The sequence below is a fragment of the Patella vulgata genome, chromosome 3 (assembly GCF_932274485.2).
Source record: "Patella vulgata chromosome 3, xgPatVulg1.2, whole genome shotgun sequence".
Lineage (NCBI taxonomy): Eukaryota > Metazoa > Mollusca > Gastropoda > Patellidae > Patella > Patella vulgata.
Window position 1 is genome coordinate 37,224,060 of NC_065881.2, and position 144,179 is coordinate 37,368,238.

At 35.0% G+C, this 144,179-nt stretch overlaps 3 protein-coding genes and 1 long non-coding RNA gene across 9 annotated transcripts in view; 3 read left to right on the plus strand and 1 right to left on the minus strand.

The window, feature by feature from the left end:
- Positions 1-2,358, plus strand: part of LOC126814475 (uncharacterized) — a 6,232-nt gene extending 3,874 nt beyond the window's left edge. Inside the window, exon 3 of the long non-coding RNA XR_007677617.2 lies at positions 1,976-2,358. This is a non-coding gene — a long non-coding RNA (uncharacterized LOC126814475). The remainder of the gene's footprint in view (positions 1-1,975) is intronic.
- A 12,937-nt stretch (positions 2,359-15,295) lies between these two features.
- LOC126814458 (ciliary-associated calcium-binding coiled-coil protein 1) lies at positions 15,296-34,800 on the plus strand. 3 transcript variants are annotated; one of them, XM_050539602.2, is made up of 9 exons: positions 15,296-15,564; positions 24,798-24,833; positions 28,003-28,103; positions 30,100-30,269; positions 30,561-30,708; positions 31,046-31,118; positions 32,488-32,607; positions 33,295-33,432; positions 33,882-34,800. In XM_050539602.2, exons 1-9 carry the CDS (start codon positions 15,547-15,549, stop codon positions 33,963-33,965), a joined length of 888 nt encoding a protein of 295 aa, XP_050395559.1. In that variant the 5' UTR covers positions 15,296-15,546; the 3' UTR covers positions 33,966-34,800. The 3 variants fall into 3 exon arrangements, with proteins under 3 accessions (XP_050395559.1, XP_050395560.1, XP_050395557.1); XM_050539603.2 differs by lacking the exon at positions 15,296-15,564 and adding an exon at positions 23,880-23,993; XM_050539600.1 differs by lacking the exons at positions 15,296-15,564; positions 24,798-24,833 and adding an exon at positions 24,886-25,062.
- A 1,294-nt stretch (positions 34,801-36,094) lies between these two features.
- On the minus strand, positions 36,095-58,186 carry LOC126814464 (glutamine amidotransferase-like class 1 domain-containing protein 3, mitochondrial). 3 transcript variants are annotated; one of them, XM_050539612.2, is made up of 7 exons: positions 57,985-58,186; positions 45,260-45,316; positions 44,456-44,566; positions 43,648-43,767; positions 42,459-42,551; positions 37,227-37,383; positions 36,095-36,533 (listed from the first exon to the last, which is right to left on the minus strand). In XM_050539612.2, exons 2-7 carry the CDS (start codon positions 45,292-45,294, stop codon positions 36,408-36,410), a joined length of 642 nt encoding a protein of 213 aa, XP_050395569.1. In that variant the 5' UTR covers positions 45,295-45,316; positions 57,985-58,186; the 3' UTR covers positions 36,095-36,407. The 3 variants fall into 3 exon arrangements, with proteins under 3 accessions (XP_050395569.1, XP_050395570.1, XP_050395568.1); XM_050539613.2 differs by having other exon boundaries at positions 45,264-45,316; positions 57,985-58,183; XM_050539611.2 differs by having other exon boundaries at positions 45,264-45,316; positions 57,841-58,183.
- Positions 58,187-58,246: 60 nt separating this feature from the next.
- On the plus strand, positions 58,247-114,224 carry LOC126815241 (exportin-7). Of its 2 annotated transcripts, XM_056100009.1 has the most exons (30): positions 58,249-58,491; positions 63,402-63,548; positions 64,054-64,147; positions 65,629-65,699; positions 66,275-66,370; positions 68,746-68,823; positions 74,122-74,271; positions 74,447-74,573; positions 75,733-75,806; positions 79,454-79,573; positions 81,143-81,289; positions 81,811-81,983; positions 83,032-83,089; positions 84,068-84,200; positions 85,707-85,812; positions 87,108-87,243; positions 87,591-87,664; positions 88,459-88,603; positions 89,591-89,747; positions 93,489-93,556; positions 93,926-94,014; positions 94,314-94,421; positions 97,706-97,788; positions 100,058-100,115; positions 100,284-100,443; positions 101,215-101,353; positions 102,789-102,949; positions 103,392-103,490; positions 105,844-105,971; positions 109,663-114,224. In XM_056100009.1, the coding sequence occupies exons 1-30, from the start codon at positions 58,477-58,479 to the stop codon at positions 109,772-109,774; spliced, it is 3,306 nt and encodes a 1,101-aa protein (XP_055955984.1). In that variant the 5' UTR covers positions 58,249-58,476; the 3' UTR covers positions 109,775-114,224. The 2 variants fall into 2 exon arrangements, with proteins under 2 accessions (XP_055955985.1, XP_055955984.1); XM_056100010.1 differs by lacking the exons at positions 87,108-87,243; positions 87,591-87,664; positions 88,459-88,603; ... (10 more) ...; positions 105,844-105,971; positions 109,663-114,224 and having other exon boundaries at positions 58,247-58,491; positions 85,707-85,816.
- The last annotated feature ends 29,955 nt before the right edge of the window (positions 114,225-144,179 follow it).

A 144,179-nucleotide genomic window follows, 5' to 3' on the forward strand; every position in this document is an offset into this window, starting at 1 on the left:
AGTTATATGTTTGTTGTGGATGTGCATATCGATCTGAATACTTGATTTATAGCATTTTACATATTGGGATACATTTTTTTGAACAATGACAAGAAACACATTAAACTGAAAACAAGAAAAATACCCGGCTTTCCGTTTTGTACTAACTTGTTAAAATTATTGTACCGTACGGCAGTTCAGGTTTTAGGACGGTACGGTCTATTATCAATCAACAAAAATGTTCCAGTAAATGTGGTTTAACGCCAACTCGGCACAAACTAGATTTTTTCGGGACTAGCGTCCTACGTTTCTTTCAATTTAAAATGTCTACATACCGTAACAATTAATTGGGCATATGCTAAGCTAATTGACCGTGCCTCTCATCGACAATAGACTTTATCTAATTTTTCACGGCTGTACGATAAATTATTTTTAGGTTGATTATTTAACATTTAATTAAGAAAACTAAACCAATATAGACCATCAACGGTATATGTAGATATTTCCTAGCTTGAATTCAATTGGATTTAAAAGAGACCCATCAAAAGATTGGATGCGGAACGATGATAAATTTTCAATTCATCATATCTTTGTAAATACTAAACAGAACTGAACCTTCTTTGGACTGATAATATTCTGTTTTGCAATTTAATTTTCACAAATGGTGATTAGGAGATTTTTTTTAAGGATTATTAAAATAATCCTTGAAGGGTTAATGACAGCCATGTTGATTTTCCCACTTGTGCACCCGAACACGACAAGTGTGGTATTTACTATTTCCTAGTGGGAAACACTATTTTTCCAAGCGGTAACGAATACAGCATAATACATATAGAAAGGGAACTAGGTTCAGGTTGTTTCGAAAATCCCGTACAAAATTTCTACTATGCTAGATGAGTCGATAGCGGTGCCCGATACTCTGAATCTTGATTCTTAATTTGCGGGTCCCCTTAATTCGACTTTTGCGTACAACGATCAACTTTCCTGCATAAGTCGACCAACCTCAGATGTCATCAAAAATACTGCTTAAGGACCACATAAGGTGAAAAATCTAAATTGCATGTACGTATAGCCAGTGGTTACTATATCCACTTTACGACAAGTTTACACCAACCTGATTAAATTTAATTCGGCTATTAACGTTTAAGTATCCGACACGCCAAAATGCTTTTCAATTTTTCAATTACGACCTTAATCCGGTTGATTGGCTGGTGACGTCATAGGACCTACACATAGTATATATACAATCTATACAGTATATCACTGTCTGTACAATATATCACTGTCTATACACACCACCAGTTGACAAGTGTGCATTGACGGTTCAATTTACATGTGACTGGCCTAATCATAATCACCGAATTATCGCCTTGCATTGTTCTAGATTTGACATTTGTGATTGGAATATTTTAGATTGAATATGAAATTTTCCGATGTCTACATAACAGTAGACCGCCCTCATTTCTCAGCCAATCAACGCCGGGAATCTTATTACCATGTTCGGTCTCGTGCATACTACGGGTGTAGAATAACTGGGGTTAAATTTTGGCGCGAAAATTGCATGGGATTCATGGACATGAATATCAAATACATGTTATCATACGTGGAGTTTCTGTTGCCGTTTGGCGAGTGATTAAACTGTCAATGTAATTGTAAAATACCTTTATTATAAAGAAGTTAAACGCACACGTTCCACCTAAATGTCTTTGATCTGGCCGGCGTAAAAAAAGATAATTACCTAATCAGCATTCTTAATCCCACATCGAGGTGTAAATTAATTTATGACCCCATGTCTGTGCAACTTTAGTCGGATTGATTAATGACAGATGTTAACGACACTACACTTGACACTTTATTATTAATCCCCATGATAGTTAGATGACCCTTCTCAATCTGTTATTCGATTTAGATGGTTAACAACAAAATTTATTTGTACTGTTAATTCTAACATATATTGGGTTATTTTTTCGTATTTCATTTTTACGGTATATTTCAGAGTAATGAAGTCAAATCCACACGCAGTAAGAAAGGCGTCGTACGATGGCTACATGAAAACGAGATACAGTTGGCTTCTCTGATAACGGATCGTCATTTACAAATCGTGTTTTAATCATATTTGACTTTTATGATACATTTTGCATGACCACATCTATTTACCCCTGTACTGTTTTACTCGAGGAAATTAGAATAACAATACTCTTCTGACGGAAATGTATTTCGAATCGTTTGGACTACTCACTCAAAAAGTCACTTTAAATCACAGTATTAAAATCGCTGTCGTGAGAAGATAGGGCGGGACGTTATAAAACAAATTCTAAATTGGATCTGAAATTAAAATAAATTAAAAAACAAATTATTCCGTAGTCAATTGTTTTATTTAATTAGGGGATTAAGGAATCAGTCAGGCGTTAATGAATAAACACGCCGGCTGTATATAGATAATTAAGGAATAAACATTCCGAATATGCATTCGGTCACTGTGACGTCACTGGCTTCTGAGGGGATTAAGAGTGTTTTCGATAATTGGCAAAGTCGTTTTTTTTTTGTTTTTTTTTTTTTACGGGAGTTTGTCTGCGATATCACCTCGGTGGAAGCGGACGTAAAATACAACCTCAGATGTAATCGAAAACACTGTTTAAGAAGACCCACGACCCTTCTTTCCTCCATTAACAACAAGGAAGGGTTGTGGGTTTTCTTCCTTGTATCAGTTCTACGTCTTACACTCACGTCTTCATTAGCTCGGATGGAGCTAAAAAGCAGGACGTTCAATCCCATTTCATTTCATTTCAAACTTAAAAACAACTCACTTTGTTATTTTCATTTGGAGAATGTAAAATGAAACTAACAGACAATTTTAAGACTAATATAGCAGCATTACTCCCCTCTGACATGCTACATTAAGAGGCATTAGCATATTCCTTCTTCGGTCGGTAAAATTTAAATAATTTTCGATTTGACGTTGTTTGACTATAATAACATCGGGGTGTTTAACCTTAGATTCTACGCCAATTCGCATACTGCACGCAGCAATCCATCTACGTCATACTTCGAGAATAGATCACTCCCCTAAATGCCGTCCATTTAAAACGCTCACGTGATCGTTTTGGGGCGGGACTTATTGACTGGACTACTGCTTTGTATACACAGCAGATTAAAAATAACCCGAAGCACGTGTTTTATGTAAACACATATGCCTTGTTGTCAAAATGTCAACTTCTGCCATTCCGGTAAAAGCGATATATAATATGTGCTAGTGGGCAATATTGCAATACAGTCTTTACCATTGTAAACGGTCTTTAGAGTTTCAATCTGTTTATTTTTCAAAACAAGGTTAGATACTCCTAAATTTGTCTTCGCAAACAAAACCGCCTCTGTCAAATTATCTTTCATGGGCGCCGCCATATTGAATAATTAGAGGACTATTTTGTGATTCGGCTCTGATTAGTTTGACATCTTTCATGCACACAACGGCTAAATAAACATATTTAATTTCATTCAATGTGACAATAGAAGAGAAATAAATACTTCTAAAAATTTCTAAACGCATACTCAGTGTTTTCGACTAAAATCGTCGATGTAGGAATTAAAATGTCGGTTAATTAGGTTAGGGCCTGTTCACAGGCGAGCTAGCTGTAGACAGGCAGCCTATGTTTGGGATGGCTAATTCGTTATCGTTCTTAACGAAGCCCATAAAAATGTGGGCGTTTTTGGACATCCGTATAGGGCACAGTGGAACGCTCTTGGATAAACATCACGTTCTTATCCTGTCCCCACCTCTAAATGAGGTATTTGTGACTTATCTTTGAATAATAATATTTATATGCAATGAAATGGTGACCATTAGATACGTTTTATTATGTCTTCTTCCTTGAACATCCAAACTATTTCCATTTGAATTTTTAAATGGACAGATACCAAAGTTAATTCAAATTTCAAGTCCTCAATAAAGTCATTGCGAAAATAAAGATAGGTTACCAGGCAACGATACATGTCCACAGCAGCTAAGTCGTCTGCTCAATCAACATGGGTTGTCGCATATTTGTCAATAATGAAAACATTTACAACACACTAAAATCTGATTGCGAGTAACAACCCATTAAGTTATTATCAGAAATCATTAGAATTAATTTCGATTGTTTGTCCCATGACCTTAAAACACTGTGTATAAATTTATATTAACTTTAGCCTCTAGTGCATCCACAAGATTTCTCAAGTGATCAAGGGTGATAACTCTTGCAGTAATTATCGGAAATCGTTGAAAATCAATAGACTTGTTCGTCTCATCACCATAAACACTGTGTATACATTTAAAGTCAATCGGATATTAACTTTAGCCTCTAAAGCGCCCACAAGCAATTGTGGACGACGGCCCAACGGACGGATCGGCGGGGGGGGGGGGGGGCAGGGGCGACGGCAATCTACGACCACATTTCAATGATGAGGATTTAATCGAATGTATGCATATTTCGTATCTTGGCTTCAAACTAAAAGTATTTTGCACCCCCTCTAACCAATCCTCCACCACCCTTTCCATCCTTTCCTGACCTCGTCTAATTATAATTATTTTATGATATAATTGCTCTTCAATTAAATGGACTGAATGGGTTCATTTTTCAATTCAGCACCTTAATTATATCACGAGTAACTGGTCGTATAGATTTATACGTCTAGTCATTAATATATTGTGCAATTACTGTTACAAAAGAGCACTTACAGATTATATAGCCATTCCTAACTAGATAAACTAACAAAGGTTGATATTTATCACAATCACACTATTTATTTTGATGGGTGTGTTATGAAATTTGAAGCTTTTAACGCTTAAACGCTTGACTTTGTATGGTGTTCTATTCCAGCCATTTCCGGCGTCGCTTTTTTCAAAGGCGACGCGCGACGCGGCAAGTGGCTGAAATAGAACACCATAACTTTGAGATATTTAGCACAAAACATTGTTCATCAACACTGGTATTGCTCGTATACCGTACTTTTTGCTAGGTCCATATTTCATAATGCATTTATATATTCTGAGCAACTCTAATACTTAACTAATTTGGCCACTTCATAATAAACACGTTTTTAATGCGTTTTGATATTATCGTTTTAAGGATTATAAACACCGAACAAAAATATTAATACATTTCTCGGGGTAAACGACCTAACTGGTAACCAGAGTCCGTGACGTATATGTAGAGTATAGTTAATACATGTAAATGATGGGAATGTCAACTGTTAAATCAAAACTGCAGATATATCAACACCGCTGTCTTTTAAATGAATTCCAGCTTTCGCCAATTTTTCACACTGAACGGCCTACATGATGTAGCTAAACACAAAGGTCACTTCTATATAGTTTTGTATTGCGCCTATATTAAAGACACACACATACCCTTTTCACACACAATACTCCACATCTTATTTAGAGTCAGTCTGCTTATACATGCTGAAAACGCAATGTACAACACACGTGTATTTTGAATTAACACCCAAAACTTGACAGTATGACTAAAGCGGTGGAAGGTAAGCAGCTTAACTTTTTGGCATTTAAACCGCCTGAAACCGCATGTAACTAGTGCTCGATAGATCGCCCAAGCCACACAGGTACCCCCAATACGACCCAACAATACCGAGAGCTATTCATGGACAGCTCGGATGATTTTTATGCAATCAAAAGAACAATAATTTGGAACGGTTATGGGCTGTCCATGGCAGGATGTGGCGGATCCAGGTGGATGGATTGGGGTAACTGAGAGGCGCCAAATTGGCACTCCGATTTTTCAAAATCTTCCCGCACAAAAAGGATATTACTCGCCAACTGAATGATTTGGAATAAATGAACAATGCAAAGTAAATAAGTGAAAAGAAAAATCATCGGGCTAACGACTTAAGAGTACGACGTTACTTCACTGGCCACCCTCCATCCTCCATTTGATTTCATACAAGGGTAGTGTAAGGGGTGGGGATTTAGATTTGTTATTTGAATGTATTTTTAAGTAAACCTAAATCACATCATAGTAAATCAAATTTGGTGGAAGACCAGTGGTGTCTTTTCGGGGTAGCAAGGAAATGCACTTAATATTACTTATAGAAGTCTTCTATTAAAACAAGTAATTTTAAAACATTTCTTTATAATAACATCTGACCTTCATTTGAAAATTTTGATTATTTTAGTCAGTGTTCGGGAATACATCCCTTAAATAATGTTTTATATTATGAATCACAAATTAAAGTAAAAAAGACGAATGTTCCATATATTGGTATTATATAACGAGATCGCTAGGTTCAAGTAATTAGTCGCCTTAAAATCAGAAAAATGCTAAAAGAGAAACAGTCAATAATAAAATCTCAAATGCCAATGCCCCTGTGTTTAAACTTGTAGAATTTGTAAGGATTAAATCAAACCAAATGTCAACAACATAACGATCTTAATGGGCGGGTATATGACATATTTCTATATTTTTGTATAATTGGTCTGTATTCAATATCATTATATATCAGATTTGTCTTAAGGGAACTATATATATAGACGTATACAGAGGCAAGATATTCATCAGTCACAAGCTTAAAAAATAAATATAATTATGTGGTTTGACATAACGTCTCGTGTCTTGTCAATAATTAATTGGGAAGTACATACTATTTGATTTTGGTTTTCAAATCGATTAAAGGCATCAAAATTTTATTGATTTCATAAAATTTAACAAAATTATGAATAATTGAAATTTTGAGGCGCCAGAGGCGGTAGCCTCCGATCCGAAATTTTTTGGATAATCTCCCAAAAAGAAAACTGAAAGAAAACGCCGAATCAGGGGATAAAACATGACATGAAGCCCCTGAGGCAGGGTCCTGAGTCGTGTGGAATGGACCCCCGAGTCCCAGAAAAAGGCCTTGACACATTTGACTCCAGTGTAACCCCACACCAACCCTGTCTGTGTCCAGTTGAAAGGCACACGAATCTTTAAACAAATTTCCCCTAAGAATACTTTAATTCATCATTTACTTTTGAAATAATAGGCCCTCCCGCTGTCGAAGGCCATTTTTCTTTTGTCAATTTTGTTTCTTAGTGGGTAACAATTACAGAACCACTGTCCAATTAGAGTCCTACATCTTTATCGAAAATACTTTTTTTTGCGCCGAAAAAATACCTATTGTTCGGTAACCGTGTTGAGTAAAGTAAACCCTAGCCAAAGCAACTCTGTGGTATGAATAAGTTTCCATATTATTATTATCATGTATTTGCCCTCTGTGTACACTTTGCCACGGCGAAAATGGCAGATGCTTTAGGTATAATGAATAGGTCGCCCTTAGTTTTCACCAACGTCCTAATTTTCTGGACCAACCGGGATAATGAAGACGGACATACTCTATACAGTTGACTATGCGGGAAATTTTGCCAGGCTACGATTTCGATTTTCGTCCCATCCGAATGACTCGATGTTGTTCCTTGCCAGGCCTTCGTCCTGTACCATTGGCAATGTAAAATCACGCCGGATCCCGGGGAACTTTCTCGGCCTACACCGGGATCGAACACGGGATCTCAAAGAAGAATAGACGGATACGACGCAGTCCGGGCAAACCCCCCCCCCCCCCCACACACAGCATGGCGCCCATCTTCATTAGTCCTGTTGGTGCAAATTGAATTTGTTTTCGAACGGTAAATCATTTAGAGTACACATTACCGACGACCTATCCTTATTATCGTATGGAATGGTGATTATGTATGATCTGTCAGCATCTTTTAAAAAGTCGATGACATAACTGTCAAGATGGAATCATGTATGAGGGTACCGTATCATTCTGCTCGAATCATTATCAACGAGATTATGTTAATAAGATGATACGACATGGACATTTGGATCAATAAAGTCGTGTACTTTTGTCTGGAGACGGCTTACGTAATTTAAGAGGAAAATTTAAAGCTAGCCGAACACATAATATCAACTAACATTACTCCACTTATATGCCTCCAGAGCTAATGCGCGGTTGCGTACACCCCGGTGGGTGGGTACATAATGTTCACTGCTGTGTAAATTTACATATAAAATAGATACTGCCAAGTATTGGCTACCCCCCTCCCCCTCCAAAAAAAATAAAAAAATAAAAAAAAAACCCCCAAAAAACAACAATGAAACAAAAAACCCAAAAAACAACCAAAAAGCAATGGTAAACGTATGCTGTAAGTCATAATTCAAATAGAGACTCTAATTCGATATAAACTTTATATCAATGTCCTTGCCTTTTGTTATGATCATCATGCTAAAGCCACTAGTAGAAAATTAGAAACTTGTATTTTTGAAAGGTTTCACGCATACTGCTTCAATTTCAAGTAGGTTTAATGTGGTTATTTTGGTCTTTATTTCATCTTGAGACATGTAATATACTATAACGGGGCATCACAGATGGTGCATATTGAACAGACCGTAAGAAGCCTTCTATATTATATATGATATAAGATGTTCGTCATTAGGCTTCGGAAACTCACACTGGTGGTCGTTTTTTTTTACAAAATTGCCTTCTCGAGACTTTAATTAAACAACACTGGGATTCCTAAATTGACATGAAATGAAATTTTCATCAGAACTAGGCACAATTTTTTCCTTTTGATTTTTGAAAAGTATATTCAGTCGTATAGCATTACTTGGCTTAATGTCGGCTTTAATTATTCTGTACTATCCAGCCGGATGACCAGATAATTCAACTATCGGTCTTCATCTTTCCAGAATTTAATCCCAACTTCAAATAAACATATAACTATAATTCAATCACACATTGGTGTAGAAAATAGTAATGAAACTTATTAACGCCTCTCCGTGGTCTATTACCTTCAGGAAAACTATATGTGAAATTCTTAGCTAAAATTTAAACTATATGAGACAGTCACCAGTGTATAAAAGCTAGTAACCGATAAACAAAGAGGCAAGGTACCATACATACAGATTTATTAAGCATATTGTATGACTATGACAATTTGAAGTTTACGCTAGCGTCAATTGGTTCATCTTTATTCGTCTAAGATGCTTTAAAACACCTTTCAGTTCTAAGTAGCCCTTCGTCATGCTTTCAATTTAAGATGACAAAGCTTTAAAATAAGTTCAGACTATCCCGGGCATGTGAGAAAATAGTAGACCGAAATAAGGCAATCCGATTTAGCGGAACTACAGTAAGTATGGTAGTAAGTCTTTAGCACAGTAAGAAGTTTTATTTTAATCCCTTCAAGTGCCTGTGGTCTTTAGGAACCAGTTTTATGCTTGAGAAAAATAATGCTATACGACTGGGTGCAGAAGGCAAGATATGCCTAATCTCTCCTGAACACTTGATAACAATTTTTGTCTAATTGCTTTATCTGAAAAATTAATTATACTTTACAATGACTATAAGTCAAGAATAAAATTGTTGACTTCGTATGTAGTTTATGTTATTTTGTTTTGCGGCTTTCTCTGTCGAGGACTTTAAAGATGGATTCAGATGTATACAGACACAGACAAAAATTCAAGCCAGGTTGTTGATTTCACCACCCTTGTCTTGCACTGGCCATGTTTCTAGTTGCCATGGAAATAAACAGTATCACTGATCAGATATTATTTGCTCGTTTTAATTATCGACAATATAATCGCATTATTAGTCTAGAAATAATATCCGTGGAGTTTAATATACAATGCAGATGCAACTGCCCAACAAACCATTATAGAACAACCAGTACATAATAGCATGGGTAACCCGATAAGGCTCACACAAAAACAAAAAAAGGGCATGAATTTCCAGAATTTAACCTGTACATCAAGCTGAATACAAAGCTAAACTCACAGGCCCGGATTAGGCTATCACGGCGGCGACGATGCCCTTGCTGAAAATGTCACTATGGGCCCTTGCAACAACAGTAAAAAGTGGGAAAAATCTGGTCATTGTCCGTCACACTCACACAACGCAATTTGTATGTCAGTACGGTAGACAGATTTATTTGGTACAAACATACAAAATAATAAATAAAATAATAAATTATAATAAAACGTACATGCACTAGGTCCGTTCAGAAGGCTAAGAGAAGACAAATTAGCTATATAAAAGAAAAACCTTGTCGACGACAGGCAGCGAGCTGGGATTTTGTAAATTGATGTATGCCCCACCTTAGCGTTCAGACGACAGAGTTATGCTGGCTTAACAATGATCGGCTTAAACGGGCATTATGTAAGAGCTAAATCTGTTTGTTTCAGGTCTTTCATTGGGTCTTAAATGTTATACAGATTATTACTTAGACATTTATAATAACATGACAAGACCATAATCAACTCTCGATGTCATCGGATGGCTCCGATTTTAAGTAGATTAGAACGGTTCGGCCATTTAATGATTTAATTTAAAAATGGAGAAGCGAAGCTAAAACTCGAATGACTTCGCACAAAATAAAGTAGGCTATTCATTTTGCATTATCTATTTTTGAAATATTATAGCGAGAACGACCAGCTATTTACCCAAAATGTGCACAATGCCCCTTTAACTTTAAGGAATAGTCTTTGATATACGTTGGTGAATGCAACTGGTCAAATCTATTCTTGCAAATTTATGCTACTTTCTAATGAATTACAAACTTTCAGAAGACTATGTCGTCAATTTTTTGCATTTCATGTAAAATCTGGGACATCCACTTTAAGCTTATGAACGACATAGGGACATAGGCGTAGGAGCTCAAAGTAATTCAGGGGGGGCATAAGAGTAAATTGCCCGAAATCAATACCGTTTTTTCGGGCATACATATCATAAGAGAGCTTCGGGCATATTTTCGGGCATGCAGTGGACAAGAAAAAGACGAGAAAATACTTTTCGGGCAGTGTGGATCTCATAGAAATAAGTTAATTATATTTTTTCTCTAAACGTTAATAGAAAAAAAAGGTCGTCGAATTTTTCATTGCCCCCCGGCTCCTACGCCTATGCATAGGGAAATGGCCAACTTGACATCTTGGTCAATAAGCAGCATGAACGAGGAGTTAAGTTCAACACACGATTATTATAAACCTTTATTGATTGTTGTCTTGTTATTTTAATCATTCGGGATGTGTCATTTCTGATTTTTTTTTAGTTTGAAAAAAAAGAAAGACATTATTTATTAATTTTCTATTAGTCATACTGTAAATCAATACCAGACATCCCCGAAATGACCAAAAACTTATATATTAACACTGTTTTTTTTTTGGTTTTGTTTTTTGTTTTTTTTTGACGTACATCTATAGCTAATACATGACAATTAAGTTAGCTGGTTCATGTTATATATATATGATATTTAATGAGGCATGCCTCAATATAGGGTATAAAGTCCCATCAACATGTACAGGACTATTATATCGTAGTTTTAGGTTTATGTGGTTAAGAGTGCAATGCAAGGGGTAAGAATTGTGCTCTGACATTGATTTCAAACTCTTTTACTTCCATGCCAACCTGCATTTTGTCCCATCCGAAAGATTATGCCACGAATAAGAAAATTTAGATCTTTTCCTGGTAAATGTTTATCATACATAGCTCAAAAGATTAAAGACGTAAGTCAATTAATACGTTGATTTATTAACATTTCATTTAACCTTTTGGTCAGTATTTATATCAGATATAATATCATGTGATATATTTGTCGTCTGGATAATATATGTTTTTTAGATTTTCAACATATACATGGTGGATTATCTGTGTTTACAATGTATATTTATACACTATAACCGAGTAACCCTTGATTACGACATACAATGCGAAAAATAAATTGTAAAATTGCGCAGATATAAATAGAACTTGGCGATTTTCCAAACGTTCATGGGTGTACAGACCAACTGACAAAAATACCAATACTTTGATTAAATTCACATTGAACTGGATATAGCAGGTGCGGATCCAGAGGGGGGGGGGGGTCTAGGGGGTCCGGACCCCCCAACCCCCTGCTCAGGCTTGAAAATTTGAAGGGTCCGAGAAACTTAAATCTAAAAGCCTGAATCTGACCTAAAAATTGCGAGTTTGTATACATTGAGTTGAGTCATGACTTTCATTCCATTGTGGGCAAAAACAAATAGTCACATACAGCTCTGGCAATTAGCCAAAAACGTCGACAGCATAAATTGCCGTCGGGACCAATTGACCCCACGGCAAATCGCCTATTGACGACGGCAATTTTTTAATACCGTACTGTATGAAAATATAAGTTTATTGAAATTTAAAGAGTTTTATTAACGCTGTTCGCCTGTTGACGTTGAATATTGTTGTGTTTGCTTTTTAATTTTATCGGCAGCGTTGATAAGAAAAAAAACCCTGGTCATTGATGTGTGAAAATTCCCTTTAAACCTCTACATTTATGATTAAGTCTGTGCAACTATTGCAAGCTCTATTATTTATTTTTATGCGCTGAAAGTAAAAACAGTAAACCAAGTCTATAGACTTTTCGTCTGTGAAAGTTTGTGCTCTGGAAAACCCCGACCAACTTTCCTATACTTAAATGGACTGGTTACTCTAATAGTAAATTGATACTGCTAATAAAGCTTGTTAAGAACAACCATAATATGGTATCTGAAGATATTTTGTTCCTCACCTGTAAAGGGAGCATCCCCTATCAACATTTTAAGGACATTTAATGCGATTTTATTGGCGATTTTTAGACCTGTAATTTTGGAATTTACCTTCCGGAAATACGTCAGAATGCACCAAATTGAATCTAATTTACCAAATTTTTTAGGGGGAGGGCCCCCAGACCCCCCCTTACAACGTTTAGCGCCTTCGGCGCTCGCGGCGGTGGGCTACGCCCAACGCAATTAGTTAAGCAATTATCCAACCTACACCCCCCCCCTGCAAGAAATCATGGATCCGCGCCTGTATAGAACATTGTTTTCATCAAAGATACATATTTATATTAAAGATGCGTAATATTTAGATAAAGAGCTGGCCATTTTTGCTGTAATAGTTTAAAAATAGATAATGCAATATGAATATATATATTTAAATTTCAGTTAATTTCATTCTGATTGTCAAGTATCATTGCCAAGATAATTAACGAAGTCTCGATTTTCAGTCCTTCGATCGACAGTCTCAGTTAGTGGCTTCCATATTAACGTTAAACGAAGATATGACACTAATTGTCTAAACCACTCGATATCTCAGTTATCCGATGTTCTAGAGAGTTGATTTTGACCTTGATATGTGAATAGCTGTCTAAATAATAACTTATATAACATTTGAAGCCAGAAAAAAGACATGCAATGGGCAGAGTTTGCTCTTGCATATGCATCTTTAATAATAGTTTATAATTTATAATTCGGTCGCAAACAAAACCATAAGTTTTTCAACATGGTCGAAAAGATGTTTTAATTGAAAACAGTTTATTGCCCAGCTAATGTTTTTTGCCCGAGGCTTATCTGTAGGTGCTTATCCAGTACTGTATAACAATCTCTGATTTCTTCATTCGTCTCTCGTTTTTGCTGGTATTATAGATTTTTTATAATCCAGTGGTACTTGAACTTCAAAATTTCAAACAATGCGGCCAAAGCTGAGATACAGAGATATAAAGAGTTGTGTACAGAATTTTAGTGTGTATAGAGCAACCTATGTGTACCAAAAATGTCTATATTTAGTCCAGCTATTTGATTAAAGCTGGGAACACCAAACAAAGTCGGCGTTCTCGAGTTAAAACAGAATTATTTTACTATAGTTTAACCATGTATAGACTTTCCGAACGACAGAATGAGGAAAACTTTTGAATCCAAATGTTCGTTAGAAGGTCATTGCCAAATCAGGGCTGCGTTTAGAAAATGAGCGTAAAACAATTTCTGTTAGCTTACGTGTGTTTCGGCATCTTTGGAGTATGGAGTATTCCTCAATATGGACCACAATCTACATAAATAAAAGAATCATAAACGTGTATTATATAAGAGTTAAATCTGCCTGTTGCAAGTCTTTCTTTAGGCCTGAAATGTTATATAAACTATTAATTAGACATTTATTAACATGAAAAGTCCATAATCAACTCTCAATGCCATCTTATGTGTCCGATTTTCAATGGATTTGAATCCTATCTGCTGTTCAACGTCCGTTGATGATTAAACGCAAAACTGGATAATCGAGACTTTGTTCGTGACAGCTGTAACAATGACAATCGAGACTACAGTGATTTTAAAATAAGTTTTTCTCAGCTTATAGTGAAGCAGTTTGACTGAAATTTTCAGCATATTCCATTTACATCATCTAGTTTTTAACTATTACAGTGAGAACTGTCAGCTATTTATGTAATCTTCCATAATGTATCTTTAACCTCGACCATGGAGCTTCGATATGGCTAACTTTAAATGAAAAGTAGATACATTATTGTTTTCATTTGTTAAGTCCATCGGGTAGGAGGGGGTAGTGGCCCTCTGACTTCGCTATTTATATTACACTATGGTTAATATATTTATTATGCACGGGGTCCTTTAAAAACTTGAGAGCTACGGTGGCTAAGTGGGTAAGACGCTGGTTCGCTAGCCTGGGGATCGCGTGTTTGATCCCTGCATTGGCCGAGAAAGTTCATCGGGATTTTCCGACGTGGTTCCCCCTTGTCAGTGGTGCAGGACGGAGGGTGGGTCTGACAAGGACAGCTGTCTAGTGGTTCGGATGGGACGGAAAATCGAGGTCCCGTGTATACATTAGCGTGCACATAAAAGATCCCTTGGCAGTTGGAATTCGATATAAGAGTAGGCCATAGTGCCGCTGCCCGGGCAAAATTTCCCTCATAGCACACTGTATGGCGTATGCCCGTCTTCATTAGTCCAGTCGGAGCAGAACAGTAGAACGTTAAACCCCATTTCATTTCATTTCCATTTCTTTAAAAACTTGTCTATATAAATTACCGAAAATAGCACTTACAGCCGATCAACAATGATTTAGATTATTTGTCTCAGAACACATTTGGCGTATGGTGTGTGGGTGTGTGTGTGTGTGTGTGTGGGGGGGGGGGGGTCTGTGGTTATTTACGTGCATGTTAATAATGACGGTTTTCCCAATGATTAGATCCTTTGTAGCGCTACACCTGACACGTGGGAACTGGAATTGAAAAATTCAGATCCTTATTTCGGAGACATCTATATCCACAAATACTCTTCATTTATTATTCTATACAGAAACATAAATATTGTAAGCAGTGTAAATACATGAATAGAGGTCTGATTTATAGGTAGAGCTTCTTTACAAGACAGTTTAATCATTGTTAGAATCGATCTAAAGCCTATACAAAACTCTTTTCAACACCATTCCCTTTTGTGAGCAATTCTCTCTTAGACTTTTATTACCTGTCGACTCTCAATAAACACTCGATTTGAATTACATTGCTTAGATCTCGACCTCCCTTAACAACTTGATATTATACGCATTTACCATGTTACCATTCTCAAGATGGACGAAGGAATGGGAAATATGGCAACAGTTGTACACGTTTAGACGAAGTCTGGAACCAGATCTATACGACCTATGAAAACATCGTTCTGGAAGTATCTCTCCTCTTACATGTACGAATTATCGACCTCTGCAAAAACCTGAGGAAGTTCATTCAGGCTGCTACAAATAAATTAAGTGATTATGTCGAAAATAAGAAGGGTAAGTGTTGTCTTTAAATGTAAATGGTGGTAAGAGAGTTTATAAAGGCCAGAATACATAGAGACATTTGCTACATGTTTTTCTTAGCTACATCTATGGCATTCTGGTTTATTTCAATTTAATGCAGTTTTTGTTTACAGAGAGTCCAATTACAACTTTTCGAAACATTTTACACGTCGCCGGATCTTGGAATTATCGGGTTCACAGAATACGTAGAGTTATATAGATTTATTAAAATCAAAATGGCACGAACCTTTGTACATCGGATGTGACGGAAGCCTCGGGTCCTATGGGAAATGTAACTATTGAAACTATCATTAGTATCGCCACTGCCCGGTCCACCTCATTGCATGCGTTACCATAGAATAGGAGTGATCTAGTCTCAGAATGAATATGTCCGACGTGTGTAATCTTTCTTGCTATTAATGGCCCGTTACGAATGGTTTAACCATAGACTCAGATTTCAACACACTATCGATAACAAATTTACCACAGATACTAGTAAATAATATCGACCTACTTTTAAACACCCCACAATTTATTTGTTCATATTATAGTGTAGTTTTATTTTGTATCGATGATGGTAACGTCTACAATGTCCAGAGATTGTCGCCAAGACAGTCATTTAGGCTTAATGGTTGCTAATAGTATGTAGTTCACCACCTTAGCCTTCCTTCGTTCCACTGGTATATGTAGAAGTCACATGGGGTTTAACGTCCTACTTTTCTGCACTTATTGGGATAATGAAGACGGACATACGTCATTCAGTGTGCTATATGGTTCTTTTAAGTGCACGCCAACGAGTAGCCCTATACGAGACCTCGGATTTTCGTCCCATCCGAATGACAAGAAGCTGTTTCTAGTCAGACCCTCCGTTCTGCACCTTAGAACCTCCTGGTTCCTAGCCCCTTACCCCCTAAGCCATCTTGGCTACCTATAACCATTTGGATTCGGATGGGTTTATAAATCGGGTAAAAAGAGATGGTCATTTTTAGTTTTATCCTAATATTTATACACTACTCTCGAAACATAACGAAAACTAAAATGATAATAACTGAATATTTATATCAGACAACAGCTGTCTCTCATTAAAATACAAAGAACAGAAAGTGAATTCATGAAATATGGGAAGGAATCATTTACATATATCAAGCAATTTAGAGAGATACCAAAAATAAATTAAAAAGCAATAATTAGTTTGAATTGGTATGTCTCATTGTTATTTATGTGTTAATATTGGCTGGGAAAGCTCAATTAGAATGCACCGTAACAGTTGTGAGCCGTTTGGTTGTGACCCTGTTTGTCTCGGTACTTTTTTTTTTTAATTACTAAAGTACAAAGTAAATTGGTAGGCATGATATACAATGCAGTACTTAAAAATGGAAAACGGAAATAAATCAATCAACTTCCACAAAGAAAATCAAAGAATAAGCGGGCACTCCAGAAATGAAATAATGGGTTTAACGTCCTACTGTTTTGCTCCGAACTGGGCTAATGAAGACGGGCATACGTCAGACAGTGTGCTTGTGCTATGTAGTAAATTTTGCCCTTCACTACGGCCTACTCTTATATTGAATTCCAACTGCCAAAGGATCTTTTACGTGCACGGTTTTTTGTCCTACCCGAACGACTAGACAGCTGTCCTTGTCAGGCCCTCCATCCTGCATCACTGACAAGGGGGAACCACGCCGGAAAAAATCTGGATGAACTTTCTCGACCAATGCAGGGATCGATCACCCAATCTCCAGGCTATAGTGAACCAGTGTCTTACCCACTTAGCTACCGTGGCCCCAAGTCCCCCCCCCCCCTCCAATGACACGCGCAACCATAACATTATCATAATATGTTAGTCTCAAAATGACCGAAGTATGGTGTTGAAGAGACTTTAAACCCTAATTCATTCCATATCTCATTATACTAGGATTACATGTAGCTGATCTTGTTGAACTGTTATATAATACGTCAGGTATGTATAACAAGCTAATTAAATCTATTCCCGGTCATAATAGCACATATTATCACATATAGCTCATAGATAAACCTACAAATCGCCCAAGGCTAAGGCTAACCTCACACGACGAGAATTAGTAAATATATAAATGGTATACAGTCCCTTAAAATACAGATCTTAGTGCGCTTCGGGTTTATACATCCTATTCATGCATTTTTGTTTTCATCTCAAATTTTAGGAAATTTCTGAATTATAAAATGTGTATTTTAATCAAATTTCCTGTGTTATGTATAAGACATTTAAAATAAACAAATAGTGGTTGGCAATATAATTCAGATTTAGACCTTATCGACAATACATGGTATGCCATATTCTTTACCTATATTCAGTTTAAAAATACACCAGAGCACGCGACGGGTGCGGTCAAGCAGTCAAGTCTGAATCGATCGATGCCATACTGTGTTGAAACAAGAAACTGACATTTTCAGGAATCTTGTTTAGTACTTTCTGTAAATTTAATACGGTTATACTGGTGCAAAAAAGAAATTACCGTTCGTGTTTGAATAATACTTTATACAGATTACGTAAAACTCAGTTTTACATTGTATTACAAAAAGGCCGTGGGCCTCAGCGTTTTGAATGTTACGGATAAAAAAGATCGGTTAATTAAACCACTCATATTTTGAAAGGTTTTATATTCACACTCAAAAATATTTTGACTTATATTGGGTATTTGTAAGAGACATTTCATCGACAACAACAGTAACAATAACCCTGATATTAATTGTTGGGAATATCTTCCGAGTATTTTAAATTCAAGAGAAAATTTTAATAATTTTACGTAGTCTTTTAGTGCGTTCAAATTAACAACTCATGATAAAAGTTTATAAAGCTATACGTTTGGATCGTTCTGATCAAGACAAACAAAGCTACCTCGTTGACGCGTCCCTTTAAGTCATGACCTGTTTGGCTGGGTAAAGTTATTTATTTATTTACACGGTTCATCAAAATTGTATCGTGTATTAAACGTGGCCTTTAACCTTTACCCTTTGGAAGGGGCACTCGGCAAACCTCAGCAGATTCCACTAACGGAATTTACCGAGGTTTGCCGAGTGTTGTAAGGGGATGTCAATAATGGACTAATTTGAATTGCACAGCGCCTTTCGGCTGTTATTATTCATACAAGGTGACATGGATGGGTTGAAATAACAGAATAAGTGTAAAAGCTATTCCAGTGTATTGATATTGGGGTATGCCAGTTGGCTTCCCTTCCCCCAACCGTAAACCTTTGCAGCTACAGGGGCATTTAAAATACCCCAAAATACATCAGGGATAATAATGCCACTGTCTTGGCTACATTTTATCGTAGACTGGATATTAGTTTAATTGCAAAATCCATCCATTACTTTTTTAAATGTATGATCTTTTGATGTGTGGCACAATAATAAAACAAACAGAAGGGATAATGCCACTGCCTTGTCAACAGTTTATCATCCTATGTCTAGGTGCTGGTTTCTTTTACAGACTGGGTATTAGTATAATTAATTGCAATATTCATCGATTGCTTTTCTTTAATGTATGATATTTTATGTGTGACACAGTAATAAAACAACTTCTTTTGTCAAACGCCTTCAAAATCAACGCCATTACAGCACTCAAATCGACAGGCATAAACATATATTTAATCCTATGCCATCTTTATATCACCACCCGGATTAATCACTGTTCGTGATGTCAGTATACTTTCATAACAACATGTCAATGATCTATCGGACTCAAAGTTGTCTTATATTGTAAATTCTGCTTTAGTTAGTTATGTCGATTTGCGTTCTGTACAAGTCGCAGCTGTTTATAGATCACTCGGCTTATTTATCTGGCCTTCATAAACTATAATTAGATATGTGGGCCTATATACATGGGTAGCTGTGGGCCCTAGCTCCGACCAACTGGTTTCCTTTGGCGGTGAAGAATGTTTGTAAAATGAGTAACGGAAACCAGCTTGATTCACCTTCCCGCGCCCCACTCATTTTTCTCCTCGGATTTGGACCATTATTGTTTTCAGTGGATGCAAAGATGAATTTTATTTATTTTGAAAAAGAAAGGCATGCCAGTTTCTTTTTCAAATCGGGGCCCATGAACACTCCCCCCCCCCCCGCACCCGGGCCTATATACTATGGAGGTCTTTAGTGTCCTTGGCTTCATGTGGCGCATTGTCTTGGCAATCTGCACAGTAGGCCTATATTGGTGCTACATAGAGGGACTATAATACGACGAACCGCTTTGTAAGAGGGGATTACGTGGCTAAGTGGGTAAGACGCTGGCTCGCTAGCCTGGAGGTCGGGTGTTCGATCCCTGCATTGGCCGAGAAAGTTCATCCAGATTTTCCGGCGTGGTTCCCCCTTGTCAGTGATGCAGGACGGAGGGTCTGACAAGGACAGCTGTCTAGTTATTCAGATGATACGAAAAATCCGAGGTCCCGTGTATATATTGGAATGCACGTAAAAGATCCCCTGGCAGTTGGAATTCGATATAAGAGTAGGCGATAGTGCCGCTGCCCGGGCAAAATTTCCCTCATAGCACACTGTATGGCGTATGCCCGTCTTCATTAGCCAAGTATAGGAGCAGAACAGTAGGACGTTAAACCCCATTTCATTTCATTTCATTTACCGCTTTGTAAGAGTGCAATGATTATAATACTCGCAATCATTGCTTTGGGAACATGAACGTAAACATGCATACCACTTGATTGGAAAGTGAGTTCATGACACATGGAAAATATTTTTGGTCAAGTATTGTTTTCAGCTCTATAAAGACATGGGAGGATGTTACCATTATGTTGCCAAAAGCTGAAACGACGCACTGTATTCACAGAAATATTAAAATATGTATCAGTTGTTTATTGGTTATAAATCAAATTCCTTGTTTCGTATTAAAGAAGATTTAAAATAAAATAAAATTATTACATCCAGAGAAATTAAGCCTAACATAAGTATCCATAGTACATGTATAGAGTGAATCTAGCGTATAGCCGAATACTTAGACACATTGGGTCAACTCAAGTCCCGGGTTACGCTTGTGTCAAGGTTGTGTTGTAGTGGTGTATAACTGGTGTTCTTTTCAGTGCCTTAACCCGAGCCCCTCGATTTAGCACTTATATATATAGTGTTTACACCAGTGTCTAAACTAGGTTAATACTGTAAAAGTGGTTTCTTTGGTTGTACATGTATTATCTTTAATATAAGAGAAGTCCAATATCGTCGTTTCTTAGTAATATATTAAGTGAAGATAATGGTGAATTTGAGCTAGATTATTTATATCTTCCAAAAGTCCCGACAACTTATGAACATGCCACGTGTAGGATTAAACTCATTTTTGATTGGTGGAAGACCATTAACGAAAGACGCTCATTCCTCGATAAGAAGTCTGATTGGCTAGAATCTAGACCCGCTTGGTTTAATATGTCAGGTAACGACAACCTGAGTAATAGCGTTCCTTTAATCCAAGCGCATTGTTTTAAATGTTTAAGCTGTCACCATTAATCTTACTTAATTACGTCTAAATTAAATATCTAAAATAAAATATTTGTGTGTGTTTCATCAATATTTCATCAATATGCACTGTTACAATACGAGTGTTAACACTGGTGAAAAATAAAAAAACCCAAAAACCACCTATAACACCAGTGTTATTTTTAAATGTTACACTGTGTTTTCGTCTTCTGTTCTAACGCATTCAATTCTTTGCATGAGCTGGCCAACTTAAAAAAAAGAAAGGTAATTGGGGGAAAATACCCGCTTCCAGAAAGTTAAGTAACTAGGATCTATGTTGAATTTTTGTTGTCGCATTTGATCATTATTCAGTCGAAATTTCCTATCTGAAATTTCTCGCAAATCAGGTTTGCGATCAACATTTCTTTGTCTTACGTTTTGCCCATATATGGGTAAACAATCATTTTAAGCCTTAAAACTAAATCTAAAATCCTTAAAAGAAATTCCCTTCTTGCGGTCTGCTGTTTCACACCAGTGTTGTAATAAATGACTTGAACTGATATTTCTTTTTTTAGCCCCTAGGGGTTATAGTTATTTTTAACAAGATAATAACTTTTCCCAAGTTATTATTATCTAAAATCTAACAAGTTTTTATGTAATTAGAAATAATATTGCACAGAGCTCCTTGTCTATATATATTTTTCGTCTAAATTTGTTTCTTAAACCGGGAAATTGATTTTGAAAATATAGACAAACTGAGGGGCTCAGGTATAAATTACTTTTTGGGTAACACAGATACGACACTGGTGTTCATGTTGTGTAAATATCCATGCTTAACACAACTTCAACACCACAGACCTTAACTCGGATTGATTTCAAATACAGAGGGGTTATGGGGATGAGTTAGCACATCGTTACACCAGACACTGATCTAACTGGTGTTAAACACTACACCACGTTAACCCAAGACCTGAATATTGACCCACTGGCCACTAACTAATTTTCATTTTATATCGTGTATGATAATAAGCTCTAACAACATCTGGAAGAAGTTTGTGTTCAAATGAGAGGACTTGACCCCATTATTCCGCAGCCAATGAAAAAAATATGCTTTTCATTTGGGAAATCGAATAATAGTTTTAGCGGCTCGAATCAGTACATGTAAATAAAATGTAAAGAGGCCATAAGATCTTATGTACATGTATATAGTAACCCAACAAAAATATATCCAAGTCAGAACGACATTAAGATCTAAGTAAATTGATTTGTATTAGCCTGCAGCCTACTGAACTTGTTCCGTTATTCCTATTGTCGCAGTTTGTCTGCACTCTCTATTTTATAAACATTAAAAAAGCAACTATAGGTATACAATAGTCTATAATTTACAAATATTTAATAAAATTAATATATTATAGTTTTTAGATACCAAGACAAATGGGTCAAAAATAAAATGTATACATGTATTTAATAGTGTGCTATATTACTTGCAGTGTGCTTACATAGGTCTATATTTAAACTATACATATCATCTTTTCCTTTGGCAAAATAACCAGAGCGAATCAATCTGTCACAGCTCCGTTTAGATATACTATTTGAATTGCTAAACAAAATTATTGAAAACACCTGCCTGCCACAGTGATGTTTATAAATCGACAACAATTCCACAAAAGTCTTCCTTTAAAGTAGGCGTTGCTACAGTCAATAAGTCTGGTTTTGCTAATTAAATCTTCAAAGTCATTATTCAAATATTATTTGAATATGCTATTCAATTCAAATGATCAATATTGGGTCGTACTATTGCATTAAAGGCACGCACATATGTACTATATTAAAATTAAGTCTGTTGTTATGTAATAATTAAGCACATATCTGACTATTAGAAAACTTCATGGAGAATGGGTTGGCTTGTACGAAATATAGAACTCAATGACCATTGAATACTGCTCGGGTTATTCAATGGTTCAAGAGAGTGTATCCCTGCACAAGTATACCAACTTATATATATATATATGTTTAAGGCAAATAAAAATGGCGGTATTAAATCAACAGAAAGCAATGTAAACTTTAAATGGTCGTACTTTAAGTCAGAATTAATTCGACCTGTTTTATTTTGACATGACATTGTATGTTGGGTCTTTTAAATGGATAAGCTCGAAAGAAGATAAAAAGGAATCCTGGCCAATTCCAGTAGTTTCAGTTATTTTAATTGTTAGAAAATGGCGAATAACAAAAATTGAGTTCAATAGACTTGAAATGGGAATAGTCTATATTTGTGTAAACACCAATGAAAGGGAAAATAAATTATAACGAATGTAAAAATAGTTGCTGTCTTGGTAAAACTCTCCTAATTCCACACTGTCATAGAATATTACTATATGTTAGTCTGAGAGATTGCATTTTAAAATAGTTTATATTAATGTTTATTTCAAATCAACATATTTCATAATTTCGGTTCATTTTCTCGTTTTATATTCGTTATTTAGCGTGTTTCCCTCTATCTAACCGGAGTATAAATGCGACGGTTTTCTGTATATTGTAATTCACCCTAAAATATGATTAAAAAGGTTGACAGGGCCTATAAAGAAGCTTGTACTATTTATATTGTCGATCTCAGAATGTCAATGTAAAGCTCTAATCTGATTTTTATTAATACGTTTTATACGTTCCGCTTGATTTCCTAATGTAGGTCTAATAATTAATTATTAACCGAAGTAAAGACGCATTGTTCGTAATGTCATTAAAGAAAGAACAATTTGGGTTATTATTATGCAACAATTGGTCGAACAGGCAGACCATCCGTTCGTTAGTATATTTAAAGACAATAGTTTTCACAGAGAATAGAAGAATTACGTCCCCTTGCTATTTTTTTGTACGTCACTTTGACAACGGCAAAGATCTTGTACTACGATTACGTGTAATTAACAACAGCAAAGTTTACTGTTAACTTGGAGGGCTATGTTGTGGTAAACAACAACAACAACAACAAAATGGTAGGCTACAAGGTTTATAATGTACAAATATTTTTTTTTTTTTAGACGAGACCACCAATGCAGTAAAATTTACTAAAATTGCGGATGAAATTATTGTCTAACTTAAACTTATATTAAATCTATAACATGTCAGTTAAATATTGATTTTATTATTAAAGACACTTATAAACTCTTGAATTAAAAAAGAAAAATCTCTTTATTAATTTTTTAGAATATATTCAGGTTTTTATTTTAAAATAATATTGGCCTACGACCTGGCTAGCTCTGCCTTTAGGTTAATGGATTCATGTATTCATGCATGTATGTAACATAGTATTCCTGTTTGAATACAGAAGCAGTGTCTAGCAGTTGTTTCGAAAAGACACAAGCACTGGCCGAAATAGAATACCCCGATCCCACCACTACATCACACATACTCCGCCAACAGCGTAGATAGGACACACTGTATGTAACGATGAGATTAAATATAAAAAGGACAGTTTTATTAGATGTTTCATTAGGAAAATCGACTTGATAAATACTTTAGAAAATGGATAAGCCGCTAAATTCGGCGTAGGCTTGTCCACGAGTCTGACCTTCTATCCGTATATATATGCATACATCATGTCCAACCATATAATACGGCTAGAAGGTCAGACTCCTGTGGCTTCTTTCGCGCAAACAAGTTATGGAAATCTTGTAGAATGACCATTAATAAAGCCTGCTTCTCTAACTGAAAGTGAAAATCTTTGACAAATTCAACAAAATAGAAATGATAATTTGACATTTCACCGATAATCAATACGCTTAAATTTTTTTTTTCAGTCTACAAAATCTAAGGACCGCAAAAAGAAGGGACAGGTAAGTTATTCCCCCTGGTTTATTTCTTTGATAAAAAGACCCAGAGAGTGTATTGTTTATATTAGAAACCAACATGGCGACAAAGAGCAGTAATAAAGATAAAGCGTCACTTTTATCACCATCCAAACCCAGGCCTGTTAGTAGCAAAAATAAATTGATTGCTCCATCGGGAGCTCAACTATCGCCTGATAAATCGGAGATTAGAAGTGCAAAGAAAAGGGTAACAGTAGTATGTTATTTTTAGTATTCTTAACCACCGTGCCATGGACGTCATAATCCCAATTAACTCAATAACTGGGTTCATCCTATCATGGACGGTAGTAGTTCTGGGCCCTGTTTCACGAACTTTTAACTAAGATAAAAATCCAAATTTTATTAATTTGATTGGATAATATTAGATTGATTTTAGTGCTTAGCCAATCAAAATCGGAGTATCTACTAAAATTTGGATTTTATCGTTACCGGTAGTTAAGATTTCGAGAAACAGGGCCCAGCTCTGACTGAACGTAGGTCTCATTACACTTGCCCTGTACGTTCAGGAACCGTCTTATTGAATCCTTGTCGAAACACTTTCGCTTCCCAGTCAATTTTACTGGGCAACTTTTCACTGCTAAACAGTCGCGTGTCAGTCCCTGTGAACGCCCGTACAATGTAAAGGAACATTTTAGTGAGAAAATAAGATCTTGCTTACCCCGCTATAGTGCGTTAGCTACAAGAACGTAGCTAAAAACGTTGAGATATACTGATGTGTTTGTTTTTAGCTACAATTGGATGCCTTTAGTTCCAAGTGTCAAACTCAATTTCTTTATTAATGCATGTAACATCTTTAAAATAAGATAAGTTTATGCTATTATGATTAATTAAACTTACAGAGGCCAATGTAGTGGTACAACTGTCGCCTAACTCCAAATATTCCTGTTTAAATTAATGAAGCGTTGTTTTTGTCTGACGTTAACCATTCATAATCCATTCATAGTTACAGTGCTTTAGATTGCCCTTTTGATTGGCTGTTATAAAAGCCTTATATTTAGCCATGCCTTCATGATGACAGCGTATCGTTTAAAAAGATGGCGGTCTTAGTAACGGCTTTAACGCCTCGATTTTAAAAACGACGATTTGTTACCGTTTCAGGTAGAATTATATGCTTAATTGTAGTTGGGTCTGGCAGAAATATTATAAATAACATTAATCAATCGTTGTTTTTATTAAAAATATTGTCAATTTTGTTTACAAATGCCGGGTGTGAATCGCTCCCGCATGTGCTACGTTGAAGGTAGTGGCCTCATGTCTTATCTCGAAACACGGAGGGTTGAGAGATTAAGGTTTGTTATCTATAGTGTCAGTATGTGCAACACAACATGCTGTTAAAAATACGTCCCCTTCTGCGAAACGCCATTGAAATTTACATATAGGGTAATGTACAAATTTACATACCTTGGCCATGCGAAACGAAATTTAGGTAAGCTGGGGGGAAAAAATTGAAATCTTTGAATCTTCAGTCATTTATTGCTTTGCCTAGCCCAATTGCTTACAATCAAACTTTTTCAAATATTTGAATTTTTTGCCCCCCACCTTACCTAAATTTCGTTTTGTCTTATATGACCGAGGTACATGTAAATTTGTATGTACGTGTGTTGCAATCGAAACAATGCGCGACCTTTACGATTGTTTTTCAAAGTTTTATGATTACCATATAAAATATGAAAAATTGTCACCGCTTCTCAATAATTTCCATATTTAATTCACATTCTGACTTCATGATAATAATATTCCTGATTAAATTACTTTTTTTTGTTTTTTTTGACAAATACTGAAATCAAAAGATTCTTGATAAGAATAGTTTAGGAGGTCTAAACATCATTTATCGTCTTTATAAAAATGTATTTAAAACAAAAAGTCACTTGTCACAAGAGGCATCTGTGTAGCATACAATAACTCATATGGCGTGGGAGCTTTTACGGTGATAGAATTCAAAGCATTGATTGACCTAGGCATAATCGCGATCAACGAAATACCATCGGAAAATTCAATGATTAATATATAGTTAAAGATACATTATGGGAGATTTTTATAGAGAGTTGGCCATTCTTGCTATAACAGTTCAAAAGTAGATGATGAAAGAAGAATATATTGAAGATCTAACTGACGTATTTTCATCAGGTTACCCCTTATTTGATTTAATCAATTAGTGAAATCCTATTTAAATCCGAGCTGTAGCCGAGCCATCCGTGGGTCTACAGAGTTGATTTTGGTCTTGTTGTTTAAATAAAGATCTAATTTATAATTTCTATAACATCTGAAGCCTAAATTAAGACTTGCAATAATCAGATTTAGCTCTTGCATAATGTATGTTTAATAACTGAGAGTACAAGCCCACCAGAACCTTCCAATGATTTCTAAACACTGTTTTCAGAAATTTCCATTGTTTCTAGAGGTTTCAATTGTTTCTAGACATTTCCAAATGTCGATTCTAGAAAATGTGATCGCCTTAAATGGTAACAAACAATAGATTTCAATGAATTATCATGACCTCATCACACGCCCGAGACCAAATTTGCCCGGGGCCCCAAATGCTGGTTAATTTGATACCACATTATGTGGGGGTGAGGCTTGACGACGAAGTGTGATAGGCGAACATACACACATCTTTGAATTTATTTATATAAATGGATTTATCAACCATTATTATATAGCAAGAATGGTCAGCTCTTTATCTAAATCTTACATATTGCATCTTTAAGTTGGAGTTTGGTAATAAAGGGTTAAACAGAGGCATTAGTAAATTTTCTTATATTACTGGATGTGTGTGACTTACACAGACCCAAGTTTAAGCTGGTGGTTGGTTGTTTTCAAAATGGTTAACCAACGCTATCAGTTTATTTCAATATGGTATTATTCAAAATTATTACATTTGTTTGTATTCGAAGTAGGTGACAAGGAGTGAGGTCACCTGTCTAACCTCATAACTTTACTCTGGGTCCTCTTACTGCTAAAGACCCCTACCCCCAAACAAATTACTGAAATAAAGTTGTACATGTGTTCTGTACATGTTTTCGTCTCAAAATGACCTGAATGGTGAACCCCATTTCTCTCTCTCTCTGTATTAGAAGTAAGTATCATTTGTATCATTTGTATTTCAACTTGCATAGAATTTTTTTTTTTTTTTCAGGGTGATGAAAATGATGGAAAGGACAGTGCCTTGGCTTATAAAATACTCTCAGCAGATCAGTGCAGAGAGCTTCTTGCCTTGGGAATCGACAATATGCAAATGTAAGTAGACGTTAAGAGCAGTGAAATAATAGTTATTGATCTACTGAAATAAATTATAGACAACATGTATAACCATAAAAGTATGGCTGGGAAATCAGGTTCAACAATGAGAATGGTTGTTGACAAGTTATCCGTGATGCGACACTATTGTGTTTATTATAAAGATGAAATCATAGGTCATCAATCAGTTTATATTTGATGAACATAGATGAACTTAAACATTTTTTTTTTTTTAAACTAATGAAACTTATATAGGGTTTTATTTTTAAAACTAATTAAACTTATATAGGGTTTTATTTTTAAAATAGATGAACTGATATAGTGTTTCATTTTCAAAATAGATAAACTGATATAGGTTTTTTTTTCATAACATAGATGAACAGATATAGTTTTTTTTTTTTAATAACATAGATAAACTGATATAGCACATAGCTTCATAGTAAGCGCTGCCTTATATGTAAAGGAATTTTCGGACGGCAGTCGAAATCACGGGAAAGTGCCACTGTGGATGAGAATTTCTATATGGAGTCTTAAAAGACGTAAAAGATATCGTAGACAAAATGACTGTCCATTGATTTAGGATATGTGACATCTATGACTAGTTTATAGATGCTGTCGGCTCACATCATTGCGATTAAAATGTTCAACAATGCAGAAACCATGAGGTAAACATGTGGAATAAAATTATAATCACTCTTATTGGATTGATGAATATTCCGACAAAGGGGAAGCAATGACTTCTGTTTAAGATTAGATAGATGAATTGTCCATCAAAGGATTAAGTCAGTCAATCATGGCAGATTAAGTAGTTAATCAAGGTAGGTTTATAGACCGTATAACACGATAAATACGTTGATCACCTAATTACCTAATCAATCCAGCCTATTATCAACGATAATCGGGTTGAGTGGTAGTTATACACTCAGTACATTATATTAATTTTGAATATTATTCACCATGTCTTGATGTCCGATTGGGCATATACCTGGGCGGACAATTTTGGGCATTTGAAAAATAGCATTGGACAAGTCCGGAATATACGTGCGAAATCCTATCCCTGAATGAAACCTTATATAGTTTGTTTTTTTCATACCATCACCTCTGTCCTCCTTTTTGTTTGGCGTCAACAATTACTCGTGGACACTCTACAGGCTACATTTATTATCTGATCATTTTGAAATTTATATATGTTGTTAACATTTGTGATACGAAGAAGCCTATGTAATTTCAACAATTTCCATTTATTATTTCTAGAGTTATGGTCCTTGTTTCACATTGTAGGACCTTTTGAACACTCTAAGTCTAATGACTAAAGTTATCATCCAATCGGTATCAAATTTATATGCACTATTTAAATTAGTAAAATAAGGAAGCCTGTAGAATTTCAGTTAATAACTTCTAGAGTTATGTCTCTTGTTTCACTTTGTTGAACCTTGTGAACACTCTATCGACAAAAGTTATCATCCAATCTGTTTGAAATTGATATCAGTGTCTTGTAAAAGCTCCCATTACCTACAAAGAATAAATATGTGAAAACACTTGCAGACTGCTTGGACGATTTAGCTGCTATGGGTGTATGTTTTGTTGCCTGTCAACCTGTCTTTAAGCCCTTGAAAACTAGAATATTGTAAAAGTTGATATGTTAATCCAAAAATTATCAGTAATTTCAAAGATATGATGAAAATAAAATTTGTCAACATTCAGCAGCCTCTACCGACATTATAAAGGTAATATGGTCCAAAGTTTGTGTCACCTTTATCTTCGCAAAAATCTTTTGATATGTATCTTTTTTTAAAATTCTAATTGAATATACAAGCAAGAAGATGATCTACCGTTGATATCTTGATTTGGTTTTCATAATTAAATAATCAATTTGAGTACATTTTAGTGTGGATTAAGATGTGAAAAGTTAAATATTGTCCGAAAAATGTTAAAGTATCTGAATCTTTGACAGGATTAGGTGAATAGAAGACATTTTAATTTCTTTCTTTTGTAGAAAATTGTGTGATATATTTACATTAAATAACAACTTGACAGACTTGAAAGAGGCATCCATATTGGATTATTATACTGGTGCTGTTTGGTGGGCTAAAGAAAGGTCATTTACAAATCAACAATTGTCAGGATTTTTTACTATTGTTCATAATTTATTAGAAAATATCAAAGGTAAGGGAATACATAGAATTTGTTTTTAATACTAGACGTCAATACAAATGGAGATACTACGCCCTTCATTGTTATATTGGTACACTGTATATACACATTTTTACACTCCCATTTGGAAATGTATGTCATAAAAATAAACTTCCACTTGGAAGTCTGCCTGCCATTAACCCCTGAACCAAAGTTTGAAAATCCTTGTCCAAGATGACACAATCTTTTCTTGATCTATTCAACCTTCAAACCATAGAAACAAAGATTTATCACAAGCATATAGATTTTAATTTTTCCTTCCAGACAAACATATGACCATGGTGGAAAATTTAAAAGAATTTCAGAAAATGATGGTTGGTATTGGTGTGGAACAATCAGTAGTGCCATCTGGTGGTTTAGAGTTTTTTGATATTAATCAAGCAAAAATGATTACAGAATATGTTTCCTCAAGGTACTTGGATCAGTAATATCATACTGTCATTTATTATTATATATAATATTATATTGTCATTTATTATTATATATAATGTAGTAAGGGTCATTTCTTAGTAGAGTTAAGATTGACTAAAAAATGGTTAGGGTGATTTTTGCTAGGTCCCTTACAGCAAGAATCAGAGTAGGATTGACTGTATACCAGTAATATGATTAGTTAAGCCAGGTGTTAATCTTGTCAGCACAGCAGACTTTTTAATTGCATTTTATTTTCAAGGGAACAATTTACCTATGATTTTGAGCATTCTTTCAGTTAATAGTAGAGTGATGATTAATAATAAATTGTATATTTTCAGCTTATTTCAACATTATAAACTATATGAGTTTATGTTTAGTCATACACAAGCTGAGGAAATAATAGGAACAGATGTAAGTAGAGATGTTATTATACAGTAATAATAAATCTGTGCGTATATGAGAACCATCTTAACTAGTGATGGTCCGATAATCTGTTTGAACATCGGTAATTGGCCGATACTTGAGTTGCCGATATCTGTTCAAAACGACTCGATAATTACCTTTAAAATATTATCCGAGTTGTGAACAAATCATTATTTTGCTTGACACATGATGCATCTAAGGAGAAGTAAAAAGGAAAGAATGAACGGTAAAAAATCCTTACCGGTCTCCGTTATATAAATAGCCACACGCTCAGCAACCAAAATAAAAGTTTATTTCGGTTGCTGTGCACATTGCTATTTAGACGTACCGGTAATACAAGACTCTCATAAGGGCTGTAAAAAGGACAGATAAACAGTACAAAATCCTTACCGGTCCCCGTTATTTTTTAAATCCTTATTCACACACTGTTTGAGAGTTCGATTCTCTCAATCCGATTTTTGAGAATGCCATTTCTGCACATGTGCAGACAGACATTAACGTACAACAGTCCATCCGATAAACCGTTTGATTGGAATAGGGAATAAGCCAATTGCATGATGATCAAAATCATAGAATTGGACAACACAGTCAGTACATCGCGGAGACCCCTCTTCGATCTGTTTTCAATGTGTGCTGATCAAAAACTAAAACAATACCTAATTAGGCTATTGAATTTTTTATTTAAATTGTTTCTGATAACTATTAACAAATTTATTAACTATATGAAATAAAAAATGGTCCTGACAATAGTTATTTGTTTATCCCGATTCCTGATAATAAAACCAAAGAAGATGTCAACAATGGCTCTTCATTGGATACCGGGCTGGTATGAAGCGTCTTGTGATGTTATTTCGCTTACCGTGAAATAATTCCAAATCTTACTGCTTCTGGCATGCATTTTTTCCCTGCGTTTTATCTAGTTCACTGCTGGTATTGTCATGACACTATCATAATGGGTAGAAGTTTTGGAAAAGGCGGGAAAATATCACATGGTTTATGGTGATTGGAATGAAAGATGAAAGGGGTGGGGTATATCCCTTTGATGTCACGCGATTACTGTCAGACATTCCGACTTCTAAAGTGGATGCCAATAAAAATTTAGAATAATTTAGTTATTTGTATTGTTATGCTAGGCTACTTGTAACAATAAATAATAATGTATAATATAGGTCATACTACCAACAAATGAGATTCCATTAGATAGTTTTATTTTTAACTATAGTTCTAGAAATGGCGATTAGATTTCAGCCTATTAATTTGCTAGACAACCTAAAGTTAAAATGAGATCATATGATTATTTGGTAACAAATAGAATGTAGTGTACTATCATAAAATAATGTACATTATGTTATTATAGGTGGATATTGAAGTAGCTATGTCAGCTGATGTACCATTTCCACCACCTTTAGATGAAGGCATAACAACTAGTATGTATGAACAGTTTATAGCTACACCACCACCCTCTCCAACACCAGAGGTAAGAAATAAAAGTTCAAAATAAATTTATACATAGGCTATCATATCATCTGTTCACTGTGAGATTTTGAATTGTTTTTCACTCTTTATTTTATTTTATGGCAAAGTAACTATTTGAATATATCCCTTGTTTTTGTGGGTTTATTACTGAGTAGTAAAAACGTGTGTTGTCTATTATATATTCAAATTTTTCTTTCTATTATGATTCAGAAATAAGGAACTTTGAAATTGTACTAAAGAATAGTTTAAAATATCAGTGGCGTATGCTGAGTCACAATATTTTAAATTAACTAAACTGATATTATGTTTTTATTGTTACGTTAAACACCCTCCAGTGCCCCCCCCCCCTTTTTTTTTTAAAAAAGGAGGTCCCAGAAATGACAAATTTTTTACTGTGCATTAAATTTCCTTGTAGTCTAATGAATCAACATATGTAATATTTTTGGCTGATTAAATATGAAACTAACCTCAGACCAATTTTGTCCATTAATAGAATTTTTTTTTTATCCTATCCCCTAGCTATCTTAGGTTGAGCAAATGATAAGCAATTTGATTGCTTGATGCTTTATAAAAAGATAATCAATGCAAGTAATTAATGGGTGTCATTTATGTATTTTTGGATTGAGACATTGGGACATCAGCCTCACTGTTGGCTTGTTGTTAATAATATTTTATATATATATTACAGCCTAAAGATGAAGAAGTTATAGAAGTAGATATAAGTTCTGTACTACCAGAAGATGTAAATATTTATAGTGGTCTAACACCAGATGATGTTAAAGCTGTTATAGAAAGTGTTGCTAAAGATATGTTAGGTGGACTCAAGGTTAGTACAAAATAAACCAGAACTTACAATGTCTGACATGGTTATGTAAATCATCTAAGAAATAAAAAACATATATGTAAGAAAATAATGAAAAGTCTATTGTCAAAACTGTTTTGTTTTAGCTTTGGTCAATCAAAATTATTATGCTTGAGTGTTAGTCTCAATTATAACCTATTTTTAGTTGTCAAAAAATATGTTAGATTAGTTGTCATTTTTTCCCCACAATTTTTTAAAGTGCTTGAATTGTCATCCATTACATCTGACATTTGTCCGTTGAGTGCATACACTTAGAAGGGAAGATTAACATTTATTTTATACCAGGTTAAACCTGCTGGCAAAGAAAAAAAACTGTAGCCATACAAATCATGTGACATGTGATGTCCTCTAAGTGTTACAATATAATTCAAAAGTCTTAATTACATTCTTATTATTATTTTTGTTTTTTTCAGTCGGATGTTTACAAAAAACTTCAGGAAAAAGAAAATCAAATTATAGCAAAAATCAATAAAATCCATCGAGTTGCAGAAACCTAATAAACTGTCTTTTCATATAAAATTATTCCTCTATGGATTCTTTGCACATTTCATGTTTTCATTCCGTCCTCACTATGTAATTTGTTGCAATATGTTGTCTTTCACAGTAGGCTATTACCTTTATTCTATGGGTTTTCTTTTCTGTGTCAAAAAACTTTATTTAACATCTGCTTCTACAACTAAGCAGTATCTTGATAATTACTTTCATGAAATAACCAGGTAATTATTTAGATTGTACCATTTACTAAAAAGGTGGTTTACAGTGTACCAGCTGATTAAAGTCGTAGACCTTGTAGTGTAGGTCAACACAGTTGGAAATTTTCAAAAAAAACCTTGAAATGGTTGTTAAAATGTACATAGATTTTTATTTTTATAAAAATGTTTTAAATTATCTTAGTGGCTAGTTGTTTCATAGCGATTTAGGTTGGTGACCTAGACTATTGGGTATCAAATTAACATTCAGTATATTCATTTAATTAATCTATGTATATTACCAGTTTATCATTGTGGTTTGGAGAAATATCACCTGTGTATTTAGAAGTTGTGTTTTATTAGTTCTTTTTTATAACAAACTTTGTTAATTATGTACAAAAGTATTTGTATTGTAGGCTTTCACTGGCTAGCACACCATCCAATCGGCAGTTAAAGCATTGGCTCATAAATACAAGCGTTTAACTGATCAAGTTCAATTTACTTATGTCTTTGGAAGATACAGAAAGGTTTACTTGGAATGTTTTTAATAAATCTGTATAAGAATAGATATGTATAAATCCTGTCTGTGTAAAACACTATAGCAATATATATGAATTATGTAAATTAAAGTATATAAATAATGTGTCTACCTTGTGGTTATTATCAACATAAAATCTATAAAGTTGTAGTGTGAGGCATGTGAGCTAGTTATAAATCAAAGAACATATTTATCTGTGCACAGTAAATATGACACAATTGGAAAATAGGAAATGATGGCACAATGTAAAAATATGCACAAAATGAATTAATTTGTGGAACATTATATTTTCTTTATTCTCATGATTAAAATCTGGCAATTATTTGTTTTTAGAAAATATAGATTGGGGCTTGTCAGGGCCCCTAATATGGTCACCAGCAGCAAAGTCATCTGTGCTAGCTCGAAAACTGTTGTCAACAAATCCTGCCAATTTGAAAAAGATAGGTTGTCAGGCAACGAAACACGCCCACAGCAACTAAGTCGTCCGGGGAGTCAACAAGGATTGTCGCATATTTTTGTCTTTTGTCAGAAATGAAAACATTTACAACAAAACCAGATTACGAGTAACAACCCATTTGGGTTCTAGTTCTGCCCTATTCTAACATTTAGCATACAAAACACTTAATATCAATTGCCATAATCATTTGAATTGATAGGCGTCTTCGTCACATGACCTTAAAACACTGTATTAAATATAAAGTCAATCGGATATTAACTTTAGCCTCTAAAGCGTCAACAACCTTTTTCAAAGTGATCAAGGGCCATAACTATGGCATTAATTATCTGAAAACGTTGAAAATCTCATGACCGTAAACACTCTGGAAATCGTTAAAAATCAATAGGATTCTTCATCTCATGACCTTAAACACTGTGCCAAACAGATATTACATGTAATGTTAGCCTCTAAAGTGTCCACAAGATTTTTCAAAGTAATCAAGGGCCATAACTCTGACTAATTATCGGAAATCGTTGAAAATAAAAAGGCTTCTTCGTCTTATGACCTTAAACACTGTGTATAATTTTAAAGTCAATTGGATATTAACTTGAGACTCTAGGTCAAGGGCCATAACTCTGGCACTAATTATTGGAAATAGTTGAAAAGCAATAGGATTCTTCTTCTCATGTCCTTAAACACTGTGTATACATTTAAAGTCGATCGGATATTAACTTTAGCCTCTAGAACGCCCACAAGCAATTGAAGACGACGGACGGGGGCGATGACAATATGACCACATTTCAATGTGGGCGTATAAACATTAATAAGACCTTTGACCTCAAAAGTTTTTGGATGGACTGAGGTGACCACATTACTTCTAGAAATGAACTAACTTAAAAAACTATAATTGTATACCATCGACAGGTTTCAAATTATCACTATATTTTAATGAGATGGAAAAGGTCATTTTAATCAAATTTATTTTATAAATTTATTGTATTTCACATCACAAATACTAGTGTCAGTTTAACATTTAAATATACAATGCTTGGGTTAATAACATATAATCTGTAATTGATGTATTACTGGGTGACCTAAATTACATACATGTACATCTATAATACATGCATTACCAGGTGATGTATATTTCATACATCAGGCTATTACATTCATCTATTGGTATTTTCAGTATAATGGACTATATACTAATTGCAACAATGAATCATAAGCAGCAAGTCTCATTAGTTTCACAGGCAGTCAATTCACATTTTAAAATTCACTTAATCAAGGACAAAACATTTTTCACCATAATGCCAATGCCATCAAATATATGATGTAAACCAGTATCACACATATATGCTGGTGTAGTAACTATCTTATTTTTACTGTCTACATGACATTCCTGTATTATATAATTAAGGTAAAACATCTAGTACATTTAAACAATATTAATAACCATTAGTAAGTTTTATTTCTATACTCACAAGTATATTGGGTGGTAGGTGATTTCGGTTGGAGATTGGCATTGCCTACTACTCTATGGTTACCAACTATCAAGGGTTCTTTTAAGTTTAGACTAATCAAGTTATCATTGTTTGTAGTTTTGACAAGATGTGTGCACAGTGGTAACCAGGGCACTGGTATAATCGGGACTTAGCCTCGCTTTCCCATTTTTAAATTAAATTTTTAAATGACGAATCGTTTTAATCTAGTTAAAATCTCCAGTATGATGCCATCAAGAGTCGATTATGGTCTTGTTTTGTTAATAAATGTCTAATTAATAGTTTATATAACATTTCAGGCCTAGAAAAAGGCCTGCAATAGGCAGTTTTAGCTTTTGCATAGTGTATGTTTAAATATATTCAGTCTAGAATAAACAAGCCCAGTTATGTGCAATAACTTGTAGCACTCAATGGGTTTCGCATTTGTTTATTTATTTCATGGAATTTCCGCTTATTTTATTGTAGTGTAAAAGTAAGGTGTCGAAGCAGCTTAATTAACGTTATAAATCATGGTACATTATGGATGTGGTCACAGTGATTTGAATTTAGATGGTTGGAATGTTGAATAAATTTTTTCGTCCATTAAAGGATACAGTGACATTCTTTTTAATATGTTTAGCTCCCATAGATTGTATGGCAGATGCAGTTCCAGCATATGGCCATTTTCCTCCTTCATCTTGATCTGATCCTACTGTTACTTCACAGCCATTGATAACTCTAGCAGCTAATACTGGTGATATACAACATAATCTGTTAATACAACATAATATTATTAAAAGTTTACACAACCCAATATAAAAAAAAAAAAATCAAAATTCAATTATTATTTCAGATTATCTGTATCTTAAAACAAAATATAAATAAAGTACTGTAATTCAATACATTTAAATAAACCTAAACATCTTTTTAAAAAGTTTCACTTTGAAGAAAAAATACCCCCAAAATAGCATTATGATGTAGCCTGCTAGATTACCAAGAAGAAATTGTTAATTGATATCACCCAAACAATGTTGATTAGCCATGGAGAGTATTAACACTTCTTACACAAACTACTTAACACCTTCCTATTAAACTGATCAATGATGTAATCTTATCACCCTAACACAATTAAATAGGTGTGTTCCCACAATGCCGGCAGACTGTTAATCCTTTAATTGATCTTAAAATTATACTCTGTTTAAAAGTAGTCACTCAAGAACTGTTCACTAGTGTTCAGCGTTAATGATCTCTTAAGAGTGTACCAGCAAAAAGACCAGGCAAAAATCGCAAAAAGTGCCAAGATCAATTTTTGATCAAACTTATGGTATGACACACCCTAAAGGCAAGAAGTTTCATGTTGAAGTGGTTCCAACCTGATTTCGCTATAAAGGACTGTACTGGAAATAGTCATTTTCTGGGTAAAATTTTGGTTTTCACATGTGTATTTATCACCCTTTTTTAAGCACAGATTGCATTCTATGGTGCAATAGCAACCTAATTTTGACCCTGTCTGATAAAGCGGGTGGTCTACTTCCAACCCAGGACTAATTTGAAAAAAAAAATCAGTCCCTACTAATTTTGGGGGACTTCTTTTAGGGTACCATATTCACATTGTCGTGTAGTACAGAAAAAGATACACTGTAACCTTTTCTTTCATGGTCGCAAGCAGAATTTCTTCAGATGGTTTTGAAGTGCTAAGCACATAGTATCAATAGGCGTAAAAAAAAAATGACCCGAATGCAACATACTTAAAATATAGAGCTTATTGAAAAGTGCTAAAAAAAAGCTTTTGTGATACATTTTTTTGCAAATTTAAAGCTAGTTCCCAGAAAAGTATTTATCGGGTGGTTATTTCCAATAAAAGTATGGCAATTTTGGTATACATGGAAAGTAGAAATATCCAATCTTACTAGAAAAATAATGGATTCCCTGAAAAACACTCATGGAGCACATACAGGACAAAAATGTACGGGTTTCCCTAATCGACAGCCAGACAATTAGGAGTGTCTGCACACGTGACGTCGAAGGTTGCACGTGGAGATTGAGCCCTTGATGTACATGTTGATAAACTTTATGACTTTATAAAAAGTTAGACGTACAACACTTTCTGAGATAAAAATCACGGAAAAAGACGCAGGCAGTGGATAATCCGAGAATTTAATTAGGCTTCGATATTTGTAACAAATAGTCAGCGATACAGACAATATCATCTTGTGTATGCAATGAATTCTCCTCCGACCTTGCACCTGTTGTGTCACGTGACACAAACACGACCTATTTTGATCGATTTTTTATAGCCGGCTATTCCCTGACAATTGCAAAGTTTTGAGAAGGATTTGAAGCAAAATTATGATAAATTAATTAGTTTGAATATGTTTTTAGTCCAAATATATCATCAAATCACCCAGTTTGTACCCGGGAATGTATCTTTAATTAGAGAAATAAAATTTTTGACTTGTATACGTTTTCATCATATCCATAGGCATCATTTGTACCATGTTGTACTGTATATAAGTGAATATTTGTATTTATTGATTGCATATTTGGTATTGTCGTATTGTCCCTTTAACATATTTGTTGTATTGTCTCTTTAAGGTTTCATTTTCCAACAGGTCACCGAAAATGGCTACAAAATGTTCAATTTAAGAGCAGGTTTCCACTATTCATTTTGCGACACATCCACTGATTTCTACAATACAGAAATGTGGAAGCTTAAATTTTAACGGCAACGCAGCCTTGCGTGGAAGTGGGCGACGTTGAACAGTGTAGCAAGGGCCAGATTTAGAATAAGAGAGGCCCTAGACAATCCCCCTGAACAGGGCCCGCGACATGGACCTGGGATAAGCATCTCGGTGAGGGGGTGGGTCAGGGGCAATCATGCGGTTGGTGGTTCGAATCTCACTTTTAGGTGAATTTTTCATGTTTGTTTGGATTATTTTATTTAAAATAATGTCTATTTGAGAGTAATGAATATGTTTTGTTAAGATCATTTCATTGAGCACGTCGATACTCCAATGGAAGCTTGTGGACAACTGCTGAAGCCAATTCCCGTCGGCGCCAGATGAACCATGAACGATTATAGGCCCTTTTAAAGTGTTTTTTTCAAGACATTTTTATAAAACAGATACTTATGTATTTTAGGGTTGGTAGTAAACACCATATGAATGAAAAAAAAAAAAATTGTTATTTTTTGTTTTATCTACTACGGTTAATTATCTCCAAAATAGGGAAATTACAGGTTAATTTCATGGGTTATTGTTTGCTTTACCTACTTTTTGTCACGTCGATTCCGGTCATTTTTATTTTATGTATCAAATGTTGGGAGGTTGTTTGTTCATGTGAGCATAAATTTTTGAAACCCACCCCATGAAAGAAGTAGCTATAGGGCGTCAAACTTTGGGTGACGAATAAATGGGAAATTTAGATAGGCTTTGATATCCAGTCCGTATACAGATCTCGTTTGGCAGAATCGTCTGAAATTAATTTTGTGGTAACAGCACTAGGTTATCTACAAACTGTGTGAGTTTGGTCTATTTGCTACGTGTTTTGGGACTATCCTAACTTATGAACCAAATTTGGTCAAAATCTGTGATTGAAGCCTTAGCACCTTCTGCATGGTTTTCTCGCGGACACGCTCTTTATCCCTCTTAATAAAATTTATTAACCAACTAATAAATGACATTTTGAACACAGTTCATGCCAGCGCTATGCCTTCAATCATGAATTCAATTCACTATATTAATATAAATAGATGGTTGATCTGTGTAGAAATTATATTTATTTTAAAATGGCAAACGTTCAGGTTAATATTCGTTTTATCTCCAATAATCGAGGTGGCCGAAATGTTTCCATCATTCACTTAGGGATCAATATTATGTTACTGTAAAAGATCCATTCCTGGTACAAACTGGATGATTTGATTATATATTTGGACTAAAAAACATATTCAAACTAATTAATTTATCATAATTTTGCTTCAAATCCTTTTCAAAACATTGTAATTGTCAGGGAATATCCCTGCTATAAAAGATAGGTTGCCAGGCAACGAAACATACACCCACAGCAGCTAAATCATCCGAGCGGTCGACAAGGGTTGTCGCATATTTATTCCTTTGTAGGTAATTGGGGGCCTTTACAAGACAGTTCCATACAGATCAGATTATAATTTTTGCCGTTTGACAGGCTTTTTCGTCTTACTAATTTAAATAATGCATATAAATTTCATACAGATTAGATGATCACTTTTGTCACAAGGTTCACAACCGCCATAACTCTAGAAATTATTGACGGAAATTGCTGAAATTCAATAGACCTCTGTTTCCCAAATTTAAATGATGCATATAAATTTCATACATATCGGATGATAACTTTCATCTATCGGCCATAACCCTAGAAGTAATAAATGGAAATTGCTGAAATTCAATAGGCTCTTCTCTTTACTAATTTAAATGACACATGCAAATTTCATACAGATCGGCAGATAACTTTTGATGTTAGAGCGTTCGCAAGGTTCAATAAAGTGAAACAAGGGCCATAACTCTAGACGTAATAAATGGAAATTATTTAAATTAAATAGGAATCTTCATCTCACTAATGCAAACAACATATATTAATTTTAAAACATGTGGATGATAACTTTTGGCGTTAGAGCGTTTTAGTAAGATTGGATGTTTCTACTTTTCATCAAAATTGCCATACTTTTATTGGAAATAACCACCCGATAAATACTTGTCTGGGAAAGTATCTTTAAGGATCAAGTTTGTTTCTTGAGGAATCCGCATCAAGCATTGCAGATATAAATAACATGCTATCATGTTATGGCAGTTACTGAACTAACTCTCTAACAGTAAAACTTTTTCATCTGTGGATTACTGAACAAGGTCACACATTTACAGCTATATCCATGAGCTCATCATTGTATCGGACATGTTTACTTTATCTCCATAACCCAGTGCTCTTCTGGTATTTTCTAAAAAAGTTTTAACAGTGGGCATTTTTTTTTTTTTTTGCAATTTGGGTCAATTTCAAAGATGGCTAATGAAATATGACTACTGCTTATACTGTATAACAGATTATTTGTATTGATAAAATTGGGTGGTAAAAGATTTATATATATTTTGATTACATCAGAATGTAAGGAGCAATGTAAAAGAAAATGATCGGTATCTTCGAAGGAATGATTGCAATCACACTCAGGGCTGTCCGAAATATATGCCTTAAAAATTTATGCCTATTTAGGTCACTGCAAGAGAGACAAAGATGACTGTGTAATATTTGATTTTACGTTTGCCAAAGTTGAAATAAGGGGGTATATTCTTATCTTTATCAATTATTTTAGTTTTAAATTTATTTATAGAGGTCGAATTTTTAATACTTAGATCAAGGTTATTCCATTCTTTTATGGTAGAAGGTATAAAGGATTTAGAAAACAAAGTTGTTCGACAAAAGTAATCAGTTAAATTATTGCTATTGCGAAGATTATAAGGAGTTTTGGAAAACTGAACTAAATTGTGGAGGTATGGAGGGGTTAGCTGATTAATAATTTTGTACATTAAGATGAGTTTGTGACGCCTTCTCCTCTCTTGCAGAGTGATAAATCCTGTTTCTTCATCCACTTCATTCCATTTGAAGACAATAAAATCATTCTAAGAATTACGTAAGTATATATTCAAACTGGAACAATAAGGTCAAATCATAGGTCTAATTGGATTATTTCAAATTGACCACAACCAAAAATTCATCACCACCAACAAATATAATCTGCAAAATCATCTCATCCAAGTTATAAGGTGTCAACAGAAAGACCCATGTTATGAATATAAAATATTAAATATTAAAAAACATACCCTATTGGTTTGTTTGATGCATGAAAACCTTTTAATGTTTTTTCTACGTCTGGATATACTTTCATATCCGTACCATCAACAGCAAATGTAGACCTGTAATTTAGTATAAAACATTAACCAGCAATTTGAAGGGGATATAACTAAAGGGAGGTAATCAGATAGCTTATGACATCAAACTCTAATCTCTAGCAAATTATATGTACCAGCATTTATTAAAAAATTTAAAATTCTGAAACTCCACATTGACTAATACCCCAGTTAGCTACTAGTCTAGCAAGCGTATCAGATAACTAAAGATATCGACTGTTGCAACTAATGTAGAGAATTTAAAATAATTTGGCTTTCAATAAGTTTGGATGAATTCCTCTTTTTCTAAATTGGGTTTCCATACTGTTGCTGGATTAAACATCCTCTGGTGTCTGTAATGTGTCATTTGCTCAAGCCGAAATTTGTTTACTTTTAGTCATTTTATTGACAATTTCAACAGAAAAGTATAAATGTCAGGTGCATGTATATTCTGCCTTCAGGAACACCTAAAATTGTGATTTGAAGGCCTGTATTTATGAATGATATATTTTCAGTTGGAATCTTGCCTGTAATGCTACATACAGTAAATTTGATAAAACAAATGTTGATTTAATTAAATTTGTTTTTTGGAAGTGTGCATCTGTCTTATATTTAAAATTTAAGGTCCACAGACAGAACCAATGTTGATACAGAATTAATTTTGTGTTCATCAGTTTCAGCCTAAAATGTAACTAAAATTAGCAAATATATCAACTTTCGCTTAACATATCGAAACAAATATTTAATTACGTTTATTTGGTCCAATAGTCTATCAAAATAAAAAGTCAGATCAGAGTCAGATGAAGACAAAACTTTTATTTTGACCTTAATCAAAGTTTCATAATAACACAACTTTATGGATTTACTACTTCTTGGTTTATTACATGCAACGTTTCAATACTCTTACAGGTATCTTTATCAAGTTGTTAAGCTCTTAGAAACTTTTAACTATGTGTCTAGATTTGATGAACATTTTGAAGGCTCATAAGGATATAGCATTACAGAAGTACCAAGGATATACAGTTTTTTAAAATAAATTAATATATTACAGTTTCTAAAATAAATAAATACATTACAATTTCTAAAATAAATCAATTCATATATTGAACTACAAGCTACATACAGATTTTTGGCAGCTCCAAAACCTCCAGGAAAGATAACAGCATCGTAGTTCTTGGGTTCAAGGTCAGATAGAGCAGACACTTTTCCTCGTGCTATTCTTGCTGATTCTTCTAGAACATTCCTGACAAAAAAAAATAACCAACATTCAGTATTGTTTAGATGAAATAAAACAGGTTTACCCTCCTACTTCTCTGTACCAACTAGGCTAATGAAGATGGGCATGCCATGCACCATACAGTGTGCTATGAGGGAAAATTTGCAATTGAATTCCCATGGTCAAGGGTTCTTTTATGTGCTGCAGGTCACGTCTACAAGGGATCTCGGTTTTTCATACCATACACATGAATCAATTCTAACGTTCCACAGCTACAGCAGTGTTATATTGTTATATTCGTCTTGTTATCAAAGACACAAGTACGGTAGATAAATACAAACATATCCATGCCAATGACAACTTTTGTTTTTTAGCCTACCAAACTTTATATGACAATGGCCAAAACTGTTTGTTGGGATACGGACCAAGTTAAAACATTTGCTACAATTTTTGTTGTTTTCAAGATAGATCTGTTGAGCCCCAATTACAACTTGATTACAAGCGGCAATTTAACCTAGAAAATGGGTTAATACTACTCTGGTTTAACCAAACAGATCAAACTTACAGGAGAGATAAAATCTGGTTAATCCTGTATGTCTTTCAGGCTTGAACTTAAGAAGAGTTAAGTGCAAAAGTACAATAAAAAGACACAATTGACACTAATCAGCAATAAGCAATACAATAATTTACACCAGGCATACACAGTCTAAGGTACCTGTTAGGTTCCATAGGTTCACCTTTAGTGTGATTGACAACGTGCATTTGTTGTATATCGGGAGCAAACATATCAACATCACTTCCTGATCGACTTAAATGAACCAAAACCCTGAAAGAATAAATTACATATCTGTAAATATTGTGAATCTATGTAGACATCTTGACTTTCAATATAACTGAACTACATTCTACATGCACACATCACCATCTTCTGCGCATCCCCAGTGCTTGATTGGACAAACATTGGTCAATCATCGCCAAAGGATTGCATCCAACCTAAACCCTTACATACATCATGGGGAAAATACCAAAACACACTTGACATGTTTCTGCTAATGATTCAGAGAGGATCGCCTATCAGGGCATGTAGAATGTGATTCTGCTGTTATCTCTAAAAAAAGAGAACTATAATCTACAAAGTATTGATTATATACCAGTATTAAAGAAGATTAGAAGAAAAAACATAGTTAAAAAAAATCACCATGATTAAAAGTGAATTGAGACATGTGCAAGAAGAAATAATCTACACAATCTTCATGTATGTTGATTGCATGACAATTGAGGAACTAATATTTCTAACCACTCTTTCTTTATTTAAATTAGAAAGTTGTACACAATGATTTATTAGAATATTATCTTAGAACAGAATATAGTTTTGAAGCAATAATCTGTCTTTCTTCTACCTTGTTAAATCAGCTTAAATTATACTATTTAGTAATATTTTTATTCCTTTATTGTATGGTCATTCTGTTGTTAGTTAACTGACATTGATCATGAATACCACACTACAATGACTACATACTTACGCAGATGCTTCATGTATTTCTGTTCCATCATAAACACCACATCCTGATAATACCTAGAAATATAAAACAAGCAGTTGCCATGAAAGATACACCCATATTTTGAAAGAGATGGACAGATAACTTGCTAAATAAAGAAGATTTTTCGTACAATCAGAAAGTTAGGGTAGGATACGCGCACAGATATCGAAAGGAACCCAGATCTTTGGGATATAAACATATATTTTAAGTTTCATCAAAATTAGACAAAATTGTGACCTCTAGAGCAATCTGATTAAAATATAGATTCTATTTCGTTTCGTTTTTTATAGTTCAAAATTTTGTTTTACTTGTCTTTACTACACTAGTTGTAATATAACAAAGAAATTGAGACTGTAGAGACAATCACATGTGAACAACACAAGTGAAAAAAAAAATCGTGAGACTAGATCAAGCCCAATGATTATGAATGCACAATTTCTATGTTCACAACCATAGATATAATTTTCCGAAGGACAGACGTCTGTGAGCAAGTTAAAATAGGCCCTGAACCACATACAAGTATAACATATGTTTTGATTTAGAGGTCTTTAGCAGTGGTAGGAAACCCCAAGAAACTTTTCAAATATGGTTCACAATCAAATCATAGCATAGTCAAGAAATACAATGGTTCATTTTCAACAATATTCCATAATTCAAGTTGTAACTTAAAGACACATTATGGGAAAGTGGGATATTAGATAAAGAGTTGCCAGTTCTTGCTGTAAAAGTTTGAAAAATAGATAATATAAAGAGGATATGCTGAAAATTTCAGTCAAATTACTTCACCCCGGACCCAGAAAATCGCATTTTAAAAACACTGTAGATTCGATTTGTCATTGTTACCGCTGTAACGATAATAAAGAAAGTCTTTATTTCTGGCCAAAAGAAAGACCTGCAATAGGAAGATTTGCCTCTTGCAATATGTATGTTTAACAAGCGTGTAATAACAACAAAATTTTAGCATAACTTACACATAAGTGTAATAACAACAGACTTTTAGTTACACATAATGTGTAATAAAAAAAGGACTTTTAGTCACACATGGGTGTAATAACAACAAACTTTTAGTTACACATGGGTGTAATAACAACAGACTTTAAGTTACACATAGTTTTTAATAACAACAGACTTTTAGTTACACATGGGTGTAATAACAACAAACATTTAGTTACACATGGGTGTAATAACAACAGACTTTATGTTACACATAGTTTGTAATAACAACAGACTTTTAGATACACGTGGGTGTAATAGCAACAAACTTTTAGTTACACATAGGTGTAATAACAACAGACTTTTAGTAACACATAGTATGTAATAACAACAAACTTTTATTTAGACATATATGTAATAACAACAACCTTTATTTAGACATAGTATGTAACAACAAACTTTTACCATAACAACAGTCAATACAGAAATGTAGGACTATCAACCCCATTTCAATTCTGTTGATGTCCCATAACTAAGACAGTTTTGTTTAGTTTATGCCTTATACTATCCCCATTCTCTGACAAATTTTGTAATTTGACTATATGGAACTGACGTACCAGACAGAAATGATCAATTATTAATCTTATCAAGTCGATGTAATGGTTTGAAATTCCACAGGACGTTTCTAAAATGTGGTTATCAAAATTAAAGATATCAAGATGTCCAATATCTGCTAAAACTCTGGTCTGTAATTCCAACGACGAAAGCTTCCTGGAAGACTTTTTAAGACTAGTCAAACTTCAGAAGATTTCATAACACACAATAATCCATTTGAGGGAATATAAAGGCCCCATTGTTTCTTAAAATCAGAAGAATATAAGAATTATGACTTGCAGGATTCTCAGATACAAGAGAAAGTTTACAAATATATTACATGTTATTTTAGGTGAAATTTTTCTTACAATATAACCACTTATATAAACAAGAATATTATCAACTAAAGAATCTAAAGACCTCCTAAAATAAAAACTTATATCTATGTTTACTTCTCCAACTTCTTCAGTCTCTGTTGTTGGTGGAACATACCAGGTTGTGGCTGCATGGATGGATTCAGTATCATCCCTTGCAACAATGTTACCAGTTTCATCTCATGCACTGGGTTCTACATGGAAAATTAACCTTCTGAAGGCAGCCTTAAATTGTACAATATTTGGATTGTTATTCCATCCACCTGTAAACCACAAGAAAATATGAAATTAAATGTGGTTAATATCCTACTTTTCTGCAATAACTGGTTTAATGGAGATGGGTATACGATATAAAATGTGCTATGAGGTAAAGTTTTCCCGGATAGCGCCACAACGGTCTACTTTTATTTAGAATTCCCCATTGTCAAGGGTTGTTTTAAATGCACCCCAATATGTTATATGTACCATCCAAATGACTAGATGCATTCCTTCTCATTAGCAATCCAGTGTCTTACTCACTCGACCAACTAGGCTTCAGAATATGAATGACATAATGAATGTCCATAATTTTATCTCAACAGAAATAGAATATCAAGAACATTGCCTTCTCCTAACAGCATTAAAAAAATAACTCTAAGTGACCCTGGCCCATCTTATAGGTACACTAGCAGGATACCCGGCTTCGCTCGGGGGTCATAACTCCGAAACCAAAAGTGGTAGACTAACGCCATCTGGCCTATGTTACTCCCTGGTCCGAGCTACCCCTATACCCCAAATTTCAGACTCGGGGCAGATGTAGCCGCCAACCCCGAACAGACTTCGCTCGGGGGTCATAACTCCGAAACCGGAAGTGGTAGACTAACGCCACCTGGACTATGTTACTCCCCGGTCGGAGCTACCCCTATACCCCAAATTTCAGACTCGGGGCAGACCTAGTGTAGCCGCCAACCCCGAACAGACAGACTTCGCTCGGGGGTCATAACTCCGAAACCGGAAGTGGTAGACTAACGCCACCTGGCCTATGTTACTCCCCGGTCCGAGCTATTCCTATACCCCAAATTTCAGAGTCGGGGCAGACCTTGTGTAGCGGCCAACCCCGAACAGACCGGCTTTGCTCGGGGGTCATAACTCCGAAACCGGAAGTGGTAGACTAACGCCACCTGGCCTATGTTACTCCCCGGTCCGAGCTACCCCTATACCCCAAATTTCAGACTCGGGGCAGATGTAGCCGCCAACCCCGAACAGACAGACTTCGCTCGGGGGTCATAACTCCGAAACCGGAAGTGGTAGACTAACGCCACCTGGCCTATGTTACTCCCCGGTCGGAGCTACCCCTATACCCCAAATTTCAGACTCGGGGCAGACCTAGTGTAGCCGCCAACCCCGAACAGACCGGCTTCGCTCGGGGGTCATAACTCCGAAACCGGAAGTGGTACACTAACGCCACCTGGCCTATGTTACTCCCCGGTCCGAGCTATTCCTATACCCCAAATTTTAGAGTCGGGATAGACCTTGTGTAGCGGCCAACCCCGAACAGACCGGCTTCGCTCGGGGGTCATAACTCCGAAACCGGAAGTGGTAGACTATTGCCACCTGGCCTATATTACTCCCCGGTCCGAGCTACCCCTATACCCCAAATTTCAGAGTCGGGGCAGATGTAGCCGCCAACCCTGAACAGACAGACTTCCCTCGGGGGTGATAACTTCAAAACCGGAAGTGGTAGACTAACGCCACCTGGCCTATGTTACTCCCCGGTCGGAGCTACCCCTATACCCCAAATTTCAGACTCGGGGCAGACCTAGTGTAGCCGCCAACCCCGAACAGACTGGCTTCGCTCGGGGGTCATAACTCCGAAACCGGAAGTGGTAGACTAACGCCACCTGGCCTATGTTACTCCCCGGTCCGAGCTACCCCTATACCCCAAATTTCAGACTCGGGGCAGACCTAGTGTAGCTGCCAACCCCGAACAGACAGACAGACAGAAAGACAGACAGACAAACGACAGTCACAAATATATATATATATAAATATTCTAGTGGGTGAATATTCGTATTTAACAGATTTTCAGCAACACCAATTATGCTCTTCATATTAATGATCATACCCAGGAATCCTGTTCTTCTACGATGAAAATATAACAATTTATTAAGTTTAACTTTTAGCCTGGCATAATGGTAAGCAGCTAGTAAACTCCTATAGATCATTATCAATGTTAAATTAGTTTTATTTAAGCTCAATTGATTTTTTTTAAAGGTCTCACAAATGTTTTGTTTCCCATTTAATATAAGAGTCCCAGCAAAGAAGATTAATCGCAAACTATTCAATATTATGGAATAACATTTGAACAAAGAAATTTAATTTATGTAAATATCACTGGCAATAAAAAAACATTTTCAAAAGATTTAAAGTACACATTCAAGAAATCTCCCTAATATTCTATAAAAATACACAAATGAATGACTACAAATTAAAAGAACAAGTGGTTGCTTTGCTTTGCAAGATACAGCCACAGTTTGAAAGAGATGGACAGAGACCAAGCTAAAAAGAGATTGTTCCTATCATTATCGGATCATTATTTTGGTCATTTGAGAGTTCAAAAGGTTCCACAAAGTGAAATAAGGCCTACATAATCTGTGGAGTATTCATAAGAAATTGTGGACGACATACGGACAGGGGGAATGACAATATCCAACCACATATTTCCATGTGAGCATATTATTTAAAAAGCATTCATTAACATCATGCTAGTGAAAAAGCATAGTCATTCGAATGAGACAAAGAACTGCAATGTCCTGTGTATACATTTGCATGCACATGAAAAATCCCTTAGAATAAACCCTTCGATATAAGAGTAGGCCATAGTACAGAACAGTAGGACCTCAAACCCTATTTCATTTCCTTCACTGCACATGCTACAGAATTATCTTTAAAATAGTTGTATGGTCACAATATTTCTGTTGGTATAATAATATAAATTTAACGTTACCTGAATGAATTGTAATGTAGAAGAACAACCATCTAATCCATCCAAACCTAACTCAAATGTAGTCTGTAGTCCTACAGCTACTGAATTTGACAGGGTTTGTACAGCTAGACTAAACTAATCAAAATAAATAAATAATTGTGTTTAAAGATGCACTATTTAAGATTTAGATAAAGACCTGACAGTTCTTGCTATAATAGTTAAAAAAATAGATATAAAATATACCAGATTATATAAGTCTACTTAGGGCTGCAACAATACGCCAGGCCACGATACGATGCGCATCACGATTTATAGCCTACGATAAGATTAATATTGTGATATAGGAAATAAATTTAGAAACTGCTGTTAAATTTTGAAAGTCTTTCACTATGAGAATTCAAAGGCCTACTTTTATGATTTACTTTAAAGGAGCTAAATCGCTAATATTTGGGACCTAGAAATTGACACAAATGGGTCACATCTCATATAATAATGTAATATGAATGTATATAAACTGATCTACATTCAATCGTTTCCATTTTACTCTAATTTTAAATCGGTTATTTTCGGCGAAATACGCCAGAAGTCTCAATCGAATGGCAATCTCTAGCATCTGGTTATTCCAGTCTACATAGTATTTATTGCGCATGCTCACCAGATAAGAAAATGGCGTCACTGATGTTGTGATCTTACTAGGAAAAGATGGGCTTCATGATATCCAATATTTAAGACAAAATAAACATTTTACCATTGGTACACAACTGTGAGCTCTGCTGTTATATTAAAGATACAATATGTAAGATTTAGATAATGAGCTAGCCATTCTTGCTATAATAGTTTGAAAATAGATACCGGGGGTGATCACTCTATTGCGTGCGAAATTATAAGCCTAGATAAGACTAATTTCTTACCTTCATTTTCTGCTGCTGAAAATTTACGTGTTTATTTGACAATTTATTTCCAGCTGTTAAACCAATAGTATTTTGTACATCATTGAGAGTCAAAATATCTTTCCATTCAACAGTTCCTGTCGGTGTTATAATGGATTTCAATGCCTCAAGGGAATTTCTAACTAGTTTTATCATGTGACAAGCACCAAGAATAACCCATATGTTATCAGTTTGATCTGGTGTTTCAAAATAAGACAACATTCTTTCTGGTTCAAAGTTGTATCCCAGGATTCTGCACATTCTCATATTAGTATCATGGCCATCCATAGTAAGAGCATGCACAACTTAACCACATTTGCTCAACTTTTGGAGGCACATTTTCAAGAGGCAAGTTTGGCTTTAGTTGACAAGAATTTTGTGACATAAAAAGCAGTAGGGGCTTTCCACTGCAATATTACCTTGGCGGAAGCGGACGTTAAATAAAGCTATTTCACGTCCGAGCGGTTGACAGGGGTTGTCAAATTTATTCTTTTGTGAGTAATGGGGGGCACATGGCAACAAATTGAAACACAGAGAAATAAACAGAAATTATTGAAAATAAGTAGGATTCTTCATCTCACTAATCTAAACAACATCAATTTCAAAACAATCAGATGATAAATGTAGTCTGTAGAGTGTTCACAAGAAATTGGGCATATAAAAACTAGATTTAAAATCCTTGATACATATTATTATTTTAACATCATTGTGAATAATACTTACTGAGTGTATTGCTCTGGGAATTTTTCTACATTCTCCTTTAATGATTGTAACATGTATAGAGAAATACTCGGTTCAGATTTGATCTTTACTAACCATCTGACAGATAAAAATATTAAAATTGAGCTTAGTGTATGATTAGATACCTAAAGAATAACATGATGATTTTACCCTTTGTTGAACATGAAAATAAGATTATTAATTAGCACACATGTACAAACAAAACATGTGCTATATTCACAATGAAACACAATTTTATGACCAAAATTTGTATTACTATTTCATTACTTATTATTACAGTAAATCTTGCATAAGTCGGATTCGTATAAGTCGGATTTTCGCTCAACTTGGATAAAATCGTTTGGACCCTTGGATCCTGCACGTTTTTCTTATTAAATTTCTGAGCGTAAGTCGGATTTTTGCTCAACTCGGATCAAAATGTTCAGTTCATTGATCTAATTCCGGCTTTTTTCCTTCACCTAAGTCAGATCTGCAGTATGTTCAGAATTTCACTGTCAGTTTCGTCCTGTTGGTCTAAAACGCGGTTAGATATTCCATGCACAGAGCCCCAAAATGCTTTCCTCTATCCTTTTGACTCAAATCAGCCTATTTGACGCGACGCAATAATAGAATTTTCCCGGAAAATTCAAAACTTGCTGTCTGCTGTTTCAGACACTTTCCGGGAAAATTTAGGACTTTTTTCAAAGATGGCGACAAAACGGAAGTTATCTACATGTACTTGCACCAAAATGGAAGTTATCTACTCGCACAAAAGCTTGAAATGTGCCTTTGAATCAATTATTATCCAGCTTTTGCAGTTTATTTCTAATCGAGCTAAAATTGAATTTCATTCTTCGGCTAACTCAGACCTTTGCTTAACTAGGATAAAATTGGTCAGTCCACTTAGATCCGACTTTTGCAAAGTTTACTGTATAATGATCATATGCCTTTGGTGAATACATATGCAAGGTTAAGGCAAAATGATGCTGTTCTTCTGACCATGAGGTCTCTCACACAGCTTGCATGGAATATCTTAAAAGATATAAAAAAATTTACATGTAGACAAGTACCATTCATATTAAATTTGTTGTTTTACAAAATAAACTTTTGAAAATTATAAATTTCACAAGGTCATCATATTAAAAGTCCATACCATATTATAGGAATTGATGAAACTATCATTTATCCAACATCAGTTTTTGTAATGGAAAATATGCAGAACAACTAAAGTATGGGTACCATTGTAAACTTGGAGCTTCTCTTCCAGTTCAGTATTTAAATAGGTTTGTTCTTTTAAAGACTCTATCAAGGTCTGACAAGTCTGTTTTGCTCTTCTTTTGCAAGCTTGGGTATTCTTCAGACGTTTCTGCAGTAAGTCAATTCTACCCTGCATGTCTAAGGTTCTTTTTTTTATACATAGATGGACTGTCACAATATAGTTATGATCCTATGAAAAATAATAGTACATGCCAGTAATTAAATGGTAATGGAAATTTTAATATGAAAATCATGAAAACAGAAAAGGAAAAGATTACATCCAATCCTACAAACTACTGTACTAGCTTTTGATTGATGCTATAGATTAAAGATACATTAGTTAAGAGTTTAATAGAGAGTTGGTCATTCTTGCTATAATAATTCAAAAATAGATGATATAAAAAGAAAATATTGAAAATTTCATTCAAATTACTTCATTCTCAGCCAAGTTATCATTGTTTGTAGTTTTGACAAGATGTGTGCACAGTGGTAACCAGGGCACTGGTATAATCAGGACTTAGCCTTGCTTTCCCATTTTTAAATTAAATTTTTAAATGGCGAACCGTTTTAATCTACTTAAAATCTTGAGTATCTGATGCCATCAAGAGTCGATTATGGTCTTGTTTTGTTAATAAATGTCTAATTAATAGTTTATATAACATTTCCGGCCTAAAGAAAGACCTGCAATAGGCAGATTTAGCTCTTGGATAATGTATGTTTAAGTAAGCAAAAAGAATATTTCAAATTGGTGAACATTGATCATAAACAAAATGAAATGGGATTTAACGTTATACTGTTCTGTTTTGACTGGGCTAATGAAAGCGGACATACGCCATACAGTGTGTTATGAGGAAAATTTTGCCCAGACAACAGAACAACAGCCTACTTTTATATCGAATTCCAACCGCCAAGAGGTCTTTTTAGCGCACACAAATGTGTACACAGGACCTTGGTTCTTTGTCCCACCTGAACGATTCTATTGTCTCTTGCTAAGATCTGTGTCTTCTGCACCAATGACAAAGGGGAGCCACGTCAGAAAATTGAACATGGGAGTCTTATTCACTGAACTGATTTATGGTAAATGATAAATCAGCAATGGTTTGAATGAAGGTATTTACAAACCTGTAAAATTGTGACTGCATCTTGTGGAAAAATGTGTTCTGTTGAATCATTTTCTAATTCTAAGGACCGATTAGATGTTTTTGAAGATCTATATAAAATCGGTTTCGGCTGAAATTAAAAATATTCCTTAAAGATACATTATGTAAGATTTAGATAAGGAGCTAGCTATTCTTGCTATAATAGTTCGAAATTAGATCATGTTTAATGAATAATTTGAAAATTTCATTCAAATTACTCTATTGCGAGCGAAGATATTAGCCTTTGAAGGTTTGACAATAATTGAAACCACTGTACTGGTTGTTCGAAGCTATGTCTCGCTCCTCCATTTTGAAATTAAATTAAAATATGGCTGAACCATTCTAATCTATTTAATATCGGAGAAATCCGATGCCATCGAGAATTGATTATGGCCTGGATCAGATAATTAATGTCTAATTTATAATTTATATAACATTTTAGGCCTAAAGAAAAATCTGCAATAGGCAGATTTAGCTCTTGCATCATGTATGTTTAAGTGTACACATAATAATACAGGTGTGGATTTAAGGCCCCATCTTTTAACCTGACAATTTGTCCTGTTCTATCAAGCCATTTTTCTTCAAAATGCTTGGAACATAGTACTGACCACTTAGATGGCAACTCCTGCCGGTGACAGTTATGACCCGAGAATTGTAATTAGATTTATCTACGTCCTTTGAAGGAAACCTTTATTAAATAAAAATAGAAGAGGTTGTGTCATTACTGCATAGATTAATGTGTCAAGTTTGTTCTACTTCTACTAGGCCTACCTCTAGTCTTATAAAAATACAAAAAATAAAATTTTACTTAAACATACATTATGCAAGAGCTAAATCTGTCTATTGCAGGTCTTTCTTTAGGCCTGAAATGTTATCTAAATTATTAATTAGACATTAATTAACTTATCCAGACCATAATCAACTCTAGATGGCCTCGTTAGCCTGCGATCTTAAGTGGATTGTGAGCCGATTTACTACTTAACTTTCCTTCTCGATTAAACGATTAAATAGATAATCGAGACTATGCTGTTTATCGTACTGACTTTAGTAATGATGACCGAGGCTAGGCAGAAATTTCATTCGCTTAGTTTTCGGTTCATAGTGGATCAATCTGAATGAAATTTTCAGCAAATCTACCTATGTCTAGTGGCAAAATAAACACTGTGCAACCCCCTCACGACTCTGGTCTCCTCTTAAATGGTTATTGAGAAAAGTGCAATTTGTATAGATTTTTTTTTTTTTTAAAATCTGAGTTTAGAACATAATCTAACTAATTACAACGATTGCACAGTAAAATTGCACTTGGCCAGCCTAGCGTAGAATTACCATAGTTAGGCTTGGTCGATATTTTGATTTGGCTTTTCCTAACCTATTTAGATCTAATAAAATGTTCATACTTACTTGTGAAAACTAACACCCTGTACTTTTGTCGAGGGGTTTTGGTGGAGAAATCACTCAAAAGCAAAACACTGGGGTCCACGCAGATCGTTTTTCGTGGATGGTTGAGTGGAGGGATACGAGTGATCGGCCATATTGTTTACAAGATGGCGCCTGACAGTCGCGTCACCAGACGTCAAAAGTCACGTGATTGCTATTCTAGTCTATATTTCTATGCACGGAACTGTGGGTAACCCAGTAGAAACATCAACGCTGATTGGATAATCAAATATGTCCGACGTCATAGGGTCAAAAGCCGCTCGTATGACCTCTGCCGCGACCTTCCACTACAAACGGTCAGATCTTTATGTAGTAGAGGCCATCAAAATTATAATAAAAATAAAACAAAATATTGATCTGTATTTTAATAAGATTACCTCTAGAGGGTCCACAAGCTAAAAATGTGATTTTTTTGTACAATCAGGGGCCATAATCCAAGAAGTTACAGCCCACTATGCGCAAATATCGAAAGGAACCAAGATCTTTAGGATAAAAACTTATGTTTCAAGCTTCGTCAAAATTGGATAAAAATTGCGACCTATAGAGTGTCCACAAACAAATTGTGGACAGACAGGGGCAACGACAATATAGGACCACATGAAAGTGTGGTCATATAAATAACAATTAGATAGAAATCATCTTATAATAAATAACCTATATTTATTCATCACAGTGTAAAAATTGTTAAATTGTATGATTAAATAACAAAAAGATTGTGTTTCCAAAGATGTGTTGGGAATAAATACTTAGTCATTAGTATATTTGTTAGTCTCAAAATGACTAAGTATTTGGTTGAAATGAAAATCATAAGGCAATGAAACATTTATAATACTGGTACACTAAAATCTGATTAAGAGTAAGTAATTATCATTAAGTAATTATCAGAAAATCATTAGAATTTGTTTAGTTTTTATAAATTTCTGCCCCATGCTAACGTTTAGTATACGAAATACATAATATCATGGATTTAGCTATTCAAGTTATCAAAATTTAGTGAAAATCAATATATTTGTTCGTTTCAAGACCTTAAACTCTGTGTATCAATTGGATGATAACATATATAAGCCTCTAGAGCGTCACAAGATTTTTCAAAGTGATCAAGGGCCATAACTTTGGCAGTAATTATTGGAAATCATTGAAAGAGAGAAAGAGAGAGAGAGAGAGAGAAAACCCATGAGGTTGGACAGGCAAAGGAAATCGTTGAAAATCAATAGGATTCTTCGTCTAATGACCTCAAACACTGTGTATAAATTTAAAGTCCGGCAGTAATTATCGAAAATTGCTGAAAATCAATAGGCTTCTTCGTCTCATGACCTTAAACACTGTGTATATTTTGAAGTGATCAAGGGCCATAACTCTGGCAGTAATTATCGGAAATTGCTGAAGATCAATAGACTTCTTCGTCTCATGACCATAAAAACTGTGTATAAATTTAAAGTCAATCGGATATTAACTTTGGCCTCTAGAACATCCACAAGATATTTTGAAGTGATCAAGGGCCATAACTCTGGCAGTAATTATCCGAAATCACTGAAAATCAATTATAGGATTCTTCGTCTCATGACCTTAAACACTGTGTATTAATTGATATTAACCTTGGCCTCAGAGCATCCACAAAATTTTTGAAGTGATCAAGGGCAATAACTCTGGCAGTAATTATCGTAAATCGCTGAAAATCAATAGTCTCCTTTGTCTCATGACCTTAAACACTGTGTATAAATTTAAAGTCAATCCGATATTAACTTTAGCCTCTAGAGCCTCCACAAGATTTTTTGAAGTGATCAAAGGCCATAACTCTGGCAGTAATTAGCGTAAATCGCTAAAAATCAATAGGCTCCTTTGTCTCATGACCTTAAACACTGTGTATAAATTTAAAGTCAATCCGATATTAACTTTAGCCTCTAGAGCCTCTACAAGATTTTTCAAAGTGATCAAGGGCCATAACTCTGGCAGTAATTATCAGAAATCGCTGAAAATCAATAGGATTCTTCGTCTAATGAGCTAAATAAAATTTAACACTGTGTCTAAATTTAAAGTCAATCAGATATTAACTTCTAGAGAGTCCACAACCGTACGGACAGAAGCCGAAGGACGGACGGACGGACGGGGGGGGGGGACCACAAAAATATACCACCACATTTCAATATGTGGGCGTATAAAAAAAGACCACCATGCCAAAAGAATTAATTATTGGCACGTCTTATCCATTACCACAGCAACTTTTGAATTTTGTTGTGTACTTGTATGGAAAGCAAGTTGTCTTTGGAGAGCAAGAACTGGTCCTTTGAGAATTTTGGAAGACATCATATATTTTTTTTTTCAATGTCCCTTTCAAATCTTTTCGAACCGTGTTACCTCCCTTAACGTAAGTTCGGGGATGCTCGATTCACAGTCCAGAACGTCCCGAATTGACAAAACTGCAACAGAGTGACGCAGAATTCAGTCTGTCACAGTTGGTTCGAGTGGTCATGGATTCTTATTTATCCAGTCGACGCATGCGTTGTAGCCCAAAATACCCCTCTTCACTCGATTGTCACTATTTTTGGGATTGAGAGAATTCAATTCCGGAACGTTCAATCGAGTACCCCCTTCGAGATGTTAGTTGTTGTAGACAGGATTTTCAAGCCACATCGGAAAGAAACAACTAAATTGCAAAGAATGCCAGTTAAATCAAATTTGTTATTGTGACCTTGTGATGCATATGATTACAAGCAATGTTCATTTTTAAAGGATTCTGAATGTGGAAGATCCTAATTCTCTTCGTTCAAGTTGCATAGGCCTATCAAGAGTTGGGAGTTGACAGCCTGTAGCGCCCCCAGACGTCGCGCGTGAAAAGGAAAAACAAAAATGGCGGACGAACAGGTGAGATTTCATTCAAAACAAAAAAATAAAATGGACAAACCGTGAACAGATTTAACAAAAAGTCTCTTGTCATTGACTGGATATAGTAAAACAGAATTCAAAGAATCCAATGCACTAGTTTTTATTTGGAATTCATTTTCTGTGTCATTTATATGATGCTGCTTTTAGTAACGGTCATTGAAACTGAAAATGATTCACGACTAATTTTTGACACTTACTTTACTTAGCTATAAAAGACGTTAACTAATTATTGTTCTAATTAGTCACAGTTACTAATTTACAATCTGAGTTACGCCATTTGCGAATTGAAATTAAACTATATTTCCTATCTCTTGATTTTTTGCTTGGCCTTCAAAAATAGAAAAAGGAATATTTTTCAGTGTGAAATTAAAAGTATCTATCTGTAGATTAGGCCTTTAGTTTTAGCCAGTCATTCCAATGTATGTGCATTGCATTGTGTTAAATTTTCTTGTGCCATGCGAGCTCAAAAGAAGCTAGACTGACGTATCTAGATCACAACGATTACATGTCGTTTCGGTCTCGCGTCATTTCAGACTTACAACATTTTGGACTTACAACATTTTGGACTCAAATATGGCCTCAACGTTTCGGACTTGGGCAGGTGACATTCCAGACTCGGGTAGGTAACGTTTCGGACTCGGATGAATAAGTTGGAAGGAAAGGTTGAACACAACTGTCAAATCAATCAAAAGCGATTTTATAAAAAATAACATGCAGGTAAAATTTACCGATCGCAATCAAGTACAGCATGTAGTTTTCTCAAGGAACCGCAAAATTTTCATTGTTGAATGTTTATCTGTAATATCTATAAAAAGTAACTGATGAATTTATTAGAAATAGGCCAATTCAAAACACGAAAGAAAATATTTAAACATGAAACACATGGTTATTAAAAGACTCAGGCATACCAAACAATAAAACATGGTTGCAATTACGGTTTATTGTCATCCTTTCCCGTAAAAGTATTTTTTTTAAAAAAAAGAATAATATGCTGTAGAATTTATTTCAAAATTACCTACACAAAAAACAAAAGTAAATATTTACTTGACATGCACTGTTTTTACAAGCCCCTAGAATTGTTTAACGATAATCCGTAAGCTAAAGGTTGACATGCATTCCTGGACAATCTTGCCATAGATAGCAGTACCTACTCTTTTTGGAAAATATTAGAAATGGCAACGATCAAAGTGGGATAATTAAAGCTAATTAACCGATAATCCCTATGTTATTGTAGTATGCGCAAAAAAAACTCACAGTTCTTTAGTGCACGAGGAAAAATGCGAGTTGTCAATCGACGATAAAGGCGGCCATGTGTTGATGCTTCGACTGGCGTAAAAGACATTTAGGCTTTCAGAATTATAAAAACATTAGCAGTATTACTAAATATACACAAATTTTCAACAATATTTTATTGTCAAGTTCAATACTCGCCGATGAAAGAAAATAGAACAAGCAAACAAAATAAAGCAAAACAACTATCGGACTCACATACATGTAAAATGAAAAAAAAAAACCAGCTGTTACAAATATATCACACAAATTTTCAACAGTCTTTTAATTATTCATCGGAGTCCGAAACGTCGCCCGACCGAGTCCAAAAAGTCGTCAAGTAAGTCCAAACCGTCGTCAAACTGAGTCCGAAAGGTTGTCTCTGTTGAGTCCGAAATGGCATTGGACCGAAATGACAACATGCTACCGATCCCAACAGTCATCATTTCCAAATGTCTTTTTTTGTGAAGTCTGTCAATATGCCAGGAACATTAGTTCATCTACCAGCTGCAGTACTGTTGTACGGGACTGTACAGCGAAAGTGGACGCTTACAGATAGACCCTGGATCCATTCACTTGCGTTTGTTTGAGGTGTCTGTATTGCGTCATGTCCGTAGGTTTGTCTTATGTAATTGTTTGTATGTGGTTTGGTCCCCCTGTACTTAATTTTATTAGTACAATGTAGTAGAGATTTGCTCAAATTACTGAATTGTTTGTTGTCCTGTAGAGTCTTAATTATAATATTGACAATTTAGCAATTAAACATTTTTGGAGGATAAGTAGTCTATTCCAAACAAAATTGCATTATACTTACTTCAAGCATTAAATATTACATGGAGATGTAACTCAATACTATGTACATGTACCATTATGTCACAATTTCTTTGAGACAAGAGTAAAGCTCACTCGAAAAAAAAAAACTGGGATACCCTATCAAACAATGTTAACTGTCTGACTTTGAAATAAAATAAAACCAAGTACGAACAATCCAAACCATAAGACAGAATTCGAAGTCCTAAAAAACGTTATAGGCAAAATAGTGTATTCAAGCAAAATAGTGTAATCAGCAAATGGACTGCTCCTCGTGTACAAATTGAAAGTTAAGCTTACTTCATAAAAATATTGCTTCAGTGTGCATAAAATATTGCTTAAGTGCAAATATATATGTCTACCTGGTAAGATAATGTTTAAAGAGCACATGAAATGGGCAAACCAAAATTTATGTACTTTTAAGTGGTTACATAAACTTTACGGCAATTTCACACAGATCTGAATAAAATTAATAGAGCCATCTTCACTTAAGTCGCTATAGACCTCCTATAAAAATGACTTTACCAATTATCGAAAACACCTCTTATCCCTGCAAATATCAGTGACGTCACAGTGGCAGAATGCATATTAGAAATGTTAACTAAGTAAGTACCATATACAGCTGGGATGTTCACTCATTAACAACTGACTGATTCTTTAATCAATCCCCTAATAAAATAAAACAATTAAATATGGATTAATTTTGTTCTATATGAAATGAGCCAGATAAATTCACATAACTTAAAAGAGTGATTTAACTTTTATAATTTGTTTTATAAATGCCATAACCAAGACAGTCACTGTAGCCATATTCCTGTATCATTTTGATCAGTATATATTGGATTAAGCCAACAATATACAATAATAGGCTTATAAGGTCACAATTCTATGGAATACAATTACTGCTTATTACTGAGCGACGTTTCGACTAGGCTTCTCTAGTCATTATCAAGCAATGATAAAATGTGAAAATAAGACAATATATAAATGTACAATGTACACAACGATACTTAGTTAATGCTGGCCAACCAGAGATACTCCTTAATTACATGTACCTAAAGGGAATCTAATTTAATTAAGGATTATAAAGTTTAAAGCTAATAATAACAACATTCAATAAGACCAATTTACCTGAAAATTAACACAAATTGATTAATGAATAACTTGTTATGGAGTATATACAATGATTTATTAGGTTTTAATAATGACAAACGATCAAAGAAGATGAAAATTGATAAAATGTTATCAACAACCACTTTACCTGAAATAAACACAATTAATGATTAATGAATAGCTTGTTGTGGAGTATTTACAATGATTTGATCAGGTTTTATAATCACAACACCCTAAAAAGATGAGATTTGATTGGTATTGTAACGAAAAATGTTGATATATCTATATGTTGATGCATGTGATTCCTTAAATATGAAAAACCCTTAGAACAATGACTGCACAAATGATCAATGGTCCCCTGAAGGCCAACTTTTTAAATTAGTGAGTAGTATTTTCACTGGATGCTATAGTGATTTAGAAAGGCAAGATTTGAACTAATAAGTGCATCGAATTTCGATATCAGCAGCCCTGAAAAGCAAAAATAGTAGCCAATTATTAATTATCATTTTTTACAAATTATAGTAATTATTTCAAACTTAGATTATTACTAGAATATTGTTAAGTATTAAATGTGATTAAATCACTATAGAGTGATCAATAGTGACAAGATTTGTTAAGACAGATGATTGCTATAGCAATGCTCTCTTTTCGTAACGAAACATCCACAATACATGAGGCATATTCACATTTCCCCCAGTAGTAGTGTTAAAATTTAGAACAAATCAAAATAAGAATAGTCCATTAACTTTCATACATTAGTAATCTATGTTTTGTTGTAACTGTAGAGGCCACTACTTTACTTGTAAATTCTCTGGTCACTTCTCGATTAGATAACTTTAAATTCATTTTTAGTTGGTTTACCTTTAAAACTTATAGATAAATTACAAAAAGTACAGAATACTGCAGCTAGATTTGTTACTTTAACTAAGAAATGCGACCACATAACTTACACTGGTTACCTGTTAAATATCGAATTGATTTTAAGATTTTATTACTTACTTTTAAATGTTTAAATAGTTTAGCTCCTGTTTACCTCTCAGATCTTTTAGAACTTATGGTCAGTGCTCTTTTAGTTATCAAGCACCTGTGTTATGGAATACATGTAATATACCATTTAGTTTAAGATGTTGTACATCTCTATATTCTTTTCAAAAACAACTTAAAACACATTTATATAACCCGGCTTTTTAACTGACTCTGTATACAACTGTTAAGATGTCCATAATCCTCTTGTTTATTTATGATCACATTGTCAAGTGCCCCTGAATATGTTGGGGGTGGGGTGGGGTGTTGGGTGGCCGAATGGTTAGCATGTGCGTACTGTATCATAAGATCTGTCATTGAGTCAACTGGCGTGGTTTCGAATCCCGGGTTGTACGTGACAAGGAGTAGGGTCGCCTGTCCAACCTTGTGGGTTTTGTCCGTACTCTGGTTTCCTCCCACTGCTAAAGACCCCTACGCGCAAGCGAATTATTGAAATAAAATTAAACCATATGTTAGTCCCAAAATGACCCTAGTGCAAGTGAATTATTAAAACAAAATTTTACCATATTTAGTCCTAAAATAGAATACATTACACAAAATTTCAAGTGTTCCAGTTGAACTGAAGGATGTCTTGCTGATAAAAATTTGTTACTATGTCTTGAATAGAAGAGAAATGATACCACCCCCTCTAAATCGTTGTTTATTTTTTTTAGGAGTTGCGTCGTCTTGAGGAGCTGTGTAAACAGATGTATGAGACTGCTGACAGTAATATACGTTCAGAAGCAGAAAAAGCACTGGTTTCTTTTGCCATTTCTCCTGATTGCCTGAATAAATGTCAACTTTTATTGGAAAGAGGCAGTGTAAGTTGCTCTCTTTTATATTAAATATATAAATAAGTAACCATAAGTGACTATCCTAACCATTCAAAATATTTAGACATTGTATCATATTACAAATTATATTTGTCATGCTTTTCACTAAGGGGGTTGAGTGGCCTATTGGTCTAATGTAATACGTTTATTATTGAGTCAAGTCATGGGTTTGATTCCAGGCTTGTATGTGAATATGACTTAGGTGTCAGTCGAACCATATGGATTATGGGTTTTCTCCAGTTTCCTTCCACTGCTGTATACATTATTCTGCATTGTGTTGAGTGGACCTTAAACCCCCATTTCTCTATCTCTTTCCTCCAAATGTGAATATACATGTATATGCAGTTTTCTAATTGCTATTCCATTGAATGGTAGTCCCGCAATGACCTAGTTTGTGTCAAGTGGATGTTAAACCCCATCTCTCTCTAGTCTCTCTCTCTCTCTCTCACTCCATTGAATGGCATTGATAATAAGATTTATTTTTATTTTTTAGTCGGCTTATGCACAACTTTTGGCAGCAACAACCTTAACAAAACTGGTAACCAGACCAAATGTGACTTTGCCACTGGAACAGAGAATTGACATTAGTTAGTATTATTTAGTTAGTGCAAGAAATGAAGGGTATACATGTATAACTGATGTGATATAAGGAACTTTATGTTATAAATATGACTGATAGTCCGATTCGGTTTGTTACATAATTCCCATCCGTCGGCTTTTCGGGTAGAAATCGTGGAATAAGCTTTATTTTGAAGGTTTTGATGTTTAATGACAAAAAACCAATGGTGACATTTTTTCTGAGTAGGTCTTCGTGGTATGGGAGGCCATTACTTGAGGGTACTGATTTTGATTAAGTCGTAGTGTTTGGTGTCAATACATATGTTTTCAGGGGCACAGATCACATTTCTAACGGTTACAACTGTGTAAAATGATCACATGTTCACCTATTTTGCATATGTCAAATGATGGGTGCATGTCAATTTCTTGCCACGTTTATTGGCGCAACCTCAACGCTGCCGTTGCGCTCTCTTTCCTTCATGCCAGGAGACCGAATGAATAGGCTATTCTTTCCCAGGAAAATCGATAACAGCTCAGTGGTCATCTCGGATGAGGAATTTTCATAATTAATCAAAATCTACACATCTTCTTATTTTCCCGCCAAAAATGGCTGCCATCTTGGAAATATGCTAAGTATGTGAACATGTGGTCATCTTACAGGGATATAAATTTCAGGAATAGAATCTGCGACCCCGAAAACATATATATTGACACCAAACACTACTACTTAATGAAAATCAGCCATCTTGGAAATATCTTCATGAAGTGATGGAAAAAATCTGAAATATAGTCATGACCCCTGTCAATACTAATACAGTGCCAAATCACAGTTGATATGTCGATAAGATCATAAATAAGTTGAAAACAAAATATAAGTTGAAATATTATCGCAAAATGGCTGCCTTTCAAATAATGGCGTCCCACACTATGAAGACCTACTCAGAAAAAATGTCAACATTGGTTTTTTGTCATCAAACATCAAAACCTACAAAATAAATCTGGTTCCACGATTTCTACCCGAAAAGCCGACGGATTTACATTAAGGATCGGACTATGATCTAAGGAATTAAAGGGATAACTAATGCGATAAATATTATGTTATAAATATGGCTGATCTAAAAAATTATTTGTTGACTTATGGTGTTTGAATTTACATTTTCTGCCAGGTTTTGGTGAATATTCATGATTTCGAGATGGAAGGATCAGGAAGTAAACTGACAGGAATAAGGAAAATCAATTGCGAATATATGAAATTACAGACAGCATACATGTATATTGACTGGGAGTAGCAAGAAATGAAGATATCAATCCCCTTTCAATCAATATTTTTATCAGATGAGTGTGACATGTTGGGTGCTTTGTTGTTATATAGATTGGGATCATCAAAAGGTTAAAAGATATTTTATACATGTAGGCCAATGACATGGGTTGAACATGGTAGTCAAAGGATATTGGTCTGAGTATACTTTAAATAATTAGTTAGCTTACTACATGTATATATATATTTCAGGAAATTATATATTGAATTATCTGGCTAACCGTCCCAAACTATTACACTATGTATCACAGGCCTTAGTGCAGGTAAATATCTATTATAATCTGTATGCAATCAACTGAGTGTTATTCCCTTAAAATCCTTTATAACTCTTTAGAAATAAGTCTGTGTATGCATGTCCATTTATTAATCCTTATGTTATTTCTTTACTGTCTTACTGTCGATTTACAGCCTCAATTTGATTCTGTTATCTGTGCAATGTTTTCACAGGAGATGGTTATTCTGATTCTATTCAATTTTACGCTATGAATGTGTCATTTTGTTACAAATATTTTTTTATACACTCGTCCATCGGTCCGTCGATTTCTTGTGAACACTCTACAGACTACATTTATTTTCTGATCAGTTTGAAATTTTAGTGTGACGAAGACGCCTATTTAATTTCAACAATTTCCATTAATTACTTCTAGAGTTATGGTTCTTATTTTATGAAATTGATATCAGTGTAAATGCTCCTATTACATACAAATTCATAAATATGTGACAACCCCTGTCGACTGCTCAGACAATTTATCTGCTGTGGGCATATGTTTCGTTGCCAGGCAACCTATTTTTTAATTTGAATACAATTTTGTTGAGATATAGTATGTTTATATTTCAGCTATTTGCCAGGATAACAAAATTAGGATGGTTTGATGTAAATAAAGATGAATATGTATTTCGCAATGTTGTTAACGATGTTGGCAAATTTATTCAGGTTAGTAAAGTAGGCGCCTATGAAATTTTTATCCGATGTTGATGAAACTTAAAATATATGTTTGTATCCCAAAGATCTTGGTTCCTTTCGAGATTGACACATGGATTATGGTCCCTGATTGTAATGAAAATCACTTTTTTAATTTTTAGCTTGTTTTCTGTCCATCTCTAGCAAAATGTGGGCATATCTTGCCTGGCAACCACTTGAAAAAAATATGATCCATTTTTGGGGGGAACGAATTGGAAACCAGTGTGAGCCCTGTTGTTAATTGAACTTTGTGACATAATCTTTTTGTGTATATATTTTTTATACGTGAACATTTTCATGTGGACATATATTGTCGCCGCCTCTGGACATCTGTTTGGACGACCGTCCATCCGTCCACAATTGTTTGTGGACACTCTTTAGGTCACAATTTTTATCCGATTTAAACAAAACTTGAAATATTGGTTTATCTCCCTAAGATCTTGGTTCCTTTCTATATTGGCATGTATCGGATCGTAACTTCATGGATTATGGCCCCTAATTGTACGAAAAGTCGCGTTTTTAGCTTGTGGACCCTATAGACTAGAAGTCACAATTTTTATCAGATTTTGTTGAAATTTGAAATGCAAGTTTATAACCCAAAGATCTTGGTTCCTTTCGATATTCGCGCATGTCGGACCGTAACTTCCTGAATTATGGCCCCTGATTGTACAAAAAATCAAAATTTTATTCCGATTTAAAAAACCTTTGAATATATCACCGTTACCTTAATGATGGTTGAGTTCGAATTTCGTGAAATTCGGACCAAAACTGTCGGACAAAATGGCCGCCCCTCGAACGCAAACAGTGTAAAAATATGGTATATCAAAGTTGTGGACCAGTGATGGGATTTCAAAATTTTTCTTGCCGGACATTTTACGGAAAATAAAGGGGCATAACTCTACCGTTATTTAAGCAGAAGAATTCATACCACAATTAAAAATCACATGTCGACAAAATATTCAAATCCCGTACGTAATAAAAATACATATTTAATTCCCGTACGGTATTCAGTTCATACCACAATTAAAAATCACATGTCAACAAAATATTCAAATCCCGTACGTAATAAAAATAGGTGAACCTCGCTATTTTTCATATTTAATTCCTGTACGGCATTCAAATTTATGTCAGTAACATTCCTACAAAATTAAGCATTATCGTAATACATTGAATGAAAGCTTGCCGATCCTGCTTCGGCATCAAATTCACAACCGTAATATTCCTTCAAAATTACGTGTCTTCGTTTATACAGGAATCACAGGAAAGTGCCACTGTGGATGAAAATTTATATATATTGACTCTTAAAAGACGTAAAAGATATCGCAGACAAAATAACTATCCAATGATTTAGGGTGTTATATGCTCTTACGATATGTGACATCTATGACTAGTTTATAGATGCTGTCGGCTCACATCAATGCGATTAAAATATCTGCCACTCTTATTGGATTGATGAATTGTCCGACAAAGGATTAAGTCAGTCAATCATAGCAGATTATGTAGTTAATAAAGGTAGGTGTATAGACGGTATAACACGATAAATACATTGATCACTTAATTACCTAATCAATCCAGCCTATTATCAACGATAATCGGGTTGAGTGGTAGTTATACACTCAGTACAGTATATTAATTTTGAAATTTTGAATATTATTCACCATGTCTTGATGTCCGATTGGGCATATTCCAGGTCGGACAATTTTGGGCGTTTGGAAAATAGCGTTGGACAAGTCCAGAATATACGGACAAAATCCCATCCCTGTTGTGGACCTTCTACAGCTCACAATTTTGATCCGATTTTGATGAAACTTGAAATACATGTTTATAACCCAAAGATCTTGGTTCATTTCTATATTCGCACATATCGGATCGTAACTTCCTGAATTATGGCCCCTGATTGTACGAAAAATCACGTTTTTAGCTTGTGGTCCCTCAAGAGGTCGCATTTATTATCTGATTTAAAAAAAACGTTCCAATATGTCACCGTTATACCATATTGTTGGTTGAGTTCGAATTTCATGAAAATCGGACCAAAACTGCCAGACAAAATGGCCGCCCGTCTACGCAAATAGTGTAAACATCTGGTATATCAAGTTTGTGAACCCTCTAGAGCTCACAATTTTGATCCAGTTTTGATGAAACTTGAAATGCATGTTTATAACCAAAAGATCTTGGTTGCTGTCGATATTTGCACATATCAGATCATAACTTCCTGAATTATAACCGCTGACAGTACAAAAAATCGCTTTTTGTTTAGCTTGTTCTCTATCCATCTCTTGAAAAATGTGGGCATATCCTGCCTGGCAGCAGCTGGTTTTATTATTATATTTATGGTTGGTTTATTTCAGAGTGGAACAACACAACATGTTATGACAGGTGTTCAGTTATTATCACAGTTAGTTAGTGAGATGAATCAAGTTAGTGAGGTAAAATTCCAATTCTCTTATACTTATAATTAAAACACAGAATGTTTAGATTGCTTAAAAATCTGAAACATTTAATAAATGAGCAGTCAAAGGTTTCATTAGACATTATAAATGAAAGTTGAGAATAATTGCAAAATTTTCTTAAAGACGCATTATGTAAAATGTAAGAACTAAATCTGCCTATTGCAGGTCTTTCTTTTGGATTCAAATAGGCGTCACAGCTCCACTGCTCGCATTGGAAGAAAGTGTTTTTTTCCCGATTTGTATTTAATCTAATATTTTAAACTGATTTTGAAAGCTGATATCTTATTTTTTTGTTTGATATGATTTTTATGTACCTGTTCTTATTAATTTTCATAAACATAAGTTGAAATGCGTCAATTTTGAGTGTTTTGACGTTACAGTAAAAAGTTTGGCACATTTTGAAAAGGGGATACCCCACTTCAAGTGCTCGGTGGCGGTTCTTATTATTAATATATTTTTTTCATTTTGATAACTATTAGAAAGATAATTAAACGACCTTTCGATACGTTGGGGATGGAATGTTGGCATTTCAAAATACCATATATTTTTTGTAAGTTGAAATGTTCATTTACAAAGTAAGCTTTATGTTATTTGAATAAAGGACTTGCCTGAACATAATGATAGTTAATTCCATTTTTTTCACGCCTTTTGGCATAGGACTTGGCCTACTAGTAGCCTACATTTAGAGAATTATGTAGATGCACAACAAAAATAATTTGTATTTATTGGTCGATGTTGTTATCTTCGGAGTAGAAAATAAGTAGAATTCTTCTTGTACCGTAACATGTGAGCAATAAATGCAGAGAACAATAGCGAAACAGCGGTTATCTTATTTTTAAAATTATGCAGTTGCTTTTGCAAATACCCAAAGTTCTTAATACTTTACTAAAAATTGTACATTGTTTGTAAAGATGCTAAAATGCTTACTTAAAAATGTGTTGATCACTTGTTTCATTATGGTAAACACCATTGAAAATGGTATAAAATTGCAATTTGGGGGTTTGTTTTTCATTTTTGTTGCTATACAACCAAATACTAAGTAATATACAAGAGTAAAGATATGTAATTTTAAAAATTCACAAACTTTTTGACTTATAAACAAAATTTCACTTCAATTCATTTCTTTCATATTTTATTTATGGCTCAATAATGGCCAAAATGGGATATTTGCTTTTGAGGAACCCCTTTCTAGCCCTTGAGGGAAGGAAAAAACTGTTGCCTGATAGCTACTGATTTTAAAATAATACAATAATCAATATTGATGTCAAAATTATTGGAAGGTAATGCTTTTTGAAAAAAAAATAACCATGGTTGCTATGGTAACAACCCAAACTTCATATTTTACTCAAAACATATAAAATCCATATTATTTGATATTACATGGGTTTCAAATACAGTGGACTCTGTCACTTCCGACATCTGAATACTACAGCATTCTGTGAAATCCTTCATCATTTTCATGTCCCGATTTATTTCCTTATTACTTCAACCGAAAAAGTTTTGAGTAAAATTCCGAATTACGACATCAATCAGCGGTCCCGTCACACGATTTGCACACAATTAACATTGGATAATCCGTCCATCAATCAGTGGGTGTTAAAACGACAAGCAATCACCACTCAATTATCTGTGAGCATAAAACATGTGTCAGTCTTTTTTGATTACCTTGATAATTTTATAATCTCTTGGTATATGATTTGAGTTCCTCACATCAAATATAGCGACATTATATATAAATTGCCGAGATGAAGAATCGTTATAATAATATTGTGTTCATAATGTGTGATGTCAAGCAGGAGATTATAGCAAATTTTGAGAAAGTTCCACGACCTACACAGAAGGAATTAACTGTTAGGTATACTGTTAAACCTGACATGGTCTAGATTTACACCAGAGATCAATTAATATTGAAAGATCATTACAATATTCTATTAGAGATGATGCTAATTTTCTACACCGTCTTACCAGACATATTGTCGTAAAACTGTGTTAATTAATCCAATTTAATTGACATAACTGACAAGAACAATGGAATTTTTAAATCTTCACATTTTCTTAAAGTCGATCTTTTAAATGCTCAATTGTCGCGCAATAAAACAACCAAAGTTATGGATCTTATTATCGATGCTGATTCGGATGTTTAGTGATTACAGAATCTTGGTTAAAAGTTAGTGGAGATGAAGTTACGATAGTTGAGATGACTCTATCATCCGACACTTTTCTGCACCATCCAAGACTACAGTCTACCGCAGGTGGTATTACAGTTTTATACATAAATTCTATTAAAGCTGAAATTATTCCAGAAACGGACACATCTGTACAATCCTTTGAAAAGCTGGTCCTTAAGCTAGCTTTAGCAAAGTTAACATTAATTGTAGTCTGTATTTATCGACCCCCACCTACTAAGAAAAATCAGTTTACAGTCGCTGACTTTCACAAAGACCATTCAGTGCTTTTCTCCAACTACACAAAGTGTAAAACTATATTTTTAGGTAATTTCAATATCCACTATAAGTATAGCAATTCTACCAAGTCCGATGTTAAAAAGTTTATCACTCTTCTTCAATCACATTCACTCAAACAGCATGTAGTTGGAGCTACGGACAAATCTGGTAACATTCTCGATTTTAACACCTGAAGATTCCACTCTAATTAATGAGATTCACAGACAAGCAATTATCAGACCATTCATTTGTGCCTCTCGAGACTGGATAACGAGAAAAAGTCTGTGCTGTGTAGAAATTTGAAAGGAATTGATGTCGATTCATTTCGTTCAGATCTGATTAACTCTAAGCTGGTGTATGATCACACCTCCCAGGTAAACGATCTTACACGTGTATATAATGACACGCTATCATGTCTACTGTCTTGAACAGCATGCTCCAGCCACCCCAAAAACTGTAACTGTTAGACTAAATGCTCCATGGTATAATGAACAAGTACACCTTGCAAAGGGACTTCGTGGGTGTGCAGAGAGGCAGTGGCGTACATCATCAGATATTTTGCGATGCTAGAAACAAAACAACCTGTGTCATTCGTCAAGCTTAACCTGATTATTGCTTGCTGAAACTTGAAGAATGTAGTAACGATCCGCAAAAACTTCACAGATTCATGCACTCATTGATTGGCAAGAAATACAACACTAAGCTACCAGCATCTGAAAATCCTAAAACCTTGGCTGACTAATTTAATAAATTCTTCGTTAAGATTCGGTCTGATCTACAAATCTCTTCTGCAGCCACCCTGGATAATACCACTACCTTTTGCGGTAAACCTGCTTCTTGAATTCTCAGTCTTCACTGAAAAGGAGATTTCTGAAATAATTCTTTCTTCCAAGCCCACAACTTGTATTACAATCCTATACCAACTCGCATAGTTATCCAAGATTTAGATATTCTTCTTCCGGTTATCACAACAATAATAAATATAATATTTGTGACTGTCGTTTGTCTGTCTGTCTGTTCAGGGTTGGCGGCTACACTAGGTCTGCCCCGAGTCTGAAATTTGAGGTATAAGGGTAGCTCGGACCGGGGAGTAACATAGGCCAGGTGGCGTTAGTCTACCACTTCCGGTTTCGAAGTTATGACCCCCGAGCGAAGCCGGGTATCCTGCTAGTAATAAATATTAGTATAAAAAGTGGAATCTTTCCTGAGAAGGCTGTTAACCTTAGACTTCGAGTACATTTATCTTCTAATTCTCTGTTGGATAAATTTCGGTCTGCGTACCGAAAAAATCATGGTACAGAAACAGCATTAGTTAGGGTAGTTATTGATATACGTTGCGCTGTAGATTGAGGTAAACCAACCAGAACTCAACAGAGATAGTGGTATATACATCCCCAGAGCCTATGATGAATTAATCACAAATAGATCAAAACCAGGAAATTAACATAGATGTTACTCCCATATCTTCAGTACCATTTACCCCACAGGGAATATTACTTTTTTTCTAGCATTTAGTTTATGTATCTACACTTTAATCAAGATACCAATTGTTACATACAATATGTAGCACATAAGAACTATCAGTGTGATCACATAGATAATAGGACATTTTATTCAGCAATTGAGTATAACTTTTCACGCTAATGTGCATACATGAGATATTTGTATACAGTTGTACGACTTAGGTATTACAAAATTTATTTAACTGTAATTCACTTAATAAAGACATCAAATTATGTTTATTTAATATGCAGCTCGTAAGAACTATTAATGTAATCACCTTTTATAGTTTATAATATTGGATTTATTAAGTAATACTGTAAGTAATCAAGTATAACTTTTCACACTAATTTACATGTATAAATATTAGTATACTGTTGCATGGCCGAGATATTGTAATCATACAAGAGCCAATTAAGTGGCCTCACTGTGTTGTTTGATTGTTTAGGTAATTAATATGTACATCCAGGGTCAACACGTCTCCCCTATTAATTAATTGGTTTTCGTCTATGTATACATTACGATTAGATATTATTGCATATGGTTTCATTATTATTATTATAATCAAAGGGTCACTGTCCTAATTAAATGGTTTCATTGAATGTTTGGGTTGTATTTCGTACCTTCTGTCTGTATCAATATTGTGCTTGATAACGACAAGAGAATCATTGTTGAAACGTAGCTTTAATAGAAATACAGTAATTGTTATCCATAGAACTGTGGTGTTTATTTTTAACTGTTAGGTATTCAATTGCTAGTACTACAGTATCCGACATGTTAAAGCGAAAAGATGAATTCAAACAGAGTGGACAAACACAACCTGTCAGTCAATTGGTCAGCCGATCGTAAGGCTTGGATGACAAGTGCTATTTATTTGACTTCAGATGATTATATATATTCAAAGTAAATTGTTATGTACATGTATTATGTTATTGTGTTTTGTTATGCAATTGTTTGATATAAAGTTATACAATTGAATGTACCGAAAGGGTTATCATATTTTAAGTTCTGTGTATTCGAGGGTGCATTATAATAAAACTTCCGGTATTCGAAGGTACAATAATACTTCGGGTATAATTGAGGCAATTGAGTATTCCGACATGCTGTCTAATCCGACATATTGTATCGATCCCATACAATGTCGGAATTGACAGAGTCCACTGTATTTTAAACTTCTTACTTTAAAATGTGGTAAACACCTTTTTGGTTATGTTAAAATATTCACTAATAACTGAGACTTCTGATTTAAAATTGATATAGCAGTTCCTGATTTTAAATATTTATTATTTACAACTACATGTTAATTACTTCTGCTTATTTTCTGTTACAGGCAGAAGCTTCTCGCTCCCTCACCAAACATAGAAAAATAGCTTCATCATTCCGAGATACCCAGTTATTCGAGATATTTCAACTAGCTTGTTCTTTACTAAGATCCGCTGCTGGTAATTTAAAAAGTTTAGATTTAACAGATGATAATCAAGTAAGCATTTATTAACATTTTCTTTAGAATAACCTGACTCCCTAAACAAGAATTTATAGATCAGTTAAAATTACTGCTTATTTGATACCTTCAATCTCTATTATCTCTATATAAAAAGTGACTGACAAATTAAGAATTGATATGCTATTTAACATTTATATTTTGTTTTTTTCAGCATGGTCTGTTATCACATACTCTAAATTTAGCTCACAATGCTTTAACATTTGATTTTATTGGCACATCAACAGACGAATCATCAGATGATCTCTGTACAGTTCAAATTCCTACTAGTTGGAGAACAGGTATAATCTTTTATAATAAACTTCATGTATTTGATCATTGTGGTCAAATTATGTTAAGATAGTAGGTCTTTTACCCATTTTTATACGCCCACTCTACAGACTACATTTACCATCTGATTGTTTTGAAATTGATATATGTTGTTTAGTGAAATGAAGAATCCTATTTAATTTCAATAATTTCCGTTAATTACTTCTTCTAGAGTTAATGCTCTTGTTTCACTTTGTTGAACCTTGTGAATGCTTGAACGACAAAAGTTATCACCCGATCTGTATGAAATTTATATGCTTCATTTAGATTAGTGAAACAAAGAAGCCTATTGAATTTCAGCAATTTCTGTTTATTACTTCTAAGAGTTATGGCCTTTGTTTCACTTTGTTGAACCTTGTGAATGCATGGACGACAAAAGTTATCAACTGATCTGTATGAAATTTATGTACATTAATTAAATTAGTAAAACAAAGAAGCCAATTGAATTTCAGCAATTTCCATTTATTACTTCTAGCTTCTAGAGTTATGGACATTGTTTCACTTTGTTGAACCTTGTGAATGCTCGAACAACAAAAGTTATCATCTGATCTGTATGGAATTGATATGCATCATTTAAATTAGTGAAACGTAGAAGCCTATTGAATTTCCACAATTTCCGTTAATTACTTTTATAGATATGGCTCTTGTTTCACATTGTTGTGAACGCTCGAACAACTAATTTATCAGCCAATCTGTATGAAACGAAGAACCCTGTCGAATTTCAACAATTTCTGTAAACGACAGAAATTATAATCTGATCTGTAAGGAATTTTCTTGTAAATGCCCCCAATTATACAACCCTTGTTGACCACTTGAATGATATAACTGCTGTGGGCATATTTTTTGTTGCCTGGCAACCTATCTTATCAGTACTGAAATGTATGTTTTTATGTAGTACTACGACTGACCACAATATATGATAATAACCGATTTGATCACGACGATTACTCCATGGTTAAAACCACAGCTTCAATCGTAGCGCAAATCGTGATAGTGGGAACCTAGCATTAGCAACACAATGAATGTGTTCAGATGTAAAATGAGCAGCCTAATTTTATTTTATTATTGTTATACTGATTTGCAATGTATTACCGGTAATGGATTTTCAAATCCTTTTTACTCCTTTTTCAGCTTTTCTAGATTTCAGTACTTTACAACTTTTCTTTGATTTATTTGCTGGGTTACCATCATCATTGGCACCCATGGTAAGCATCTATGTTCTTTATTATTCACATAAAACGTGTAAGACTAGAAGCAGTCATGTACAATGGATCTACCTGGTCCCTCATATTGTATAAGCAATACTCTATTAACCTGTGTGAAAAATACTCCGGTATGTTAACATGCAAATATATAAACCTCATTTCTCTTCATATGGCTTCCAGATTTAGTTGTTAGTATAAAAGTCTTCTATTGGACTGGAAGAAAGCAAACCTGTTGGGGTGGGACGATTTACCCAATACTCCCCAATACCACCTCATACTACCCAATACTACAACATGATGATGCAAAATAGACATATCATTTGATTTTTTTCAAAAATAGAGAGCTATATCGTGGGAAATGTACCTCAGATGTGATACCGATGTCTGGCTGTTCCATTTGCCTCCCTATACCACCCAAAACAAGCCAATAATAACCCAATATTACCAAATACTCATCATATACTACCAAATACTACCCAGTATGATCAAATAACAACCTAATATTGTCAAATAACAGCACATTAGTATAATTACTGCAACGCATATTCGATATTTTGCAGACAATTGAAATTTTACCCAGTTATCTCCCTTTACAACCGATAAATAGATTTTAGATTGCTGCTCAGATTAATCTTCTTTGGCTTTGCATTTGGTTTCCAATACGACAAACTTAAAAAAAGAAAAACAAGTATGACGATATACCATATTTTATTCCCAGAATGACCCATCTATCTGTTACCGCTTTATAGTGACAAGGCGTAGGGTCATCTGTCAAACAAGGTGGGTTTTCTCTGGTCCCACAGTTTCATCTCGCTGTTAAACGGGTGCCGCTGTTAAACATTCCTTCGCGCAAGCGAGTTAATGAAATAATGTTGAAGTATAGGTTAGTCCTGAAATTACCTAGTTAGTGTCGATTGTTTGTATTTATTTTAAAATTAATGCTTTAACAAAACAAATTGCATAATGTTTTTATTCATTTTTTTATGTCAACTATTAAGTTATTGTATATTTACTTACTGCATGATGTTTTATTTTAAGATCAACGAAATTGCACATGCTTCTTCCAAGTGTGTAATGCTCGGCGCGATACTTCTCAATTCATCAAAACTATCATTTGCGGTCTGTTACAGCTCTGTCCGTTTCTTTTATCATATAAATAAACCAGAAATTGATTACCCAATCCACAATCTTAACCCCGTTGATTAATTGTTAAGTCAGGTGGAATGTATACGAGTAGAGCATTACACATTTGTAATAAACATGCGCATTGTAATAAACAGGTGCAATTTGGTTAATTTTAAAATAAAACATCGTCCATTAAGTAAATATGGAATAAATTAATCGTTGACATGAAAAAATAAATATAAACACATGCATTTTTTTTTTCTTTTGTTAAGGCACATACTATTACATTAATTTTAAAATAAATATAAATATATGCGATTCGTTAATTTCAATAGTTGACATGAAAATATAAATATAAACATATTCTATTTAAAAAAATCACAAACATATGCAGTTTAATTTCAATAGTTGACATGAAAATATAAACATATGTAGTTTAAAATAATAACAAACATATGCAATTTGGTGTATTACAACAGATTCGTTAATTTTAAAGATACATTCCCGAGTACAAACTGGGTGATTTGATGATATATATTTGGACTAAAAACATATTCAAACTAATTAATTTATCATAATTTTGCTTCAAATTCTTCTCAAAACATTGCAATTTTCAGGGAATACCCGGCTATATAAACTCGATCAAAAGAGGTCACGTTTGTAATTGTATCACGTGACACAACGGGTGCGATGTCGGAGGAGAATTCATTGCATACAAAAGATGATGTTGCCTTTATCACTGACTATTTATTACAAATATCAAAGCCTAATTAAATTATTGTTGCGTGATTTTTATCTCAGAAAGTGTTGTACGTCTAACTCTTCATAAAGTTTATCAACATGTACATCAAGCGCTCAATCTCTGCGTGCAACCTTCGACGTCACGCGTCCAGACACTCTTAATCGTCGGGCTGTCGATTAGGGAAACCCGTACATTTTTGTCCATGATTAGATACTAAAATTGCCATACTTTGTACTGGAAATAACTAACCGATAAATACTTTTCTGGGAGTGGTAATGACATCCCCGCGACATTGTCACCTGTGGATATCTACACCTGTACCCTAGAATAACTAGAATTTGTTCAATAGTGACAATGTACGAAGAATCAGTAAAATTTTGTCCTTGGAACCGTTATTAATACATAAAAGACAGATATAAAGATAAATTTGTGTGCTTTCCTAACATATTATACCCAAATGATTTTTTACAGGAACGTGTGCACTTGTAGACAGCATGTTCTCATACTAAAATCGCCAGTATGAAGAAATATAGTATAATAAGACTTTTGAGTATAGTCTGTGGATTTAGATTATTTCCTGGAAAAAAGTCCTATCAAAGCAAACTTGGTCTCAAATAAAAGGTGGGGTCTGTAGGTACTCCAGAAAAAAATGACCCATCATGTTGGCTGTTCAAGTGATTCAGGGGGACGACAGTAACATGACAAAGGTTTTATCCATCTTTCTGATGAGACTTTTTTCCTGGAAAACACATAAATCTGTCTTTATCCGGCAGACTAGTAGGCCAAGAGACCGTTAAATGAACATTTTAAATCAACCTCTAAAATTCTCTTTTATTTGGATGTTTGGCTGTTTATTTCATAAACTGATTTTATTCTAATGCATTTTTAAATCTTTGTTAATTTCTTTTAAAACTCTTTTTATTTTATGTTATGTTATATATTGATATGCTTTTAATGTGTAATATTTATTTTATAAACTGATTTTATTTTAATGCATTTTTATATCTTTGTTAATTTCTTTTAAAACTCTTTTTTTTATGTTATGTATTGATATGCTTTTAACGTGTAATATTGTATGAATAAACTAAAGCGGGGGCATCTATAATAACTTGTTTTCCTTATTTTAACTTCGTCGTCTAGGAAACAAACTGCAAAGCCAAACAAGATGATTAATCTGAATAACAATCTAAAATCTATTTATCGGTTGTAAAGGGAGATAACTGCGTAAATATTTCAATTTTCTTCCAATTATCGAATATTCGTTGCAATTATTATACTGATGTGCTGCTAATTGACGATATTAGGTTTGTATTTTATAATATTGGGTAGTATTTGATAAGTATTTGGTAGTATTGGGTTATTATTTGCTTGATTTGGGTGATACAGGGAGGCAAATGGAAAAGCCAGACATCGTATCACATTTGAAGAACATTTTCCACGATATATCTCACTATTTTTGAAAAAATCAAGCAATATGGTAATTTTGCACCATTATGTTGTAGTATTGGGTAGTATGTGGTGATATTTGGGTGGTATTGGGTAGTATTGTGTAAATCGTCCTGCCGAACCTGTTGAGACTTTATTTAAATGATGTTTGTAAAATCTGCTTGGGTTTATTCTATCATGATGTTTGTAAATTCTGTTTGGGTTTATCCGATAATGATGTTTGTAAATTCTGCTTGGGTTTATTCAGTAATGAAGTTTGTCAATTAGATACAAATGTTGCTGATTTCTATTCAAGTGTTTCTCTCTGATATTATTTTAATTTATTTTGTTCTAGGCTTTATCATGTCTTGTCCAAATAGCTTCTGTCAGGCGATCGCTGTTTAATAATGCTGAGCGTGCCAAATTTCTCAATAATCTTGTAACTGGAGTTCGAGGTATTCTGGAAAATCCACAGGTAGGAATTTACTCAATTTAGACATTTATGAATTGGATTTGCTAAATTTTTAGTTGTGTGACTAAAGTACTAGATATATTTTGACTCAATATGTTTGGCTTAGTGATTTAAAGGAGCTAAATCACTAATATTTGGGACCTAGAAATTTACTCAAATGAGTCGAATGCATATATAAACTGATTTACATTCAATCGTTTCTGCTTTTACTCTAATTTCAAATCAGTTATGTTCGGCGAAATACGCCAGAAATCTCAATCGAATGGCAATCTCTAGCATCTGGTTATTCCAGTCTACACTGATAGTATTTATTGCACATGCTCTCCAGATAAGAATATGGTGTCACCGGTTAACATGACTTATGGAATATGTCTAGCCTCATTCTTCGAGTCCCTTGTTACAAATTGCGCTGAAACACATTATTGTACACGATTCGTGTACCAATGGTTAAATGTTTATTTTGTCTTAAATATTGGATATCAGAAGCCCATATTTTCCCGGTAAGATCAGAACATCAATGTTGATTTAAATTAATTCGTGTTTTCAATGTCGCAAACTTTGGATGATATTGAGTTAGAGACCTAGCTACTTTAAATGTGATATATTTGGCTCAGTGATATATTTGGCTCAATGATTTAAATGTGTTATATTTGGCTCAGTGATTTAAATGTGGTATACAGTAAACTTCGCATAAGTCGGATCTAAATGGCCTTACCAATTTTATCCGAGTTACGCGAAGATCCGAGTTAGCCCAAGACTTAGTTCAGCTCTGAACGTAGGTCTCATCATCGCCCTGTACGTTCAGGTTTCCAGTCAGTTTTACTGGGCAACTTTTTACTGCTAAACGGTCGTGTGTCAGTCTCTATGAACGCCTGAACAATGTAAAGGAACATTTTAGTGAGAAAATAAGGCCTTGCTTACCTCGCTAGAGTCAGTATGTGCAACACAACATGCTGTTAAAAATGCATCCCCTTCTGCTAAACGGCTTTTGCGGATGCCATTGAGGTCTAGATGTGGGGTGGCATACAGATTTACATGGCTCGGCGAAATTTAGGTAAGCTTGGGTGGGGAAAAATTAGAATCGTTGAAAAGCTGAGAAACTTTAGTCAATTATTGCTTTGCCTAGCCTAATTACAATCAAATTTTTTCAAAAATTCCAATTTCGTTTCGTCTTCTATGGCCGAGTTGTGCAAATTTGTGCACTGCCCTGTATTTGGATTTCAGTGGCGTATGCCAGTCCCTTTGGCGGAGGGGGACGGATTTTTAACGGCATGTTGTGAACATACTGCCGGGACTTGTGGAAGGAAAAAAGCCGGAATTAGATCAAATGGACTGAACATTTTGATCCGAGTTGAGCAAAGATCCAACTTAGAAAATCCGACTTACGGGCAGAAATTTAATAAGAAAATCGTGCAGGATCAATGGGTCCAAACGATTTTATCCGAGTTGAGTGAAGATCCGACTTATACTTATGCGAGGTTTACTGTATTTTGATATTATATTTTGACTTTATAATTTAAATGTGATATATTTTTACTCATTAATATAAATGTGATATATTATATTTTGCAGGGTTTAGCAGATCCAGCTAATTACCATGAATTTTGTCGTCTTCTTGCTAGATTAAAGTCTAATTATCAGTTAGGTGAATTAGTTAAAGTGGATAATTATCCAGATGTTATTAAATTAATAGCTGAATTTACTGTTACAAGTTTACAGGTATATTACTTGGTACTCTTATCAGTATTAAATTAAATTCATTACTTTAGATAACAATATTTTTCCGTTTCTTAAATTCTTAAATTTTCCAACATAATATTGTAAAACAATGGTATCTGAGAAATATGAAAATAGTGCTAAATTTTCAATGGGCTTGAACTGAGAAGTAGCCTTATGTTTGGTTGGTCAATATTGGCTTACCCTTCAGGATTCCCATATTGGGGTTTTACATTGTATCAGAGATTGTTTGCCTATTGGGTGTTTTCTGTGGCCAAGCGATCTAATTATGTGGATCATAATGCCTGTTAGCTATGCAAGTCCAAGTTTTGATCCAGGGTTTGGGTTTGTACTTGACAAGTAGTACAGTCGCCTGTCTTACCTTGTTTGTTTTCTCTGGTTTCTTTGATTTCTTCTCACTAAAAACTCCTGTATGTAAACCAATTATGTTAGAACCCTCCCCCCCCTCCACCCACTATCACATGTTAAGATCAATTCCATAGATATATGTTAATATTTTTCAGATGTGGCAATTTGCTCCTAACAGTGTACACTATTTGTTAAGTTTATGGCAGAGAATGGTAGCATCTGTACCATATGTTAAAGCATCTGAACCACATTTATTAGAGACGTACACACCTGAAGTTACTAAAGCTTATATTAGTTCACGTTTAGCTTCTGTTCATGTTGTTATCAGGTAAAATACTAAATTGTTATCATAACCTTATTTACATAATGTGACTTATTTACATGATATGATTTATTAACATCATTAGACATACCTACTTTAGTAGATATATGTGATAGTGCTTGGACCTTGCTGTAATAAAATTATGTTATTATTGACTAACATGATGTGACTTATTAACATACTTTAGTACATGTGATACTGCCCAGACCTTGCTGTAATAAAATATGAAACGATAATGTCATAAGAGAAAGAGAGAGAAATAGGGTTTAAGGTCCACTCGACACAAACTAGGTCATATCGGGACTAACACATGGTTCAATTTTATATCAATAATTCGCTTGCTCGTAGGGGGTCTTTAGCAGTTGGAGGACCCGGAGAAAATCCATGAGGTTGGACATGCGACCCTACTCCTTGTCTCGTACAACGGGGAATAAAAACCCTGCCGGTTGACTCAATGACAGACCGTGTGATACAGCGCAGCGTGCACGTGCTAACCATTTGGCCGTCCAACCCCGCAATAATGTCATGAAATCAATAGTAATGTGAATGTTAGATAGTTATGACTTATGTTTAGATTGATTTTTATGATATATGGATGAATGTGCTCTTTGGTGAGACTACTTTTTAATGTGTGTGTAGGTAGACAAAGAGTCTGTATTTGCATTTTAATTGTAAAATAACATATTGGTTTAGAAATTCTAACATACTATAGGCCCAATTAATGATTAAATGCTAGACTCTTGAGTACTTTATTCACTTACTATGAACAATAACCATTATTGTTGCTATCTAATTAAGATAATTCATTTTACATTTTCTGTATTTGTGAAATATTTTTACATTAAGCAGCAAGATATTTTTACTACATACAAGGACTGAAATAATAACGATATTGCTACTTTAAGTAAACATTGTATTGGATGTGATATTATTCTTAAAAACAAAGATAATTGCATGATAAAAAGTCAACAATAATTTGAATGTGATGACATTGATTCCATGATTTTGTTATAAGGAATTCAAATAGAATGATTGATATTTATTTTATTTGTAGAGAAGGATTAGAGGACCCATTAGATGACCATGGTATGATATCACAACAACTAGAACAGGTATGGTGTTAACTTTTACTTTATTCTATATCTTTAGTCCATTTCATTTGTTGGTTGATACCCCATTTCAGAAACCATCATCTGATTGTGACCCCTCGAAGAACAAAGTCACCTTTTACTATGAAACATCATCATTATTAAGATCTCGGTTCATTTCGATATTCGCGCATATCAGACTGTAACTTCCTGAATTATGGCCCCTGATTGTATGAAAAATCACGTTTTTAGCTTGTGGACCCTATAGCGATCACAATTTTTATTTGATTTAAAACGTTTTAGTATATCACCCTTAAACTCTAATGATGGTTGAGTTCGAATTTCGTAAAATTCAACCAAAACTGCCAGACAAATATATGGTATATCAAGGTTGTGGACCCTCTAGAAGTCACAATTTTGATCCGATTTTGATCAAACTTGAAATAAATCTTTATAACCCAAAGATTTTGGTTTCTGTCTATATTTGTGCATATCGGATCGTATCTTCCTGAATTATGGCCCTTGATTGTACGAAAAATCGCTTTTTGTTTAGCTTGTTCTCTATCCATCTCTTGCAAAATGTGAGCGTATCCTGCCTGGCAGCCGCTGGTTAATTATATATGTCAACTTCTTTTTCTGCTGTTTAATTGAAGAATCTTTTGTACGTTGACACCCCTCAATGTTCACAAAACCCCCTAACCATTTGATCAAGAAATAACAACTGCTCCCTCATTCAAGCTAGCACACAATAAGCTGGCAGACAACAGTCAGGTTGCCAGGTAGTGATACCCTGACATTTTTGCTCAGTGCTTACCCCATGGGTGTTTTTCGGGTAATCCAGTATTTTTCTAGTAAGATAGAGTGTCTTTACTTTCCATATATACTAAATTTGCCATACTTTTATTGGAAATAACCACCCAATAGATACTTTCGGGACAATGTATCTTCAAGACCAGCAGTGTTTGTCTCATAATTAAATATTTATTTTGTTTGTTATTATAGTTATCAACTATAGGTAGATGTGAATATGATAAAACATGTTCTGTATTAGTTACATTATTTGATGAATCAGCAGCTTTATATCAAGAACTAGTAGCATCAGGTGGGCAATCTGTAGAAATAGCTGTTAGAGAAGGTGAGCAAAATATCATTCTTGGAGTACAGTAGTGAATATGTTGAAGATCGAATTATGATTACTATTACACAGGAAATTAAAAGTTATCAAGAAATTATTGCGTTAATCAAAAAATTAATGCACTAAACAAGAAATTAATGCAGGCAAAATATCCGTGTGTTAAATAATAAATCAGAAATTGATGCATTCAATAAATTTATACTATTGAGAAATAATGTGAATCCAAGTTTTCTTTTCTGATAAGCTGGGCCCTGTTTCACAAAAAACTTAAGGTAAAATCACTAAAACAGATTTTAACTAAAATCAAAATGAAATTTTAATTTTATGAGTTTCACGAAGATTGATTGTAACTTAAATGCAATTTTTATAGATTTTTCCGGTGCAGGCGCTTAGGGTGTAAGCAAATACGCTTTGAAACTGAAAACTGTTGACAGGTTGAACTAACAGTTACAATATCAATGGGGAGAGTTTCATACGTTGTAGCAATGTTTGCACATGGTCAGACAGTCGTAGAGAGGTGAAATAAATGAGTTTATTTATTGCGTATTATTCATTTCGAAGTGTATCAATGGGTTGGCCCTAAACTTGGCATTTGATTCGTGACCTTGGCATTTGATTTACTCGCAGACTTCAATGTAAATAATGTGTATCGATAAACTATATTAAGTCGCTTGAATTTCGTAGTTTTATGGTATTTTGGATAAGAGAAACTATTGAGAATTGTCACAAACGTATCATGATATTTGTGACTCAAATGACTAATCTACACTGTAAATTGTTGTCAAATTTTAAAAGTATTTAACAACTTTGAAACTAATCCACCAAATAGGCAATGTTCCGATGCCTAGATTTGAAATGTCATCCTATATTGTTTTAAAAATACCTTGAAATGACCAAAGTGCCACACTCCTTATTGGATAATGCCTATTTATCTTACTCAAGTAAAATGATTTTTTCCCTAAATAAAATATCTTTGACTCCCAAAACTAATGCAGTGTTATTATCGAAAGCCTTCATTAAGAAATAATAATAAATTCATAATATAAAATTTAATTTCAAATAGACATGTAACATTTTTCAATAAACACATTTGAGATTATTGGTTTATCTTTTTTCAAATCATCATAACTCCAAAACCATATGAGTAAATACTTTGCCTGTGGCATGTCTAGTAGTATAGTATAATTTATACTTGAATCATATGGGAATATATAAAATAGTAACAAGGGTTTTGAGTGTCTTAAGTTAGGATGGAATTTTAGTTTTAAGATGATTTTAAGGAGATTTAAGTTTTTGTGAAACAGGGCCCTCTTGTCTGGATGTGTGGCTATCCTTTGTACATACAAAATTAAAGTTGTTAAATCACTAATTGTCAAATTATTACTGTAATAAATGTATATCACCTTGTTGGTAGTGGACTTTAAGTAAAATCATTTAATGAAACACTGATATTTATTTGAATTGAACAAATATCTAGGAGTAAAGAGTTAATAATTTGAATTGTAGGTAGATTAACATGGCTAGTGTATATTATTGGGGCTGTGATTGGAGGTCGTGTATCATTTGCGAGTACAGATGAACATGATGCTATGGATGGTGAATTAGTTTGTAGGTAGGTGAAATAGTGAAATTTGCGTCCCTCTTCGATTTTAAACAGATATTTTTATACGTCCACATGAAAATGTGAAATTTGCGTCCCTCTTCGATTTTAAACAGATATTTTTATACGCCCACATTTTCATGTGGACGTATATTGTAGGCGCCCCTGTCCACCCACAATTTGTTTGTGGACACTCTATAGGTCACAATTTTTATATGATTTTGACAAAGATATTGGTCTATCTCCCAAAGATCTCGGTTCCTTTCGATATTGGCATGTATCGGACCATAACTTCATGGATTATGGCCCCTGATTGTACGAAAAATCATGTTTTTAGCTTGTGGATTAGAGGTCACAATTTTGAATGGATTTTGATGAAACTTGAAATGCTTGTTTATAACCCAAAGATCTTGATTTTGATGAAACTTGGAATGCATTTTTATATCCCAAAGATATTGGTTCCTTTCGATATTCGCACATATCGGAACGTAACTTCCTGAAATATGACCCTTGATTGTACGAAAAATCGCGTTTCTAGCTTGTGGTCTCTCTAGAGGTCACAATTTTTATCCGATTTAAAAAAAATGTTTGAATATTATTTAGTGTAAAAGTATGTAATTCCAAGGTTGTGGACTCTCTAGAACTTCTAGTAGAAGTCACAATTTTTATCCAATTTCAATATTTGTGCATATCAGACTGTAACTTCATGGGTTATGGCCCTTGATTGTACGAAAAATCATGTTTTTTATCTTGTGGATTCTCTAGAGGTCACAATTTTTATCCGATTTGAAAAAACGTTTAAATAGATCACCATTCCACCATAAGGATAAATTCAAATTTCGTGAAAATCGAAACGAAACTGCCTGACAAAATGGCTGCTCTTCGTGCAAATTGTGTAAAAATATGTAATACGAAGGTTGTGGACCCTCTAGAGGTCACAATTTTTATCTGATTTTAATGAAACTTAAAATATATCTTTATATCCCTTTCCAAATTTGCGCATTTCAGATCATAACTTTCTGGATTATGGCCCCTGATTGTACAAAAAAATCGCTGTTGTTTTTAGCTTGTTCTCTATCCATCTCTTGCAAAATGTGGATGTATCTTGCCTGACAACCGCTGGTAATGTTTTGCAATTAACTAAAATTACTTGACATATATAGTATACAACAATTTAAAATGCTTGTAAGAAATAATACCGCAATGAATTTAATTCAAAATAAAGATGTTCTATTGTACACCCAGGGGCATATTACTGTGATTATATATTTGTTACTATTTATTATCATTTTCATCTTGTATTTCAGAGTATTACAGTTAATGAATTTAACAGATTCTAGATTAGCACAAGGAGGCTGTGAAAAATTAGATCAAGCAATATTAAGTTTTTTTGAACAATTTCGTAAAATATATGTAGGTGACCAAGTACAGAAAACCTCAAAGGTAAAAATTTGAAAAGTAAAAATGTGTTAAATTTGAATTCACACTGAGAAAACGATTCTTGACAATCAAAATACGATAGTGTCTGCAAGTTGATAGTCCACCTGTGTTGTAATCATTGTATAGTTATAGTGATAGATCATGGAAGATATCATTTGCTGTAATTGAATGTTAATGTATGTAAATAATTGAATCACAGAAAGGTTATCAGCAGACTTGACTTAACAATCATATTTATAGGCTTTACCAGATGACTTTACTAGAAGTTAGTGGGATTGTTAAGAGAGACTTTGTGTAATAATTTACATAGCTTTCTACTTATTATAATATTGTGTATTGTTTATTTGTAGGTATATAGAAGATTATCAGATGTTTTAGGTTTAAGTGATGAATCAATGGTTCTTAGTGTCTTTATAGGCAAAATGTAAGTACAATATAGTAACTTAATGATGTAATTACTCATATCATGACAAAATATAAGATTTCTACGTTAGATAATAACTCGTAAGCGGTTGTATGAAAACCTTGTATGGGAATGTATATTGGTCGCCCCTGTCAGTCGGTCCGTCCGTCTGATGTGAGATGAAGAAGCTTATTGAATTTCAGCAATTTCCGTTATTATGTCTAGAGTTATGGCCCTTGTTTCACCCGATCTTTGTGAAATTTATATGCATGATTTAAATTAGTGAAACGAAGAATTCTATTGAATTTCAATTACTTCTAGAGTTATGGCCCTTATTTCACTTTGTTCAACTTGTTAATGCTCGATTGATGAAAGTTATCATCCGATATGTATGAAATTTATATGCATCATTTAAATTTGTGAAACAGAGGTCTATTGAATTTCAGCAATTTCCGTCAATAATTTCTAGAGTTATGGTGATTGTCAACCTTGTGAACGTTTTAATGACAAAAATGATCATCTGATCTGTATGAAATTTATATGCATTATTTAAATTAGTAAAACGAAAAAGCCTGTCAAATTTCAACAATTTCTGTAGATTACTTTCAGAGTTTAGACCCTTGTTTCAGTTTGTAGAACTTTGTGAACCCTCAAACAACAAAATTTATAATCTGATCTGTATGAAACTGTCTTGTAAAGGCCCCCAATTACCTACAAAGCAATAAATATGCGACAATCCTTGTCGACCGCTCGGACGATTTAGCTGCTGTGGACGTATGTTTCATTGCCTGGCAACCTATCTTTTTCTTTTTCAGTATAACTAATTTAAAATACTGGGGTAGATCAGAACAAATTATATCAAAAACATTACAACTACTGAGTGATCTATCTGTAGGTTATAGTAGTGTTCGTAAACTAGTCAAACTAGATGCTGTGCAATTTATGTTAAATAACCACACGGTAAGTCAGTATTATATCTTTGTTCATTCTTCACAATTTAAAATTGCAAATAGTGTCTTAATTGTAAGTAATTGCAGGAAGTATTTTGTAGATGCATTATGTAAGATTTAGATTAGAGGACTGGACGCTCTTTCTATAATACTGTCCAACCTTATGGGTTTTCTCCAGGTGCCACTGCTAAATACCCCTACGTGCAAGTGAATTATTGAAATAAAAAATTGAACAATGTGTTAGTCCGGAAATGACCTAGTTTGTGTTGAGTGGCGGTTAATCTCTCTCTCTCTTTCTCTCTCTCTTCAGTAGAGAATAGTTCAAAAATAGATAATGCAAAATGAATACTCTCTCTCTCTCTCTCTCTCTCTTTCTCTCTCTCTCTCTCTCTTCAGTAGAGAATAGTTCAAAAATAGATTTTCAAATTTTGACATGATGTGGCATAAATTGTTTATTATCGTAACAACAATACTTGTTATTCGAGACTTGGCCTCCCTTCACCATTTTTAAATTAAATCATTAAACAGTGACTTTGTTTTAATCTGTTTAAATCTCCACCATCCGATGGTCTAGAGAGTTGAATATAGACTTGTCATGTGAATTAATGTCCAAATACTACAAATACTAGTTTATATAACATGTGAAGCCAAGATAAAGACCTGCAATTTAGCTTTTACGTAATGCATCTTTAAAATGCTTTTGTGAGATATGAGTAATATTACGGTAAATTATAAAAGAGAACACTATTTATTTCAAGGCTTGGGCATGTGTCCTGTTGAAGAAAATATTTGAATTTATTGCAACCTGGGCTTTCATAAGCATTTTAGATTTACTAAATTCAAGCTTCAGTTATAATAAATTCTTCTTCTCATTCATGTGTAGAAAAGTTTACATTTTTCTTTTGATATTTTTTATGTAAATTTTATTTGAATTCTGAGTTATAAACTATAGGGCTGTCATTATTTATTTTTTGAAATAAGATTTTCCGGATTTCAGAGTGAACATTTTCCATTCCTGGGTATTAATAGTGGTACAACACCTATAGCTGATATGAGATGTAGAACAACATTTTATACAGCATTAGGTCGATTATTATTAGTTGATTTAGGTGAAGATGAAGAGAAATTTTATCAATTTATGTCCCCATTAACAGGTACCGTAAACTATATTTTATTTTTTCCTAAAATGGTGGATTGGGCCAACATCAATAATATGCAAGATTTTGTAAAGTTTTCTCCTTTTAAAGGAATTTAGTACAGGGATGTAAGGGTACATAGCAGGTTTAAGTTGGAAATGGAAACCATTTTCATTATTTTAAGAGAGGCAGAGACGAGTGGTTGTAGTGACTGGGGAATGACTGAGCGCAGCTAGTGAATGCTACTAGGGGTTCGGTTCACAGGCCTTCACGTGGATGTCAGGCAAGGTGTGCTTTTTATCGCCCACCTCAATGTCTAAATTGACTCCCCTCAAAGAAAATAATCAGAAAAAATATACCGGTAACGAAAAATACTGTCAATATCGACAATGAACTTGCTTGTCAGCTACAATAACAGTCATACCTTAGTGAGAATCGGCCATCCGGTTCATAATCTGAGTAATTAGCACATTTAACGGTAATTTTGATAATTAGGTAAAAAAAAACGAAACAAGTTTGTTGGTTATTCATAACAGGTCCTTTGTAAAAATAAGCCACGTGACGAATGAAGACCTGTCGCTCAGCATGGATTGTGAATCTCGCGATTCGCACCTTCTTCGACCCCTCGATCCGTATGAATTTCAGGTAGATAATAAAATAATGATTGGATCATACATTTTATGGTTTCACTGACCAGTTGTTAGTTAAATTTAAAGTCATTGAATAATCCCTGATATAACAGACATTAATCCCGTCAGGATCTCCAATGCTTTCCGATTCCCGATAACATGTGACATGCATCAGTTGGAATTAGGTCAATAAGCCAGCATTGCTAGATTTAGTTTTAAATAGTATTTTAGTTTTATTCTTTTTTATTTTATACACATGCTGACAGGAAGTTATTTTTAAAAATATTGTCCTTATTATTTAAGGCTATGACATAGTCGTACAGAATTTTATTTTATATAAAGCAATTTTAATTATGATTGTCACGTGATCATTGTGCCACTTGTCTATCATCTACGAATGAATAAAAACTTTGTAAGTTACGTGATAGACAAAAACAATAATTTGTATTTTAAATGTGAAGAAATGCCATAGTGTAGTATCAGCTTATTTTGGCTACTGCGTTTTCTGATCGACTGATGATATCCGTTTATCCATTGAAAAAACAAAGACAGTAATTTGTTCAGGAATATTACTGACTTGAACTTCAAGCCATATGTTAGCCTATTCAGAATAACAAATTACCAAAAATTATTTTTGTTGAAGTCTGGTAAATATTAAAGTTAACGGGAGCTTCTAATTACCCTATTTCCTACCGGGACCTCATTTGACCCAGTTCTGGCCGGTTGGTTTCAAAATGGATTAAAATCCCCATTCTTATCACAAATGCTAAAAAAAGCTCTCCTCCTTAAAAGGAGAGCTTTTTGTCAGGAGAGAGATTTACCCTTTTTTATACGCCCACATTTTCATGTGGACATATATTGTCGTCACCCCAGTCCGTCTGTCTGTCCGTCCGTCCACAATTGTATGTGGACACTCTACAGGTCACAATTTGTATTATACCCCCACATTGAAATATGGTCGTATATTGTTGTCGCCCCCGTCCGTCCGTCCGGCAGTCCGGCGTCCACAATTGCTTGTGGACGCTCTATAGGCTAAAGTTAATATCCGATTGACTTTAAATTTATACACAGTGTTTAGGGTCATGAGATGAAAAAGCCTATTGATTTTCAGCAATTTTTGATAATTACTGTCGGAGTTATGGCCCTTGATCACTTCAAAAAATCTTGTGGACACTCTAGAGGTCAAAGTTAATATTCAATTAACTTTAAATTTATACACAGTGTTTAAGGTCATGAGACAAAGAAGCCTATTGATTTTCAACGATTTTCGATAATTACTGCCAGAGTTATGGCCCTTGATCACTTCAAAAAATCTTGTGGACGCTCTAGAGGTCAAAGTTAATATCCGATTGGCTTGATACGCAGTGGTTATGGTCATGTGTCGAAGAATCCTATTGATTTTCAGCGATTTCTGATAATTTTTACCAGAGTTATGGCCCTTGATCACTTTGAAAATTCTTGTGGACGCTCTAGAGAATAAAGTTAATATCCGATTGACTTTAAATTTATATACAGTCTTGAAGACCATGAGACGAAGAAGCCTAGTGATTTTCAGCGATTTCCGATAACTTTTGCCAGAGTTCTGGCCCTTGATCACTTTGAAAAATCTTGTGAACATTCTAGAGGCTAAAGTTAATTTCCGATTGCTTTTAAATTTATACACAGTGTTTAAGATCTTGAGACGAACAAGTATATTGATTTTCAAGAATCTTTATGACTTGAACAGTCATGATGTATACTAAACATTAGCATGGGGCAGAACTTAATTACTTAATGAGTTGTTACTCTTAATCAGATTTTAATGTATTATAAATGTTTCATTACCAAAAAAAGTAAAAATATGTGACAACTCTTGTTGACTGCCCGGACGATATGGCTGCTGTGGGCGCATGTTTCGTTGCCTGGCAACCTATCTTCCGATTTCAACGAAACTTGAAATATAGATTTATCTCCCTAAGATTTCGGTTCCTTTCGATATTGGTATATATCGGACTGTAACTTCATGGATTATGACCCCTAATTGTACGAAAAATCACGTTTTTAGCTTGTGGACCCTATAGATGTCACAATTTTTATCTGATTTTGTTGAAATTTGAAATGTAAGGTTCCTTTCGATATTCCTGAATTATGGCCCCTGATTGTACGGAAAATCGTATTTTTTAGCTTGTGGATCCTATGGAGGTCACAATTTTATTCCGATTTAAAAAACGTTTGAATATATCACTGTTATACCTTAATGACGGTTGAGTTTGAATTTCGTGAAAATTGGACCAAAACTGCCGGACAAAATGACCGTCCCTCGTATACAAACAGTGTAAAAATATGGTATATCAAGGTTGTGGACCCTCTAGAGCTCACAATTTTGATCCGATTTTGATGAAACTTGAAATACATGTTTATAATCCAAATATCATGGTTGCTTTCAATATTTGAGCATTTCGGATCGTAACTTCCTGAATTATGGTCCTTGACTGTATGAAAAATCGTGTTTTTAGCTTGTGGTCCCTCTAGAGGTCACAATTATTATCCGATTGAAAAAAAACATTTGAATACTTCACCGTTACACCCTAATGACAGCTTAGTTCGAATTTCGTCAAAATCGGACCAAAACTGCCTGACATAATGGCCACCCCTCGTATGCAAATAGTGTAAACATCTGGTATATCAAGGTTGTGGATCCTCTAGAGGTCACAATTTTGATCCATTTTGATGAAACTTGATATGTATGTTCTTAACCAAAGATCTCGGTTCCTTTCAATATTCGCGCATATAGGAGCGTATCTTCCAGGATAATGGCCCCTGATTGTACAAAAAATCACATTATTTTTTTAGCTCGTTCTCTGTCCATCTCTTGCAAAATGTGGGTGTATCTTGCATGGCAACTGCTTGTTCTAATTTCGGGAGAGCTTTTTTTGACTTTCACGTGAAGGCCTGGGTTCAGGTGACATGCTTTCCCTTGAGACTAAGAGGATAAATTGTTTTTTTTCAATTAATCTGCACACGAACTGAGGTCAGTGAAAACAATCGTCCATAATTGTTATCAAACCTGACAGCAGTTAATCAGCTACTTCATTGTAGCCAACACTTTTAACATTGAGTGGAAAATCTTTTAAAAATTTTTATATTTCAGCTGCGTTTGAAGCTGTAGGTAATCTATTAGCTAATGCTGGTAATCCTTCTAGTTTAGAAGAAGCTAAGGTCAGTTATACTCTTTCTACTTTCTTATTTATACAATAGTATTTTATTATATAACTTATTTATACAATAGTATATTTTATTATACAACTTGATATTATTCAATACAATAGTATTTTATTATATAACTTATTAATACAATAATACTTTATTATACAACTTATTAATACAATTACAATAGTATTTATTATACAACTTATTAATACAATAGTAATTTATTATACAACTTATTAATACAATAATACTTTTTTATACAACTTATTAATACAATAGTATTTTATTACACAACTTATTACAATTGATGGGCCTGTTTTAATATCATGCTTTATTTGAAACTTCTATTAGTTCTAATGATAATATTTTACCTTACAGCGATCGTTAATAGGTTTAGCAAGAGATCTACGGGGTATAGCTTTTGCTTTCAACACTAAAACCAGTTACATGATGTTATTTGAATGGATGTATCCTTTTATATACTGTATTATATAGGTATTTGTAGGCCTACTGTGCGACAGAATCTGGCTTTATGTAAGGGAATGTGTAAATCATTTTGATGGAATGAAACACATTACGGTACTTCCAGGGTACAAACTGCTATGGTACAGGTTGGATTATCAGAAATTTACAGACATTTGAAGTTATTCCGTATAAAAAAATATTGGTTTAGAAACTCAAATTTTTCATATAATATGAGATCAGATTACCATGGGGCTACTACAGCACATATGTTCGTTTAGTTTTTTTCCTGACTATATATCAGATATCCTAACTATATACCGGTATTACAAAGAGCGATAGAATTATGGTACCATGACCCTACTGTTACTACACCCGTCCTTAAACTTATGGCTGAACTCGCCCAAAATAGGTACATAACTCTTTAATTCATTTTTTTACTTAAACATACATTATGCAAGTGCAAACATACATTATGCAAGAGCTAAATCTGCTTATTGCAGATCTTTCTTTAGGCCTGAAATGTTATATAAACTATTAATTAGACTTGTATTAATATGACAATTTCATAATCAACTCTCGATGCCATCGGATACCTCTGATATTAAGTAGATTAGAACGGTTCAGCCATATTTTGATTTAATTTATAAATGGAGAAGTGAGGCTTAGCTCCGAGCAACCAGTACACAGTGTTTACAATTAATGCACACATCTTGTCAAACCTTCAACTTAAGGCTAATATCTTTGCTCGCAATAGAGTGATTTGTATGAAATTTTCAATATATTCATTTTACATTATCTTTTTTTGAACTATTATAGCAAGAATAGCTAGCTCTTTATCTAAATCTTACATAATGTATATTTAATAAAGATTGATGTTACTAGCATTAACTTTTTGTTACCACAAGACACTTGTAAAAACTTGTGGGTGCAATACAGGACAAAGTTTTTGATAGAATTTCTGAAATTTTCATGGGATTAACTTGTTCATTAGAGTATATAGAAGAGACCTTTTGAATTTCAAAATTTGTAAAATTCAAACAAGTTTTGATGATTTATATTTGTAGTGATATTGTTCATTATAAAATTTTAAATTTTAACCCCACCTCCTTGGATTTTCATGAAATTTTATGTACATGTTTATGTGGGGTGGCAAAGCTGATTTTTCAAATTTTAACGAAATCGGATGAACGGTTTCGTTGCTATTTCTGTTTATTACGTCTAGAGTTATGGCCCTTGTTTCACTTTATTGATCCTTGTGAACGCTCTAACGTCAAAAGTTATCATCCGATCTTTCTGAAATTTATGTGCATTATTTAGATTACTGAATCGAAGAAGCCTATTGAATTTCGGCAATTTCCGTTTATTACGTCTAGAGTTATGACCCTTGTTTCACTTTATTGATCCTTGAGAACGCTCTCACGTCAAAAATTATCATCCGATCTTTTTGAAATTTATATGCATTATTTAGATTAGTGAAACAGAGAAGCCTATTGAATTTCAGCAATTCCCGTTTATTACGTCTAGAGTTATGGCCCTTGTTTCACTTTATTGATCCTTGTGAACGCTTTAACATCAAAAGTTATCATCCGATCTTTCTGAAATTTATATGCATTTTTTAGGTTACTGAAACGAAGAAACCTATTGAATTTCAGCAATTTACAATAATTACTTCTAGAGTTATTGCTCTTGTTTCACTTTGTTAAACCTTGTTAATGCTCAATTGATGATAGTTATCATCCGTTATGTATGAAATTCATATGCATCATTTAAATTTGTGAAACAGGTCTATTGAATTTCAGCAATTTCCGTCAATAATTTCTAGAGTTATGGCGATTGTGAACGTTTGAATGACAAATGTGATCTGTATGAAATTTATATTCATTATTTAAATTAGTAAAACGAAAAAGCCTGTTTCAGTTTGTAGAACCTTGTAAACCCTCAAACGACAAAATTTATAATCTCATCTGTATGGAATTGTCTTGTAAAGGCCCCCAATTACCTACAAAGGAATAAATATGCAACAACCCTCGACGACCGCTCGGACGATTTAGCTGCTGTGGGCGTACGTTTTGTTGCCTGGCCACCTATCTTTTATTAACTTAAATCAAATTATGGCTGAACTGTTCTAATCTATTTAATATTGGAGAAATCTGATGCCATTGAGAGTTGATTATGGCCTGGATAAGTTATCTAATAAGTAATTTAGAATACATTTCAGGCCTAAAGAAAGACCTGCAATAGGCAGATTTAGCTCTTGCATAATGTATGTTTAAATAGCAGAATCAGATATCTGTAGCAACAGATTATGACATATTCAATTAAAATCATTTCTGTTTGAAAATATTTAAAGATACATTATGCAAGATTAGATAAAAGGCTGACAGTTCTCACTTTTATAGTTAACAAATAGATAATGAAAACAGAATATGCTGAAAATATCAGTCAAATTACTTCACTCTGAACTGAGATATTAGTGATTCAATTTACGGTTTGCCTAGGTCCTCATTACTAAGGTTGGTACGATGAAGGATAATGTATTCATTATGCAGGCTAACGATGGCATCAAGAGTTGATTATGGTCTGTATGTGTTAATTAATGTCTAATCAATAATTTAGATAACATTTCAGGCCCAAAGAAAGACCTGCAATAGGCAGATTTAGCTCTTGCATAATGCATGTTTAAGTGACAACTAAAGCTTTCTTGTCTCTGAAGTTAAACCATATCCAATCATGACTTAAAAAAAAATCCAAATTTGAAATTTTTATCTTCAATGTCATCATTTGAATTTATCTAATGTAAAACACTTTAAAATAGCAATTGGTATATATGCTTATTCAACATGTGCAAAAACAAAATTTTTTACATCTCCAATTTTTTCATATATGAAGGGCATGATGTCGAGCTTCGATTCTAGATGACCTTGACCTCTGGCATCGTAGGGCAAGAAGGTCAGATGAAAGGTTAAAGGTCAGGTCAAAAAGTCATCAAACTTAAATATATCATATATACCATTTTTGGAATCCCTGGACAATTCCCTGTTTATTGGTACCAATTTCATTGTGATCAGGCCATTAGTAGCCGAGATATGCCTTTAAAGATTAGAAGGATTGTTTGTTTTCGCAAATTTCGGTCGCCCATAGCAATGAAACCGTTCATCCGATTTCGTAAAAAAAGGGGGAATTCAGCTTTGCCACCCCACATAAACATGTACATAAAATTCCATGAAAATCCAAGGAGGTGGGGTTAAACCCATTGGGTGATTTGACATGGAATGACCCTCTACTGCAACAGCAGGCTAATATTAAAGACAGGCATACAGCAGTTGAAATTTGGACCGGCACATTTCCACCTACTCTTCATCAAATTTCAACTGCCAATTTATGTAAGATTGTTGAATTAAGAAGCCCAGAGTAGAAAAATAGTTATAAGCTAGTGTCAGTCTGAGATTAACTTGGGCGCATGGAAACTAACTCTTGAAAAGAACCCGACATATGATGGAAAGTAGAATATTAGCTGATAACACAGATGAAATACTTTGAAACCTACCATATGAACAAATTCATCTGTATGTCGCATTTGAAGAAGAAATATTGTCTAATCATTGTAATCTATTACTTGGAAAGTTTTTATTTAAAATTTTTAGTAATAATATAATTTTAAAAAGTATTTGTTATTAAATGGTTTATTGTTAGATCTCAGAGATTACAGTTTGATGTATCATCACCTAATGGAGTGTTATTATTCCGTGAAGTTAGTAAAATGATTGTTATGTATGGTAAGTTGTAGATTATATTTATAGTAACTACCACACACAAAATTGTTGGTGAAAAAAGTATTGTTTGGTTTTATTTTTTTATACGCCCACGTCCGTCCGACATCCACAATTTGTTTGTGGACACTCTAAAAGGTCTCAATTTTTATTCAATTTTAACAAAACTTACATTATAGGTCTAACTCCCAAAGATCTTGGTTTCTTTCGATATTGGCATATATTGGATCATAACTTTATGGATTATGGCCCCTGATGGTACGAAAAATCATGTTTTTAGCTTGTGGACACTCTAGAGGTCACAATTTTCATCTGATTTTGATGAAACTTGAAATGCATGTTTATAACCCAATGATCTTAGTTCCTTTCTATATTTGCACATATCAGATGGTAACTTCCTGAATTATGACCCCTGTTTGTTCTAAAAATCGCGTTTTTAGCTTGTGGTCCCTCTAGAGGTCACAATTTTTATCCAATTTAAAAAAAATGTTTGAATATTTCACTGTTAAACCCTAATGACGGCTTATTTCGAATTTCGTGAAAATCGGCCCAAAACTGCCTGACAAAATGGCCACCCCTCGTACACAAATAGTGTATATATGGTATATCGAGGTAGTGGACACTCTTAGAGCCCACAATTTTGATCGGATTTTTTGCCGCCCAGCACAAAGAAAAAATCGAAGAAAGCCGCCCAGTCGTATTTAAACACCTTCGTCCTTCTCTGTACACAAACTCGGCGCTCGAAATTTACCATGGCAATTAAACGGCAAAGCCATGGTAAAAGCTGTCGTACGCAAACCATGTCTGTCACGGCATAATTTATTTTTGTGTGCCGTAGTAGACCCTATCATCCCAAATTAGTTTAAAGAAAGGTGTATTGGTATTTTGTTTATTTATACTTAGAAGATGTGTAGTCCTAGGTCGATTCATTTTACAATTGGAGGGTCTAGAGCACAAGTGATCTAACAACCAACTAAAATGGTTGGTAGTTAGATCACTTGTGCTCTAGACCCTCCAATTATTCTACTGACTTTATTTTTGTTTATTTGCCGTAAATAGGTCACCAACACCAATTTACGGCACTCCAATGTTAAAGGTTTGAATGTCGTAATTGTCCAACATGTGCCTGCAAATTTTCACGATGTTTCTTATTTTATTTCTTACCTGTGTTGACAGTGGATTTGCTACGGCCCGAGAGTAGGACTAGGAGGACGATGAGAGCTTTCTCAGTTTCTGCCTGACCTGATTCTCATTCCACCGTAATAATCACGTACAACAAACAAACAAGTCAAATAATACAACGTGTTTTAATTATCAATATCTACCTGTTGTCATAATTCGTTGTACTCAAATGAAACACAAACACCGTTTTAAGAATCGTTATGCTCGGTCGGGTGGTGTCAAAAAGTTTTTAGATCCCTGTATCATTGATGAAAATTATGTGAATTTGGTAAAATTTGAATATATAAATGGAAATTTGATTTGCACTGAACCAAATACAAAAGGCAGCAGATGCTCTGAAAATACACCAAGAAGGGTTTAATTTTCATAAAAGACCACGCCCCCCTCCCAAAATTTTTTGGCACTCGCTCCGCTCGCCCAATATATTTTTACACCACTCACCAAATCCTGGCTACATCCGGGTGTTTCAGTATGACCCTGCAGGCACATTTTCAAGTGTGTGTGCAGGCACACTCAACTTTTATAGAGCCCTGCTTGAAATGCATGTTTATAACCCAAAGATATTGGTTCCTTTTGATATTCGCACATATCTGATCGTAACTTTCTGAATTATGGCCCTTGATTGTACGAAAAATTGCGTTTTTACCTTGTGGTCCCTCTAAAGGTCACAATTTTTATCTGATTGAAAAAAAAAAAAGGTTTGAATATTTCACCGTTATACCCTAATGACGGCTGAGTTCGAATTTTCTGAAAATCGGACCAAAACTGCCAGACAAAATATCCACCAGTCGTTCATAAATATATGATATATCAAGGTTGTGGACTCTCTAGAAGTCACAATTTTGATCCGATTTTGATGAAACTTGAAATATATCTTTATAACTTGAAATGCATGTTTATAACCCAAAGATCCTGAATTATGGCTCTTGATTGTACGTAAAATCATTATTTGTTTAGCTGGTTCTCTATCCATCTCTTGCAGAATGTGGGCGTATCCTGCCAGGCAGCCGCTGGTATAAATATACAATAGAATAATTGATAAAATATTTAAAATATGAAAGATCCAAATCTGATGATTTTTTTTTTTTTTTAGGATCCCGGGGGTTGACGTTGAGTGAAAATGTACAAAAAGATCAAATCTACCCATTAAGATATCCTTTTAGTGTTATTTTGAAAAAATATATATTGACTTTATCTCAAATAAATGTTTTTTTTAAGTATAAATAAATGAGTATAAATGATAATAATACTGATCATAACAGTCTGTTTTGTCTGTTGTTTTCCTTTATAAAATATCTATTATCCTTAACAGATATAACATTAAAAGGGATATCGATATGTTTCTCTATGTTAAAGGCAGCTCTATGTGGTAATTATGTTAATTTTGGTGTATTTCGTCTGTATGGTGATGATGCATTAGATAATGCTTTAAGCATGTTTGTCAAGTTATTGTTATCGATATCACAGAATGATTTATTGGTGAGTAAACAAATAAGCTAAAAAAAAAAAAAAACACAAAAAAATATAGCCTACTAAACTGATGAAAATTACAACTTAAAAAAATAATTAAAAGAGCCCCATAGTGCCATAATAAAGGTTAAATATAGAGTTTAAGATCATACACAATCAAATATACTTTTGTTAAAAAATATTTAGCCCAAAAATTATTCAAACTGACCAATTCAGTTATGTTCATTTAAATTGATTTCTCAATTTTTTATTAATAATTGTGCTGTCTTATTTTGTACAAGCCAGCTTTTCATAATCAGATACTGTCTCTATTACGTAAATCCTCAACGATGTACGTGTTGGGAGAAAAATGCATTATAATTTTTTTTTATAGCGGTATTACGGCCTTGTGGGAATTGTACAAATAAAATCTAGAGATTAGTTAACTTGCTTACTGAAAAATTAAGAAAATTATGTATTCCAGTGCTATTGTGTACAAATATTGATAATTCCACGTGTTGCAAAAATGTCAAGTCCAGTATATAATTTTTTGTGTACCACATGCTGACAAAGTGGTATAGACACGTGAATTCACAATACCCTGCCATGAATAAAAAACATGAAATATGAATTTACTTTGCAAAGTTTTCGTGCGTTATCAAAAATGACCGGCAGTGAAAATTTTGAAGTGGAAGCCCTGACTGAAGATGCAGCTGTACTGTCAAGATCTAGCTTTCCATTTCATTATTCTATGAAATTGATTTCTCTATTCATATTGTTTTCTAACAAATTATTTTACAGGATTATCCTAAATTAAGTCAGAATTATTATGGTTTATTAGAATGTTTAGCTCAGGATCATATGTCATTTATCAGCAACTTAGAGCCTCAAGTTTTCCTCTATATTTTATCTACTATATCTGAAGGTCTCACTGCTTTAGGTATGTTTTTTTTTATTATGTTCAGTTATTGTTTTATCAAAAACTGAATTACTAGAGACATTTATTCAAGCCCTTTTCCTATATCTGTGAATACTGTAATACTTATATTTGTTTAGTTATGTTGGCAGGCATATTTTTAAAGATGTAGCCACGCCGGGCGGCGCCTGCGCCCGGCACTATTTTTTGCCTCCCAGCACAATAAAAAATCGAAAAAGGCCCAGTCGTATTTAAACCCCTTCGTCCTTCTCTGTACACAAACTCGGCGCTCGAAATTTACCACGACAATTAAACGGCAAAGCCATGGTAAAAGCCGACGTAGGCCTACGCAAACCATGTCTGTCACGGCATAATTTATTTTTGTGTGCCGTAGTAGACCCTATCATCCCAAATTAGTTTAAAGAAAGATGTATTGGTATTTTGTTTATTTATACTTAGAAGATGTGTAGGCCTAGGTCTATTCATTTTACAATTATTCTACGGTCTTTATATTTGTTTATTTGCCGTAAATAGGTCACCCAGACCAATTTACGGCACTCCAATGTTAAAGGTTTGAATGTCGTAATTGTCCAACACGTGCCTGCAAATTTTCAAGATGATCTTATTTTATTTCTTACCTGTGTTGACCGTGGATTTGCTACGGCCCGAGAGTAGGACTAGGAGGACGATGAGAGCTTTCTCAGTTTCTGCCTGACCCGATTCTTATTCCACCGTAATAATAATAATATTCGTGAGACACGTACAACAACTTTACAAACAAGTCAAATAATACAACGTGTTTTAATTATCAATATCTACCTGTTGTCATAATTCGTTGTACTCAAATAAAACACAAACACCGTTTTAATAATTTTTAATCTCAAAGTAATAAAGTAATATTTGAAAAAAACCCCAACAAAACAACAAATACCGAAAGGTCCTCAACTTATCTATCCAGAGAAACAGAGTGGGGTGGGACAATTTTATGCTCGGTCGAGTGGTGTCAAAAAGATTTTAGATCCCTGTATCATTGATGAAAATTAAGTGAATTTGGTAAAATTTGAATATATAAATGGAAATTTGATTTGCACTGAACCAAATACAAAAGGCAGCAGATGCTCTGAAAATACACCAAGAAGGGTTTAATTTTCATAAAAGACCATGCCCCCTCCGAAAAATATTTTAACACCACTCACCAAATCCTGGCTACATCCCTGTGTTTCAGTATGACCCTGCAGGCACACTCAACTTTTATAGAGCCCTGTATGTTGGATTCACAGAATGAATTACAAGACAGAGACATTCATCTTAGTCCTGTTCCTGATTCCTATATCTGTAAAACAATACAAATGGTCAGTCTCCTGCTAAAGTGTCCAGATAACCATTTCTATAAGTTATTTGTAGTGTAATATAGTCATATTTTTCAATGTTGTTAAAAGTATTTGGTTATTTTATCTAGATACTATGGTATGTACAGGATGCTGTGCTACTTTAGATAATATTATTACCTATTTGTTCCGTCGTTTAACCACTAAAAAGAAAAAATTAAATGGAAGTGGTTTAAATGACAGCGACGCATTCCTTAGAATATTAGAATTAAATCCTGATATATTACAACAAGTAAGTAGAATTAATTCTGTTTAAATGTAAAGTGATAATAAAATTAGAGAGATCCAGCATGATGTTCTGTGCATTGCAACTATTGTGTTCTGTATAAAACACACTAATACCATATCTTGGCAAACCAACAACATACTACAAAAATTCTTTCAATGGCATTTAGTAATTGAATGAGAAATATTCAGGACATAATTCTTATTACATAGTGATGTGTCGATATTGACTAGAGAATCATAGTCTACACAGATTCTTTTGGTTTGCCAAGATATAATAGATTTAGGTAGTGTAGCATATTATAATCTTCCATTTAGTTATTATCTGTTAAAAAAAAAACTTCTAAAAAATTTGAGATTGAGTTGCAATTGTGTTGGAGGTTCCCATCTACTACTATTAATGAAATTAATTGTTGGTTTAAATATTGTAACTGTGTTTTCTTCTTCAGATGTTATCTACAGTGCTAAATATTATTATGTTTGAAGATTGTCGTAATCAATGGTCCATGTCTAGACCATTATTAGGACTTATATTATTAAATGAAGAGGTGAGATATTATATACTCTTCAAAAATAGAAATGCAATGTGACACTTCGTCGTTGGTATACCCCTCGCTCTACCATCACCTCATTGCAACAGGAACTGTGACACGTCGCTGATCCAAACTCTTCCCCAGTGTTGCTGTGGCCATACCCTCAGTGTCTTAACCCATTAATGTCGGATTTCACAGTGTCGGTGTATTTCAAAACAGCAGCTCTAACGGGACATCTGGCTCGTAATCTGGTTTCACGTAGGCGTTTATGGACTGTCTGGTCTGAGATTCTATGCCAATTCAGGAATTACTAATGCAGTAAAGGTTGCTGTTGGGAACCATTTCCGCAAATGACGTAACCGGAAGTGACGATCCAGGGCAGGTGGGGGTAACTCTTGTTTGGCCTGCGCTTGAGCGGTCACGTGTTGAACTTCGCTGTCAGTACCTATCCCAAAGGCAAGAAATGGTACTCGGTGAAACATTCAGCAGCCTGGCTACATCTGTCTAGCATTCACCTGCTTGTAACCTACCAATAGCGTTGTTGCATTGGTCTAGGTTTGTTGAGTGTTTACATGTTCAACTGATTTGGAAACAGAGAACCCCACAATTTTGAAGGCCGCAGATTTAGGTTCCATGCGGAAAGCTCGCAAAGTTGTTAAACTCATGTGTCTTGGTGCAATCAAACGAAAACAAATTTCGGCAAAAAGTATGACCAACCACAATTAGTGACCCTACCTTTAAAACCAGTAATGAATTTCTTTTATCCTTACATAATGACATTAAGAAAAAGTAAGATTTATGGAAACAACGACTTCGTTCAAATAAAAAAATGGTGAAAAATGGGCTGTGCATTTCTGTTTTCGAAGATTATATTTATTTGCTTATTTGTTTACATTGAAAATTGTAAATGACCTCATCTAGACCCACAATGTCACAGTAAAAGAACTTGGTTATTTAATCTAGTATATTATGAACAATATCAACTTTCCCACCCTTTTAGATTTACTTGCTCTATGCCACTACCCATCGTATACTAGAGCATTTAATGACGACATTGAAATGAAATTATGGAAATGTTTAACAGCAAGCATTCATTAGTAGTGGAAATATAATTCTGATTTAAATTTTGTATTATACTCTTCAAAAAAAGTAGGGGATATTGAAATGTAAATACCTATGCAGGTTGTGATATGATAAATAGTCATGGACACTTGACATGCTTTGAGAGTATGTTCAGAGATGAAGAACTTATCGCCCCAACAGAACCATTGAGCTGCACATGCGACACGCAATACCGCCATACACGTGGGAGGGGTTCATTGTCAAATTTGACACTTCAGGGAAGGGTTGATGAAAACTGCTGCGTGCTGGTTTATCCTATCCATGTTTGCTTTCCTATCGGTTCTTGTATAAGATTTACTGTTTAGCATATCTTTGTTTTAGTGTGTTACGTTTAATTTGCAATGAGACGTCTTCAACATGATGAACGTCTACGTGCCTCCATTAACTCTCCAGCACATGGCAAACAGGCATCAATGGTGGTAGCGTAGAAATTGGGGTAATTGTCGATGGGCGCATGTTATGTTCTCAGATGAGTCCAGATTTACTCTGGATTTCACCGGTAGGCGTGCTCGCGTTTGGAGGCGTGTAAATGAGCGTCATGCTAACATTAACGTCAGACAGCATGACAGATTCGGGCGTGGGTTTGTTATGGTGTGGGGATGAATCACTATGACTGGCAGAACGGACTTGCATATTGTTCAAGGTAGGGTCACTGGTGTGTACTAATGTGACCACATCTGGGCACCGATAGTACTGCCCTTTGCTCAACGTGCAGGTCGACGTTTCATCTTTCAAGATGATAATGCCCGTGCACACCGAGCTCATGTCTTGAATTCACTATCTCCAGCGTCACCATATTGTCCATTATGCCTTGGCCAGCCAAGAGTCCTGACCTTTCCCCTATAAAGCATGTCTGGGACATGATCGGGAGACATGTTCGTCGACGTCAACATCAACCGACAACACTGCATGAATTGGCCGTGGCACTGCAAGAGGAGTGGGTCAGATTGCCCTAAATCGTGATTGGCCAGTTGATTAGGAGCATGCCACGATGAATTGCTGAATGGCTGAGGATTGGTGGAACAATTACTCATTATTGAGCCGAAAATCAAAAACGTTGATTTTTACTTTTGACAGTGTATCTCTTTGTTTATGTTCATGTGTAGGCAATTGGCCTGTTATTAACATACGCTGGTTACCTCTTATAAAAACAGGAGTGCATTACGCAGTTTTGTATTGTTTCTGAATATCCCCTACTTTTTTTTTCAAGAGTATATAAAACATTTCATGTAAAATTTTATTACAGCATTTCAACAAAGTTAGAGGAACTATTATAGCAAGTCAGCCGGCCGAAAAACATCAAACCATGGCTCAGTGTTTTGAGAATCTCATGGAAGGAATAGAAAGATCATTACTCACAAAAAATAGAGATAAGTAAGTCATATAATATACATTATACAATAACTACAAAATAGAGATAAGCAGGTCTTATAATATACATTTTACAATATTGTACTATATATCGTCTGCAGTGGATGCTGAAAATGTTGACAATTTTTAGTTGTTAATACCTTTGTAAATACTGATCTTAATTGAACCATTTTTAGACTGATATTCCTTGAAGAAATACAACTTTCACAATATTATGGTTTTCAAGGGATTCAAATTCTCTCAGACGTTGATCAGAGACTGGATTGAGTTTTATTGGATAATATTCCCTTAATCTTAAACAAAAGTTAAATTATAGAGAGCTTGCTTCTTCACTATTTAAAACAATATATCTTAAGAAAGGCTGGTAGGAGAACTTTGGATTCACATGAGCTGGGGAAAAAAATCCTAAAAAAATGATTCTTACTTTTTATGAAAGATATGTTTAAGGGTGTTGCCATGTCTGACCTATGTTAACTTCGCAATTAATTTTATATTATTTATCAAACTCTGTTCTACATAATTTGGTATGATCTTTAATTAGACATCTAAAGCTGCCATCCAAGCCATAGTTTGGACACATATCTCTTGTTGTTTTAAAAATATTACATTTTGAAATCAGCTTAAAAATGGTCAATTTTTGTCATAAATTTACAAAATTTTCAGCTTTGCGTCATCCGAATTAAATGATTTTTGGCATGCAAATAGGTAAGCTAGTCAGTTCATCGGGATTTTCCAGGGTGGTTTCCCCTTATCAGTGGTGCAGGACGGAGGGCCTGACAAGGACAGTTGTCTAGTCGTTCGGATTGGACAAAAAAACGAGGACCTGTGTATACATTGGCGTGCACCTAAAATATCCTCTGGCAGTTGGCATTCAATATACTCTTCAAAAAAAGTAGGGGATATTCAGATGCAAATACCTATGTCGGTTGTGATATGATAAATAGTCATGGACACTTGACATGCTTTGAGAGTATGTTTACAGATGAAGAACTTATCACTGAGCTGCATGTGTGACACGCAATAGCGCCATACATGTTTGCAGGGGTTCATTGTCAAATTTGCCACTTCAAGGAAGGGTTGATGAAAACTGCTGCATGCTGGTTTATCCTATCCATGTTTGCTTTCCTATCGGTTCTTGCATAAGATTTACTGTTTAACGTATCTTTGCTTTAGTGTGTTACGTTTAATTTGCAATGAGACGTCTTCAACATGATGAACGTCTACGTGCTATTGGCATGCTTCGTATGGGTTCTACACAGCGAGTAGTAGCCAACATGCTTAATGTGTCACAGTCTGTGATCAGCAGACTGTGGAACTGGTACCAACAAACACACAATGTTGATGATAGACCTCGTTCAGGTCGTCCTAGAGCCACTACACAAGCCCAGGATCGATACATTCGTACACAGGTCCTGCGAAATCGAGTACAAACGGCCAATCAGCTTTCTGTAAACTTGTACCAAGTTACAGGAATTCGTGTTACACCCCAAACGATTAGAAATCGGCTACTTGCAGCCCAGTTGCATGTGCGGCGACCACATGTTGTGCCTCCATTAACTCGCCAGCACATGGCAAACAGGCATCAATGGTGTAGGCAGCGTAGAAATTTGGGTAATCTTCGATGGGTGAGTGAAATGTTCTCAGATGAGTCCAGATTTACTCTGGATTTCACTGATAGGTATGCTCGCGTTTGGAGGTGTGTAAATGAGCGTCATGCTAATATTAACGTCAGGCAGCATGACAAATTGGGGCGTGGGTCTGTTATGATGTGGGGAGGAATCACCATGACTGGCAGAACAGACTTGCAATTTGTTCAAGGAAAGGTCACTGGTGTGTACTACCGTCACCACATCCTGGCACCGATTGTTCTGCCCTTTGCTCAGCGTGAAGATGATAATGCCTGTGCTCGTGTCGTGTATGACTACCTCCAGCGTCACCATATTGTCCTATGCCTTGGCCAGCCATGAGTCCTGACCTTTCCACTATAGAGCATGTCTGGGACATGATCAGGAGACATGTCCATCGGCGTCAACCGACAACACTGCAAGAATTGGCCGTGGCACTGCAAGAGGAGTGGGTCAGATTGCCCTAAATCATGATTGGCCGGTTGATTAGGAGCATGCCACGACGAATTGCTGAATGTCTTGAGGATTGGTGGAGCAATTACTCATTATCAAGACAAATATCAAAAACGTCTATTTTCACTTTTGACAGTGTATCTCTTTGCCAGTGAAATGGGGCCATCAGATAAGCGGCCCATATGAACTGTTTATGTTCATGTGCAGGCAATTGGCCTGTTATTAGCATACACTGGTTACCTCTAATAAAAACAGCAGTGCATTTCCAAAGTTTTGTATTGTTTCTGAATATCCCCTACTTTTTTTGAAGAGTATATAAGAGTAGGTCATAATGCCGCTGCCCCAGCAAAATTTCCCTCACAGCACAATGACGAATGCCTGACTTCATTAGCCCAGTCAGAGCAGAACAGTAGGACGTTAAACCCCATTTCATTTCTTTTCAGGTAAGCTAGTCTTCTATAAAATAACGAAAGTGTTTTTATCATGGTGCCAATAATAAATAATGCCAAAATTCCTGAAAATGAAAAATTTTCATAGTTTATTTAATCTGGCCTGAAATAAAATCTATTTCATTTAATCACAATTTGTCCTGTAGAAATGTTCTTCGGAAGGTAATCTTCAATCTGCCACCACGTTTGTTAAAATCGGTTGAGTAGAACTTGGATTTTTTCATCCTTTTCCTTGGTTTGAATTGTGACTTATTTGTGTGATAAGTAATGTGATTTGTAGATATTTGGATAATATATCATGAATTAGTAACTCTGTTTGTGTATTTTGTGAAAAATAATATGAGATCTTCGTCCCACAAAACAAAGAAAACGAATCAAACCATTTTTTGGGTATCGGCAGCTGTCAAAAAAAGACTGGTTATTCGAGATCAAAGGAATTCCCTCTAGTCTAGTTGCTGTGTACTGGAAATGACCAAAACGAGGCTACAGAAAAAGAAACAAAGAAAGCTGAGCTGTCAGCTTTCGTAGCTGTTTTGTCTTTCCTGAAAAGTCACGTGACTGTAACTTCGAATACTATTTTAAGATAATCGAGGTTAGGGATACCCTTCCTTTGACGGACTATCCCACTGGTTCTCAACCGTTTTTTGCCAACGGCACACCTTGGAACACATGAAAAAATAGCGGCACACCTGGCTAAATATATATGAAAAAATTTTGAATTTTGCAATATTAAAACATGTTTAGTCAGACGGCATACAACCGTAGACAGAGACTAGTCATATACACATACAATGACTCTAACTGAATAAAGAAAAACACCACAGCTATGAACTTATCAGTAGACACCAGTGAATACTCAATGGGGATCATGTGTTTTTTCGCATTTTCTTAGTGTGCCGTTCAAAATTCTGCAGCACACTTAGGAAGTTCTCGCGGCACACTTGTTGAGAATCACTGGACTGTCCTGACCTATCTGACGAAGTGAATGTTTCTTTCTGTTGACGATTTTATGTTTTTAGGGGAAAAAGGAGAAAGGTACTAAGGTATCACCAAGAAATAGTTTGGAAAGTTAGTGCAAATCTTAGACATGACAATGCCCTTAACATTATTTTTATTTTTGTAAATCTGGATACATGCTTGTATTAAATAGAATATTTTCTTTTTCAGGTTTACACAGAATTTATCAGTGTTTCGAAGAGATGTAAATGATAGTTTAAAAGCACAGAATAATAGTCCTACGTCTTCTTCTACATCACCAGATATGATGACGTATGGATAGCGTCATCAATATATATATAAAAACACTCAGCTTGTTATACTTAAAACATTATCGTCATCATATTACTGTACGATTCTAAATCATAGACAGTTTAATATCAACCTATCATTTCTATATACCATGGTGTATATAAAATATACATTAGAATAACATCGCTACATCCCACCATATTTTCCTGTTTGTGTAATTCAGTTGTCTTTCTTGATGACACAGTTAACTGCTTTTTGTCTTTTCTTCTGCCTGTTAGTTTGGCAAGTGGAAGACACAGAACACCTGATGTAATAATTTGAAAAAATAAAACAACCATTGTGTCATCTTCTGCTCCTTGGAAACTCTTCTGACAAGGGAATTCGCTAATAGTTTGTATGGAAATTAGTGATTTATTACTTCTGAACTGTGTGTAACAGATGGAGTTAAAAGTCATACGTTTGATTGATTTTGTGTTATTCAAAATTTAATGTTATTTTGCTGAAGACCAGACTGATTGATTGTGATGGATATCAACAAATAATCAGCTTTCTTGTAGCATTGTGTAAACATAAAACAACTTTGTGCTGAACTTTATGATCTGATGATAAAATGGCCATTAATTATGAAGAAAAATTGAGGTAGATTAAAACAGATGGCATCTATAAATTGAGGATGTTTTAATATTAGAAGGCTATGGAATACTGGTAAAAAAAATTTAACACAAATAGGAACTGAACTGCACAAAGAATGGCATTGTACAGTGTAATCTTTTAGAAATATTAGATGTACAATAAGTATATATCAGAGATTATCTACTTCAACATTCTCTTATTACTGTTACCAACACGCAGCTATAAACTAAGAATGTCAATATTTCTATATGTAAATGGATAAAAAAAAAATTCAATTTAAGAATTACAGCAAAAAAGATACAGATCTGCCTAGTTTGAAGATTAAAGTTCCAGTAGACCCAGTAAATTATCTTGATAATTAGAAATCATATGACATGGATTAAAGTCAGTGATTGAAGAATAAGAGTTACTCATCTGTGAATTCGAATTTTAAACTCTGTTTTTCTAGAAAAGTCAGAACTAAAACAGACATAAAACAAATAATGTTATTTTGTAAACAGAAAAGTTATTATCCAAAACTATACAACAGATTTGTTTTTCAAAGTATGAAAAAGTATTTTTTTTTTTACATCCCCAAGGCTACTGGTACTTTAACAATTGATTAAATCTTATCTATCTGTGAATTAGTTTATAAATTACATACAAGATTAATTGTTGTCCCCCGCCTTTCGAAGAAAGCAGGGGACTATTAAAATGGGTTCGTCCGTCTGTCTGTCTGTCCGTCTGTCTGTCCGTCCGTCTGTCTGTCCGTCTGTCTGTCCGTCACACTTTTTGGGACACAATAACTCTCTTCCTAATTGAGCTAGAATGTTCAAACTTGGTGTATGTGTTTATTAGGTCAATGCCTTGATGGAGTTCGAAGATGAGCATTTTCTGCTTAGGGTAAGCAGAGATAAGCAATTTGATTGGTTGATGCTTTGGGACACGATAACTCTCTTCCTAATTGGGCTAGAATGTTCAAACTTGGTGTATGTGTTGATTAGGTCAATGCCTTGATGGAGTTCGAAGATGAGCATTTTCCGCTTAGGGTAAGCAGAGATAAGCAATTTGATTGGTTGATGCTTTGGGACACGATAACTTTTAATTGAGCTAGAATGTTCAAACTTGGTGTATGTGTTTATTAGGTCAATGCCTTGATGGAGTTCGAAGATGAGCATTTTCCGCTTAGGGTAAGCAGAGATAAGCAATTTGATTGGTTGATACTTTGGGGCACGATAACTCTCTTCCTAATTGAGCTAGAATGTTCAAACTTGGTGTATGTGTTGATTAGGTCAATGCCTTGATGGAGTTCGAAGATGAGCATTTTCCGCTTAGGGTAAGCAGAGATAAGCAATTTGATTGGTTGATGCTTTGGGACACGATAACTTTAGTTCTAATTAAGTGAGATTGATGAAACTTGGTGTATAGTTTCATTACAGTAATACCTTGACTAAGTTTGATAATGAGCATTTTCTGCTCAGGGTAAGCAGAGCGATACGCAATTTGATTTTTATATGTGTCCTCTAATTATTTTCCTATTTCGGCGGGGGACATCAGCCTCACTGTTGGCTTGTTATACATAACAAACTTGCTAAAGAAATGCCAAACATTTCTCGAAACAAAATTTAATTTCAACACAGTTTGCTACACAAAAAATTTTCATGAGTTTTCTGCCCAAAAGTTTAAGCAGCACAAGTGTAAACAATTATCTAAATCGATTATTCTTAAAAGTTTAGTGGAAGTAAACCATTAGTGCTTAAAGTTATAAAAGATTTGAATAATGATAAGCACAGCAAAAATATATTAATTTGTGTGAAAATAATGTATATTTATCAACTGATGTATATGTGGGTATATAAAAATGAAATGGTTGTGAATGTTGATATATTAACCGTTATTTAATCTTTAGTAAAGTGCTATTGAAGTGTGAGGCCATTGTCTACAACAACATTCTACTTCTTTGAATATTTCCCAGTGAATACATTAATTAAAGTACTCAAGCATTTTCTTTATTTCAGTAGCAGTTTCTTCAATTACAGCAATTTTGAAATATAAAAAGTTTAGGATAGGGAAACAATCAAGTATTATTATTAACTGTCTCTATTTCAGATCAATTCTGTAATTACATGGCCATATTATGTGTAAATCTATTGACATTGGATCATGGTCAATAGATATTGCTTAAATAGTTTTAAAACAATCTATTGATGGTCATGTTGATAAATATATCCGATGACTTTATCGTCTGCACATTGGATGCTTACTGTTTGTGGTATGTTTGATATGCATTTGTGTTGCTCTGTCTGTTAGAATCAATTGTAATGTAAAATTAGTAATAAACTTAAAGGTTAATTATCACTTTTAACAAGAAGTTAAAGGTAATTAATTTCATATACTCTATACTCCCCTAATTATAGACAATACAAGCACCTGTCTACTCAGGATATGACATTATTCATACCAACAATTGTAGATTTAACTCACATTCTGTATCAAATCTAATTTGAACATTCCCAAAGACACTTTATAAAGTCACTTCAAATCAAAAAAATATTTTATACCAACTGGTAAAGATATCCAAAGTGCTGATTTTAATTACAATTGATTTTAAAAATGGAAGATTTTGTGTGTGTGGTTCTGAACATTCAGATCATATAAGGTGTTAATTTTACAACTTCTGGTTTAGGCCACACGTATTTTAATTACAATTTTGCTTCCTATTTCTTGGGAGAAAATATATTTTAAAAACAAAAAGAGTAATTGTTTGCTCTATTTACAGCATCATCTTAGTTCCATACTTTTAAGTTTTAAATTTAAAAACACCATTATTATTTAACAAGATCCAAAAAAACTAAAAATCAATAAGCTCTTTATTTTATTCTGTATCAATATATAGTTTATCCAATGTGATAAACAGGCTCTGAAATAAGTGATAGATGGTTGAATAGTGTATTAACGGTAATTAGATAATATTGGTTGGTATCTATTTCATTTATTGATATGTGTATAGAGAAAATATAAAATGAATTACAAGTGCTGTCGATTTTAAAAACAGGTGGTTTTTTTTTTATCTGCTTCATCTTCTACACTTGATTAGATAAATTTATACAAACACATCCTTCTCTTTTATCTTTTGATTGGTGACTCCATCGTCTTGGTCTGAAGACATTTCTTTAAAGCACATGTTGAGTAATTCACATATTGTGATTGGCCAACTCCAGATCAACCTAACAATCAAAACTTGTAGGATAGAAAATTCAGTGAAAATCATTTAAAATGTTTTGATAAAGACAGAGTACCATCTTCGAAAGGTTGCATGTTTATAAACTAGTAATTGTCATTCCCTAGTAAAGTTTTGGTGCCACTATTCAGTTAATAAATGTCACTAAAGAGATATTGCTGTTGTCAGGCCCAGGAAGTCTTTAGATGTTAATGGGGTAACCAATAAGTAAAGAGAATGGATATTTACTCCAAACAATGTTGGCCAATAGATCAAGATAATATCTTAATATTAAGCAGACATAAAAACTTTTCCTTCTAATTGTAGATGTTAACAAATTGTAATGAAATTATTGTAAATTAGGGTTTGTAATGCTATGTTCTATATGTACAATGGTTGTTTTGGTTTTAAAATGGCTGATGGGAGTGGATGGGTGAGGGGAGAATTAGGTGGTGAGGAATATATTGTACATTTTATCATTATATAGAATCATTTCATGTGTTGTCATTATACTGAAGTAAACGTGTTTATTATAATATATCTGTTTTGTTACAGATAAAAAGTTACTAATGAGAAATTCAATTAAAACTATTTGCTATAATGATATGCCTCTCTTGTCATTTAATTATATTAAAGATATATTTACTTAGCTGTCTTGATCATAAATACATATTCATGGATTGGAAAACATAAGCAGGCTACCGCGGAAAATTTTTACCAAATCAATATAATCTTTCAAGATTATTCAAAGCAAAAGAGCTTTTATGGTGATTGGCAAATTCAGACTAAAACATCATTGCTTTTTATACGCCCACATGGATGATAACTTTTGGCGTTCACAAGGTTCAATAAAGTGAAACAAGGGCCATAACTCTAGATGTAATAAATGGAAATTGCTGAAATTCAATAGGCTTCTTCGTTTCACTAACTTAAATATTGCATATAAATTTCACAAAGGTCGGATGTTAACTTTTGGCATTAGAGCGTTCACAAGGTTCAACAAAGTGAAACAAGGGCCATAACTCTAGACGTAATAAACGGAAATTTTTGAAATTAAATAGGCTTCTTCATCTCACTAATGTAAACAACATATATCAATTTTAAAACAATCGGATGATAACTTTTGGTGTTAGAGCGTTCACAAGAAATTGTGGACGATGGACGTTCGTTCGTTCGTTCTTGGCGTTTAACGTCTGCTTCCACATAAGTGATATCGCAGACAAGACATAGGAGAGCCGAAGCTGATTCCTGTTTTTTAGAATATGATTTTGCAATCTTTCCATTTGGCCTTAGGCCATGGATTTGGTTTAGTGGGAAGTTCTTCCCTTTATTTAATACAAAACATCGTTTGGTAGATGATCTCGTCTGCTTCTGGATTGGTAGATGTCATCGTTTCGGGTTAGTGTTTAGGTGCCAGGCCCGTCTTATCGTGGCCTCCCCTTACTCCACTGTCCCACTCTCTGGGTTTGGTATCAGTTTTATTTGCGGAATAGTGTTTAGGTGCCAAGTTCGTCTGACCATAACTCCCCCTTACTCCACTATCCTGCTAGTTTGGTAGATGTCATCTTTGTGGGGTTTGTGTTTAGGTGCCAGGCCCGTCTTATCGTGACCTCCCCTTACTCCACTATCCCACTCTGTAGGTTTGGTGTCTGTTTTTGGTGGAATAGTGTTTAGATGCCGAGTCCGTCTGATCGTGACTCCCCCTTACTCCACTATCATGCCAGTTTGGTATAAATCCCCTATGTAGTTTAGTGTTTAGATGCCGGGCCCGTCTAACCGTGACCCCCTCTTACTTCACTATTCTACTTAGTCCAACTGTGTCCATTAGGGCGTGGATTTGTTCGAAGATTTGCAGTTTCAGATCTGGTCTCGGGAAGAGTAGGTTCTTAGTGTTGAATGGTATGTTGTTGGTCTCCATTGTTCTCACTAGTTCCCTTCTCTCCTCCTCGTATACCTCGCAGTCTACCAGGACATGGTTGGCGGTACATTCTTCTCCGCACTCATAGATGATGACTTGGTGTTTGTAGTCTCGCAGCCGCTCTTTCACCCTTAGCTTCGATACAAGTCTGCTTATTCCCTGTTGCCCGTTTGGCAGGTATATTCCAAACGAGCTGGTGCCCCTTTCAGGATTGCGTGAGCCATCCGTGTACACATGGTCCCAGTCATCAGACGGCCAGTTGTCTTCCAGGTGTTCTAGAGAGAAAGCACGTGCAGCAGTGGGGTTGTTTTTCTTGCCGGTTTTCTGTAGTAGATCTAGATTAACCGGCAGTATAGGGAGCGTCCAAGGGGCGATCACCGGGGGGGTCGTGTTCATTTATCACGAGCTCCCCCAGTCGCAGTTCCTTGATTGTTTCCCTGATATCCTGGCCGAAGCTTTTCTTTCTAGGATCTCTCACATATCTTGTATTTTTTAGACTGACAAAGGTTGGGGATCTTTCGCCCAGTTGCGAGATCTTAACCCAGTACCTTGTCGCTAGTTCTTTTCTTCTTAGGGATAGGGGCAACTCACCGACTTCCTGCAGTAGTGCCTCTCTCCCAGTCCCTTGCCCTACGCCAGTCGCAATACACAGAGCTTTGTATTGGATGGTGTCAAGCTTCCTTAACCCTTTCGGGCCCAAGTGGTTCAATTTTATAAATATTTCTTGTTTTATGATATTTTATAGATGATTTGGGTTTGGTTAGGATATCCCAAAAAATATTTTTAAGTTTTATAAATTTTGCTGAAGCGGGTGGGGGTGGGACTTGAATGTCCCGACGGGCGGCAAAAGGGGAAATTATTTTCAATACAAAAAAGACGAAAAAGTTTAAATTATTCTTGAAATCTGTATTTTCATCATAACTTTAATCCACAACACTAAACAGACAATTCAAACAAAGAAAACTATATTTTTTCAACAATTTGAAACAATAATTCATAGTTAAATCCATTCAACTAAAAGCTTAAACAATTTTAACTTGAAATTTAATTGTATAGTTTATTTCCAACCACACCATGAAAATCTAGAAAACAATTTCTTGATTTATTACAGCATAAGAATACATTACACGTAACACATTTACTCTGAGGGCGAGATTTGATGTTTTTCTTAGAACAAACCTCACATCGACCAAGATTTTCTGAAAACATATATCATTTCACAGACCAGTTTTTATTTAAAATCTCTTTGTCATGTTGTAAAAGGATAAATTCAGACATATTAATCAATTCGCAAAGTAAAAGTCACATAAATTGGGAAAAAACCGCATTGGTACTTCGGAGTCCCAGGACCAATATGGGTGTACAATCTGCCTGACGGGACTGATACGTCCCACTGAAAAAATATATGACAGTAATTGCAAATATTGCCCATTTTTTATATAAACTTTATGAAAGGGTTTTGATTTGAATAAAGTGTCATGAAAAAAATTCACAACCATTTTACTTACTTAGAACTTTCTCTGTGTCTTCAAACATGCACAAAGATTTTCTTACAAAAAGATTACTGTGATTTTGTGTTTGACATTGAAATGCCACTCTACAATATTTTTTGCACTAAGACTGCACTACTTTAACACGACCTTAAGCCTACCTAAAACTGACTTATAATGAAATACTGACCATAATACACATATGCATTGCAACATTGTATTCACTTTATGATGGGACATGAGAGTCCCGTCGGGCCTGAAAGGGTTAGGAGGAATGGCGCGCTGTTCATGAAGGCCAGAGAGCCGTAGTCTAATACAGATCGTATTAGAGCACGATACACCTTAGTTAGTTAGTGTTAGTTGTATTTTACGTCCGCTTCCACCGAGGTGATATCGCAGACAATGACGTGTTATGTGTACAAGGTGCATTAATTTACAATGTGATTAGTGAGAAATACTAGGATGGTTAGGCTTTCATATATATGTACATAGGACAATAAACAACAGTAGGATAACATGTGCAAAGGACGAAACAGGTGCCAGTAGACATTTACAAACATGCGATTTGACGGAACAGACATGGACAAAGACGGACATTTTCACAGACATAGACATATTATGTACATATATATATATTTTGGGTCGATTGGGTTGGTCTGGTCGTTCTGTCCGGTAGAATGGCAGGGCGGTGCAACTCTACCTTGGGGCTTTGTTGGTGAGTTTGAGTCCTGGTCCATTCTTCCTTCCATTTGGGTATGTTGTCCGGTATGGTAGCGTTTTTACATCTTTATTTATGTTATTCATTCCTTTTATTGTTGGTTCTCTGAAGGAAGAATCCAGCACCTGAAAAAGAAAGCTAGAGAAAAGAGAGTATCTGATCTTACTGTGATTTTTTGGTTATTTCGTCTAGTAAGGCTTCGTGGGGGGGGGGGGGGGGGGCGGGGAATCATTTTAAACTAATTATAAAAATAATAAGTGAGAGTAAAAGAAAATAGAGTGTTAACTGAATTGCAGATAAATAATAAGAATAATAAATAGATATTAATGGTAATAATGAGAATAATAAATTACTCATGAATTATGTTAATGGTAGATTAGTGGTTTTATTATAAATGTAGGGAGGTTTACGCTTCCTTCTAGAGGACATTTTTGCGCTCCATCCTACTGTTGATTAATTGGTTTTATTAGTTGGTAGATTAATGGTTTTATTATAGATGTAGGGAGGTTTACGCTTCCTTCTAGAGGACATTTTTGCGCTCCACCCTACTGTTAATTGATTGGTTTTAGTTGGTTTATTAATTTTATCGGAGTTATATTAGTTGTGTAAGGCGGTTTACGCTTCCTTCTAGAGGGCATTTTTGCGCTCCATCCTACTGTTAGTTGGTTTTATTAGTTGATTTATTAATTATATCGGAGTTATATTAGTTGTGTAGGGCGGTTTACGCTTCCTTCTAGAGGACATTTTTGCGCTCCACCCTACTGTTAAATGATTAAATTCATTATTTTATATATATCGGAGTTATATTAGTTATGTAGGGCGGTTTACGCTTCCTTCTAGAGGACATTTTTGCGCTCCACCCTACTGTTAACTGATTAAATTCAGTATTTTATATATATCGGAGTTATATTAGTTGTGTAGGGCGGTTTACGCTTCCTTCTAGAGGACATTTTTGCGCTCCACCCTACTCTTTAATTGATTACATTCATTATTTTATATATTTGGTCATCCCTATGTTCTCAATAAAATCCCAGACAAGTTGTGATGTCCAGTGTCTATCGTCGGGTTGTGGAGAAAGGAGTGATTTGAGACAGAGGGTGTTTCCCCTCTCTGCTAGATTCTTAATTACAGATTGACGTTCTTTGCTCAATTGATTGCAGTCAATTAGCAGGTGAGACGTGGTCGCGATTTGTCCACATGGGCATTTAATTGGATTGAAGGTGAAGTCTTTTATTACGTTTATCGTTTTAAGCCTCGTGATGAGTTTGCATATTTTGATTGATGGATGATTGGTGTAAACCTTGTCTACAAGATTGCTATCAATTTGATAGCGATGAGTATTCTCTTGTTTTAGACGGGTTTTCCATGCATTTTTAATTTTATCTTTGGCTATGCTTGTGAATTCTTGAGTGCTGTATTCTAAATTTTCTATATCAGTTAATGCCAACCCTTCCTTGGCTAGCTTGTCAGCCTGTTCATTGCCGAAGATATTGATGTGGGAGGGGATCCATGCAAGGACTACCTCTCTTCCGTTATTCTTTATTGTTTGAATAATATACCTAATTTGGTGGATTATGTCCTGTCTGCTTTTGGAATAGTCTGATTCGATGGATTTAATGCTACTTAGGGAGTCTGATAGGATAACGGCTTTTTGGTGTTTTTGGGTGGCAAGCCATTCTATTGCAGTTTTGATGGCCATCAATTCTGCGGTGTACACAGAGCAATGTTCTGGTATCCTTTTCTTGATGTTTAGCTTTGCTTTGGGGATGAAAATGCCGTACCCTGTTAGTCCCTGTGTATTATTTTTCGACCCATTTAATATAGTCTGCCCATTTTGTGTCTATCAGCTCTAGTGTTAGTGCTCTAGCCTCTATGGGATTATCGTGTTTGTTTGTAACGTTGATTAGGTGCGTATTGATGATTGGATTGCTTAATTGCCAGGGTGGAGTGACGGGATAAGTTTTTGTTTCTATTATTGTCCCTTTTAAACCGTGTTTATTTAAGACATCGTTTGACATTTGCCCGAATGTCATAGGACGCGTATTTTTCCTATAGCCTATTCGTTTGAATTGTTGGAGGCACTTATATGTCGGACATTTTTCTTTTAGCATTTGCAGTTTGCCCCAATACTTGAGTGACAGTTCCTCTCGTCTAAGATCAAGCGGGAGTTCTCCCATCTCTTGTAGAAGGGCAACTGTTTTGGTTCCTATTGCGGCTCTTGTGGCTAGTCTTAATGCCTTTCCTTGTATTATGTTTAATTTATTGAGCTGTGCATCACTTGCATTTGCATAAGCTAGACATCCGTAGTCGACTACCGAGCGGATGAGTGCTCTGTATATTAGCATAAGAGTACTTCTGCTTGCGCCCCATTCCATTCCTCTGATGTGACTATGTTGGCCTCCCAAGTGCTGCCGGTTTTTACCCTCATTAAGTTTAGGATTTTGGGGGCGACGGCAATATACGTCCACATTTCAATGTGGGCGTATAAAAACTGTAAAACCTTGTTTTGCAAAATAGGGATATAGCAGACATGAATGAATTTCCCACAGAAAAGGTGTCTACCTGTGAATAATCTAATTTGTTGTGTGTAGAAACAGGTGATAATGTTGGTACCTGAAGCCAGTTGACATGCATGTGGCTGTTAATAAGTAATATAACATGGCGACACTGTGTCTACTATTCTGTATTCAACTTATATCCTATTGTATATTGTCATACATCTACAAATAATATATAAACTACCCCCATAAAGTGGTCTGTATCATTCTGATCATATATGTTCATTCATCAAGTTATCAACAAGTTCATTGCCATATATGAGTTCTAATAGAAATCTACACAGTGTGTCGGGTACAGAAAATTATCAACAAGTTTATAGCGATATGAGTTCTAATAGATATCTACACACTATGCCAGGTAAAAAAAAACGCCTTCTTACTAAAAATAACGAACTGTTTGATTTATTGTATGTGATATCACTCCGGTAGAAGCCTGCGTTAAATAAAGCTATATCACACAATTAGAGTGGGCATCTATTTACATGTAAAATTTTAGGTGCAAAAATAGGTCCAATGTTGAGATATAACTGATGACATCTTAAAGAAGCTAAATCGCTAACATTTGGGACCTAGAAATTGACACAATTGGGTCGGAACTCATATAATACTGTAATATGTTATGTTCCGCGAAATAAGCCAGCAGTCTCAATCGAATGCAAATTTCTAGCGCCTGGTTATTCCAGTCTACATACGCCGTTTGGTTTGGTGCAATATGTCTAGCCTCGTTCCTTCTAGTCTCTTGCTAGAACTGGGGCTGAAGCGCATTATGGTACAGGATTCGTGTACCAATGGTAAAATGTTTATTTTGTCTTAAATATTGGATATCAGAAGCCCATCTTTTTCCGGTAAGATCACAGCATCAATGTTGACAATTAATTTGTGTTTTCAATGTTGAAGATCTTGGATGAAATTGAGTTAGAGACTTAGCTACTTTAAGTAAAAAAACTAAAGCTGCGATGCAGTAATGATGGGTTTCAGCGGTGCCACTTTATCCTTGAACTAACGTCACTTCCCGTGCCAATGGAAACGTTAAACATATTTCCACATGAGCATTGGACACGTTTTATAAAATGGAGACAGAATTAGCCAATAAATCCGACAGTATCAGTTCCATTTATACAACGAAGACACAATGACATCACTTCCGTTATCAACAAAATATATATAAATTGGATTACAGAAATAACCATTTGCATGACTGACAGAAATTGATTAAAATTTGAACAAAATTAACCCGTTATAAAGCCTTATTTCTTGGGAAGGGAAGATGTTAGAAACACGTTTTAGATAACTATGTGATCGTATTGATTCATTGTTTTTGTGCACTAGAGCTTTTCTTTTATACAAATCAGGCAATAAACAATTAACCTAGAATCTTAAAAGGCCATCCTGACAAAATTTTATATGAAATTTGAATATAGCTCACTTAAAAAATGTTCAATTAGTTTTAATGAAATCATCAATAGCATTGTGCATCACATGGTAAAATAATATTTGGACCAAAAACCTTGAAAATCGTCTATTTCTCCGCAACTGAACAAGTTAGAAACCATTTTGTGATATCTGTATGACTGTATTCTTTCAATTCTAAAATTGATAAAAAAAAATGGCGCCACTTTTGAATTGTAATCAATTTGATACAAAGCACATTTGTTTTATGCATCAAGTGGTGTCCACCTGACCCTTTTACACGCAAAATAATATTAAAAGTGACTTATGCAAAATTGCATATTTCTCGGCAACCGCTCATACAACAAACTAATTGTCCCCCGCCTTTCGAAGAAAGCAGGGGACTATTAAAAAGGGTTCGTCTGTCTGCCTGTCCGTCCGTCTGTCTGTCCGTCACACTTTTTGGGACACAATGTTCAAACTTGGTGTAGGTGTTTTTTTGGTCAATGCCTTGATGGAGTGTGAAGATGATATTTTTCTGCTTAGGGTAAGCAGAGATAAGCAGTTTGATTGTTTGATGCTTTGGGACACAATAACTTTAGTTCTAATTAAGTGAGAGTGAGGACACTTGGTATATAGCTTTATTATATGAATACTTTGACTAAGTTCGTCTGTCTGTCTGTCCGTCTGTCTGTCCGTCACACTTTTTGGGACACAATAATTGAGCTAGAATGTTCAAACTTGGTGTAGGTGTTTATTAGGTCAATGCCTTGATGAAGTTTGAGATGATATTTTCTACTTAGGGTAAGCAGAGATAAGCAGTTTGATTGTTTGATGCTTTGGGACACAGTAACTTTAGTTCTAATTAACGGAGGACATTTGGTATATAGCTTTATTATATCAATACCTTGACTAAGTTCGATAATGAACATTTTTTGCTGAGGGTAAGCAGAGTGATAAACAATTTGATTGGTCGAGACTTTGGAACACAATAACGAATAAATCTCCTTCTAATTGAGGTAGAATGTTGAAACTTGGCGTAAGTGTCTATTGGGTGAATGTTTAAACTTGATGTAGATGTTCATTAGGTGAATGTCTTGACATTTCGAGCTGAAGCTAAGCAGAGCTAATCGATTTCATTTGTCGATGGTTTGGGACAACATAATCTTGATTCTATCTGATAGACAGTGATGAAACTTAGTAAAAAAAAATAGATGTGCGATTAATTACTATTTATTTTGCAATTTCGGCGGGGGACATCAGCCTCACTGTTGGCTTGTTTTGACATACATTCTCTTCGTATGGATTTATGCTACATGTCTAAGAAAGTTACGAAGGAATATTTTGAAATATGAAAAGCCTGAATGAATAGCCTATTTTTACACCGAAATTAAAAAAAAAACGTTTCCTACATTTTGTGCGCCTTCACACGGCACACATTTTTACTTATATCAAATTTAGAAAAAAATAATATTTGCTTTCGAAAAGAGGTAGTTTTAACTACAGGCGATGCTCTTTTCTTTTAGTCAATTTCTAAAGAGATCGATCGTAGTCTATGGTAGGTCTTGTATCCAATGTAAATTTTCACAAGATGTAATTTTATTGCAGATCAAATTGAAAATATCCACGAAGGATTTTCCAGTAATATTTCGTCACCAAAGAAACCAATGAAGGTATGTTGCTTTATATATATTCATGCGTCGATGTAATAGCCAGTGCTTTCGCATTGTATTTGAACATAATCTGGCAAAGAGATTTCAGAGATGAACAAATTGATGACAGTTGAGAACAAACTACCTAAATATTAGGATGCGTGATAGTCAAATCTACTGTGGGCATGGGGCAATCCACCACCAGCAGATCCATATTTTAATTTTATTTTATATTTCAGGATACTCCGCCATTTCGTATTCCCATGTTTCCAAGATTTAACAACCAAACCATCCAAGATAAATTTAAACCCACTAGCCTATCTCATTACTTTACCAAATCAGCGTGTTCAGATTATGACATCAAACAACTTATACAAACGCTGGAATCACCAAAGACGCCAATGGCTGTTTCTCTGCTCCAAGAAGAAACTGAGTTTGATCTAAACCAGTCGATGAACTACCAAATGAAATTCACCCACGACGAAAATGTTGTTAATGGTAATCGAAGCAAGACAGACGTGTCTGAAGTATCACCAAGCTACAAACAAAATATTAGCCACAGTGATGATCTACGACACTTGACTCCAATGGAATTGTTCAGTAGAATGGGTAAAGAACGATCATATCCAAAACTTGACAATGCCATGGTAACAGACCAACGAGTTCTAGATACAATTTTATCAGAATCTTCTCGACCTGAAGTATTTGCTAGAAATCTTCTCTACAGAATGTTTACCTTGTGTGAGCTAAAGAATAGTAACGTCTATGGGTGCAGATACATCAATGGAATGGCTAGCAGGAAATTAGACCGCAGTAAAGTGAGAACCATTTTTCAACTGACATATAAGATGCATCCAGGAGGCCATTTTAGCTGGATGAACTGTGTATTGTGGATGAATAAATCTATCAGATACATCTTTACTAGAGTTTTAGTGAAACCAATCTTTAATAACTGTGGAGAAATTGTACCAACACCAATTCAAAGCAACAAAACAAAGACTGAAACAGAAAGCATAGCCGTCTTGGGAAAAATCAGAAATCCAGACATGTTGACAGGTAGGAAGGCATCTTTTTACTAGATCACCCTGATTAGGGTAAAACTCAATTTGAATTGTTTTGTGAAATGGGTAAAAGTGAACAAGTTCGTAAACAAACGACACTCACTTAAAGTCTAAATATTCCAGACTAAACGTTAAATACCGCACTAAACCAAAATTTCAAACCGCCATCTTCAATTATTTTACTTATCTGTGCCCTTATTCGATTGTATCTTAGTTTAAGTTTTCGTGAATAAGGGCCCAGGTACGTAGCTTTATATAAAACTACTCATGCTGTTAAATTTAATAAAATACAGTCGATTCATAAAGCCCAACCTACTCAGTTAAATAGAAAAACTAAAGATAGATGTATCATCTCATAATGTCCTTCGATGTAAATTTACATGAAAATTGTATTGCAGGTGAAATTGAAAATATCCATGAAGGATTAGCCAGTAATACTTCATCACCAAAGAAACCATTGAAGGTAAGTTGATATGTTCATTTGGGGAGATAATTGCCAGCGCCTTTACATTGAAAATGTATGTAGCATAACAGGTTTGCAAAGCAGAACCCTAACCCTACCTCCTAATATTGGGTACCACATCATATCCACAAATCTTCGTAACGCCACAACCAGATGTATGGAAACTAATAATTTTGATTTTACATTTCAGGATACTCCACTATTTAGTACTCCCATGGTACCAAGATTTAACAAGCAAACATGTTACTCTAGATATATATCTTCACCAGTGACCGATCCTAATGATCCTTATAACTTTCTTGGTTCTCCTGTTCAAAAGAGTTCCAATTCAACCACTCAAGATGAGTTTAAACCCATTATTCTGTCTGATTACAATACGCGATCAACATGTTCAGATGATGAACTTCTACAAACGATGGAATCACCCAAGACGCCAATCACCGTTTCTCTGCGGAAAGAAGAATCCAAGTCGGGCCTAAACCAGTCGATGTACTACCAAATAGAATTCACCTGTGACGAAAACGTTGTTAATGGTAACCGATGCATTACTGAAGTATCAAACCCCAATCAGAATATTAGCTACAGCGATGATCTACGGCACTTCACTCCAATGGAATTGTTCAGTAGAATGGGTAAAGAACGATCATATCCAAAACTTGACGATGCAATGGTAACAGACCAACGAGTTCTAGATACAATTTTATCAGAATCTTCTCGTCCTGAAGTATTTGCTAGAAATCTTCTCTACAGAATGTTTACCTTGTGTGAGCTAAAGAATAGTAACGTCTATGGGTGCAGATACATCAATGGAATGGCTAGCAGGAAATTAGACCGCAGTAAAGTGAGAACCATTTTTCAACTGACATATAAGATGCATCCAGGAATCCATTTTAGCTGGATGAACTGTGTATTTTGGATGAACAAGTCTATCAGATACATCTTTACTAGAGTTTTAGTGAAACCAATCTGTGGAGAAATTGTACCAACACCAATTCAAAGCAACAAAACAAAGACTAAAACAGAAAAAATCAACTTAATTTCAGACCCCAGTTCAGACCCGACTACGCCCCTGACGCCAATTATACTTTGGGATGATAGTAATACAAATATCTTTATATCATTTACCCAAGATGGCGACCAACAACTAGAATCAGTGAAACATAATGAGACGGTAACAGGAAATGAGGAATTTGAAATGGTGACATTTAATGAATTCGACACCTCTTCAGAAAATAAAGCCTTGGTGCCTGATCAATTCGACAAGATGATACATAATGATGACATAGAGACGATAACAGGAAATGAGGAATTTGAAAATAAAGCCTTGGTACATGATGAACAGCTACAGACAACAACACATAATTATGAACATCAAACCATATTGTACGATTTTGAATTTGACATAGAAGACGAAATGCTTATAAGTTCTTCATTTGAGAATCTGTACTCAGTTTATTTGGCCAACTACCTGTCTATAGGGAAATATTCTCCACTTTCAGGATTACCCAATATAATCCCCCAGCACAAGTCTTCAGAAGGAAACGGCAATTTAGATGTCTCTATTTTAAATCGCTCGTTCTTAAAATTACAGTTGCCAGAAGATGAAGATGAATGTCACAACAACAACTTCAGTACCAGATATTGTCAACTACATGGAAACCAATCGGTAGAGATTTCAGACAGCCATCTTCGAAACATGACTCCAATGGAATTGTTCTGCAAACTCAACAAGAAACGCCATTATCCAAAACTTGACAATTCCTTGTTATTAGATGAGCAAGTTCTAGACGGGATACTATCAGAATCACCAAGACCTGAAGTATTTGCCAGAAATCTGCTCTACAGAATGTTTACCTTGTCTGAACTACAAAACAGTAACGTCTATGGTCGGGGTTATACAGGTGTAATTCATAATAGAAGATTAGATGGTGTAAAAATCAGAACAATTCGTGAATTAATCTTTAGAATGTATCCCGGTGTTAAATTTAGTTGGAGAAATTGTGTTTTATGGATGAACAAATCTATTAGGTATATTATCAGTAAAGTTAATATGGGAGTGTTATAGTGTCACATACATGATACATGACGGAATCGTGGCTTGAAAGTCTGGCAATGGTATATTTGGTGTGAACAGTTCTTAGTAGTAACATAGTTACAAAAATACCATGTGACATTTATTCGAAAAAGTAGATCGACCATCATTTCTTAAGTTGGGAAATTCGAGTATGGAATTGTTAAAATGTGTATAAAAAATTAAATTGGATGGCATTTACTAAATCTTACCCATTTTCGAATTTTTCGCGGGTATAAGGTTTTGTAACTGCTGTGATTATTTCTAGCACTTGGTTTGTTTCAAGATTATTTATTGTTTTGTCAATAAAATGAATAGCATAAAAAAAATTGTGTTCTTGTTATTTTTCCCTCGTGGGTTTTCAGCCTAAATCCCGCTTGCCAGTGGTGCAAGAGAAGGAATAGGGATTGAGAATTTGAAATTAGGGTACTGAAACGGATCCTAAATTCATTTATTTTTATCAGGTTTTCGGATGCTTTAAAGTAGTCTCTAACACAATATCATCCAAAACCTTCGACAATGAAAACACGAATACTTTTTCAATTTTAATCAACATTGGTGTTGTGATCTTACCGGGAAAAGATGAGCTTCTGATATCCAATATTTAAGACAAAATAAACATTTTATGATTTCAGCGCAATTTGTAACAAGCAACTCGGAAGAACGAGGTTAGACATATTGTACAAGTCATGTCAATTTTAATCAACATTGGTGTTGTGATCTTACCGGGAAAAGATGGGCTTCTGATATCCATGATTGGTACTCGAATTGTGTACCATAATACGTTTCAGCGCAATTTGTAACAAGCAACTCGGAAGGACGAGGTTAGACATATTCTACAAGTCGTGTCAATGGAGAGCATGTGCAATAAATACTATCGATGTAGACTGGAATAACCAGACGCTAGAGATTGCCATTCGATTGAGACCTCTGGCGTATTTCGCCAAACATAACCGCTTTGAAATTAGAGTAAAACGGAAACATTTATATTACATTATTATATACGTTGCGACCCATTTGTGTCAAATTATAGGTCCCAAATATTAGCGATTTAGGAATAGAACTCTCAAACGAATTTAATATCACACACAATGTGCGATTTGCACAGTTCGTGCCAAGTCACTATTGCATTCACAACCTCCAAAATTGGCATAGTTAATATCAGTTTGTCTGTTATCAATTTACAAAAGATTCTGAGTCGATGGGATATATACTTTTCCAAATATGCAGTCTCGATATTCAATGCACAGGGAAAACGTACAAAATATACCCAATTTTGGCCATGTGGGACAGAGGTTAAATTTCTGAAAAAGTTTGATAATGAAACTTCAATTACCCTACTTTAACATACATTAAAGTCCATCTTGTGTATTTGATGGCTTATATTTTTAACTGGCACTTGAAATCTGTGAAGTGATGAAGTTTTAAGAGTGTATCAGCGAGAAGACCATGCAAAAATCGCAAAAAGTGCTAAGATGGGGGGTCGGAAGTTTTTGATCAAACTTATGGTATGACACCCCCTAGGGGCAAGAGGTAACATGCTGAAGTGGTTACAGTCTGATGTCGCTCTAAAGGACTGTACAGGAATTATTCATTTTATGGGTAAAATTGCGGTTTTCACATGTGTGTTTATCACCTTTTTTAAGCACAGACTGCATTCTATGGTTGAATAGCAACCTTCTAATTTTGACCCTGTCTGATAAAGAGGGTAGTCAACTTCTATCCCAGCACTACTTTGAAAAAAAAAATCAGTACATACTAATTTTGCGTGGACTTGTTTTAGGGTACCATATTCACATTGTCCTTATAGTGCAGAAAAAGATACACTGTAACTTTTTCTTTCATGGTCGCAAGTAGAATTTCTTTAGATGGTTTTAAAGTGCTAAGCACATAGTATCCATAGGTGTAAAAAAATGACCGGAATGCAACATACTTAAAATATACAGCTTATTGAAAAGTGCTAAAAGAAAAGCTTTTGTGATACATTTTTTTGCAAATTTAGAGAAATAAAATTTTTGACTTTTATACGTTTTCATCATATCCATAGCCATTATTTGTACCATGTGTGTATTTGTATTTATTGTATATTTGGTATTGTCGTGTTGTCCCTTTAACATATTTGTTGTATTGTCTCTTTAAGATTTCATTTTCAAACAAGTTACCGAAAATGGCTACAAAATGTTTAATTTCAGAGCATGTTTCCACTATTCATTTTGGGACACATCCACTGATTTCTACAATACAGAAATGTGGAAGCTTAAATATTAACGGCAACGAAGCCTAATTGCGTCGAAGTGGGTGACATTGAACAGTGTAGTATGGTAGCTACAGCTCTCAGCTGCACCTTCAGGGCCGGATTTAGAATAAGAGAGGCCCTAGGCAAACCCCCTGAACAGGGCCCACGACATGGACCTTGGGGTCCTGGGACAAGCAACTCGGTGAGAGGGTGGATCGGGGGAAGTCATGCGGTTGGTGGTTCGAATCTCACTTTTAGGTGAATTTTTCATTTTCGTTGGATTATTTTGTCTATTTGAGAGTAATGGATATGTTTGTTAAGATTGTGCACGTCGAAACTCCAATGGAAGGTCGTGGACAACTGCAGAAGTCAATTCCCGTTGACGCCAGATGAGCCATGAACGATTACAGGCCTTTCAAAGTATTTTTTTTTCAAGATATTTTTATAAAACAGATACTAATGTATTTTAGGGCTGGTAGTAAACACCATATGAATGAAAAGGACAATAAATTGTTAGTTTTTTTTATCTACTACGGTTAATTATCTCCAAAATAGGGAAATTACAGGTTAATTTCATGGGTTATTGTTTCCTTTACCTAGTTTTTGTGAAGTCGATTCCGGTCATTTTTATTTTTTGTATAAAATGTTGGGAGGTTGCTTGTTCACGTGAGCATAAATTTTTTAAACCCACCCCATGAAAGAAGTAGCTATAGGGCGTCAAACTTTGGGTGACGAAAAATGGGGAATTTAGACAGGCTTTGATATCCAGTCCGTATACAGATCTGGTTCGCCAGAATCGTCTGAAGTTAATATTGTGGTAACAGCACTGAGTCATCGATAAACTGTGTGAGTTTGGTCTTTCTGCTACGTATAGTAAAGGTGTAAGGACTTGCCAAAGTTGGTATTTGAGAAAAGACAGATTTTGGCAATTTCACCATATGAGAAATGTTTTTTCAATTTTCTCTTACAGGAATTGAAAGATTTGTCTAATATTGCACATTTATGTGTTTTGGGACTATCCCAACTTATAAACCAAATTTGGTCAAAATCTGTGATTGAAGCCTTAGCACCTTCTGCATGGTTTTTTCGCGGACACGCTCTTAAACCCCATTCCATTTCATTTCATGATTTGGTTGGTTGAATTTCATTTCATGATTTGGTTGGTTGAAATGAATTGAGACCGGTTTGTCTTTTTTGGTGACTATGTCTGATCGGTGACCGTTAATTCTTTCCCTAGGTGCATTTTGAGTCTTCCCTACGTATTGCTTGTCACATTGTCTGAATGGAATTAGATAAATTATGTTTGAACTACTGCATGAAAGTTGGTCTAATATTGGGAATTTTGTGCCAGATGTTTTGTTATGGAAATGGTCGGATATGTTTAAGATTTTGCATGTTTGACATCTTGGATGGCCACAAGTTTATTTGTTTCTTTGGCGGCAAGCTCAGCTAGAGTGTTGTTTTTTATACGTCGTAGATAGCGTTTGGAGTATCCCCTTTTCTTAGTTTGCTAAATACCAGCGTACATGCTGACTCAAAGTCGGTCTTCTGAGTACATATCCTATGAAAACGGAGAATCTGAGATTTTAGGATGCCAGAGAACGTATGTTTTGGGTGAAAGGAGCTTTTGAACAATAACTGATGTGTGTCGGTTTCTATGAAAAATACCTTAGTTTCCAGTTGGCCTGTGATTTTGGTCATTTCGGGACTAACATATGGTTCAATTTTATTTCAATAATTCTCTCGCGCGTAGGGGTCTTCAGCAGTCGGAGGAAACCGGGGGACCCGGGGAAAACCCACGAGGTTAGACAGACGACCCTACTCTTTGTCATGTACAAGCTTGGGCTGGAAACCACACCACTTGACTCAATGACAGACACACAGACAAGGGCGGCTTCATAATATGTTCACATTATGAAATGAAATGGGGTTTAACGTCCTACTGTTCTGCTCCGACTGAGCTAATGAAGACGGATCACATTATGAATGTGGAGGTATACAAATGGATACGAATGCAACTCAAACTGCACTGTGAGTGTCATAGGCGTACGTGGCCGAACTTGTTTAGGGGGCCAGCATATTTTCCCGACAAATATATTTCTTTAGAGTCCGCGGGCGCCGGAGGCGCTAAGCGTTCGACGGGGGGGTCTGGGGGGGCCTCCCCCATAAAATTTTGAAAACCAGACGGCCGCAGACGCGATTTCCAGGCATTTCGAATACTTTCTAGTAATTTGGAGTGGGTAGTAAATTATGTCAGTTGCAGCATAAAAACTGGTAAAAGTCATCTTTAAAATACAAGCTCTATTACTACGAAAACAAAGAACAAGTCGAACGATTTACTTTTGCCACATTTTTCATTTTATGAGACTTCACATTTTTTTTATCAGGGAAGGCATAAACAGAGAGTTTATACTGCTTTTCAGATCACTTCTATCACTGGGCTCGTCCGGTGCATGGAGTTGGATGCCAGTATACAGGAACACAGTCAAGAACTGAGAAAGGCCATGTGTACGTGCTAGTTCTATTCAGATGGCGTACGTGTTCATCATTGACTGGACTGCTTTCTTTCCGCTTCCATATTATTAAAAATATTCAAAACCCGACAGACGGCGCGACGCTTCCCGACAAACTGAGCATTCATTCCCGACAAGGCCATACCCCTACCCCCACCCCATTTTCAACAACTCCTCGGCTAATGACCGATCTCACAATTCTGAGCTCTTTTCAGATTTCTATTTTTTTTCATGAAAATATTGGGGGGGGGGGGGGCGGTGCCCTCGTACGCCTATGGTGAGTGTGAATCTACTTCCACTTGATCAACCATTTTCTTAATTGCCAGTTTTTTGTTATGAATATCATCGTGGCCGCTTATAACATTGATCATGGTAGTCGACAACTCGACAACCCGACAACCCGACATCACGACAACCCGACACCACGACATTTTTACCCGACATCACGACATTTTTACCCGACATCACGACATTTTTAGTAATGTCGGGTAAAAATGTCGTGATGTCGGGTAGAAATGTCGTGATGTCGGGTTGTCGTGTTGTCGGGTAGAAATGTCGGGTTGTCGGGTTATGAAAGGCGACATCACGACATTACGACATGATACCAATCAGCCACCATAATACGGTGCTTAGTGAAGTTATTAAGTGGGTCAAGTGTGGCGAAAAGTGTTCATTAGATGATCTTCCTGAAAGTGATACAAAGAAACAATTGCGTCCATATTGGAATAACTTTTCCAGATTTAAGTTAGAATACGATTTACTGTGGTATGTTCATCCTGAAGAACACACATTTAGATTTGTAGTGCCTGGAAAGTAAATGTTCAAAATATTAGAACTCGACCATGATCACATTTTAGCCGGACATCATGGTGTTAGTAACACTTTATGTAGACTGAAGCGAAAGTTATTTTGGATAGGTATGAAGCATGACTGTATAAACTGGATAAAATCGTGTCAAGCTTGTGTTGCCTGTAAAAGGAGTATACAAGTCCCACCTTTACAGGACCCAAGTAGACCATCTGGTCCGGATGAAAAATTGTGCATAAACTGTATAGGACCACTCTCAATGACGAAGGAAGGATATATATATGCGCTTTGCATTATGGTTGATTTCACAAAGTTCTCACAAGCATTTCCTTTGAGAACAATGACCTCGAGAGAAACTGCCGGAGTATTGGTAAATAAATACTTTTGTAAACAGAGTGTGTTACCTGTCACCATTCTGTCAGACAGAGGAAGCAATTTTACTAGTGAACTTTTTCGGGAAGTTTTAACGGTGTTACAAATCAAAGGGGTTACAACCATACCATATTCGCCTTCGAGTAATGGAGCAATCGAACGATGGAACTGTACATTAAAAACAATGATAAAAACATATAGTGACACCTATAGTAAGTGGGCTTTAGCATATAATTCAACAGTTCATTCTTCAACGGGATTTACACCAAATTTCTTGCACAGAGGTCGTGAAGCGCGGTTACCAGAGGATATGTTATTTCCCAGTGGAGAAGCTAAACGTGATGTACAAAGTGCTGGCGATTATGCACGCGTTTTAGAGAAAAACTTGTCAAAAGCTATTCAAATTGCCAAGAGACAATTGGTCATAACCGATGAGCGAAATAAAAATAATCAACAAAAACATCTACGCTTTCAGCCTTTAAAGCCAGGGGATAGTGTTCTTATCAAAGATCCTGTTACATTGAAATGGAAAATGAAAGGTCGGGTCATTAGAAATCTTTGTGACAATCCTGTTGTATATATTATTGAACGTGAAGATGGTGTTACGCAGTTATTGCACCATAATAAATTGAAAAAGTTAAAAGTACGCGAACTTGTGTCTAATAATAGTGATGAAGTAGTTAAAGTAGCTAAGTCTCTAACTCAATATCATCCAAAATCTTCAACATTAAAAACACGATTTATTTGTCAAATTAAATCAACATTCATATTGTGATCTTACCGGAAAAAGATGGGCTTTTGATATCCAATATTTAAGACAAAATAAACATTTTACCATTGGTACACGAATCGTGTACCATAATGCGTTCCAGTCCCAGTTGTATCAAGAGACTCGAGGGACGAGGCTAGACACATTGCACCAAATCAAACGGCGTATGTAGACTGGAATAACCAGACGCTAGAAATTTAATTTAAAAAGCGAATAACGATTACGGTAACAATATAATAAGATCAGATTAATTGTTCTTTGTATCATGTAATAATTATGTTAAATCAGGGCAATAATTTATTGTGTCATTGTATTACACATTACAGACATTTTATTCATGTCTTGGTGTATATATTGTGAGCATAGTTGAAAGCCATAAATAGGTTTTAGGTGACTGTCAAGTATAGTTGTCATTATTTGTTTTGATTAGAGAATTATTATTTTTGATCAATAATAAGAATGTTAAATAAGAGCTATAAGGAATAGTTATCATTATTTAGTTAGATTAGCAGATTAACTACATGTACCTTTAATGTATATTAAATTGGAATTAATTGACCTTCTTGTAACTATCATACAGTTTTACATGTATACATATGTATTTGAGTCATGTAATTACAACACTTTGTCAGTAATATATGAGCGTAGGGAAAATAGAACATAATTTGTAGTTGAGATAAGAATCAAGGTAATCACATAAAGATGTTTAGATCATAACTTTTTGAAATGACGAGGGCGTCATTTGATCCAAACTTGGGGGAATGTCATGCCCATGTGTTGTGCACTGACTCCAAGTTTAGTAAGATGTTATTTGGAGTTATCCCCCTTCAATAGTTATTAGGTAATTATATTGTACACTTCCATGTTTGGAAAACGGAGACTAGAATATAAGTAAAGTAAGTAGAGATCTGTATTAGACTACGGCTCTCTGGCTTTCATGAACTGCGCGCCATTACTCTTAAGGAAGCTTGACACCATCCAATACAAAGCTCTGTGTATTGCGACTGACGTAGGGCAAGGGACTGGGAGAGAGGCACTACTGCAAGAAGTCGGGGAGTTGCCCCTATCCCTAAGAAGAAAAGAACTAGCGACAAGGTACTGGGTTAAGATCTCGCAACTGGGCGAAAGATCCCCAACCTTTGTCAGTCTACAAAATACAAGATATGTGAGAGATCCTAGAAAGAAAAGCTTCGGCCAGGGTATCAGGGAAACAATCAAGGAACTGCGACTGGGGGAGCTCGTGATAAATGAACACGACCCCCCAGCGATCGCCCCTTGGACGCTCCCTATACCGCCGGTTAATCTAGATCTACTACAGAAAACCGACAAGAAACACAACCCCACTGCTGCACGTGCTTTCTCTCTAGAACACCTGGAAGACAACTGGCCGTCTGATGACTGGGACCATGTGTACACGGATGGCTCACGCAATCCTGAAAGGGGCACCAGCTCGTTTGGAATATACCTGCCAAACAGGGAACAGGGAATAAGCAGGAAACTGCCCAATAACTGTTCGGTGTACACTGCAGAGCTTGTGGCCATTCATGACGCTATATCATGGATTTCCCACCAAAAGACTAGTAAGTTCGTCATTCCAAGCGACTCTCTGAGCAGTCTGATTTCAATCCAAAATGACAACTCGGACTCAAGACCAGAAGTCATTTTGGAAATCAGGCAGCTGTACCAGAGGGTTTTAGAGAAGGGAAGCAAAGTAGAACTCGTGTGGATTCCATCACATGTCAACATTAGAGGAAACGAGGAGGCAGATCGACTCGCCAATGAAGGTCTCAAGGACACAGCACCACTCCGCACCATAGACTACAGCACCACGGAAATCTACAGTATGGTCAAAAGACAGGTCAATTCAATCTGGGAATTAAATCTCGTTGAACTTGACACATACAGATTCCGGCTGGATGACAAGATCTACACAGACAACACTCAATCACCCTAGAAGAGATATTTGCAGACTTATATCGAAGCTAAGGGTGAAAGAGCGGCTGCGAGACTACAAACACCAAGTCATCATCTGTGAGTGTGGAGAAGAATGTACCACCAACCATGTCCTGGTAGACTGCGAGGTATACGAGGAGGAGAGAAGGGAACTAGTGAGAACAATGGAGACCAACAACATACCATTCAACACTAAGAACCTACTCTTCCCGAAACCAGATCTGAAACTGCAAATCTTCGAACAAATCCACGCCCTAATGGACACAGTTGGACTAAGTAGAATAGTGAAGTAAGAGGGGGTCACGGTTGGACGGGCCCGGCATCTAAACATTAAACTACATAGGGGATTTATACCAAACTGGCAGGATAGTGGAGTAAGGGGTAGTCACGAACAGACGGACTCGGCATCTAAACACTATTCCACCAAAAACAGACACCAAACCTACAGAGTGGGATAGTGGAGTAAGGGGAGGTCACGATAAGACGGGCCTGGCACCTAAACACAAACCCCACAAAGATGACATCTACCAAACTAGCAGGATAGTGGAGTAAGGGGGAGTCAGACGAACTCGGCACCTAAACACTATTCCGCAAATAAAACTGATACCCATCCCAGAGAGTGGGATAGTGGAGTAAGGGGAGGCCACGATAAGACAGGCCTGGCACCTAAACACTAAAACGATGACATCTACCAATCCAGAAGCAGACGAGATCATCTACCAAACGATATGTTTTATATTAAATAAAGGGAAGAACTTCCCACTAAACCAAATCCATGGCCTAAGGCTAAATGGAAAGATTGCAAAATCATATTCTAAAAAACAGGAATCAGCTTCGGCTCTCCTATGTCTTGTCTGCGATATCACTTATGTGGAAGCAGACGTTAAACACCAAGAACGAACGAACGAAGGGAGGAAAAGCACATGGCATGGTAGAGATGGAAGAGAGATGTTTCTCGGCAGTTAGCCAAATAGTTAGCCAATTGTAGTTTTGAACTTATGATTATAGTTATGTGTAAATTTAAGTAGCCCATGGATTGTAAAGTGATGAATAAAAACCAGGTCTGGTGAATGAAATGACTTTATATTTATTATATCTGAAGAGTGGCGTGACATAATAAGAGAAACTAATCCCAATGGTGGTTATTTGTAAGTATTTAGCGATAGTTGTGCCACTTTATGGCCTCTGTAAGTTTAATTAGTTATAATAGTATAAAATTATCTTATTTTTAAGATGTTACAGGAACGCCATTTTTAAACGGGAGATGTATGACGCTTCATTAAACGCGAATATTTACCGATAGTTGTGCCACTTTATGGCCTCTGTAAATTTAATTAGTCATAATAGTATAAAATTATCTTATTTTTAAGATGTTACATGCATTAATAAAGAAATTGAATTTGCCACTTGGAACTAAAGGCACCCAATCGTAGCTAAAAACAAGTAGATGAGTATATCTCAACGTTTTTACCCACGTTCTCGTAGCTAGGTAATCCCAGACTGCCTAACTTTAAGAACCATTGTACATTATTAAAGAAGCAATCACAGCTTTCACAAGGTATCAGTTGATAAAGGTTGGTAAACGAAACGTGAATATACAAATGTTCATAAATATGCACTCGATGTGTAATTCCACTAATTTCACTAGTCACCCCACAATAGCTACGATTACTTACCGCTATAATTTAGACATGGTTTTCCGGGCATTTTGAGACTGCTTGGATTTGTGGAATTATCGCCAAACGCATATGGAAAAGTTTGTATTTCTTCGGTCAAATGTCACCGAGTTTCAGATAGTTGTACATGACAAGGTTAATCTTTCACACATAGTTAAACATTTTATTCACTACACTATGCCTGGGACGACATTTTAACCTTATTTCTAATACATATTACAGACATATATCTCATGTTATCCGATATCGGTCGAATGAAGATGGAGTGACAGTTGTTCTCTGGGTAAGCAATATTAAGGGTTTTTTTTAAATATAAGAACATCACCATATTACAATATTTTCATCAAACTTTACAACTAGTTCTGGTCCAATATTTTGTCTTATGAAACGAGTCTAGTTCAATAATGTGATCCAGATTTTTATACGCCCACATTTTCATGTGGACGTATATTGTCGTCGCCCCTGTCCGTCCGGACGTCCGTCCACAATTTGTTTGTGGACACTCTACAGGTCACAATTTTTATCCGATTTCAACGAAACTTGAAATGAAGCTTTATCTCTCTAAGATTAGGTTCTGGGAAGATAACCTTGTTTCTTTAAATCATAGACGCGTGTTCTATAATCCGTGTTGTTCTAAGATAGTGGATACTGATGCAAGCATTTCGGCTTATGCGGGTTATGAGGTGTCGACGGTAAACTGGATCGCGCACGGTATGTGGAATAGAAATGAATGTTTTACATTCTTTAGTACATATTTTGCACGGGAGTCGTGTAAAATGGTTTACAGATAACCAAGCGGTTGTCACCATTGAAAATAAAGTATGAAAACAGATTTGCAAAATAATAGCTTTTGATATTTTCTTAACTTGCATGAAATCATCTATTACCTTGGATATAGACTGGATTCCTCGTACTGAAAATGAAAGAGCTGATTTTTTTTCAAAAATTATAGATTATGATGATTGGGGAATCTCTGTACGGTTATTTGAAATAATTGATAAACGTTTTGGGCCCCATGTGTGTGACCGGTTGGCATCCAATTATAATGCAAAGTAGTCTGTTTTCTATTCCAGATTTTGGAATCCTGGCACTACTGGTGTTGATGCCTTCACGTAGATTGACATGGAGAAATGTAAAGCCCACCAGGCAGGGCTGGGGTAATGGTAATGGAATGTAATCATTACATTTTTTAAGTAATGGCCATGTAATGAGTAATGGAAGATTTCAAAAGTAATGGAAATGTAATTAATTACATTCCAAAAATCATGTAATGGTCAATTACATTTCAATTACTTTTCAATTACATTTTATGGCATATATAAATATTTTTAATATGACAAGCCTCAAATTTTATAGCACCAAAGAAGTAATTCATTATAATTCTAAAAAAATTAAATCAGTTTTAAAAAATTATAAGAAAAATAAGAAGGCATTAAACATTTTCTTTTATTACTTTTTATGTAGGAAACTTTTTTAGACATGTAACCCAAGAAGTGGATTTCTGATAAGATGTATATTATAATCAAAGATTAGTACTAATTTTCAGCCAATCACTCAGTCAATCAATCAGTCAATCAATCAATCAGTCAGTTAGATTAAAAGACAATAAAATAGTCTTACTGCACTTTAATCTTAATCTCAAGGTAACAAGTGACAAACCAAACAATGACCTTCAAGTATCTCATCATTTTATGTTTACTTAAAATTAATATATATTTTGTTTTAGAGTCATGCTGAATAATTTACCAGTTATTATACAATATATTATAGAAGAACTATTTGGACTGGTTAAATTTTTTAAAAATTACTTAAAAGAAAATACAGTTAAAGGGACTATCCTTTATTTGAACAGAGTCTCAAAAATAAAAGTCTGAGTATGTATGAAATTTAAACGCCAAAATATCGAGGAATGGTGTATTGACCGTATCTCAAAATTTCAGCTCAAAATATTGAGTCGTTTGGACGTGACCATCAAAACTGCTTATCCGGACACGTAACCCTTATAAGATTTCGGGTCAATTTTTTCGTTGGGAGACCTGATAATCGATTCCCGTTCATTGAGAGGTCTTTACAGTGAATGACCCAAATGCTGTACTTGATAATGAAAGGTAAATTTCACCTACACATTATTTTTATACAGAAAATGTCTGGTTTTATCTAGACACCGCATAATACAGCTTGAGACACCGGTCTCCATTTCCAGATGAAGACTGACAGGTTTCAGTTTTTTGAAAACTTATCACAAATATTGAGTTAGTTGCTCGGCCCTTAGGTAGAGGATTTTCAGGGATTTTAAAACATAATTAAACAGTTTTATTCTCCAAAAAATTATCGGGATTAGCCCTTTAATTAACTATAGTTTTGATTCATTTTTCAAGTGAAAATGTCAGTTTTTGTCACCACTGCCCATCACTATAATATTTGGCTTGATGTTATAATTGCTAGAAATAATAATTCATAAACAAATATCTATTAAGTGAATCAAGGATTATTTTGAGTTTGATTTTGTAGGTACTTCATGGCAGAAAAATAAGTTTTTCTTTTTAATTTCTATAAAAAAATGTTTTTTTTATTTATATAGTCATAAAGTAATGGGTAATGGTAATTAATTACTTTCAATGTAATGGGTACTGGTAATTAATTACATTGCTAAAAATGAGAAAGTAATTGTAATGATTACATTTAAAAAGTAATGGTAATGTAATTAATTACATTGGCAATGTAATGGCCCCAGCCCTGCCACCAGGGAAGTCTTTGCTAGTTTTATCACTGACTATATAGATTTGCCAATCTTAAAATCATTTTACATTCCAGGCCGTTTCAGTAAAGGCATGTTTGGGAACTCAGATTTAAGATTTCGTATGCTTGCGTTTAAAGTATCATTTGTGAATTAGGTTGATTAGAATGTTTTTACAGTTGTATCAATTTTAGAAAGTATTTTTATGAACATATTTTTGGAAATATTGAAACTGTTTGTCACTGATGACGAACTTGGTTTGGGGAAATATATGTTGCTGAGCACTGCCGAATGGTTCGTCATTGTTGATGATACGGTGTTGAACATTTTGTTATTTTCGTCACTGTAGATGAAAGTTGACAAAAATGTATTTTTTTGTCACTGTAGACGAAATTTTTATTATGAATTATTTTCGAGACTATAGTAAGCCTGTCATTATTCTGGTTGTTGTATATTATTTGTGTAATTAGAAACTATTTTTTTTATTTTCTGTCTTTTACATATATTTATGCAGAGCCATCTGAAGGAAATACAAGAGATACCTGAATGTCTAGTTGGTAAAATAAGAGCGCTAACTGATCTGCTGGGCGATTCTAAAGCTAAGAATACAGTTTTGAAGTATAGTAGAGGTTTTATGAAATGGAAACGGTGGGCACTCGCTCACGATATTTCGAGTAGAGATATATTTACCTGCTAAGGCTCTTCATGTGGCTCTGTATTTAACTAGCATTATTCAAGATGCGGATTCTCCCAGTCCTGTTATTTCTGCGTCCTATAGTATTAAATTGTATGTCAGATTTGTCGTCTCCTACTAATTTTTCTATTGTAAAGAATATGTTGGAATCGGGGAAACGTAAACTGGCCAAGCATGTGGGAAAGAAAGAGCCCATCACAGTCGAGCATTTGACTAAAATGTATCATAGCTTACATTCTGTAGATAATCTTTATAATCAGAGGATTGGAATGCATGGTAAAAGATCCCTTGGCAGTTGGAATTCGATATAAGAGTAGGCGATAGTGCCGCTGCCCGGGCAAAATTTCCCTCGTAGCACACTGTATGGCGTATGCCCGTCTTCATTAGCCCAGTATAGTAGCAGAACAGTAGGACGTTAAACCCCATTTCATTTCATTTATAATCAGAGAAATATTTGTGCTTGTTCGCTGTTTTTTACGATCTAACGAGTTGCTGAATTTAAGACGATCCAATTTTCAGATTTTACCTACTCATATGAGTATTTTCATTCAAAAGAGCAAAACAGATATCTATAGGGGTGGCTCTTGGGTTCAAATCGCAAGAACCTTGACGGATCTGTGTTCAGTTAAAATTACAGAAAAGTATTTCACTCTTGTCGGCTTTGGTGTTGATTCCGAAGAGTTCATTTTTCGAAAGTTAACAAAGTGCAAACATGATTACCAATTTCGATGTAATAAACCACTATCGCATACTCGTATGCGAGAACTTTTGATTGAAGAGTTTTAAACCTTTTGTTGATGATATATCCTCTTATGGACTACACAGTTTGCGTTCCCGTGGTGCTACAGCATGTGCTAATTTAGGTATTATTGACCGATTGTTTAAACGACATGGGAGGTGGAAATCAGAGTTTGCAAAAGACGGTTATAGAAAAGATAACTTAAGCGAACGCTTAATTGTATCCCGGAATCTAATTTATATAATAAGCCGTTCTTTGGATTCAAGGCGATGTACTGTACGGGCTCCATTGCATAATGGCGTTTGAATTTATGAATTAGACATGAATTATTTTCTCCTGTTTGTGACCAAACTAGACAGGTGGTGGCGCTGTTGAATGTTGGGGGTGTGCCTATTGAATTGATCATTCGGCGCTACAGACATCGTCTTGAATGCACGTGAATTTAAAAAATATAATAATTATTATAAGTTTATAATTGGGGTTCACCACGTCCCACTTTTCTGCACCAACCGGGATACTTTTTAGTTCTGTGGCACATGCTAGAATCGATTTTATGTATATCTGAGCCATTGACACTTGGTTGAGGGATTATGATTATGTCCCAAAGATTTGAATATGTACATAGTTAGCAACAATCAAGAACTAAACGACCTAAGCATCAAAGGGGCTGCTATTCCTAACAACGGGTACCTGTGAAGTTTCGTTCGATTCTGTTCGCTAATGGGGAGGAGTAGCACTTAAGAGTTAACAGATACAACCCTATTGCAAGAACCAGAAGATGACCAAGATTTAGACACCGGCCATGGTGGCATCGGTGTAAAAGGTTAACTGTTAAGGACGGCCAAGGAACTTACTGATGACAGAATGAATGTCAATAGGGTCGTGGTAACGATTAAGGTATTGGCCTTGAGTATGGATCTGTTTGAAACAAAGGAAGGGCATTTATGAGGGTATCCTGCCTACCCACCAAGCACACTTCGCCATACTTACTATTCCTCATTGTAAAATGAATATCAGTCCAAAAATGGTCCAATTTAGAATTTGCAAAGATGTAATGAATTGAAATTTGTTAACATTCGGCATACACTGGAGACCAAACATAGGATATCGTCAAAACAATGCAGCTCCACGTATGATTTTCCCTCTTTAAAACCGATTGAACCCAAGTCGGATCGATCCCTGTGCTGGCCAAGAAAGCCTTTCGAGATTTCCAGCCTGGCTTCCTGTTGTCAGTAGTGCGGGAAAGAGGGACTGGTGAGGAACAACGTCTAGTAGTTCGGATGGGACCAAACATAAAATTTCTCTCATAGCACACTGCTATGTCTTCATTAGCTCAGTTTGTGCAGACAATTAGTAGGACGTTAAACATGTAAATCCATGTCGAAAGATTATCTACCGTTGATACTTAGATTTTGTTTTCTTAATTAAATGTTAAATAATCAATTTGGCTACACTTTAGCGTGGATTGAGTCGTGAGAATATAAATATTGATAGAAATTAATGACGATCATTAATGATAAACTGTTTACAAGGTGGAGGCACAAAATGACCCCAAAATATGTATGGTAGTACAAAGTCCCGAAGCTGACGTGAACATTATGGGCAAATCCCCTTCAATATTTAGAATTCTCCAAGTACATTTCCTTCAGTGTTGTTATGAAGTCAGGAGATTATTTTGTTCTCCAAACTTAAGTTTTAAATTATCAATTTGGGTATATTTTGGCCGTTAGAGAGAGAGAGAGAGAAATGGGGTTTAACGTCCACTCGACACAAACTAGGTCATTTCGGGACTAACATATGGTTTAATTTTATTTACATAATTCGCTTGCGCGTAGGGGTCTTTAGCAGTGGGAGGAAACCGGAGGACCCGGAGAAAACCCACGAGGTTGGACAGGCGACCCTACTCCTTGCCACGTACAACCGGGGATTCGAAACCACGCCAGTCGACTCAATGACAGACTTTATGATACAGCTTTGGCCGTGAGAATTTACATATTGTCCGAAATATGTTATTGGTGATCAACATAACATAACATTGTTTTGTGTGACAGAGAGCTGGTTGAAATCATGGTTTTAATGAGCCCTTTCTATAAGGATCGGTTGGGGGGGGGGGGCGGTGGCTCAGCGAGAAAAACATTGAAAGGCTAAACCGTGCGGGGGGGGGGGGGGAGTCAAGTGCTCATCGTGATTTTCCGTCGTAGTTTCCTTTAGTCAGTGGTGCAGGACAGAGGGTCTGGCAAGGGACAATGTATAGTGTTTAAACATATTTTATTGCAAATAATTTAAAAAGGGATTAGGACAATTTATAGAAATTATGAACCTTCTGCCAGTTGATCGGATGGGTCGAAAACCATAGGTCCCGTGTGCACATTGGCTTGCACGTAAAAAACACCTTGAATGTTGCCTCGCTAACCTGGAGGTCCCGTGTTCGATCCCTGTGTTGGCCGAGAAAGTTCATCGGATTTTCCGGCGTGGTTCCTCCATGTCTGTGGTGCAGGACAGAGCTGTTTGACAATGCCATCAATGGACAACGTATAGTTGTTCGGGTGGGACGAAAGACCGAGGTCCCGTGTACACATTGGCGTGCACGTAAAAGATCCCTGTCCGGGCAAAAATTCTGTCATAGCACACTGTATGGCATATGCCCGTCTTCGTTAGCCCAATCGGAGCAGATCAATAGGACATTAAACCCCATTACATTTCATTTATTTGAAATCCTTTACTTGAATTCCACTTTCTTTAGGGATTTTGCCCACTAAAACTGTACATAATGTAACTAGGATGTACA

What these genes read in the sequence shown, in the direction of transcription:
- LOC126814458 (XM_050539600.1), top strand. Translation starts at nt 24,907, where the DNA reads ATGGCGACAAAGAGCAGTAATAAAGATAAAGCGTCACTTTTATCACCA. An exon ending in GGAATCGACAATATGCAAAT is followed by an intron (nt 28,104 to 30,099) that starts GTAAGTAGACGT and finishes TTTCTTTTGTAG; the next exon opens with AAAATTGTGTGATATATTTA. An exon ending in CACCCTCTCCAACACCAGAG is followed by an intron (nt 32,608 to 33,294) that starts GTAAGAAATAAA and finishes TATATATTACAG; the next exon opens with CCTAAAGATGAAGAAGTTAT.
- LOC126814464 (XM_050539611.2), bottom strand. Translation starts at nt 57,936, where the DNA reads ATGATGTCTTCCAAAATTCTCAAAGGACCAGTTCTTGCTCTCCAAAGA. An exon ending in GAACCTATGGAACCTAACAG is followed by an intron (nt 43,768 to 44,455) that starts GTACCTTAGACT and finishes TTTTTTTGTCAG; the next exon opens with GAATGTTCTAGAAGAATCAG. An exon ending in GCATCAAACAAACCAATAGG is followed by an intron (nt 37,384 to 42,458) that starts GTATGTTTTTTA and finishes TTGTATTAACAG; the next exon opens with ATTATGTTGTATATCACCAG.
- LOC126815241 (XM_056100009.1), top strand. An exon ending in TTACTGTTACAAGTTTACAG is followed by an intron (nt 81,290 to 81,810) that starts GTATATTACTTG and finishes AATATTTTTCAG; the next exon opens with ATGTGGCAATTTGCTCCTAA. An exon ending in TATCACAGAATGATTTATTG is followed by an intron (nt 100,444 to 101,214) that starts GTGAGTAAACAA and finishes ATTATTTTACAG; the next exon opens with GATTATCCTAAATTAAGTCA.